Source organism: Semicossyphus pulcher, unplaced genomic scaffold (assembly GCF_022749685.1).
Source record: "Semicossyphus pulcher isolate SPU_LCO1_2020_fin unplaced genomic scaffold, fSemPul1.0.p SCAF_28, whole genome shotgun sequence".
In the NCBI taxonomy this organism is placed as follows: Eukaryota; Metazoa; Chordata; class Actinopteri; order Labriformes; family Labridae; genus Semicossyphus; species Semicossyphus pulcher.
The window spans coordinates 4,055,455-4,199,633 of NW_027211702.1; the positions used below are offsets into that span (position 1 = coordinate 4,055,455).

At 42.5% G+C, this 144,179-nt stretch overlaps 1 protein-coding gene across 1 annotated transcript; it reads left to right on the top strand.

The window, feature by feature from the left end:
- The first annotated feature begins 29,078 nt into the window (after positions 1 to 29,078).
- On the top strand, positions 29,079 to 112,591 carry LOC138605197 (ephrin-A5b-like). The gene is made up of 5 exons (XM_069677315.1): positions 29,079 to 29,820; positions 97,436 to 97,728; positions 105,400 to 105,465; positions 105,592 to 105,672; positions 107,440 to 112,591. The coding sequence occupies exons 1-5, from the start codon at positions 29,696 to 29,698 to the stop codon at positions 107,562 to 107,564; spliced, it is 690 nt and encodes a 229-aa protein (XP_069533416.1). The 5' UTR covers positions 29,079 to 29,695; the 3' UTR covers positions 107,565 to 112,591.
- The last annotated feature ends 31,588 nt before the right edge of the window (positions 112,592 to 144,179 follow it).

Genomic DNA, 144,179 nt, shown 5'->3' on the forward strand with positions numbered 1-144,179 from the left:
GTGATAAATCACCTCCTCTTTCAGGGAGGAGGTCACCATCAGATCGTCCTGACGGAGGAACATCTGTGGATTCAGCTGTGGCCTCCCTGACCTGCAGGCAGGGCGGACGGTGCGGCCTGGAGCCTCCGTGCCAACCGAATACTCCTCCTACTCCTCGTCACTCGTCTCCTCCTCATCCTTCATTTCTTTCCTCCTTCGCCTCCTTCCACTCGAGCACTTTTCTTTTGTCATTTATCTCTTGTTCTCTAATCTCATGTTCCTGGGCCTCCTCTCACTCCTCTTTGTCCTCCTGCTTTTTTTTCTCCTCCACTTTCCATCTCAAATTTCCCTAAACCTTTCTCTTTTTTAAATCTTCTGCTCCTTCTCCTCTTACACCGTTTAATCTCCTCCTCCTCCTCCTCGTTGTGCTCTACTGTACACATCTCCCTCCCACTCCCTCATCCTCTTCTTACTCTCAACCCATGTTGCTCCTCCTCTGCCGTTCCTCATCATCTCTAACCGGTAACCACCGCTCTCTCCAGCTTTGCTCCTCTTTCTCCTGCTTAATTAGATGACATACATTAATTCTCACTCTGTCATCATTAAAGTGCCGCTGCTGACACACACGATGACAACGTGCAACATATTTACTGTAAGCTGGTGCGAATTACCATCAGGGGTGCAAAATTTGTCATCATTGCAACATTTTAATTTAGCAAGTTATTTAATAAGACTGAAGATGTAAATGGACCCAGATGCAGTTCATCTGGTTTGCATCAAAGCGCTCGTCAATAGCTCCTGATACTGGGCTGTGTTATTAAGTATACTAAACATGTCTGCAAAATGAGTTGTTGAACTTGGAACTCTGGTTTTAGGGCCTTTTGGGGGCCGCATGAAGTGTGCATTCATCCCGAAAGATCACTACTTTGTGCATGGTGAGAAAGAAGGTAAGAGAAAGTCCTTTCACAGTCTGAAATAAATAACAGCCTACTTAATTACGGGTGGCTTCAGAGTTTTACATTCAGGAAAAATAAGCAGGAGGTCAGTGGAGCAAAAGTAACCGGTTGTTGCATTGTTGTGATTTTGTCTCGAGTTGTGGTGCTAATTGTGACCACTGGTCTGAAAACTGATGTTTTTATTTGTGACTGTCTCTGTCACTTTACATCTGAAGTGGCTTTGATGGCATTATTTTATACATTAATAAGCTGCCAGAGCTGCAAAAAAGCAGTTTATTTTCAGAGGCACTTTTATCTGCTGCTCACCTCTGTAGTGATAGATCAGCTGCTGGCTGTATCTGTATACATCCGTACATCTGTACTTTGAAAAAGCATACCGCAAGTGTTGACCTACTTTACTCTCCATGCCCGTGACTTTTACTACAGGAAGAGTTGTTAATGTTGCTGTCAGAAATCAATAAGACTCATTACAATTCATTTTCATCGTGTATTTTGACCGAGAACCGCTCATGTCACGCCAGCATTGTCATCTGTTTTCATGCAAATGTAAATGAACACGTCCCGCAGCCGTCACGCACACACCACACTTCCAGTGTTGCCCACAAAAGCGCACATGGACCTGATGCGGTCAGCGACATATTAGGTTTTTGACCTAGTTTAGTAATAAGGAACAAACAAAATGTCATTGTTTATCTGCCAAAAAAGAATCCCCCAGTGTTTCCACTTTAAGGGCCCGATCAGACAGAGCACGTTTTAGCAGCTGGGGGCTTTTTTGTAGCTGTTGAGAGGGACGCTTTTTCCGCTCTGTGCACCTCGCGTTTTTGAGGAAACGCTCTGAGTGCCTCGAGTTGAAAAGACGTCATGGGCGTTTTTTTGTCATTGTCCAATCGGATTAAAAGAGAGGCGTGCCTTCTATCAGTTTACAATATAACAGTGAGGTTAATGACAGCTAATGATTCGGTGGTTACCTTAACATCAGTTTAAAAAAGAAGGCGCCGCGATTTGCTCTTTTTTTAACCTTAGGCTTCAACAAAAAAAGGCAGTGCGTTGCGCCTCGCGTTTTAAAGCCTGCAAAACGCGCTCCGACTGATCGGGCCCTGAGAAGGGTTTTACACACTTTTTCCTCAGCCATACTCTTTAACCTTAGTAAAGCTAGTGAGTATGACTCCTCTTTCAGGTCCCTCTCATGTCCACACTACTTTGGTATTTCAGAGTCCCTAAAAGTCAGACTTCTGGAAACACTGCTGAACGTTTTGATAACTCTAAGTGGAACCAGCCAGTCAGTTACTGGCTGGTTGTAAATGTAAACGAAGGGGGGAGAGCATTTCTTCTAAAGTTGTCTTTTTTTTTTACCTTTGGAAAACAAGCTAAAAGTGCATTATCACCACTAACTGGACTGGAGTGGAAAAAATGGAACAGATTTAGGGTATTGTAAATAGAAGGGCTCTCAATTATGATTCTGTCTGACTAATTCCACCTTAGAGCTGTTTAGAAAAATGGCATCATTGAGAAATGTAACATCCCCACAATGAAAACACAAGCACAGACAACAGCACAGGTTGAGAATGGCTTAATATAAAATCAATAAGGTGCAGGACTTCTTATTTGCACACTAAGTGGAGTTCACAGCAGTGAATTCACAGCTGCCACAGACAGCCAGAGCCTACAACGCTGATTAAGACAGCTGTCTCTGTTGGATGACTGTGACAGATTTGTTATCATCGTTTCTACGCTAGTTTTATTTACATTGTTTGAACAGATATTGCTAGAATAATATTCACTTTATTCTTTTAAGGAGATTCATTGTAATCGTTAAACGAAGAATAAGGGGGGAAAGCAGTTTGTTACCTCATGGTGTGTTCACTTGCAGCCCATCAGACACAAACAGATTGAATGTAGCATCCTGCGATCAATGTCCCTCATCAGCATGGAGCAGCTGATCTCTGCCTCCGTCTCCTTCCACGCTTTCCTCATTACCTCACCTTCCTGCAAACACATTCGGACACAGTGATGGGAAGAATTCACTCGGGACATCCATGTTTGTGTTCATGCTCAAGATTTGCCCGAGTGCTCTGGTATGTGCATGTGATGTTGTGATGCAGAGAGTCGGGCAGAAATCACCCACTGCGGTGTGTTTGTTTGTGTGTGTGTCGCCAGAGCCTGTCATTCGATTACAGGTCACACTAATCTAATCATCCAGCTGTGAGCTCAGTGTGCAGGCGCTTATGAAAGGGACCGTAGAGCAGGAGAACACGGACCTCAGTCTGTCACCGTGTTACCTTTAGCTCAATGACAAACTGTGTCTGGACCGAGTCTGATAGCCCGCGGCTGTTTCCCAGACTGATTACTGTGGGAGTGAGCGGCCTTTAGACACCTCACGGCTCTGGGTAGAAATGTAAGTGTAAACACAGGGTCGCGTCTGGCCTCCGAATCACATGCAGGTCCGTCTGAATCCGGGGGAAGTCCAGGTGTGACGGAGGACAGAAGCTTCTCAGAGATAAAGCTGTTATCAGTGTGACTTACAGGACTGGACAGGACAAGTGACTCAGCTCTCCTCCCTGAAATCATATTGACAGGAAACGCGGCTCCCTCAGATGAACTCTGAGGCATTGTGTCTGCTTTATCATTCTCGGGGCCCTGTTTGTGAGCGTTGGCAGCTGTTACAGATTTTCTCAGGCTCAATCAGCTGAGCGGCTGGAGGGAAAGGAGATCAATACTTTTCATTTTTAACACAGAGGCAGTATCGACCGTCTGAAGCGGCCTCTTCTGCGGGCACAGGGAGGCTTTCTGTGCCACGATAAGAGGCGTATTATTTTAATCATCATCATCTTTCATCTGCTCCCCTCTTATCTGTCGCACTTACACAGGAAGATGGTCGAGGAGGAGGTGGCAATGTGAAAAGCTTCACCGAGTCACAGAGGCACAAACAGATTGGTTTACTTATCTCTAAACCAGTTATTCCTTTTTTTTTTTACACTCTTTGTTGACTTAAAGCCGCAGCTAACAGGACGACATGCTAATGCTAGGTTGTGAAAACATGCTGTCATGAACACAAACATTCACACAAGACAAGAATTTAAACATTTGTACAGAAAATACCAACACGGCTAATAGTGAACCAACTCCAACCACTACTACAGTTACTATTCATAGCAGTGTTTGGCACTTGAGTGATATGTGAGGGATAATGTACAGGGAGCGGGTCATTAGTTTCCAGGTTTATTGCTGCTATAATGATCTGAGGAGTGTACTACGAAGTCTGTTGAGTCTAAACCTGGGGTTTTCAGTGTCATGAAGCTGGCTCTCTTTGAACCTGGCTAAATCACCATGGTAACTTACCCTGCAAAGCGAACCTGGTCAGGACAAGGTTATATTCAAATCAAAAAATTAAAATCGGCAGTAAAGCGCCGTCCCGTTATTAATAATGTCCTGGCAACGTTCTCCCCGGGTCATATAGATCCTCAGTTGAGGTTATATGTAAATGTAAACTTCTGTAACATATTGTTCTGCATGTAAAGACCAATGACTAGATAAAGATGGACGACGTGTCTCCTTCTGCTCCCATTGTACGAAAGTGATGCCAAAATAGCCCCCGTGATCGGCGCTGCCATCTTGCGATGGTGACATCATTTGGAGCCAGAGTCTGCGCAGTAGAGATCGGTGGGTGGCGCCGCCGTAGCCCCTTCCACTAACCAAAACACACACTTAACTTACCGAAAAAACAGCAAGGATCCCACACGCCAGCGTGTTTAACAGCAGAACAGCTTCTTGTGTTGGTCTGAGGTTAACGTTCACAGGTATGTAAACTTCAATGACTGTAGTGATTGTTTTAGTTACGTTTTCTCTCGCGGATCGTCTTCTACTTTGCTAATCCGGAACAGATCGGCTGCAGGAGCCTTATTTGTCAACAGAGCTGTCAATCATTGTTTTGACAGCATCAAATAACTAATTAAAAATAAACTTGTCAGAAAAATGGACAATGAAGCGTAAATCAGAATGATAAGAACTAACTACAATGGCAGAAACCATGTTTGAGAAAAATGTCTTTGTTGTGTATTTTGATTTTATAGATTGACTCATGTCCCATCTGTTAACATGGAGGAGGCAGGCTTTATGACCTATACTGCAGCCAATCAGCAGGGGGTGAGAGAAGATTTGGCTTCACTTTTAGGGAGCTGTCACGTCATCCATCTTTTCATACAGTCCATACTTGAACCACAGTGAAGCCCCTTTCCCACTGGTCATAAAACCCGCTAACACCCGTCTTTTTTGCTTAGTGGGAAAGGTTTACAATCGGCATTCAGACCCGGGTCAAATAACTCTGCTGTAGACCCGGGTAATTATCGCCTCGGCTCCAATCGGCAATAATGGGAACACAAACCTGGGTTGACACGTTAATCTCCGCCCCCTTTCCGGCGCGATACTATGCTCCGTCGGTTACTTCTGCGACTCCTCGTCATCTCAGCTACAAATTCTGCCCGTCTCCGTCCGAGCAGCGCTCGAACATCGTACACTGACTTTGACTGACTGAATGAGTAATGGATAAAATAAAGACCGAACCACCGCAATATCTTCTCTGTTTATTAACTCTGTCTCCAGCGCGTTTGTGACGTCAGACTGTGACGCAGCAGAAAAGAGACTAAAAGGAGTGTACTCCACTGGCAATGGGAACAGACACAATCAGCATCTATAAGCAGGTCTTACCGGGTCAGAAAAACTTGCGTCAATGCGCTAATTTTCGGTGGGAAAGGGGTATGAGTTGGTCTCTTCTGCTGTGACACTTTCATCAGCTGGGCGCAATGTCCTCTGATGCATCACCAACCACAAACTAACCCTAACCCTTCAGCTGACAACAGATGGAGTAGCTATCAGTGATGTTTGTGTGATGAACATATCAGATGAGAAAGTGGAAACAATCTGTCAGTGTAGAGCCTGTAAAGACTAATCACCTGTATCTGCAACTCCCCTCAGCTTACAGAGCTTTATAGAAAGTTTCAAGTCATTGTTTCGTCTGGCCCATAAATTAACAGTTTTGGCTTACAATTACTGTTCAAATAGAGTTGTTTAGAGCACCCAAACCCACTGTACACCACCCGCTCAGCAAGAAAAACAGCTTTTAAATGACTTTTATGGGACTTTAGTGGTGTTTAGCCAGCTCGTGTAAGATCATGAAAACTTTAAATTTCAGAAAAATGCAAAAATACCCGGGCGGGGAATTTCAGCATTTCATCTGTCTGAATAATTTGCTGATTTTCTGGCGACATTAAGGCCGGCGGTAAACAAGAGTTTGTCCTTGAGATTCTATTACTGCAGTGAAACAATAAACCCTGCTGCTAGCACAGCCATTACATTTGTATTGCCTCTGCCTCTTATTGCCACTTTATGAATATGGTTTGTATTTCATCTGCCAATTTGGTCAATGAATAAAATTACAATATATTGTTTCTGTGCCTCGTGACAAACTGTGATGGAGCTGGGCCTTTCTGATCTCCATCAGGCTGGGGGATGGTTCATGGTCACATGTTTTTCCTCGACATTACGGCTTCATCTCAGTGTGTGTGAATGCAGATGCAGATATTCATTGTTTTCTTATGTTAATATTATTGTTACATTGTCTTGTGGCTGTTTACTCGTCTCTCTGTTATTATGGCTGATGCTAGTTTTGTCACCTAAATTATTCTGATGTTGCTGTATTAAAAGATCGCTCTTGCTCAGAACTTTTTAAAGGTCTCTCTCAGAATCAAACACATTTCACTTTGTCTTGTTTTGGTCTCAGACAAAGATAACTTGGTGAAGACTGCACAACTTGGAGGTTATCACTTAATTTTCTGTGCAGTGTCTGTTTTTCTTTTTTAAATCAGCACTGCAATGGATCTAAAACTTCCTGCTTCAAATGAGTTTGTTTTTTTTGTTATTTCACACATAGTTGGTTTATTCATATAAATTACAGAATTTCTTTTTTTTTTTTTTTTTATTTGTTTCAAAGTGTTTTTTTTATTTAACCTGGAACACATTAGGGTTCCATACTTAGTTAGCCAGTTACTGGTGATACTTGGTGGCGATATGGGACAGACTATCCTGTGATATGATGCGAGCTAGCAAGCTAACATCAGATATGTTTAGTTTTGCAAAATGTAGATGTCCAAACTTCCTCCCTGCGTCAGGCTGAAAAACGCTCGCCCTGGTTCTATGTCTGAGTTTTGAGCACCTGCATTAATCATTTGCAAAAGGAAAAATCACACTTCTCATCTTCTTACTGTGACATCGCTCATAGGACATTTTCCACGCTCTATTGGTTGTAGTAGGGACCAAGAATGAAGGACTCAATAGCAAACTCAGACCAGTGGACAGATTTCAGAATGATTTACCTCCAGGCAAAGGTTCGGTACACAAAAGGCAGTCAGAATCAGGCAAAGGTATCCAAAAAGCATGAGGCAAAAAGGTGAGGTAAAAAGGCAAACGGGGTCAGAATCAGAGGTCATACACGCGAGCTAGGAACAAAATGCTGGAACGCGACACTAGGGTACAAACGAACTGGCAACGAGACAGGGGAAGACAGGGGGTAAAATACATGAGGTAATGAGGGTGATGAGACACAGCTGGGGAGAGCACAATCAGGAGCAGGTGAGCACACGACGGGGGAGGGGCAGGACACAGACCTGAAACAGAGACAGGGGTGAGTGATTTCAAAATAAAACAGGAAGTACCAGACAAGACACATGAGGAAAAAATAAAAGAAAACTTAACCTAACGGGCAGGCATGACAGTAGTTCGCTTGGTACCTGTATGTTTGGAAGAGTTTGTGATTTAGATACAGAGGAAAGTAGTAATAAAGTCCTGCTTATAGACTGTAAAAGAAGTAGATGTAGCCTACTGGTTTCCAAAGTAACGCCAATGTGGAAGTGTCTGAACTTGAATTATTTCTAAGGGCCAGCAGTGGGCGACTCCATTTGTTGCAAAAGAGAGTCTGAATGTAGAAACCAGAGAGGAAAATGAGCCTATTTCTTAGTTGATTTATTATTTCAGTTACATTTTTCCTATTGAGTTTAAGGTCACAAACACTAGTTAAAGGATTAAGTAAATACTGTGTCCAGTTCAATAGTACTTTATGATCCTGTTTAAAGCAGAGGATGCTTTGGAGCGTGGGGGTGGCCTGTCCACCAAGATAGAGACGTTGCAACGCATATCAGTGGTTGACGAGGGCAATCGAGCTGCAACTGCCGAACGATTTCCATTACAAGAAACCTGCTGCAAATTCAGAAACGATGCAAACACTGGGTTCTAGCTCTTAGCTGCTACACTGTTTTCTGGGTTGGTATGTTTTGGATTTTGCATTGTTACTGTGTTTGCAACACGTTTGATGTTAATGCATTTGTTTCGGCATTTTGCAGCACGTTTCCGTCGTTGCATGTGTTTTTAAATTTGCACCCTGTTTATTCAAATGGAAACCGTTTCAGCAACTGCAGCGCAATTATCCTCGTCGGTCACCATAATATCTACCCTTACCATACCAGATAAAACAAGATGATGACATCAGCCAAAATGCCAAAATTAAGGCTTCAAAAGGGGATTTACAAACCAATGGATGACGTCAAGGTGGCATAGTGTCGCACTCTCAGATTATCGACAGACAAAGAAGACACCGCAGCTAATGCACAAAGACAATCAATACATGAGGGACAAATGCTGCTGCCCCCGTGTTCTCACACAACCTACCTGCCCTTGTGGATGGGGCCGAGGTCTGGTCTCTGTAACCGGCTCACCTCACTACACTCTGAGAATCTTCTGTTTTTTCATGACATGGTTACAAAAACCAGGCTCCCCGATGTTGTGAAACGCTGATTACCTTGAGCTATCGCTGCCTGCACCCATTCAACATTTCGATGAATCACTTCAGCTGTGTACAATGTGAGACAAAAACCAGGACTGAGAGGAATTTACTCTCTCTGTGTATTCCTCTTGTCAGGTAAATCAGTCAGTGTGTAAGTTTCTGCAGAGAAAGTTAAAAACTGTCATTGAATTGAATTTTCTTTTATCAATAACTTGCTTTTTGGGAGGGGATTCAAAATTTTAGATCTTGACTGTATCCTTCAGCTCACACATGAAAGATAAAACTGTAAAGATTTCAGTCGGAGACCTCTCCCCATCCGCAAAAATGTGACCCCTGCTTCCTCTTCGAGCACCCCGTAACAGATTTAGCCAATAATCCTCCCTGACAATCCACCAGCGACGGCTTTCAGGATTGAAAAGGAGATTAACTAAACAAATACATCACCTTTAGAGGCTAAATCTGTCTTCAAGGAGACTGCTGAGGGATGAGCCTCTGCGCGGGGAAATAAAGACAATGAGTGAGAGCGAGGTGTGCGTCTGTGACAGCGCGGTGATCTGATCGCTGCTGACGGCGTCCTGTGACTTGGAAATCACACATTTCATCTCTATAGCCATCAATGTGTCACTCACTGTTTTAGTGTCCTTGAGCAAAAGCTGAACAAAACACTGATTTGCTGCCAGGAGCATCCACTCCTCTTACGACCTTTTTTGAGTAATACATTCAAATCAGGTGTTTATGTTGATTTGTTAAGTGCTTAAATCCTCTCAAAATAAACACAGGAAATAAATAGAAGGGTCACAAAGCTTGAACTGTATCCGTCACCTGGTGTTTGAGAGGAAGCGCAGGCAGTGCTGGAAAATAGCTCTTACTTTCGACTCCAAAATATGAAGTTGACTCCGGTCCTGCTTTCCTTTTTTTAATTTAGCTCTGGTTCTTTAAGTTTTGACAACATTATGGGACATACAGCTCATTAATTAGGGTCTTATTGGTTTTAAAAGTCTGTTGACGGTCTCTGGTTAGTAAAGGTATAATAAGTAGGATTTTTCTTTGCATTTTGTCAACCACACATTCAGACTGGGCCCCTCCTCCTGGGCTCTTCGTCACCAGAAACTCACTCTCACTCTCTAATATCGCTGCCCGAATGTGTTTGGTTACAGTGGGACGTCTGAAATGAAAGCAGCTCATCATCAAAGCGTGCGGTATCAAACGTTGTGTTTATCCACTATAATTTTGGGATAAAATAAAGGATAACACCTACTTACTGCTACAAACAGTCGCTGAGGTGGAGATAAAGACACAAATCGGAGGTCTACTAAAGTAATTTCTTCTTTTCAGTTTCAAGCAGTGATGAAACAAATATTTGTTTGTGATTTCATAATTCCTTCAGAAGGCAGGGAGAGTGCAGATGAGGCAGAGAAATAATACTGTCCTCTCTGTCAACTAAAATACTATGAGGACATATAATAACATGAATAAATATATTTTAAATCTTGATAGAAAAATGTTTAATTAAATACATTTTTAAAAAATGTCCCCACCAATGTTACTAACTACGCCCTTGCTTCTTTTGGTTCCAGAAAAGAGCTTCAGGGAGTCTGATAAATTGCCTCAAAATCAAGGCCACTAAACCCTCCTTCAATCTCTACTTTCCAGGGTACACAGAGTCTGTGTCTCAGTATAAATATCTCGGCATTGTAATGGATGAAATTCTCTCTCTTTTAAACCACATATTCAGCGGTTAGTGAAAAGATTAAAACTTAAACTGAGTTTCTACTTCAGAATCAAATCCTGCCTTTCTTTCGAGACTAAAAAAACACTGGTCGCTGCCACTTTTATGTCTGTGCTGGACCATGGTGATGTTTTAAACATGCATGCCTCATGACACTGTGTATCATGGAGGTTCATCACTAATTTTAAAGCCCTCACTCATCACTGTTGGAAGGTCTGCTTTGTCCAAACGTAGACTAAAACACTGACCGTATTCGTATTTACAAGTCTATCTTAGGTATGCTTCCCTCATACCTTCTAAGCTACATCAGTCAGAAGAGTCCTAGGACCTGTTCTTACTGTCTGTCCCAAAGGTCAGGACTGAACTGGGGAAAAAGGTGTTTAAGTTTGCTGCTCCCTACCCTTGGAACAAATTACATGGAACTAAAGGAACTGGTCTCCTTGGATGATGCTTTTAAGGTGCTCTTGAATAACTTGGAGGCAGACACATCGCGCTGTAGATGTTCTGCTTGAGATATTTACGATTGTGGTTGTTTTAGACAAAGTTTGACTGGTTTCACTTGTTAGTTCATGTTTTTTATTGTATTATAGTAACATATTCTGTGTTATGTTTGTATGTATGGCTGCTTATTGTTTGTCTGAAACTTTGTGAATGTGCTGCTTCCTGTCTTGGCCAGTACACTCTTGAAAAAGAGATTTTTAATCTCAAGAGCTTTTTCCCTGGTTAAATAAGAAAATAAAAATGACAGTGCTGAAGACAGTGAGATGAGAAGCCCGTTGCCAGTTAGCTTAGCATAAATACAGAAAAAAAACAGAAACCCTGGTTTTGCCCAAACGTTAAAAAAAACGGCCCCTAGCACGTCTGCAGCTCACTAATAAACATGGCTCGTTTGTGCAGCCCGTACACAAGCTCTTGGGGGAAAAAATGACATGTTTTATGGCTTGGTGACTTTTTCTTGGCCAGTTTCTCCCCGAGTCTCCTCTAAATGTCCTGCAACTAAAGCCAAACACGCATGACACAAAGTGTCAGATTGTTGTTTTTATATTTTGGTTTTCATGCAGGTAAAACAAAAGAAGATATTTAGTCTTAATTAGTGAGCTTTAGTTTCACACTTGACAATGCCAGGCTAGTGTAAGGTGAGACTTAGTTTTGTTTCATGTTGTAGATTAGCTTACGTTTCCCAGGTAAATAAGATGAATTAAGGGTAAACATACAGTATATTTACATGGTATTCTGTTCCTTTTATTCTAACAGATAACTATATGACATGCTCTGCTCTGCCTGTGAAGTTACTGTTGATTAAGATTGGCGGAGTAACATCGTTTACAAGGGTAAAGTGATGTATCACAGTTGTCCTACGGTCGAGGGTTTGGGTTACATTAAGGTGTGTACCAAGACAAAGAAGAAGTTGCTGTGCTCTTGCTTTACCGACATACCGAATGTAGACTATATTTAATTAAGTATATCAAGTTTATAGTAAACTCTAAGACAACCAGTGTTATACAGTTTACCACTGTTACATTTTTCCAAAATGTGAAAAACTTTTACTGTAAGTCTTAAAGAAAACTAAAGTTTCCTGCAGCTTGTGTGAGAACTAAAAAGACTCTTCAGTTAGCTGCACTTCCTTTTCTTCTCCTGTTACTTTTTCTATCCTTATATCTTTTCACAAGCACAATACTGACATCACATCTTTTCACAGGGAGCTTTTTTTATGTTGGTTTTTTTCCCAGCGTGCAAGTGACTGTGTTGACACAAAGCATCTTTTCTTTTGGAGTTTAGCTATTTGCTTTGTGTTTCCTCCTCCTTATACGTTCTCTCTGCCGCACTCAAATGAAGGTTTTTTATTTTTGTTGTGGAAACTGAAACAAGAATCTCTGCGTCGGCTGTCACATTGATCCGCCTTGAATAGCCCCTCTTAGCGCAGAATCGTCTACTTTTGTCTTAGCAGCCTTTCGGCTCCTAATCTGGAGGTATAAAAACGTAAACAATACGTTTATTTGTCTTATTTTTTCCGGGCTCTTTCGGAGGCCGTTGGATGGTTGACAGTTGATTTCCATTTTTGCTTCCTGCCTGGCAGCTGCCGCGATGAGGAGATTATTACAGTCATTTCCAGATGAAAAGAGCAAAAGTCTCATAATACTTGGATTTGCTTTCTTCCATTGTTAGAGGTAAGTGAATATGAGGGCTAATAATGGCAGAGCACTCATAGGGGCAATTACTGCTTGCTCATTGTATAATGGATTGTTATATATCGTGAATTACGAAACCCAGAGGGGAACATGATGTGCCTGTTCAAAAGTTTGAAGTTGTTCAAGAACAAGACTGAGATTTCATCATCTGAGGCCTTGATCCATCAGGTGGATCACCGTGGAGACGCCGTGGTAGAGAAGTTGATATTATAAATACATCTCTCGTAGTGAAGGCCACTGGAGTTTGTGCCTCGTGCTCGAAATGCAGTTCCTTCTTCTTTTGCTCTTCTGGTATTATTTTTGTGTTTTTTAGGAGTTTTTAAAAAGCTCTTGTTTTAAGATAACAAAGATTCCTCTCCTCACTATGAGATGGAATCTGTGGCTAACATGCTGATATTTCGCAGCTCTCTCTCTCTCTGCGCTGAGTCCTGGCTGTGCCGCTCTGCTGGGCTGGCACAGACGCCTGTGATCCATCATTACCAGCCACGAGCCAATGCAGAGTCACCTCAGCCCCGCTCTTCTCCACAGGCTGTCTGCTAATTAGGAGAAGCAGAGAGTTGTGAAGTAGCTGCGGTGCAATAACATCTACAAGATGTGCATGCGTGCCCAACATGGAGCAGTGAAATGTTTGATTTAGCTCAGTGCGGGGAGGTTTGAATGTGCCGTTACATCAAAAAGTTTTGTCCTAAAATGGGACAACTACCTCTGGAAAAGAACAGATTACAATTAAATGGAAAACTGAGCATCGTTAGGGATAAGACCAAAACAAATATTTCTTTTTGGGTTCTTTTTATTTTTGCATACAGATTTTCACATTTGTAAAACTGGGTACATCTCAGCCAAATACCTGCCAGACATCCATTTATTTGTTCTCTAAGCAGAGAAATGTCACTAAATGCTGATTGCTGCTTTCAGGTGATCTTTGTGGTGACATTGTCTGTATCGCCCACATGCAGACGTTACCACATGTTCCACCAATCACCAAAATGCCACCAGTGCTTCGCCTGGCAGCTGGCTCCTGTTGGCTGTTTGACAGTTCCAGGATGATTTGGCTGCTGGCAGGAGGCTCTGCAGGAATTCTTGGTCCCGAGCCAAACTTTGGTAGTCACAGATATACAAATGAGGAGGAGTGGGGCTGACAACCACATTTTGGTGCTCTTGGATTTGATTAAATCCTTTTTCAGGCCACAGAGGCGTCTTTGTCGGGTCGAAATGTTATAATAAAATAAAGTCCTGGGAGAACATGAGGAGCTGGGAGCATTTATATGCTTTGTTTATCAGCACTTACCACTAAGAGGTAGTGCAGTGTGTTTTGATGCGTGTATAAAATGTCAGAAAATGTCTCAGTCTCAGTTTTCTTCTACCGACTTATTAATAAATCTACAGCTTTATCTTCTATTTTGCAACATGCGTGTGTACGTGACGCTGTCAGCGGCTGTTCAGGTCACAAGTTGTAATTAAACTGAAAATTGAATCAACTACGTTACCCTGAAATTTTTGGTCAGCGTTTCTTTTCATTGGAAACTAACCCAATTAAGAGTCACCAACGAACCAAACGAGCGTGTTTGGACTGTAAGAGGAAGCCGGAGTGCCCACGTATGCACAGGGAGAACATGCAAACTACACAGAGAAAGGCCAACTGCCTCCGAATAAGGATTTGAACCAGGACCTTCTAGCTGTAAGGCGACAGCGCTAACCTCTGCACCACCGTGCAGCCCGGTCTGCAAACTACTCAAGGCAAAACTATGAAATCAGAAATACATTTTAAAGTATGTTTGACATGTGGTTTACAAGACCGCTGTTTCCTTTTGGCCAACTTGGGATGCCCACTGATGCCACAGAAGGATTTCAGTTACTGATATCACCATGAAATGTGCATCACTTGCATCTACTCAAACAGGATAATGTGCTTATTATATTCCAAAGCAAACACACCCTTAAAGTTTTCTAATTGAGTGAAGAGAATGTGCCCTTGTTGTGCGTCTGATTGTGTAAAACAGCTGTTAACACCTCCACCTTCTGCTGAGAGAGACCCTCTCTCATGCTGACAGAGTTCACTTCCAACCCCAGATAGATGATGAGCTGGGGGGGGGGGGGGCAGCTCTATTTCCAGTTTATTGTGAAGCCCAGACTCAACAGATGTGATACCAGAGTCCCCGTCTGTAACACAGCTTCCTCCCTGCAGCTCGTCCAGATAAAATAACCCCCTCATCCTCAGGCTGCATAGCAGAACCCACACATCTGCACACATCTGGAAAAATGTGTTGGGGTTCAGCCCCGGACTGATTTCACCCCTGATTATATTAATGTCCAAATTTTATTAACAGACTGTATTTATAAAGTGTTTTTCTTTCTAGGTCAGACAAAGGTGGAATTGTTGCAGAGAACAGTCGAGTCTGGATGTGACATCCTTAAACGTGCTTTAGTTACAACAAAGTTTCAGAAGAATATTTGTCCCTCATGGATCACTGCTGTTTTTTAATTGGACTTTTTTGCAATGAGGCTCATTTGCATAGATTTTGAACCAAAGGTATACACACATATAGCACCTGTGCCGCAGTTTGATCTTCGCAGTGATTTTAGATTTAGTCTTAATCTTCAGACTAAAAGCCTTTTTTAGTTTTAGTCACATTTTAGTCATTTTTACTTTTTATAGTTTTAATCTAGTTTTAGTCAACGACAACTCAAAACATTTTAGTCCACTTAAAGTCAATAAAAAGTCATCACATTACTTTTAGTCATAACATTTTGTCTCTTTAAACTAATTCAATGAGCCTAATGCAGGTATCAGAAATTGGTATTTAGAGCCGCTTACACACTGCCAGTTCAAGGCGGGATTATTACACCTCTGTTACGTTCCATCTTCTATGTAAAACGCACTGAGGCAGAATGGTGAGGTCGTTCTGCCTCTGAGCCGGTATCGGCGGTAGTAACAGAGGCCAAACGGCGTCTGTGTCAGCAGCCGATACCGGGTGGAACAGCGCAGTGTGTGTATTTGAAGCATGCGCAGTTTTCACCTTGCACAAGTTTTGCTTCCACAACACCAGAACTCTGTGTAAAAACACTCACTGGATCCCACAGGATCCGTCTCCAGCACGATCCGTCTGCGCCGCGGTTCTGGTTCACCCACAGGAAGCGTGTCTGATCCGCAGCACAGCGAAACGCTGGCCGAAGCAGCTGGATTCACAAGATCACATGATTGCGCGAGAATTGCGAAATCACGCCATAACATCAATGTTAAACAGAGCAACACACAAACAACAGTTCAGTTTGCACCTCCGAGGTTGATTATCTGCTCATCTGGAGATCATTCTGTGATTTTTGTGCTTCTACCATGGCTGAGTACACTACTTAATTAAAAATGTTGTTTTTTCAAGATTTCAGTGTGTTGTTGTGAAAACAGAAAAAAACGGGAGTCTGTCCCGGTCTGTACATGGTGTTTTATTTTGAAATGACCGGATGCTGTATGCTGTTTTCGTATGTGACTTCCTGTTTGGAACGATCTGCGCGCCTCTATAGTGGAGCAGAGCAGAGAGACTTCTGGGATACGGCGAAGACAGACCGCGGCGCGTGCTGTGGAATCACAAGCATTGACTTGAATGGGCTATTGTTACAGGTTGTACCAAGTGTTTGAATCTGTAGAGCACTGTTTCCCTCTGTTTACACTTTAAATTGTGTAATATCTGGATTCCTTACCTTGGATAATCTAGCGGAGACTCTCCTCCCGATTCTTCCACCTAATTTGTATCCACAGGGCGTCTCTCCGTCTCCTGTTACTACAGTGCATTGCCTTAAATAAAGTGTGTCCATCTGTTCTTTCTTTTTTAGACCAAACTCGTTTTGTGTGGATGCCGTCATGTTGTTTTCGAGCTGCTGCTTTGGGACGTCCTCACCTGTATGGCTGGGTCGGGTTCAGGGGGATGTGCACACACACCTCTCAACCAATTCAACCAGTTACAGTAATGCATTGCTTGTATTATGACAGACAGATTAGACGCACAGCGGGGGGAAATATGAATTTTAAATGTCTGACAGCCCACCACTAACATTTTAGTCCCTTCTTGTCTCGTAAACGAAAACAGAACTGAGTTTTTATTACCAACAATGTAATTTTAGCTCGTCATGTCTTGTCTTAGTCATGGAAGAACATTTTGTTAACGAAATTAAACGCTGCTGTGCAAGACGCTATTTTCTCGTAAGCTCGATTAGGTGTTGGTTTTAATGTTTGCAGGTGTTTCGATGAGGATCAGTCTTTTGTTTTTACTTATTATCCTTTCAGAATCCTTTGTGTGCACTGGCATAAATTTCATTAATCAATGAGTCAAAATTTCTAAGCAAAGAGAACAACTCAAAAAATCCATCTTTTCTGACGTGAAAACTCGCCGTTTCCAGAAGTGCTCAGTTAAATGGCAACTGGACTCGCTTTAAATTCTTCAAGGTTTTTAATCTTCAAAAATATTAGCTATATTTCAGTTTTTTAAGTGACCAAATATCTTTGGGGCAGCTTGTCAAACTCGGTAAGCTTTTTGAATATCTGAACTCTTGAGGGGAATCGTTACGGACACTTTATCACAACTTTGTGATGGACCAAAGAAATCATTCATTATTAGCTTAACTGACACTGAAAACGATCATTAGTTGGAGTAATGTCGGGTAGAGTTTGTTTCCCTGCCTGTCTGATTTAGAGTCACATCTTTACATCAACTCTGTATCTCAGCAGTTTATTTGTGTTACTGAGTCTTTGCACGCTTCACCCTGAAATCTCTCTTTATATTATTTGATGTTTCCATTTTGATTCCTCGGACTGACCGCAGCACAAGTCATTTATTCTCCAGACATGTATGAAAGGCCACCAGCTTTATTGGAAAGTGTCTGTTTCATTTTCACACAGATCCTCCCAGAGGGGATCAGATATCTGTCGGAAGCAGAGCCAGACGATGTATTCCCTCCTGCCCTGCCAAAGCCATAACCCCACCCCCTTTCCCTCCCCTCCATGACCCCGTCAGGACGCAATCTCACTCCCCCTCCTCGCTCCCCTCATTTATCCGTTAGAGAGGCATGAGCTGATGAGTCCTTTCAATCGCTGGCGTCAGATCAATTTTCACCGAGCTGGCAGTGATTTCGCCTTACTGGTCTGATTCACAGCTCCCCGATTTCCTGTTATGATCAAGTGGCCCCTTCAGCTCGAAACACTCCACATCAAAGGCTAATGAACAAACGCAGGCTGAGCTAATTTCCAGACCTTTTCATTTGAAGGACTAAAAGGTGTAAGTGCTGTGTGTATAATTAATCTCTTTGATAGAGATTAACTCAAAGAGCTACTTCAAAGCGTCTGATTCAGCTTTTGTTTACAGGTCCCTCATACTGTACACGGCGTCTTTCTGCTTCTCGAGAGGAGGCTCTGACCTGAGCACGCGGAACAACATGTGACTCATTATAAGCACATTTCTCTTGCAATCATACGTCCCATCTTTTGTCTCTCTCCCCGAATCTAATCTGGACTCCTAAGGTTTTAGAAATAAGCTAATTTCAGACGGACCAAATTGTGTTATGAGAATGGGAGTGAGTGGATTGATTGAATGGGTAATAAGGGCCAATCAATGAGCAGATGAGTGCTCCGCAGTGTATGACTCCCCGGGGCAGGTTTGGCTTTGGCTGTTCATTCAGTGTTTGGGGCGGTCACCCACAGCTGTGACTGTCTCTGTCCTGCACTGAGTCTGTGACTGAGATTTAAACGTTTCTAGGCAAAAGGTTGGAAGGAAAAATGGACTCCTTATTGTTGTCACACAGGTTAAGGGTTTTTATTCATCAGGGATTTGTGACATCACAGGGACACCTGGACATGGACGAGGGACAAAGGTCAACTGGGGCTGAATAGAGAGTACTTCAGCTTGTGAGCGTGGCATTTGTTGGTCATCCAAAGGGGAGCTTGGGTTAACTAGAAAGAACAGAAGGACACTAAATCCACATGAGGGTCGCATTGTGCATGCGAGGTGACCAGAGGGGAATTTGAGCTGACCACAAAGGCACCTGTTAGCACCGACCACATCCGGTCTTTGGTAGAACAAACTATCTCAACCCAGGTCGTCACATTCCAACACTTTGCCACAGCCCTCTGGCCTCTCATTCAGACGTACACGGGTGTCATGTATCACCCTTGTTTCATCATCAATCCATCCATCCATTTTCTGTACCGCTTATCCTGTTCAGGGTCGCCGAGGGCTGGAGCCAATCCCAGCTGTCACTGGGTGAGAGACGGGATGTCTAACACATAGTTTCAGCCAACCTTTCACAGTGGGTTGTTTCGTCATGTTTTCATTTCCTGTTTTATTTTTTCATCCATCCTTCCCTCCAGTGTATGATGCTCTACTTTCTGCCTTGTGTGTTTCCTGCTTTTTTGACTGTGTGCCCCGCCCCTATTGTTTTCACCTGTTCCTTGATTGTCTCACCTGTGTCCGATTACTGTCACCTCCCCAGTGTGTTTAGCTGTGTCCCAATTCAGAGGCTGCATCCTTTGAAGGATGTATTTCAAGGCCGATTGCGTCGCAGCAGCGCGTCAAAGGCTGTCCCATTTCGAAAGCTCCTTCAGATGCGGCCAATAAATGCGTCTTCCTTTTCCCGAGTCATGAAGGATCCATCGGGTGCATCCTTTGTGGACCAACGTATGTCGAGATTCATTGCGCGCCAATCCATACGAGATGGCGAACGAGGAATACACTTTATATGTAAGTTTTTGTTCGAATAGTTATCAATACAAATGTTAAAAAAACAAAACAAACATCTTTAAAATAATAGGTTAAGTTATGTGACGTTAGTTTTGTTAGCTATGTAGCCAGCTAGCTACCTGTTTCTAGGCAACAGGAGCTTTGTGATGCGAGGTTAGGGGCAGGAACAGCTGGTGACGCAAACAGGAAATCCTCCAGAGACCAGACCGTCTCCTGAGACAGGTGCTGGTGACGCATCCTTCGTAGCCCGTAGTCTCACCTTCACACCTTGCTGGTTTGGACATGTTCCTCGTGGCGGTCCCAGTGTTTACACCTGCTTTTTCTGGACATGTTGTTTTGCTTTTGGGAATTTCTTGTTGGGTCCCCATGGACTCATGTACAACCATAAATAAACTGCCTTTTGTTTGTCCTTTTTTGTTGCACTTGTACCTTCTTCTTGTCTGCTTCTGAGTCCTCTGTTCAAACCCTAATGTGAAAATGGTTGTCCTGTTGTGATCAAACAGTGCTTTAAATTAGGTTGAGCCAAAAACAACGACATGTTTAAGTTTAGACAGAACATCATGGCGTAGTTAAATCAATTAATCTCCTGGGCGACGGTTCTGTGTAGTTTATCTCATCCTTTTAGCTCGACTGATCCGAGTTGACTCTCCCTGTCTTTACTAACAGCTGTATCTCTGTGGGCCTAATACTGCTGCAGATGGATTAACATTACAGATTAAAGCCCTGTGGCTCTCATGCAGACGCTAAAGGGAACCTTTTGTGTGTCTATGAGACGCTGGAGGCTATAATAAAGCATCAGTGTTTGATTTTTAAAGGGAGAACGGGCTAGGTGAACCAAAGGGGCATTACAGAGGTGGCAGGGGGTGGGTAGTGCAGTTTTGTGATGGACAATACAACCTGTTTGTTGAGTTTTAGGTTGTAAGATGCAAAATGCATGATGGTATAATCTGTGTGCAGATTGGTAAGTAAAACAAAATGTTGTTTTATGTTGTATGTTTTCATTTTCTAATTGTTACAGTTGTATTTACTGTGCGTTCGATGTGTCTGCAGCGTGAAGGGGCTGAAATTTATTTGTACAACTTTCTATTTTAAAATGACCTTTATTTCTATAAAGGATATGTGGGTTGCTGAGAGGGGCACTTTCAAATACTAATGCTTGTCTCGGCACTCATCGTCTCACACAGACACACAAGGTTGCATCTGTTTTCTTCCCTTCTAAAACATGGTTAACGTGAAACGCAGAAAAACTAAATGTAGGAATAACATCATGAGGTGGATAAAAATGATACCTTAATGTTAACCTCTGGTTTCTCACGGGACTCAAACCCAGGTCACCTTAGCAATAGTCCATTGTTTCTATCGCCCCTGCCACCTTAAAAAGACTTTATTAGTCTTTCTAATACGTCACATAGAGCCGTTCTGAGCATCTAATTTTGCCAAAGATGGGTCAAAGTTGGAGTTAGTTCAAAGCCTGGTGCATCTCATGCAAACACTAAAGGTCATGCAGACCTTTGTGCATCTGTATCGCCCCTTTCACACATGCACTGCACAACATTCCCTGATATTTTCCAGGTGAGCTGCATACGTGAACGCAAAAGGGCAAATTTTCACCCCGACTTTATGCAGATGTTTTCCTGCCAGCCTCCTAGTAAAGGGCCACAAGAAGTCGAGGTGAGCCGATGTGTGAACGCAGCAGGTAATAGTCAGGCGACGTTTATATCACGCCACAGGTGCAAGGAAGAAGGATCATTTACAAGACAACAACAGTAAAAATGTCCACAAATTGGAGAGATGAAAAGATTCAGGAGCTTCTGGCTGTTAGGGCCGACGCTGAAAGTGTTCGCCAGTTGTTGGGACAGCAGCTAACTTTTAACGTCATGTGCTGCCTCATGAAATACGATAAGGGACATGTGTAACACGGCAACTCTGGAAAATGTCAGGAGCAGACGGTCTTGAAATGTTCTCACAATTGTCAGGAGTGTTTGAATGATAAAGAGTTGGTATTTAACAACTTAGGAATTGGACGGGGCTAAAAGGACACTTGGGCCCAATATAGGGGCACTTAGGTGGCACTTGGGTGGGATTTAGGTGTGCAAAGATGCACTCAAACAGTTGGCATTCTGGCCTCCAAAGTCTACTCTTGTTTGACAAAGCAAAAGTAAACCTGAACCTGTCTCATTACGACAAAGACAACTGCACGTAGGTTACAATAAAGGGGCACTCCACCCCTCCACCGCCCTCTGTGCACGCCACTGGTATAAATGAACAAATCTGCTGAGCACCTCCCCCCAACAACATAGCTGGCATTCCAGTGTCAGCAGCCCTCAGTCTGAATGAGTTTAAGCAGGGCCGGCTCCACGGGTCACAGACATCACTTACCTACATGCAGGGAGACACGACTGTGAAAACATGAAGTTCTTTCTCCATGAAAACATGTGATGTGTGTGTGTGTCTTTGTGGGAGCTTACACACACTCTCAGGCTTTTGTGTGCAAGTGTGAGTTTGTGTATTTGTGTTTGCAGAGGTCATGTATACAAAAAGAGTTCACCAAGGTGCCACACACAGACCCACAAGTGCGGACTGAGCAGGAATAACCGGGACCTCCCACGTCTCCCTGGCTCTGACTCGGCCTGTCATCGTGCATCTTCCTCACACCCCTGCTCTCCCTCGACTCCTATTTCACCTTCATTTGTGTATTTTTCATCACCGCCAAAATTTTTATTAAAGGCCCATTCTTCCTCTTACCTCAACATCCCTGTCCTGTACGCGGCTGCCTGCAGGGTCAGCTGGAGAGGTTCACACTGGAGTTTTAGACAGAGCGATGAGGAGAGAGAGAGGAGGGATAAAGCGCTCCCTTGGGGGAGAGATAAACATTTACTTTTCCATGAGGAGATGGTGATAGCGTTACATGCAGTCTCAAAACAAGGGGATGAGGAAAGAGGTGAAAGTAAAAAGGAAGCCAAATGGACAGTGAGAGTCGGAGAGATAGAAAGAACGAGAAATACACGACTGTCACGATCAATCTGAAGCGAACACACGTTTTATTCCAAAAACAACAGTTTCCTTTTCACTTAAAACCTTTTCAAAGGTTTTATATTGTGAATTAACCAGAATCACTTCCAGGTATTCATTATAATGAAATTCAATTTACCTCAGTTTCGTTCTCTTTGGCGGCACATGTGGTGATAAACTGTAATTGCGGGAGCACACTTCCCAGATATCCAGACAGTGCTGCATGTGTGACGTCCACGGTTGGCTCCGGTTGTAACTCTTGATTTTCCTGGCTGACGGTCGCTTTCCTTTTCAGATTGTTTGCTTCATCTGAGCGTCGAGTTTGTTTTGACTTTGGATTTCCACTTATTGTTGAAGTTGTATCTGTAGTCATCCATCTTTTCTTTGTTTGTTCAGCCATAGTAGATTACTGTTTACTCGCAACACTTGCAGAGACCGGAAAATCAGCCGCTTAGCTCCGCCTACCCTCTCTGGCAGACCAACCACTGCTGCCTGATGGAAAACGCGTCACTAACTGGGCGCCGCTTGTGATTTTTTCCGCTAAAGTCGCCACAGACAGCCAGTCTGTAATACTGCAAATACAAAGGCTTTCATCAGTGGGCCATAGGCTCAATCACCATTGTGTTACCTCATTCGGTGATAGATAGTGACTTAACAGACATTTATTTACATGAAAATCTTTGAGATTAACACTTTAACAACAGCAGCTTGACCTCCCAGAAATTAAAATTGAAATTTAAAAAATATTAGCATCAGAAACAAACCAAAAGCTCTCAAATCTAGACCACACTTGTAATTTTACTTTTTCCTTCACAATTAAGTGATACTTATCTCCCCCAAAGGAGAACCAGGTAAATGTGATATCAATTATGTCAGTTAATATATTGTTTATATAAACCAACAGATACAAAGCCAGCTCTGTTAGACGTCACTAAGGTTAAATTCATAAATACATTTAAACTTCCTGTTTAAACTGGACGGTGTGTCACTGTGGCTGATAAAAATGCATTAAAAAAGACAGACAGACAGACAGACAGAGGTACCTTATTGATGCCAAACTGGGACATTGTGGCGTTACAGCAGCAGGTTATCACAGCGACTACAGCACAGAAGAAGAATAAACACAGTAAAAATAACAGTAACACTACAAGAAATAATATATATATACAGGAATTCTAACAGCAATAATAGATAATAACCTCAACTATATAAGTCTAAAATATAAACTAACACATATCTAAATATAAACATATATATTATAAATATGGATGATGCACAAAAAAAGAGTTAACTGTTTACATATGAAACATTTAGAGAAGGACTAAGAGAGAAAGAGTTAGCTGCTTCATCAGGATAAACTGTAGGCATCTCTTAGTCTCACTTTTTCACTCAGAAAATTAAAACTATAAATGTGTTGTTTTAAAGAATATAAAAACACATGGTTTTTGTATGTTTTTTCCCGGGAGTTGAAAGATGCATGTTTTTGTGAAAAAGTGTCGTCCTGTTATCTCATGTGGGAACGTCCAGATGTTTAACATGATAAAAATAAACTCACTAATATAGCAACTAAATAGAGATCAATACTGAGTGGCTGCTGTGACTGTAACAGGTTTGTATCAGAGTTAAAGCACATGATAATGAATCGACACAGAGCTTCGCTCAATAGATAAACTTCAAGTTCTGTTAAAACAAGTTGTGATATCAGCCAGTAGAAGTTTAGCTGATTTAAAAAAAGCCGGAGCACGTTGCTCAGACAGCCTTCGTGTTCCCCGAATGGTGGTTGTATAAAGAGACAGGTTTGTGTCCTGCACAGGGTTTATTCTACAAGAACAGCTTGTTTCAGGCTGTGAAAGATGGTGGTGATACTGAAGAGGTAAACACGTCCTTTCTGGTGCTTTAAGGCCAGTGATTTTTATTTCAGTCGTGAGACTAAAATGTAATTTTGTTTAAGTCAATCTTTAGTCAACGAAACCAAAAACACTTATGATCCTGGTTTTTCTTTGTTCGTGTCTAATTCCGGTCATGCATTCTACATTTTCAGCAAAGCAGTTTGAAGCCACAGCTTTTCCATCTTTGTTACCACGTTACCATGGTTACTGCATCTACCTGTGCTCTTCACTGCACAGCGATTGATTATTCAGACGCTGTTTCACAAAGGAGACACCTTGGAGGGTGCTGGAAAATATTTTAGGGATCATTAAGGTCCCTGTTCCCTTAACAAACCGAGAGAGCATGTAAACCGAGTTACAGCTGCTGTTTTTATCTTTGCAGGGACGAAAAACCAAACGGAGCGGAGAAAATATCACAATGTGGAGATATTTTTTAATTTTATATGCCTCTGATTATTCTTTATTCTACTAAAATTAGTGTTATTTTGTTTAAATACTTGACTCTTCTTGCAAAGCCTGCAGGGCAGTAATGCTTTCTACAGATCACATGATTAACAATGAGACTATTAATACAAAGCAGAATTTAAAGATGTTTCTCGACAGAACTCAAATGAATCAAACAGCTGTGGTCGCAGCAGATATTGCACTTAAGAAAAATAACTGTCCATTTACTCCTCAGTGCTAAACAGAAATATTAAACTGTCTTCTCCTCTGCAGAGCCGAGCGTGATTACAGTGTGTTCCGAGCTGCTAATGGAAGAGGACTGAGAGGCTGTAATATCGTGTCACTACATAAACACTCTGTGGCACTTTGATAGCGCTGCTTTATTACAGATCGCTCCATAAAGAACAGAAAAAAATAACAATCTGCAGCTTGTGTGTGATGCATTCTTCACATACACATCTCAGTCCTCCATGTGTGTGTCAGTGGACTCATAAGGCCATGAGACGCATTAGGATGCACCGCTGTGTGTCGTGCTGCAGCCCCACTGACCCTAATTTATAATGACTCCATTGTCTTGGGGAACACAGACGTACATCAGGCCTAAATGAAGTAGGACAGGCACTTTAGCTGCGGAGATGAGGTGATTATAGCTCGTGGATTAGTCTGGCCGAGGTGGCTGATCAGTCTGACGTGCACGCAGACACACATGCACATATGCACAAACGATACACACACACACACACACACACACAGAAAAACACTCAGATCTTCAGTTTTCTGCATTTACAGGACACAAACATGCACACACGCACACACGATGACCTCGCTAAGACACCCAAACAAACCCAGTGTGAGGTGGATTTACTGTAAACAAAGCTCACAGGAAGCTGCTCACCACTCTGCACACTGTGGCTTCAGTCTGCTCACCAGTGATTTTCACATTCATGTGTTACAGCAGGTGTGTGTAAGTGTGTAACACATGTTTTTAAGGTGGGTTCAGGTACAGAGAGGGGCTTCAGAAAGATTAGCAGTAAAACCAGTGATTTTTATTTCACTGTAATTCAATTTTCAGGCAAATGCTCATTAGGTTCATTGGTGACTCTAAAGTAAACACTTTACACTCACTAACACCCGGCTTTTTTTCTTAATGGTAAAGGTTGGCTTTGATGGGAACATAAAACCTGTGTCGTCACTCTAATCTCCGCCCCCTTTCCGGCACAATGTTATGCTCCGTCGGTTACTTCTGCGACTCATTGTTATCTCAGTTACAAATTCTGCCCATCTCCGTCCGAGCAGCGCTCGAACATCGTTCCAAATTTGCCGGCGCTGAGTTTGATAAACAGGCTGAATGAGTAATAGATACAATAAACCCCTAACCACCGTAACATCTCCACTGCTTACTAACCCTGTCTCTGGCGCGTTGGTGACGTCAGACGGTGACGCAGCAGAAAAGATACAGGAGTATACTCCACTGGCAATGGTACAAGAGACAATTGGAATTCATAAGTGGGTTATGGTTAGCCACATCAACACGCTAAATTTTAGGTGTGAAAAAGGTAAAAATTGCCCATAGGTGTTAATGTGAGCATGAAAGGTTGTCTGTCTCTATGTGTCCGCCCTGTGATTGACAGCTGGGACAGGCTTTTTCTTGCATCCACATTTAAAACATATTCAGCAGTTGTCACACACTGAACGCTCAAACCAACGGTCATGACTACAAGTGGGGCACAGCAACATACTGAGCTAACAGAGGAGATGCGTTGGGCTGAGATCATCCTTGATACCGCAAGTTTACAACATGCAGGAAAAATTGACTTGTGATTTGTTAAAGCTCCTGTGAGGAGTTTTTCACTGGTTATGAAACAGACTGAAATTATTTCTGATGACTCTTTATGACCTACGAAAGCAAACCAGACCATCAGCGACAAGACTGATTATTTCTATAGGGTTATTTTGAATGCCTGAACTTGCTGACGGGGGGGGTAGGCGTCAGATGAAGCGATTAACTTTCCAGGGAAAACCTTTAAAGTGAGTGATACATATGACTGTTCAAGAAAGCAGGATGAGATGTTTTGTTAAAAACCACCACTTAAGCATGTACAGGACGAAGAGCAAAGAGATAAGAGGTATGGCTTTGTCCACAGCGGGCGCCAAAATCAACACAAACCAAAGGTGAGGAACCTTTGGTTTGTGTTGATTTTGGCACAGGTGCTTTAATAACCATATTTCTGATAGACGCAAACCTGCTGAAGTAACCGTGTTCTGTGGCTGCAGGGTTGACCACATGGTCACACAGTCACAGGCAATAAAGTGATGAATATATAAAGTATTTCATAAAAGCAAAAAAAAATTATCAAAAAGCGTCATATATTCATGCCAAAAGTCTAGTATCTAGTAATGTATTATATACATTTTGTGAAGCTTTTGATGTAATGTGCATATAAAGTGATGCCTTTGATGTGAAACACTGCATAAAAAACGCATTTAAAATTATATAAATCAGGCGTTTGATATTATGTAAGCATCTGATGTGAAATATTCACAGCATCTGAATTAATACATGTAAAGCATTCGATGTGATATCAACAGAAAGCTCTTTCTATTTCACAGCATCCTGCAGGTGATCACCTCCGAGCTATGATTAAATAAAAAAATCATCATTTGCAGTAATTCTACCCAAACATGTATCTGTTGATTCAACAGAAGCTTTTCCCTTTTTGCAATGAGAAGTCAATAATCTTGAGATAAGTGTACGCAGTGTGTCATCAGGGGGTTAACAGACGGAGGAACTCTGAACCAGGCGAGATGAGTTCAGCTGCCTGATAAGGTGGTATAAATCAGAGTGTTTGTGAACAGAAGCCACAGTTTGACTGCTCGGTGTTTCTGTGAAGTTTACAATCCTGCTGCCGAGCCCAGCGGCCCTCAGAACAGATCCCTCTGCGGCTCTGTTGTTATGAGGAGGATTAGTTCAACCAGCAGGCTGAAGTCTGTCTGCTCTCACTCACTGATGAACAGTCCTCAAACTGCACCTGGAGATGTTTGTGTAGTCTGAATACTTTGAATAATTCCCTCAAACAGAGAAGCAGTTAAATGTTCTTTAATGAGCGCTGTGTTTGTTTCCTGTAAAAGACAGACTCCTCAAAGTGTGTTACCCACGACCACCACTACGTGGCGCACTGAGTCATGAACACAGTAAATCAGAGCACCCTGTCGATCTGCAGCTGAATGTGTGTGGGGCAAATGTGCTCCTGAATATATAATGTTACATATACGTTACAGTTTTCAGAATATATACAAATATGAAAGGGTTCATTACTGGAAATGGAAGCTGTGTTGCTTTTGTGCTGATAATAAAATCAGTGGCTTTTCATTAATTGAAAAAGGGAAACTTTTTTCCCCCAAAACAAGTGAAAAATCCAGCAGTTACCACACTTTTACTGGTTTCAGCGCAGATTTACAGTTAAAGTCTGCAAAGAGCACTTGTTTTACTGACAGAATAATTATTGTCAGTTAATTCATACAATTAGTTAATTTGATTTTAAAGAGTTTCAATAAAAAGCATATTTATTGCTTTTTTACTGGACAAATGTTCAAAAGTAAAACTGTGACAGGATGAGATCATTGCTGCTAAGTGAAAATAAAGTTTCAGCCGTGAAAGGAGCCTGTTGTGCAGCTCCATTCTGAACCGATCTGGGATCTGTCTGCCGGGCCTGGGAAGCTCAGATACCCCCCATGAGGGAGGGACGTTGTTTTTGTAAGCGAAACGCCCGTCATTCAAAATCCGAAGCCAATGAGACTGAGAGCAACCGTGAAACTGTACACTGCAAGAAATGTGCGCAGCGCTGCAGCGTCTGCACTCAAAGTGCCTCATGAATGAACTTGAACTGGTGTAATAAAAGCACTTTTCCGATAAGCCTCACCAGTTTTCAAAGGATTTTCTGCAACCTGTGAAAACGTGACGCATCACAAAGTAGAGAGAAATCAGAGCTGTTGGATAAATTTGGAGAAAACCTAATTTAATTTGAAAACATAATTCCCAGAAGATTCAACAGCCTAAACGCTTCAGTTGCAAAGACGCACATTTTTTGCAGTGTGCTCCGGCTGGCACAGTAGGAGGGAGGAAGGGAGAGAGAGGGAATGGGGGGGGGGTTGGTGGAGGAGGGGGGTTGGTCCGGGAGAGCATGGCCGCAGGAGCCACAGCGCTGCTGACTTGGTTTGGTTCCTGCACGTTGATAACAGCGCACTTCAGGGGACATTTAACCCGGAGATTGTGTGTGTTTACGCGCGGCGGAGAGCTCTGATTTACTGCGTGTGTCGTTGTTCGGAAGGGCAGAGGTGCTCGGGCTGCTGCGGGTTCAGCCGGAGCTGAAACTGCTGGTTTGAGTCTTCTTCTTTCTTGGCTTCTCGGTGAATCTTAGCGAACAGGAGCAGAGATCCAGAGCCGGAGAGGGCGACGGTTCAAGGACTGCGTTCTGCTTTGTTTACACTTTGCATTGTGGAACATTTATTCTCTGTTTATATTTTCAACTGCATACGCAACGTTGCCTCCTCTCTGGGAAATTCAATGCGAGTTGGAGAAACTGTTCGCTGCGCAGAGTTGAGCCGGAGGAAGAGAGTTCGTGGATCAGGCTGAAATATTGTGGATTTTCACCGCCTGTTCCATTCTTGAAGAACAACTGTTAATTCAAGAGAGTCAGGAGTGATCGTTTTGTGCAAAGTCATTGATCAGACTGAGAAAACGCAGACTGAACAAAAACAGCTGTTTTTGAAGAAGGCATTAAAGCTTTAATTTGGTTCGAAAACCAAGGAGGAAGCTTCATCTGTGCGGGAATTAAACGCGTAAAGTGTCAACACTTCACCCACACATCCATCAGAGTGTTTAAACCTGAACCAGAGGAGGGACCCTAATCGATTTGGCTTCAGCGGAGTTCCACAGCAAATATGCCGCAGGTGGAAATGATCCTCTTCCTCATCCTCATCATTGGGATGTGTGTGTTCGGCCAGGACCCGGCTTCCAAGGTGGTGTCCGACCGCTACGCCGTCTACTGGAACCGGACCAACCCCAAGTAAGTACCCGACCCGACCGCTTCTCCGCTCTCTTGCAGGGGCGCACCGGCACACAGGGGCTCCCTTCACCCTTGACGTTGCCCGGTTGTCGCTGCATAACAACCGTTATATAGATGTGTAAATGTCGAGTGGCTGGTTGTAGGCTTCTCTCTGAACACTCTGTGCACCATTTCAAGCAAAACGTACTCACTTGAGTAAGCAAAACGTTACTATAAATATTTAAAAGACCAACATGTCTTTTAATCATTTTGTAACTGAGAGAATTAAAGTGTAACATCTGCTTTAAATCCAGTAAGAACTCTTCTTCGGCGCACACAAGGTTGTTAAATGGTATGTTTTATATTTTCAGGTTCACTTTTGACTTAAACCTTCACTTTAGTGATTGATTATTGTGATGATTACAGGTTAATAATTCTCCATATCAAACCATCTCTGTAATAAACCCTGCACCATAAATCACTGCTGACAGAGGAACAACATGGCATATTTTCCACACATCCTGACCGCTATTACGCACCATTACGCGCCATTACGCATTAATGTTCGCTGTTGCTCCGCGTTCAGGGCGAAAATGAAATACATGAGGAGTGTAAGAAGCGCTGGGAGAAATGTGTTCTGCTGAGCGGCTGCGTTTGAATAATGCTGAGTCGCTTCCAGTCTGCTGCTGTCGATTAGGATTGACAGAATTGATTTTTTGCCAAATGAAGATTCATCCTCGGAGACTTTGCAGATATTCTGGTCAATTTGGAGTTGAAGTGGTTTATTTTTAGTCTCACAGTGTCGCTGCTTTGCCTAGAAAGTACAGATTAAGTGTATTTGTGGGTGTTGGATGATCATAAAATTACTGTTTAAACCTTGAGCGTTGCAACTGTGTGCGGAAGGCTTGTTATATGAGCAAAGATAATTCCAGATTGATTAGTGAAGAGACGTTTCTTCTTCCAACCCTCTCCTGTGTTAGTCAGGGCATCTCTGGTGACTCGCTGCCTCTCTCTTGGCACTCGAGTACATCGTGACATAGTGTTTCACTCTGTTTCAGAGGGACTAGAAAACTCTCTCGGCTAAAGTTTCAGAGCAAAAAAGAAATTCACATCAAAATGTTCTCTGTGACAAGCAAGAAACTGGTTTGTTGGTCTTCAGAGGAGTCGACCTGACAGGATGTTAATCATACAAATGCAAATGTGTTGTTGACATCAAAGGCTGACAGAGTTCCTGCCCGGCTAACGGACAGATATCTGTGTCTGATAACAGCTTTCTGTCCTGCTCACAGGCTGCAGGTCATTTTTTTCTCCCTTGTTGGCCTTAAAACTGTTCCCACTTCCCAAGTCTGGTTTCTTGGTTGCCATGCTCCCCATTCCCCACCCCACTCCGCCCATTCTGCCCCCCTCCCGGCCCACGCTGAGGCAGACAATAAGGGGGTACACAGGGGTATTTCAGCTGCGGCCAAGGCCCAGCGTGGTGCCCGGTCTTGTGAGAGATCCACACATGCTGAGGTCACACACTCGGTAGTCACCAGGCGAGTTGCGGGTTAAGCAGCGCACAGGGGACCGTTGTCAGGGTCAAAACCGGGGCAGCACCGCCGGCCATGGGGCCCGGTGACGGCCCCGGCACAGGCACCCCGCCTGGGCTTTGTCTCTGCAGAATGGAGGCTAAATAAATGAGTAACTCTAAATGACTGTCTCCTTTTCTCATTCATGACTTTAATCTAAACCTGACCCCGGCTGTAGAATGTAAGAGAGGGCCGTGCTTGAAGCCTGGGGGCCTCATGACCCTCAGCAGAACCTAACAGTATTCCATACAAGCTTTCGGGCCCCGGATCCCTGCTGTTTAATGTAACCATACTCAGTATTGGAGCCCTGGGAACCTGCTGCGGTACAGTCCCAACTTCCAGATGAGTTTCGTCCCCCCCTCCTCTGCCTTCTCTGCTGCATATTTGACCAAAGTGGGAGAAATGGCATCCGGAGCAGCAGTCCATACTCAGCCATTCATGAAATCCCCTACAGGAGCTCTGGAATTGAAAAGGGAAGTGAGTCGTGAAAAATGGAAATGCAATGACATTTTCATGTTTGTCTATTGTTTGAAATGGGGCTGAAAGACAGAAACCTTCTTGTTATTTAGATAAACGTGTGTCCGTGTTTGCTGTGCTTTCATCTCACAGAAACATCCTCCTGCGCTCATTCTGATTCTTGCTGCTGATTAGACTCAGACGAGCGGGGCTGTGAGCGCTGAGGAGGGATTTACAGCCCTCAGGAAGGTTCAGTTTCGCCTGGAGTTTGAAAAGCTTCCACAGTGACAGCGAGTAGCTTTACTCACTCGTATAAGCTACTTAATGAAATTAAATGAAACTCCGGTATCAGGGATCCCTGTAAGAAAGAAACTGCTGAGATACATTTGATGTAATGACTTTGGAAGTAGTTTTTTGTGCCAGATCCCCCAAATAGAACCAGAAAGGCTTCAGATAATTGTGCCTGCAGAGGCTGCAGTAAAATCTTTTCCATTGTTCTAGAGTCAGTCCATTAGTCTGAGGATGTTATGTGTGTAAGCTGTGCACGTCTTTCCAAATTGCATGGAGGTTTGGACAGTCAGGAAATGCTCTTCTCTTTATTAAAAAAGTTTTATTTTCACAAAAATCTGTAAAGAGCGTGGGGATAAACACGGTTGAGTCTCCTGTTCGTTTGGACTTTGTGTGCTTTTGGATATCTTCATAGAGGAATACGGGAGAGTAACGTGTGGAGGCCGTGCTACAACTGTACTGCCTGGTGGTTTTAACAAGGTCATGTTAGCGGTATTCTAAGTTTATAACTCGGTTGGTTCCACTTTACTACGAGACATACTTTCTGAAGTCTTTATAGGTAACTAATGGATTTAATGCAAATAAACAATTAATTACTGTTTAAAGATGTGAAAAGACAGTTTTGCAACAAAGTAGTCCCTTTTAATGATAAGCTTCAGCTGCTAAATTCTGAACAGATCTGAGGAGCATGAAGATTAAAACCACATTAATTAAAAACATTTTAATCTGCAGATGTGAGAAACTTTTATTATTGACCCACTGACACACTTATTTTAACCTTGATGACTTTTTACAAAGTGAGAAAGTTGTTTTCAATAATTAAACATATAGAATATGTTGGATATGGAATTGACCAGAAAACTGTATTTGTAATATGAATGTAGTTGTAGACACCGTGTGGTTTCAGATATTGTGATTAAAGACGTATGTTGTTTAACTTTAAGTATTGCACATCGAAAAAGCCTTATTAGCTGAGTAAGGAAGGTAGGAAGTTGTAACTATGCTTGCAGGAGTATACAGGTACTGGTATTGAAATATGCCATGTAAAAGTTATTAAATAATCTTACCGTATCAGAACATCATGATTTGTGAAATTCAATATTTGTGGAAAAAAAGCCTTGATTCCATCCCTTTAGGGGTCACTGTAGCTGATAATAATAATAATTGTGTAGTAAGTTGTACCTTTATACCATGAAACCTGTGATATTTCCTGAGACGGTTATCGTACCGTGAAAATCTCACAGCGTAGCAGCCTTAGCTGAAACAAATGGCTAATAAATAATTCTTAAGCACCCTGTAAACCAAAGGCTGATGCCTGATCTGTAAAGCATTAGTAACTGATTATAGTCAACATTATAAAACATTAGATAAAGCTTTTATAAAGTAGGCCTTGAAAGAAAGTCGTGTAATTTGTTAGATTAAAATTATCCAAACATTTAACTTTATTCTGTGATAAAGTGTTTTTTATTCGCACACGTATGAAGTGCCAGTTCCCGCTCCTGAAGCCTGTATTCAGTTTGTCTGAAGAGAAAGTGGCACTCGGACAGAAACATCAGCCAAAGAGCAGAAAGCAAAACTCAGGATATAAAAACTGAAGCGTTTGGTTGTGGAAAAAGCTCATGTAAGAAAAATGAGCCACAGATGTTCCTTGTCAGCTTCGCCGTCTGTGTCGGTAACCAAATGATGGAATAAAGCGTACGAGTGGGGTACTTACTGCTGCTCTGACAAGGAGCTATTAGTGAATTCCCTGCTCACCAGCTATTTAGCTGCTTCATTAAAACCCACCCGGGTCCATATGGTCCGCAGGCGGGCGCTGCCGTGGCCCAAGGTGTTTATTTGTTGCTGATAGGTGGGATCAACGGAGAATCAGGGACGGGTTCCGACCCTAATCTCCCGAGCTGTTTGTGTCTCGGACGCCATGGAAACTGATACCTCTCGTCATCAAAGAAGCTCATTGGGTGGGACTAACGACCTGACAGCTGGGGAGAGGGATTCCAGCATTCAGGGAGAGCTCTGTCACCCCGGGGGTTTCCTTTAATCCCTGATAATGCCCCGCCAAAGCTTTCCCCAGCAGATGCAACATATTTCTCCATAAGACAATCAAAGAATCTTTTCATTGGCCTGTGTTCATGTTTGACATACGTGTGGTTGTTGACTTTGAAAGAACTCTTTGATGAGCTAAATTTTATTTTCCCTTTCTGTTTCTGAGCATATGTGACTGGTTTTGGTTGAAACTGGAGAAAGCTCCTCGACATGACACTTTCAGTGCCCACATTTCTTCTCATAGCAGAATGACCTCCACTATTTGCTTTTCTTTACACTGCTCTCTTTTTAATCTCCACTTAAAGAAACAATACTCCATTTTTCACTTGGTGGCGAGCTGATGTTGTGATAGTTTCCCAGTGGTATTGTGAGTTGCCCAGTTTGCATTGTTCCCTGTGTTTACCCTCGCTTTCCCCTCTCAGCCTTTCCCGGCTCCCTGCCGCTCGGTTCCGCTTGGATTAAAAACGGACACAAAAAGGCAACCACGTCCAAATATTGACTGGGTCTCAGGACCACAGCCCCTCTCCCAGCGCCGGCACAGAGCGCCTCAAAGGCCGCTATTGTTTAGCTCGTACTCAGCGGCCCATGGCCGGGTTTGAGCTGTGCAGAGAGACAGAATTAGGGGAGGAGGAGACGGGAGAGGGAGACGTGGTTTTGGGGAGTATGCATATGTTATCTGAGGTGGGGCAGGGGGATTATAACAGGCGGGACAGCACAGTTGTGGGGGTGGTTGGAAACTTCCGCAATAGAGGCCAGAGGCTACGGCAGAGGAACAGTGTCCAGGCCGCTGAGTCCCAGGGTGGGGTCAGAGCTGGTGTTTCCACCCTGAGGAAGTGTCAATCTCAAAAGGCATCAAAGAGAGCTGAGTGAATGTGATTTCCTGCAGGGAGGGTTCAGAAACTATCAATAAAGTGAGGATGAGAGGCTTCTTATCTGAGGTTTACCTTTCATTTTATTACAAAGTGCAGGAGCATTAAGCCTCCTTACAGCACTCCGGTCTCTCAGAGCATGAAATGAAAGAGCAGCACTTCACAGATAGGATATCTGCTTTATTCACTTTCTCATATCGTGTTCAGTGTCCTACCACTCGTCTGCGTTAATCACCTGAACCTTACAGAATGGACTTAATCAGACTGAACCTTCAGGTCACTTCAGCTGTGAGTTTCATAAAATAAGATTTCTGTGGAAAGGGAACAGTTGTCCTGCGGAGACGCCCGTCAGTCCTCGTGCTCTCTACGACCCTTCCTGCAGAGAGTAGCGCCCCCCCCGCCCTCCCTTTACGCTGCGACTAATAAGGAGAGGCCCTCAGGCTGCCAGGGCGTGATTGACAGGAAGTGGTGACAAGGGGTTACTAATAAGTGTGGCAGGTTTATTGGTTTACGGCAAGATTCCTCTCAAGAGCTGATGCAGCAAAAGCAAGGTTACAACACCCTGATTTGCAAGTGTTCTTTTCTTTTGCTAATTTTACTTCTTCTCACAAAATGTATCTGTTACAGTATTTTATTGGACATTTTTGAGCCCCCATATTCTTCTTTCCCTTAACTAAGTGCAAAGAGGTCAGTGAAGCATGAAAACCTAAAACAGATTTCATTAAGTCTCCTTGTTTAACGATTTTTCTTGAAGGTAGCGTCAGCAGCTTGAGAATGGTTTATCTCTGCATAAGAATCCTGAAAAATTGGCAACTAGAAGTGAAAAAAAAACTGATCCTTTCACCAAGTTTGAGGATGCAAATCAGCTTATAAGATATTTCTAGAAGTGAGTCTCTCACTAGAATCAAAAAAGGACAACTGTTTCAAGATATTTTTAGAACTGAGCACCATCACCTTGAGAACAATGAAAGACAAAGAAAAAAAAATGTTAATGAAAATGATGATATTAAATGTTCGTCAACAATATTTTTCCATGACGAAGACGAGATGTTGACGAGCTAAAAATACATAGTTTGTAATTAAAACTCTGACGATGCATAAGCTATGTTTTCTTGCGTTAACTGAAATGTTAGTGGTGGGCTGTCGGACGTTTAAAATCCCTGATATTTTCCCCACGGTGCGTCTAATCCCTCAGTCAAATTACAAGCGATGCATTCCTGTAACTGGTTGAATTTGTTAACGGACGTGCAGATCCCCCTGAAACCGAAATAAGAAGCAATGGTGAACATATAAAAAGTGTTAACGGTAAAAACCAACACTGCTGCTGCAGAAAGGCAAGAGAGGAACGTGCAGTATGTGCTACTGTAACTGCACAGCTTCGTTCTGTGGCTTTACATGCGTAACGTTACGTTCCAGAAGTTTCCATAAACGTATCCTCAGCCAAGGCTCTATATTACCCGTTAACGAATGGACGGCGCTTTACGGCAGAGTGAACCTGTATGTGCTGACTTTTAATTGACTAAAACTATGAAGGGTAAAAATGACTACAATGTGACTAAAACGAATAAACGTTTTCGTCTGAAGACTGAATCTAAAATAGCAGACAAAATGAACACTGCAGTGATGGAAGATTACTTCGAGACTCCTGTAAGATGTTAACGGCTCGTTTCTAGAGCCGATTGTCAGTTTCTTTAAGCAGTTTGCTTTATTCGTTCGTGAAACAAGCTGGCCATTAGTGCTGTCAAATTGGCCAAAAATTACGTTCAATTATTCTTTTTAAAAAAAACACAAAAAGGTTTGAACTATTCAAATATCTTTTTTTGCTCAGTATGTCGACATGAGGACATACCAATACAACGAGAGACAAACTTACTTGCAAAGATATATTTATTAGGCTTCATACAGCTCGCAAAATAAACAAAATAATAACGGTTGAGTGGACATTGAGCGCTCCGAGCGAGCTGTGCCGTGACAGGTATATTTATTTAAACATAAACATGCCTTTTAATAAAATCAACATCTACACCTGTTATGCTGCGGGTGAGAATCTCTCTCTCGGGCCGGGCTGGGATTTAAATTCTCTGCCATCATTACCACATGGCACACGGTTGCTGTTTTCGCTCGTATCAGCGAGACTAAAGTTAATTATTAACGTATCATAGTATAAAGCGACGTTATGATGCATTCAGCCTAACAAAGAGAGTGCGCGCGAGGACATACGAGCACGCGTGAGAACGCGCTAGGCAGCCGCGGTAGTGCAGAATTTTTTCACGACGAACATTCATTTTAATAACCGATGATCCGTTTTTTATTACAATTCAGTTATACAGTCGAAGTAAGAATTTCCGTTGACAGCCCTACTGGCAATGCAGCAGCACAATAGCTTCCAATAAAAATCCTCTTGATTAAGAAAATAATATCAGACTTAAAAATCTTGGGGCGTGGTTTAGCTCAGTTGGCAGAGCAGGCGCACAACGTACAGAGGCTACAGTCTGCGTTGCACTGATCGCAGGTTCGACTTTCGGTCTGCCGATGATATGGCGCATTTCGTCCCTCACTGTCTTCTCCCCACATTTCCTGTCTGTCTTCAGCCGTCCTATCAATGGAAGAAAAAGCCCAAAAAAATTATTAAAAAAAAAAAAAAAAAATCTTCTGTTTGATAATTTGACCCAGTTTCCAACATGGAACAACTTTTCAAGACTCCAGCTTTTAACTTGCTAAAATTGAGTGTTCATATCTTGAAGAAGACAGAATCAGGTCAATCTCAGCACGAGAGTACGTTCTGGAACCTTCTGGAACCTTCAAAAATGGTTTGAAGCCGTGTTACTATTTCAACCTGTTTCTAATTCAACAATAAACTTGTTTGAAGAATTTCTCCAGAATTGTTTTTATCTTGAAAGGGGAAGCAGGAGAGTAACAGTTAAAACAGTCTTTACTACGTGCTGATTTTCTTCACTAGTTCCAGAAAATGAAACTTCTCTGCCTCAAACGTTCATTGTGTCCAGATCAGATGCTGTGCTGGTTTGGCATCCTGTGTTTGATATGCGCGACAGTCAATGGATTAGCGGGGGACTCTTCAGGCCTAATCTCACAGTCTCACTCTGCTGCACAGAGGTTCACTTTTCTGCCGTTTTAATCTTAGCAGGCTTTTTGTGTGTGTGTATGCTGGTTAAATGTGAGTGGTGAAATGGCATCCCCTGTGTCTTTGTAGGCACCGGTGAGGGTATTAGCAAAGAGGCTCTAAGGGGCTTAAGAGGTCAGCCCTCCCTTTGTGTGGAGACACAAAACACTTCCTGTGGGACCCTTCACCCCTCTCTGTTCTTCCCTCAGAAAGCCAGGCCCTGCCTGACCATTCACATTAATCAGCCTTAGCTCCTAATGACCGCAGTAAAGCTCCTAAAAACTGCCTCAAAAAGGAGCTAAAGAGCCTCTAAGCTGCTAACAGAGCGGAGAGGCTGCTGCTGTTTGTAGGCCATCACACACTATCAAAGATAGCAAAGTGGCTCCTCTGAAGTCTCCTCCACACCAAAAAGTAATGAAACCTGAGTTCATAGTTTGTCGAGACTTTCAGCTAGAATCCATGAGATGTCTGCGAGTTAGAAAAGTGACTCTGCAGCTGCAGGAAGGCTGTGATTACAGGTCTGAATGTTTGCACTGCAAAAATCTGCACCATAACAAGATATTTTGGTCTATTATTGAAGTCGTACTTCTGTAAAATTTGATCCTGTTTCCAACTCAAATCAACCGTATTCTCAGCACTTTAGTGCAACTTGTGGCATTGCTCTATGCCGCTTTTTACTAGGAAATACAATATCAGAATTGAAACAACTTTTTTAGGGAAATGCATACAAAGAACTCGAAGTTGGTTGTTCGTTGCTTTCTGTTTACGACCACAAAAACAGAAATGAAAGCAACTCAAAAGAAGGAAAACAAGCAGAAATGTCAGGAGAGGAGTAGATTTGTATTGAAACTAGTTGAAATCGTGTTGCATGACTGATTTTTTCCACTGAACTTTGAGGAGTCGTGTGAATCTTGAATCTAGAACAACTTCTCACGAGAAAATTCAGAATCTGCTTAATCGATCTGGTCTGTGTTCACAAATTTGACAGTTTATTCATTGCTCTCAGTTTGCAAACACAAATATACATATCTGCAAGTTAAAACAAGGAATACAAGAAGTTGATTTGTTTAATAAACAGCAGACATAATGATTTGATCAGGAGATTTTTTGCAGTGTAAAGATACGTGAATGTGACTGTGGTTAATCGTTGCACTCATGATATGCAACTAAAAACAAGAACAGAAAGTAGACATTTCTTGACAAAGATAATTTATTTTGAAAATAATGTCATGTCTGGTATTTTTGTTATACCTGTGGATATTTTAGGGGTCATATTAAAGAAAAGGGCCCGATAAAATGGAGATTTTTTACAGTGTAGAGTAAATATAAAGGATGAGTTAATTCAACATGACGAAGAAGAGAATCAGCCGTATCAGCAGTGTTTTCTCTGCCCTGTTTGGTTCGTTTAGAAGTGAAGAAGTTTCTCATTGAGGTCATTAAGCCTCATTTAGGATGATCAGTTAGTTTTGTCTCGCTGGCAGTGATGCACGTTCTTCTGCTACGTGACGTTCCTGATGGGGAAGGCTTCGATGTCTCTTCTGGTTTATAACAAAAGGAGCTTATAAGAACACTGGCACACCGGTAGATTGAAATCATAGAGTATTATAGCTGAAATGTAAATTGGCTTGAAATATATTCTTGATAAAAAGCAAATGTGATCATTTTGACAGCGGGGGCCAAACACAGTAAATGTTTCTGGAAGTATATTTGGGTCAGTGCGGCTTTGGAGGGAGGCCTGAGAGAAGAAGTATGTGCACCTCCTCGTCAGGGCCGCGTTTCCTGATTCCAAACGGCTGCTGACTTCTCGCTTTTTGTGTTTCTTGGAAGAAATTAGGCAAAGCTGACGTGTGAGCGCATTATTTTTCCAGTCAAGGTTTGTGATTCATGTGTGATTCAGAGAGTGATGAGGCTCTGTGAGTGGCACGTACACACGGCCACAAGACAAACCAAAACATCTCTGATGAAGGAAAATCTGCTTTTGTGAGCAGATCTCAACACTCGCTCGCTCTAATTGCTTTTGTCTCTCCGGTTCAAATGTCTCGTGTAATCACTTGGGTTTATCTGATGAGGGTTTGAAGCTGTGTTTGGTTTCACCACAACAGAGAACTTTTACATGTTTTGCTGTTTTCAGGCTCCCACGGCGAAAATATTGGAAGCATAAACGTTATTTATGTTCGCGTGAAGAGCAGTTGTTGTTTCGTGAACTTGGTGTGACTTTTCGGGACCTTTCGTGTGGCTCTCCGGCCCGTCGAGACTCAAAGTGTTTCCTCCTGTTGGATTTCAGCACACTTGGTGCTTTGGGACCCATGAAATATTAAAAAAGCCGTTTGTGATCTCACGATAGAGCCTGGACGAACCTTCACACGCAAGCAGGAGAAATCCAGGTCAGGACCGCCATGACTCTAATAGAGGGGTCGACGTTGTGTCGTCTGTTCTCTTGCTCTTTCATAAATTATCTCCTGGCCAGTGTTTCTGTGCTGATGAATGAGTGCGATTAAATTGTTTTAGCTTTTTTATCATCGCACAAACTTCAGCTGTACGCTCATTAATTGAATTCTCAGACTGCTAGGACATGCACTCTTTCCATAGACGTGGCTGACATCTTCCTCCTCCTCTTCGCCTGTTCTCTGCTCTGTGTGGCGGAGCGAGGAGCTCAGGCAGCCATTTTCCAAATTCGACTCCATTTTGATTCAAGGAATAAAAAGTAGGTTACGAATCCTGGGATGTCACTGGAGCGTTTTCTGATCTTTACAGACCTGACACTCGAAGAGTGCAAAGAAATCTGCTTGTCAGGATATAATTTATGTCTCTAAAGGAAGGCACTTATCTCCACTGTTCAATTCTTCAAGTCGGATTTTCATAAAACGTGGAAAAAAATTGTGACTGAAATAAAAAATAGTGTTTCTTAAAATTGCATTGTTGATTGTTTTTCCTTGATTGCAGTGCAGAGGCCTCATTAACTTCTCTCTAGTTTAAGATACAGGCAGGATTTTTTAGAAAATGTTTTTTTGTTTTCTGTTGGAAATTCTTTCTTCGCTGACACTATTTGGTTGTTTGAGGAAATTTTGCTGCTCATTTGTGGCCGATTTATAGTTAATAACTTGATTCTGCTTTGGATGGAAAGGATCCTCCTAAATCTGCAGCCTTACATTCTCATTTTACCAAATAGAAATATCTGTGCGTGCAGAAATACCGCTCTGCAATTTTGCAAAATTGTTGTGTTTTTACAGAAGTTTGTTCGTTCAAATGGAATTGTGGTGGATAAAATTACTTGAAGAGATTTCCTGAAACTATGATTAAAATCAGGCCATCGCAAAACACTACCGGATCCAAAAACGGATCAGAGAGACTTTATGAGAATGAAAACTACGGAAATCCAAGATAAAAGTTGTTTGTGATTCAGTTCAGCTCCGTTCAGAGGTCAGTAGGACAACATCTGTTTTTGTCTCGTCCAGCTTTTGAATCGTTCTGATCCTTGAAATAACATAACACTTAACACACTTAATAACACTTGATTCACAGATCTTTTAGGTATGAGTGCAACAACAAAATTCACTCTTCACGCTTGTTTCTCGTGAAAAATACATCAAATATCAGCACCAATTACTGTGAAACTACTGTAATAGTTTGACCCAAATTTTGTGTGACACAATCATTTATTTTGGATAAGACAAAGTCAAATCTGATGATGTTAAAATAAGTTTGTCTGACGTCTGGCAGCCTGACTGACACACTAACACAATGATGTTTTGTGATGTGTTTGTTTGTGCACAAAGCCGTCGTGTGTGCCATCACTGCTGCCCGTACGCGCAGCTACCTTGGCGCTCGTATCGCTGCTCGCAGCAGCAGCACGATGGGAACGCGCGGGCAGACGCTGCGAGCGCTTGCGCTGATGATCCCCTTTTATGTCTTGGCTCCATCAGGGCCCGGAGTTATTCTAGTGCATAATTGATGGAGGAGTTAGAATAGCAGAAGTAATGCGATGAGAGGGTGCAGCCAAGCGGAGCGAGGGATCGCGTGCGTGGGGCTGCAAACATTGCAGGGGACGAGAGGAGGGCATCTGGCGTAACAGGTCCCAGCGCTGAGTCGACACAGAATATGTCACCGCGCAGCCAATCGCTGCTCTCCTTTTCCCGCCAATCAGAAGGCGCCACTTTAGCAGAGTACTACGTTCTTATGAATCGAGGGTCTTTGGTTATCAGGACTTTTCAGAGCTTTTCTCGCCTCTTTTTCCTTCTGAGTTGTAGTTTTAAGTTTTCAAGTTGATTCTGGTGTAAAATTCAGATAATTACACTTCAGGAATGTTGTAAATCACGTCTTTGTCTCAGTCGGTCTTTGTCCTTTCCTGCAGAGCATCCCCAGGCCGACTCTGCGGTATCAACAGTGACAGGGTGGATATCACACCTAGACGAGCACCTACAAAGAGAAAACTAATGGTCCAACAAGCTCGCATTGTCTGTTTAACAAAAGAGACAAGGTCACAGAGAACCTGTCCCGTCCTGCTTCAAAGAGACTGATGAACTCTGAAGGAACAAACAAAACACAGGAGAACAGACGGGTTTCCACCCCCGAACCTCGCTAAAAGTTTCACTCCGATTTAATGCCACGAAGTTCTTTTATGAGGCAGAGAATATGCTGCAAAACACAGACACAGAAATATGGCCAAAAAATTACAAAGACAAATTCCCTACAGTTAGCACTTTTTGTAAATAATTTTTTGATTTAATGCAACAAATAAATCTTTTCTAATATTTCAGGGGCAATAATTTGTTAGAATTTAAGACAGATCGCTGCAAAAAACTAGGGGAAAAAAAAAACCAAGAAACTTTTAAAAACTTTTATTTAGTTATTTATTTTCAAACCAAAAGTTTAAAATCCTAAAAAGGTTGAGTTTTTGTGGGATTATCGTACTTATTTTAAGCTCATTTAATTGAGAATTTTCTAGAAAACTCAGTCAGACTTGAAGAAAATGACTTTTCAGTGCAGAAAATACTTAAACATGTTAATTCGTGCAGGTAAATGTGAAAGTTGTACCTCTTTATTTCATATTTTTCACTTGTTTATAAAAAATATAGTTTTGTAAATAACTGCATCAGTAATAGTTCAGTGTTTTTGCCCCGTAATCACCACACCTTCAAACTAAAGTGCCCAGACCAGACGACTCCAGCACACAGTGTTTGTTGTGTATCAATTAGCTTCATATTCTGTGTCTTAATATGCAAAATGTGCATTAGACCCAGCTAATGGAAATTTATTGTAATTTGTGGAAGTGTTCTTTTTAATTACCCAGCAGCCGGCGTAATGAAGACAGTGAGTTGTGCAGTAGTTTTGTGCGTGGCGGAGCAGACAGTAGCCGCAGTCTGAAACACAGACCTGTCCAGCAGAGCACTTAGAGGCCACTGGACCGGGACTGTGCCTATTAAGATCATAAAATCCGGCTCATAAAGATGTTTTATTTGTTTCCTGAGTGTGCCGGCTGCTTAGGTTTCCATCAGAACTCTTTATGGCTCACTGCTCATATTTCTGTCTCTGCGTGGAGGTGACTATTAAGTTTTAGTGGACTTTTGTAAGTAGCAAAAGCTCGGTCACGAAAAGTTCACTAATGACTTTTTTTCTTTACTTTAGTGGACTTTCATTTTCTTAACTGCAACAAGAGTACAGATTGAATGTTTCTGGTGTACAGTGTGATTTAATGGCAGGTGTAATAATATCTACAGATAGGGAGAACATGTTATTACATTTTATTTTAATCAGCAATGTCAAGTAATAATCAGTAAATCAGTCGTTTGTAAATGCAAACAAAGATCATCTGAAAATATTGATAAAAACCAGACATATTCTATTCTTCATAAATCATAGCTTGTACACAATTTTAACGATATTATTTTTATTCATAGTCAGAATAATTTTTTTTTAATACTTTTAATTTTCTTTAAATAATTTTTACTTTAAAAGAATAAATACATTTAAGTATAAATATTTATATTTTAATTCCTTTAATTAAAATACACGACAATCCAAATCATAGTTTTTATTTACAGCTAAATATTCTCTTTTCGAGGAAACAAATATTAATATTATTTTCCAATGCTTTTTAAATATACTGTATATATTTATTTACAAAATAATGTGATATACATTTTCTACAGACCTTAATATCACGTTACACTCGCACTAAGTTCAACTTAAAATGAATTAAATTGCGTATATTCGGTTAAATTGAACCAGTTTTAATAATCACAGATTTAACAGAAAGAAAAAATATTTGAAAATTAAAGATTGCAGTAAACTTATTGCGACAACATCAGTTTTTATTTAATTAAATTATTTTTTAATATATAATAAAAGCTTTGTGTGGTACGAGCCATAGTTTTGAATATTAATCTGGTTTTACGTCCTATGACCGGCGCTGTACCTAAATAACTGGGAAAAAACCTCTTTTCAAAGCTAGCTGGCATTAGCAGGGCTGAACCTCGCTTTGATGCGGCCGCGTGTCGCCGGCGCCGGGTTCCAACTCTGTCACTTCCCCTCAGTTTCACTCATTTGAGCCTGTGTGATTATAGGCTGGAATAAAAGGCAAGAATTGATCGAAGAAGACGAAGAAAAAAACATGGGCCTTAAGTGTGGATGTTTGAGTCCTGTGACCGCTCCTCTGCGTCACATGGTCCCTTCCAGAAGTAGTGCTGGTGAGGTCTAGACACGCGATACACAGGGGGGTTAGAGAAACACGCCGGCTAAGACGTCACACACATTTACCATCCACCGAGCCACTCCTGTATGGAGGCAGGCTGTTCTAAATTTTGCCCAGCAACCCAGCAGTGTAGTGGGAGAAGTGGTGCTACGGTTCTGCACCTCTGTTTGACACGCCTAATGAGTTTTTCCAATCAGAAAATCACATTATTTTCTGATTATTTGGAAGCACAGCAAAAACTCTGCAGGGTATAAAGTTTGTGTTGCAATGATTAATTTTTTTGATAATTTTTCCCTTGTTGAATCAAGAGTTTGAAGTTTGAACTCTGCAGGCTGAATCACCAGCTCAGAGGCCTTTTTTACATTTGCCGATATCACCTTTTACTCATCAGAGCCAAAAATGTTAAAATTAGGTTACAAATCCTCCACACTGCAGTGAAAATGTAAAATATGCTAATTAGTTCAACCCCCCCTTCCCAGAAAAGAACCCCAAAAAACAGGGGTGTGTCCTCGCAGCAAGTCTCCAATCAGGATTAACCTATTACCCCGCGGCAGCCAATGAGGCGTGGAGCAGCTGCGCTTCCATTGGCCCGCTGAGCGCAGATAACCAAAACTGTGCCAGATACACCAGGGTAGGAATAACCCAGAATTGCTGTTGCCTGAAGGGAGCAAAGCTCTTAATGCAGCATGTTGAATCCAAGCTGCTGCAGCCTGCTGCTTTCTGTAGGATGCAAACTGAGATGCCAACAACTATCTGATCAATCACTATCTGTATGGTCGCTGTTCTTCATGGCACACACATACAGTCTGCCACAGTGTTAGAGGTTATAGTACGCTGGGTTGCTTTCATGGCTCTTTGCTTGCTCATTATCTCTTCCAGAGCTTCTAGTGCTTTCCTTTCAAGGAAGCGGACACATTTTGTAACCCCCCATTAAACTGACGTGTACAACAGTGGAGGAAAAAATCAAACTGTTAAAAGTTGAACTACCTGTTTTGTACAGTTCCCTAACGACACAAATCTCTGACCAGTTCCATTTTGTGACACCACCACAATATCTCAAACTACTATTATTGAATTCACGTTTTGTGCATTTCAGACAGTTTTATTTTGATATATTTTTATACATGTAGTAGTCTGTGTGGCTGTACGAGAAATCCCCCCAAAATCTAGCGTGAATTCTTCTTTTTTAAAACTCCCAAAAGCACAAGACTTCCATAACACGGTGTATTAACCCCAAACAGGTTTAAAGGGTCCATAAAATGTTTTTGGCATAAACCTAAAATATGTTGCCGTGCATGTAAATCACTCAAATATGCTGTATGCAATTTTTCAAAGTGTAAAAATGTGTTAGATTTACAAATGCTGCATGTTGGACCTCTAAAGATTTCTTGCCATGACTGAAAAATATTTAACAGTGTTTTTAAATCCCCCAAATGTATTATTTATAACACCAGCAAAAGCACAAAAATCCTGAAATCTGTGCAGTTAAACCGGCACTCATTTTTATAATCGAACATTTTTGTCATGTTTTGTCCCAAAATTTATGACGGAGCGTTAGGATCCCTAACCTGGTCTCGTGCCTCTGAAATTTGTAATTTTTTTATTCTTGATCTAATCAGATTTTTTTTTCAGTGTTCGATTCCACCAAATTTGTTTAATGACCAAATTTGTCGGTACATTTTATTTAAATATCTGTTTAATGGTTGAGTCTGTCTCTTGGGCATTTGTTGTCGATTTCATGTATTTTAAAGGCCCATCTCGGGACGGGCATTGCTAATTAGCCAAGGCTATAAATGCTGTAGTGTGTGGCATCGGTTTACCTGCTTCTTACTTGTCCCTGTACAAATAAACATGAACTAAATGTCTTCCAAATCGGCCTTTTAAAGCCCCCAAATCTGGTGTAATACAAGATGCATATGTGATTATGTTAATGTTGTGATATTAAAAATGTTGTAGGACCCTAAAACTATTATTTATGATATGATTAATAACTTAATTTGCTATTGGAACTTATTGAAGTTTACATAAATGTAATTATTTTTACCCTAAAATTGCAAATTTTTTGTGTAAAGCATATTTTTTGCAGAAGATCCCAAAATGCAGGCGAGCACATTCAAAATGTGTCGTACAGCTCCCAAATCACAAAATGTCTGCTAAGCTAACATGCTGAAGCACATTCAGGATTTATGTCTTTTATATTTTCATCTAGAACAATTTAATGAGCACAACGAGGGCAACCCACAAAAGGTTCCCCCGCACATGCAGGTGAGCCGCATGCTGGTTCGGCTCGGTTAACCTCGCCGTCCAGATGTTTTTCATCCAGCTGCTCGCTCCCGCTGCTCGGTTATCAGATATGAGGAGGCGATTAAAGCGTCTCAGACTCCAACGCTTTGTTCTAAACCCTTAAAAAAATCACGTTAACTACTGACCACTCAGCACTCCTCCGCTCCCTCTATACATCCAACATCAACCACTGGGCACTTTTTGCAGGTTGATTAGCATACAGACACTTGACTGCACTTGATTATGACCTGAATTGTTCAGTCAGACTCCAAACCAAGTCTTTTTCAGAATTCAGACTCTTTTGTGAGTTTCTTAGAAACTTCTCTTGCTGCTGATCCCGCTCAGATGAATGTCAGCACATTGGTGACTTTAATTTGGCGGTGTGCTCTGTGGGCACAGACACACATTTAATCTACTGTGGAAAATGAGTCTGCAGACTTTGGGGAGACAGTGTGATCACACACACAGTCTCACACACACTTATGCAGACCATGCATGCTTGCACACACAGGCGGACACACACAGATGCAGACGCAGACTTGTGAGCGGGGTGTCATATGTTTATCCTGTAAGTCAGCTGTTTGATCATAATTTGTGATTAATCAGCCATGAGAGCTTTTGAATTAAGAGCAGCTTTTCATGTCAGAGTAACTGCAGCCTAATCCGTCTGGCCTTTCCCAAAAGCTTTATAGTTTAGTGGAGCAGATGACACAGAGCGGGCGGCCGGGTGCTGGTTACAGACTGTCTTAGAATTGGAAAGTCGCATTTTTTAGTCCCAGTCGGGCAATAAATTCCTGCCCCACTGATGAAAAGTGAATCTCGGAGGATATTTTATGTTTCCTTATTCAGACAGTTTCTCATCTCGACACAGTCTAGGAGTAGGCGAGGACTCTGCACACTCTTTTGTCTAAAACATGTCTCAGGTGTGCAGACTGCAGCAGGAAATGACAGAAAGAAAACTGTAAAAGAATGATTCCATAAACATTGTTTCACGTAGATCGTAAACGTGACACGACTCTACTCTTTGTATGTATACAAGTAGAGTTTGAAGAGTCATGGAGCAGGTAGAGGTGTCACAACAGCCAATAATTGCCCCAGCTGATTGGTCGGTGTCATCAATTAGGCTCATGATATCACAGAACATATCATACTATGTAGACCCTAGACAATGGGACTGTTTCCCTCCACATACACTTTGATTCTGTTCATGCTGTAACGCTAAAACAAGCCTGAGCTTGAACAATGCCCTCACATGCAAATTTCTGTTGGCCCTAATGATTGAAAGAAACAATTCCCTGCTAATTTCTTAAGCATCATTGCCATTAAAACACCTTTAAAATACTTCAGACTCACCCTGCATGGCATGCCCTGGGCACACAGTTCCCTCCCCACAAATGTTTCTCCTACTGCCCCTTTTGTTCCGCTCCAGAATGGAGTTGACGCGTGTGAAACCGAACGTGATACCAGGGGCCCGAGGGTTCATTATTCGCCGCTGTTCTCACGGGGCGAGTGAAAAATCACTCCTTTGTGCCTCAGAAGAAAGAGCCTTCCTCTGACCTCATGGTTACGCAGTGTAATGTCAAAAGGCCCCGAGGTTTGTGCGGTGTAGCCACACCCACTCTGTTGTGGAGCCGCCGTGGAATCCGACCAGGGTTCCCCGTCCCTGAGAGGAGAGAGCGAGGAAGAAACAGCCTCTTGTAAACAAATGTTTGGATCCCACATCGTATACCGCACTAATTGGACCTTGGCGTCTCAGAGTCTTTTTTTCCCCCTCCAAATCCAAATAGTGCATTTTCTGCATTCTCTGTATACTGTCCACTTCAGACCACACTCACTCTCCAATTAGGCTCCTTCTTCTAACGGACATGTCTCTTGCTCTCTCTGATGCAGCGCTGCACTTTATCAGACAAGAATTTGCATTACAGGTTTTTCTCAAGTTCGGTTAGGGGCTCGTCTCTGCGCGTCACTGCTGTTGAAGAGTTGACCGACATCAAACGCATTTCTGTGCTCATCAAAGCGGCAGCTGAACGTCGCTTTCTAGCTGCAGATCATGCTCTTTGGCAGATCTGAGGAGGCGTTCAAAAAGCTTCAATCTCAACACTTACAGATGACATAATGACCCAGAAGAGCCTGCTGATTTTCACGTGTTAGCGAAGCTGTTATTAATGTGTAGTTTAACATAAATTCAGCCCTTTGCAGAGTTTTGTCTGCTATTACGACCTGCAAATGTCTATTTTGTTACAATAAGTTCAAGAGTGTTCATGTTTTAAGAGTCTAAATCAGTGTTTTCCTTTATTTCCATGCAGCAGTCTGCCTTCATCTGTCTTGCTTTGAGACACAGACACTCTACAAACTTATATTTACTACATATATTTGTTTTCTGAGAGGGATGAGGCATGTTAATGAGCCAAAGATACAGACTGTAAACCTGCCAAAGTTAGCAAGAATGCTGATATAAGCAGAAATCCCAGGGCGGGTTACAAAAACAGAAACACAAAGTTCATGAAACAAGAGACTTTTCGGGCAAAATTTCAGATTATTTTAACGAGCCGTAAAATGCTTCGATTTTACTAGTACTACAGAAGTTGATGACCTCTCTATCTTTATACTAATACTCCATCTTTGCAAGATATTTTTTAGTTAAAACAAGTGAAAAAATCAAGTTTTAATGTAAAGAAAGATTTTTGCAGCTGCAGCTAAAACCCAAGGTACTATTCTCTTCCCCTCACAAATCCAGAACCTGACCGCAGGCTGTAATGGAGTTTTCATAGCAAATCCCAGTAACTGTGTGTTATATGATATTCTGCTTTAATCACTCATTATTATGACACGACTCAACCAAAGCGGCGCTCTCAAGAGGTTGATTTTGGATGCAGCGCTGATGTTCCATCCAGCTCCTCCATCTTTCTGTCGTCTCCTGCCTCCCCCGATAGCGCCGCCTTGTTAGCCAGGAATGTGGAAACGGCACATTTCTGCTAAAGTGAAGCTTCATGGGAAAACGTTGCTTCTTCTGTGTCTGCGGAGGAAGAACTATTAATGGATTAAGTGGCTGCTGTTTCCCACCCGAGGACCAGGCCTCGCTCGTACCCCAGTTTATTCAAGCTCCCCCCTCCATCTGCGTGGGGCTAATAGGCATGGCTAGCGTAGCTCAGCTTTAGACCCCGGTCCTCCGCCATGAACTTGGCTTTCCTGCCCCTCTTCACCCCATTCATGTCAGCAGGTCCTGGCAGTCTTGTTGGGCTTTTTTGAGTGTGTTCACTTTGGACGGCGATGAAAGGAGTCGGGGGAACACGGGATCTTAAATCACTTAATGAGGGGAGACAGGCAACGCTTTTGTCCAGCTTGTTCTGGAGCTGCGTCCAGCCAAAGGCCTCTAACGGGCTCTGACACCTCGCTCTGCTGCAGACCTGAGGGTGTGTGTGAGTGTGTGTGTGTTGGTGCGTTGCCAACATTTCCTCAGCCTGCCTTTGCTTCAGCGTTCCGACCATTTTTTGTGCGACTTCTCAGCATTTATTCACATTTCCTCACAAAGCTCGGCATGTTTGTTGGGTCTCGGCATATTTTGTGTGTTTGGGCGGCAGGAAGCATTTTTGTGTGTGTGGTGAGGTTTAAGTGGGAGGCGGAAAAGAGGCCGCATGAAGTGTCGGGCGGCGGTGTCGAGGACAGGGTCGCTCCCTGCGGGTGTTTGGCCTTGGCCTACAGTTAGCATCTGCTGACTGAGCCGGAGCATGGAGGGAAAACCCAGAGAAGAAATAAATAAACAAGTGGCAGCAGAGCTTCATGTGTTTGTGTTTGGTCATTTTGTCGGCCTTGAAGTTTCAAACACACACTCCTGCTGATCCAATGAACTAAACACACAAATATGTTCATGATGGGATGGATAAGATCATTAAACTATTAAATGAGGCCCAAAAGGCTGGTTCTCAGGTTTGCTTTCCTGCAGCTGGTTTTTACTTCCCCTCGTTGTGAATGCTGCAACATGATGGCAGAATGTGAAAATAGAAAAATGACGCACCATGACCTTGGAACCTGGTGGCTTTTGCACATAATTTCAACATGGTTACAACCACTGTATAAAGTGACAGAAATGTGTAGCCACTTTCTTACCAGTTAAACTTTTAAATTTCAATGTGAGCCCACTGCACATTCTGTCTTGTGCTTTTGGCCTCATTATCTGTGTGCAGCACAACATGTGCTCCTTCAACTGTTCGTATGACCAAAAGTTATCCACAATTTTTGCGTGCAAGCATACGAATGTCCAACACTTTCTCATGCCTGGTTGTTAAATGCTGACATTTTGTGATTTCCTTCTATTGGTGTCTCATAAAGATGCATCTGTTTAGCATCTGTTACAAGATATCCTTTGGCATCTGTTTTAAGAGGTCTTTTCTTCTCTCTAACACATGGTTAACATGAAATGGTCTATTTGGTTTTGTTGAGGCTAAAGCACTACTTGATTAAGTTTAAGAAACATTTATGGTTTGGTTTTGGACTCAAACCTGATTCTACTTGGTGAGAGTTTGGCATCGTCTTGTCCAGTCCACGACCAGCTCAAGTGCAGCTCAAACTGTACGACATTCCCACTTTCCCACTGAAATTAGCGTGGTTTTTCAGACCTTCTTATAGATGCCGATTGTCTCTTTTCCCATTGCCAGTGGAGTATACTCCCGTCGGTCTCTTTTCTGCTCACAAACGCGCCCAAAAGAGGGTTAGTAAACAGTTAAGATGTTGCGTCGGTTAGGTCTTTATAGTATCTATTACTCATTCAGTCTGTCTCTCTGTGCCGACAAATTCGGAAAGATTTTCGAGTGCTGCTCGGATGGAGACGGGTGGAATTTGTCGGAGTCGCAGAAGTATCCGACACAGCATAGCATCGCACCAGAAAGGGGGCGGAGATTAGCACGTCAACGCGGGTTTTGTGTTCCCATCAATGCCGGTCAAGGCGATAATTACCCGGGTCTACTGCGCTCTCCCACTAAGCAAAAACGCGGGTTTTTTTGACCAGTGGGAAAGCGGCGATAGACAGTCTGATTTAGAGTGTATAGTAGAACCATGGTAAAGATCAGGCAGGCCTTGGCAGTCTGGGGTCAGCTTTGTAGTGGAGGTCTCCACCCTGTGACATCACAACCCAGGAAACCCCCCTTTACACATCCTTCATCCTCACATAAGCAGCAGACTCTCTCTCACCTCCTGGACACCCTCTGCTTCACACTCCTGCAGCCACGAGACGAGCTGCTGCTGGTGAAGTCTACTCACACCGCTCCGTCCATTTTCACTGGTGCGCTGCCATTAACACTCCCCCGCAGAGTTCACCAGTTACTCCTTCCTCCCGTTTTTTCTGACATTTTTACCCAAGGTGTGTGTTAGCGCTGGGATGGATGTTTGCCTCTGACAGTGCACTGCTCTTTCTCTCTCTCTCTCACACTTATTGTCTCTCGCCGTCTACCACCACCTCCCTCTTCTTCCTCTTTCACACATGCTGCACACACACATTTCACACATGCTCGCACACACCGTGTAGCTGGCAGGCTGGTGTTCAGTTACAGTCCTCGATGTATAAATGAGTTTGTGAACTCGTCTTCATTAGAAGCCGAGCTTTTGGGAGGACAGAGCGTGCACTCTGGCACTAAACCGACCTCGCCTGAACCATTAACATATCAGCTTCAAACAGCTGCTATGCATGTGTGTATCTGCGTGTTCGTGAGTGTCTGACTGTGAGTTAATGTTCCTCCCTAAAAAGCCAAGATTTATATGCCGTTTTCTATGTAGCTTCACTGCAGCCGCTTCTTGGCTGTTAGACCTCACTGTTCTTTTCAGCTGGCTCAAGTCCGGTTCCTTTCACAGTCCTCGAAAACAAGAAGAATGCCACGAAGTTCCCATGGTAAATCATGATCACATTTACATTTTAGGCCTCATCCAGAATGCCACGGATACTATGGGAGAGGCGGTGTTCAGAACCACAATGGCACTGCATTAAAAAACCATAACGGCCTGTACTGGTGTATAAACAAATCAGGACAAAGAGTTTGAAGATAGATCAGAAACCAGCACATTTTACAGCCGTTTACACTCCTCTCTTCCATTTTACAACTCTGGAAAGTTTCGACACAGTTCTGTTTTCATCCCTCTCAGAACTAGAGAGTCTTACCGGCATTCTTACCAGTAATGGAATTTTACTTGCAAACCCAGTCAGCTAAGAGATAAGACAATAGGGCTGCAACTAACAACGATTTTCATAAACGATTAATTGACTAGTAGGATAATGAATTGCACGATGACTTAATGGCTCTTATTTAGCTATCGGCTTTTAAATTTAAAAACTTGCTAGCTGTTTTGGCTTCTACTGATGCAAAAGATAGATTAAAAAAAGGAAGAAAAAGAGGTGAAAAGGAGAAAAACTGTGTGTTATAGGGGGAAGGTTTCAAGGTGAGGAAAATGTAAATGAGGCTTTATCTTTGATGTTTAAAGGAGAGATGTGTCAGGTTCTTTCTATAGCACTACAGTGTTATATTAATGTTAAACGCCAACACAACTCTGTCTAGAGATAGCTAACGTTAGCTAGCTGAGAAGCTAGTTATCTTATCTGTGCGAGTCTGCATCATCCACAAGTCCAACTCGCCTTCTCTTCAAATGCTTGCACTCGACTGACGTGCTCCCGTGAAAAGCAAAGTCCACTTTACAAATCTTGCAGCTGATCCTTTTCTTTGCAGCGTTGCGGACGAAATGCTCCCAGACTTGAGTTAGGACGCGATGGTGTTGCGTTGGCCGCCGCCATTTTACTTTGTTTTGTTTACCTGTCATTTCCTTGTCGCTTGTTTTGCATGCACAACTCTCAGCAGAGATCGTAAGGATGCAACTGAGCTCCGGAAAGCGATGTCATGTTAACACACAGGATGAAAAACATGCGCAATGATGTCAACAACTAATTATCAACAATAACATTTGTTGCCGACTAAATCTGTCATCGATTTTTGACGACAACATTGACTCATCGTTGCACCTCTATAAGATAACAGCAAATATAACAAAAAAGGTAAATTGGAGAAAAAGGTACTAGTCTATATTAAAATATCATCAATATCATCACATCATCATATCAATGTGCTCTTTTTTGCAGATAACACTGGACAGCATTGCAACAGTAAAAGTTCTTTGCAGACGATAACACTGTGTTTTTGTACTGTCGTTTAAATGAACAAAGCTTTTAAATGCAGTTTGAACACACTCCTCTTTTCCTGATCATAATAACAGTTAGTTATTTTATAGTTCTAATAATCTGTAACATCTCTCTTGTTTAACTGGCTGTAAAACAAACCTGCAAAAGTCCTGAGTGATCTTGAAGAATGCTGCATGTCATCAGAGTCTTAGATTTTATTTATCTTGGGAGTCCTTAACATCATAATACCTGGAAATGACCCTTAAAACAGGACCAGTGAGTGCAGGTGGAGGCTTGAACAACACTGAGCGCAGTCTCTTGAGCAGCTCCACTGTTCCTTCCAGGATGTTTACTCCACTAAATGGCCAGTTTGTGTAAAAAGGAAAGTACATACCAACCAAACCGCAGTCCAACCATGTGGTGGCTGAGGAACAAATCCCATTTCCAGAGACTCTTTGTCATCGCCAAACAGCAGTCTGCCAGTTCTGTCACATCTGTGCCTACTCAAGGTTTTTGTGCTGTATTCTTTCCCCTGAAATATGTAAATATGTTTTCGATCAGAGGAGCTCACAGACAATAAGGTCAGGATTTTACAGATTTCACTCCAATCTATTTAAACTGAGACTTTTTTATACGCTCTTAAATTCTGCTTCCTAAAGTTACTACTGCAGTGAACAAAACCTTTTGCACTTTTGACTTTCCAGACCCCTCAGAGTCTACCTCGGGAAACTTAAATTCGTGAAAGAAAAAACTGTATTTCCTTATTGCCACAGGGATCAGAAAGCGCAGGAGTAAACGTCATTGTTCTCAGATGACTATGGACTCATGCTTGTGCGACCAGACTACAAACAGACATTGTGTACTTTGCTTCGCATGGCGTTTGAATGGGCGGCTCGATAGGCCATGAGACCATGAGAAACCCCCGACATGAAAGCCGTCCTCTGCACACCAAGGAAATTCTGCTGACACCTAATCACAAAAAGAGAGGAGTGAAAAAAGATCAGCCGGAGCGCACAGCGATCTCGGCGGGTTATCTTGAGGGAGCGTAACCTTTGTGACATTGATAGGATTGTACACAAAAGAAGGGCGCTTTCCTTGTGTGCGCACATCAACACACACAACATCACCAACTCTTTCATTAGCCTTCTTTGGGGTGTGCGTAGCCGGGCGCTGAGGCAGCAGAGGTGATGGATGTCAGCCCGCCCTCTGTCGCTGCTCTACTCCACTCGCCTTAATGGACCTTTAAGAGACTTGAGTGAAATTGATGGGGAAACTAACCCTCAAAATAAAAATGAGGCTCTTTTCTTTTCTGCTCTTTTTCTTGGGCCCCCAACCGCAGGGCGCCTTATCAACACCCCATATTTTACACACAGTAAAACCTGCCATAAAGATCTGTTTCTCTTTACCTCATGTAGCTGGTCAGAGCTCGAGCTGCAGGAAGTCGAAGTCAGGCTGGAAGGCAACCAGCGCGACCCGTCACTCCTCCACTCTCTCACTTATTCCTTCATGTCTCTCTTTCTCCTCATCTGACAGAGCTTTTTCATGTCAGGCCAAACATGTGATTCCCTTTAACCGCAGGCCTGCAGCAGCTGATAGCTCAGAGATCTCTTCTTAGAGACCGGGCAGCAGCAAAAGGCAGACGGAGACACAACTGTTTATTTTATTTACTATCTATAGAAAGCGTCTATTTCTGGGGGAGGTGTAAGGCCGGCTTGATGAGGTGTTTAAATCAGGGGGGATGAAGGCCAAGCTAAGGGCTCTGTGGTTGCCTCTCTGTACCCTTGATGGACAGGGTTTAACTTCCCCCCCCTTTAGGGAGAATGAAAGAATAAAGAGAGAGGTCAGAGCAAGTGCAAGCAGTCGCATTTCTACTGTAGAAGAGACTTCTTGTGGGGGTTTTACATGGGTATGTGTGCAGGGCAAAGAGTGCAGACGGGGGCAGAATGAAAGGACGGTTTAGTGGTGTGTTCTTGCATCCAGAATGGTCAAATCAAGGGCAACTAACGCCTACTTTATAATCTATGTTTGGTCATGGTAATACTGTAAAATTAGTTCCTCCAACCAACAGAAACTCAAATAGTAGCTAATTGTCTTTCCCTCGATAAACTTATTGATCACCATAATATAGGAGGTCAGAAAGGCACGATTGAACAGATGTGTTGGATGTTTTCCAGCTGCCCCATATAATGATGAAATAAAACTTTCTTCCTATCTAAATTTCTCAGTAATTTGATGTTAAAATTGCGAGTAAAGAACAATTTTGTGCAACGTGTTGTCAAACCACGTTGAAAGGTAAAATGTTCATGTCTGTTCCTTCCTGCATCGCTCCGAGGTGGGGGAGAGTCGGTCATCGTAGTGAGGCCTGAGACGTGATAATCATTCCAACATGGGGATAATGGCACACACTTTCAGACAGTCTCTCCTGGAAGGCACTCATATTTTTGCACTTGGTTGCACACATGAAATGACGTAGCGCATGAGGGAATGAAGAGGTGAGTGGAGTGGTAAAAGAGCGATGGGGGTTGGGGGAGAGGAAGACAGGTAAAGGAGCACCTGGAGACGGAGCGGAGAGAATCCGCTCTGATCTTCATCTCTGTGAGACACTGAGTCGCTCTCAGCGGAGAGTCCCAGGTCCTGCCATGTGCACCGAATCAAGACCTAATCTCATGTCTGAGGCCACTTCACACATACTGCTCAGCCTGTGTGTGTGTGTGTGTGTGTGTGTGTGTGTGTTTGATCAGATTGAAGTGTGTTTGTTGATGTCAGATGCCAGCAGTCATACCTGAATCATCACCAGTGGCGACTACCTACGACACAACAAAATTGGCCTGATTGGAATAACCTGAATGTCTGTGTGTGTGTGTGTGTGTGTGTAATGACCCTGCGTGTGTTTATCACAGTGATTACCCGCTGGTTCAGAGATAAGAGGACAAACAGCCGGCAGGAATTCACTCAACACCCTCAGCCACAGACTGACTCCTGTGCACACATGAGAAGCTGCAATCGGCTGTGCACAAACACAAAAGATCCATTTTGTTGATCCATTTAGCTAATTTTGAGAAAATCGAGAACAAAACACAAGATATTTATAAAGAAGTTCATAATGAAAAAAGTTTTGTTCCAAATGAAATGTGCAAACCTTCTTTCTAGCTTAGAGTAAAGTGAGGAGATTGATACCACTCTCATGTCTGCAGAGTAAACATAAGGATATAGCGAGCAGCTGTTAGCTTAGCTAAGCTAAAGGACTGGAAACGGGGAAACGACTAGCCTGGTTCTAATAAAGCTCACTACTTTGTTAAAACCATACAAAAACTGAGCATTAAAAAACTAATACATTTTGTTAGCAACGTTAGCATTTAGCCACTGCCTGGCTGAACAAAGACATATATTAATTCTGAAATATCAACGGAAGCATTTGTGCATGCTGTGTATGTTATCAACTGGCAGTGTTACCTGAAATGATGTCTTGAAGTCTCTTCCTCAGACCGCAGAAATGTTCTCATGAAGGAATGTATGTTACGTGACATCATGTTCACTGGAGAACATATTCCTCTTTATTACCTTGTGCCTTTCCTATCGTATCAGATACCCCTTTTCCACCGAAATAAGCACGTTGACGCGGGTTTTTCAGACCCGCTAATAAATGCCGATTTCCGTTGCAATGGAGTATACTCCTTTTGGTCTCTTTTCTGCCGGTCACAGTCTGACGTCACAAACGCGTTGGAAACAGGGCTGGTAAACAATAGTACGCACAAAGAACTAGCATTATACTCTTTGGTAAGCAGCATGGAGGATCTTGCTGCATCTTTCATGAAACAAAAAACAAATTCTCTGTTGTATGTTGTTCTTCTGTATTTATGTGACAGCGGCCGGAACTGCATGTCATAGCATCGCGCCGGAAAGGGGGCAGAGATTAGCATGTCGACCCGGGATTTGTGTTCCCATCATGGAGCCGAGGCGATAGTTACCCGGGTCTACTGCAGAGTCATTTGACCCGGGCCTGAATGCCGATTGTAAACCTTTCCCACTAAGCAAAAAAGCCGGGTGTTAGCAGGTTTTTTTTTCAGTGGGAAAGGAGCTAAATAAAACTACCAAAGGCTAATGTTAGCTAGGAAGTGGTTGAATGCTAACGTTAGCTTTTGTCTAACAGTAGCTGTTACATTGTTTTACCTTGAATAATGGACCTTTGTACCTTGCGTCTTTTTAGTTGCTGATTAATCTGGAAGAGTTAAAATGATGATTAGTCAAATTCATAATGTTATTGTACAACCTGACACATGGAACATCAGTACAAAATCCTAGGCTACTTTTGATACCAGCATTTGAGCTTTCCACCCAGAGCGAGGTCAATATTGTGTATAATTAGCCTCCTTTTTCTGTAAATGGAACAGGTCCCAACATAAATCACACTTTCCTTCCTTCACAATTGAAGCCTGCAGCTTGTTTCCATCACAGCAGAGTGACAACAACCTTTACAGGAACCGTGAGCTTTCTTACATCAAGCGGCACACTAGGAGTGAATCTTACGAGGGAAAGAGCAGCAGTGACAGCAGGACGTACAGGTGATTGACAGCAAAACAATGTTGATGTTAAATCACAAGGCTTTAGGCATTATTGCTTCCCCTCTCCTCATTATTCTGTGCCTTGATGTCAGCAGAGGTCAGTCGGTCTTGACCTGCTGACCTTTTCTGTTCTTCAGCCGTCCACAAAAGCTTCAGACGTCGCTCATATGATCGCCGCCAACAACAGCCCCCCCTCCCTCTTGCCCCCTCGTCGGCCCTCCTCCCACCCGTCCAGCAGCCATTGTCTAAATGTCATCTGGCAAACAAAACGCCTGTTCATACAGAGCCGGAACAAAACACAGCATCCTTCATTCACACAGCGACTGTCAAACTCTCCAAGAACCGCTGCCACCTTTTCAAAAACCTGGCTGTCTCGTTCCTTTTTTTTTATTGGCGGGGGCAGAGAACTTCTCACCCCAGATCAAAGAGAGTATCACAGCAAACATGGCAGAGATCCCGACCCTGATACCCATACTGTGTGTGTGTATGTGTGTGTGTGTGTGTGTGAGGGAGTGTGTGATTTGTGCATGCAGGCTATGAAAAAGCCCATTGTGGTTGTGCGAGTGTGCCTAATTAGTGTGTACACAACTATGTCAGTCGTCCTGTGATCTCCCCTTGTTCGACTGTTTGTGGGGCTCTATTGTGAGCCGAGTGTGAACGCTGAGGGAAATGCGCAGATCTGTGTGTGTGTGTGTTATCAGAGACACACATCAGCGTTCCTGTCTGTCTGGTTGTGGTCTCGTCTTCGTCTCACCCGCGAGCTCAGCGTCTCGGATGCCTCTTGATTTACGGCGGCGAGGCCCCGCGGCTCCAGGATCGGGTGGCGATGCTGCCCAGCGTGCCAGCCGGGGTCTCGGGGAGTCGAGTTCAGAGCTGTTGTTTACTTTCTGCCCTTTAAAACTCAAGTTTATGTCCTTATCGACTAATCCAGGGACAGTATTTTTTATCAGGCTAGGGTTTCCTAAAGTTAGCAGAGTGCCTCTCTTCACTTTTATTGGAGAAACTGTTTGAGTGACTCAGACGGTTGTATGACCCAAAATGTATTACGATGCAGTTTTACAGATTATTTTCTTTTCCTACTAAGTGGGGTTAAATGTAGTTTTGCAAGTCAAGTGTGATGAATAAAAATAAGAATTAGACGTTATTTACACAGCTCTTGGATATTCAGAATGAAAAAAATCATTTTAGCTGTCATTAGGAGGAATTTGAGTCCAAAGGAATCTGTTTTCTTGGTTGTACGTGAGACGTGTTGACAACTTAAGCCAGTACTGACGGGTCTCACAGAAGTTGAGACTCTGGGCTCCACATGAACAGAATCACCTACACGTGTGACGACCGCAAAAGCAAACACAAAGAACCGGGGATGGGCATTTCCAGTAATCTCAATATTCGAGTAATCTAATTACCTCATGAACGAGTAATCGAGTACTCGCAAATTATTTTTATTTTTCACCGTTAAAAAAAAACATGTTGGACCTCCCGGCCCGGAAATAGCAGGCTATATGCCTGTAAGAGAACATTAACACTTTTACATTACACTTTTACAGCGGTAGCAGACTGTATAGACTTTTGTTCTGTGCTGCTCACAACACTTAATGGGAGCATATCTCCAGTCACCGTGTTCTTTATTAGCAGGCTAATCTTCTCCGCTCTGGTATCATCACAATGACGTGTGCTAACAGGGCTAGCAAATGATATGATGCTAGACTGCCTGTTGTCTGTGTCCACCGGCTTCTCCTTGAGCTTTAAGCGCATGTAAGTTAAACACCACATGTCTTGCACAGCACGTAGTACTTCCAGACATCACTTCCTGGTCACGACTGACATGGTGCATGCAACTGAGTTAAACTACTTTAGGTGCGAGTAGTGTAATGTTACTCGAATAATGACGTCAACGAGTACTCAAGTATTCGTCCCCATCCCTATCTATAACGGGCAAAGTTGTTCGACCGCTCCAAAATCTGCCGCCATTTTAATAAATAAGGTTTTCATTTAAGCCCCGAAGTGCAAGGTGCATCCGTTTTTAAGGAAAGAAGCACTTGAAAAGAAGAGAAGAGGATAAAATGTTGATATCAAACTGCACAGAGATGCGTTAAACAACACCAAGGGACACCAGAATACGGCACAGAACATGTGTCTTTTTTTTTCCGTGGGACTTTCAGGAACAATCCTTCGACGGGTCCCTTTGTAACAAAGCTCGGTGAGTTCAAACTGTTGGAAGATTAACTTTGACTTGATCAAATGTTTTCTGTCCCCCCCTGCCCTGTTTGTGCAGATGAAAGAGCTCACTGAATGGGCTTTGTACTGGATGAGGGATAAGACTATTGTCTGGATTGAGCTTTTGTTAGAATGCACAAGGATTTTTCAGTTTACCTCGTCTGTGTTTCAGTTGCTGGGTTTCCACGACGGAGACAAACAGTCTGGCTTAGTTTTCTTTAATCCTTTATTAATTTACACGATGCATTTAGAGAGTTTGTTTGCAAACAAAACGTCCAATATGGGGGAAAGAAATCATTCTTTCCAACATACAAAGGCTCCAAACTGCAACGGCATTACTGAGACACATGAGGCATTGCCTTCAGGTACAACATAGTTTGTTTTATACATTCTCTGCCAAATTCTGTGATTAAATGTCCAAAAAAAGCAAACCTTTAGATGTCACATTTGAGATACATCTGTCAGCAGTTGAGGAAATAAACAGGAGAAGTTAAAAGGACCATTATCTTTATTTCCTGGTATCGATATAATCGCTTGGATTTAACTTAACTCAGTTGATAAAAATCTTTTCATGTGTTTGATCTCCTGTAAACAGTTTGAGATGGACTGGCCCAGTTGAAACCCCACACCGGTCTTCTCTGTTAAAAAACTAAAGCAGCATGGTGTCAGAGCCATAGACAAAGCCACAGGAAGATAATGAAGAGGTGTGTTATCAGTCTTTGATGCTTTGGTATGGCTGTCTGAGTGTGTGTGAGTGTGTGTCCTGCTTTATCAGCACACTGAGATGTAAGAGGGGCCTGACCTTATCACAGTGCCTCTGCCTCCTCCTGCTATCCCATCCTCCCCTTCTGCTCTTGAGATCGCCAATACAAACACACACGCACACACACACACACACACACACACACAAACAAAGCAGATCAGAGGAAATGCTACAAAACAGTTCAATACATCCGTCAGTGACGCTCTTTGAAAGGACAGGGTTCCTGCCAGTGTGTGGTGACCTGTCCAGACAGCTGATATCGATGAAACACTGGACGTCAATATGGTGGAGGGAGTGGGATGGTCCCATCATTGACCCGTGCTCACACAGTGCTGGTTTGTTTCTAAGTTGTCCTGTGTTCCTGCACAGACTGGCGGCATTATTTTCCCATAGTTTGCGTGATAGCAAAGATTTGGACGTAATTGGGACTTTAAAATTGTTAATACGGATTTTATTTGGTGCTAAATTAAGTCATTAAATAAGTAAATAAGTCATTTATTTAAAACACATCAGGTTGCCTGGCTGCAACATCATGAAGGACGAGGTGCTTTCAGGCCATCGTCGACCTGTGGCTAAGCTAACGTTACCATGTTGGAGCCACGTCTCTTTTTCAAGGCCAACCTCTGGTATTTAACTCTCTGAAAAAAGGATAGCTGAACATAGACCGGACGTCTGGGGAGTAGAAAGTGGGGGTTGACATGCACATGTCGAGGCGACGAGGACTGTAGCCTCTGTACATGGGGCCCCTGCTCTACCAACTGAGCCAAACCATCTTCCCCTCAAAGTCACAATGATGTTACTGACCGGCTAGCTAAGAATGCAAGACATCGTTTGCTAGTAATAGATGGAAGCGTCAAGTGTTGAACGTTACTCTACAGTAGTTTACCCAGACACACTGTATCTTTATATCTTGTCCACAACAACAACAACAACAACAACAGAGAACATAATGGAAGATTCATTAGGCCGTGTGTACTGTCAGGCGTAATCTCTCTTAGGGTTGGGTGATGATACAGACGTATCTTTCTCATTGATGTTCCTGCTTGTATTTGGGTGAGTGGGCAATGCTGAAAATCCCGCTGGCAGGAGTGACTTACAGTAATGTTGGATTATAAGGATTTCAATCATACGGCTCACTGATGAGATAATTAGATTTTAGATCTTGGATGTTCGTTGTGATCAGTAACGTACAAGAAGTAAGTTCATATGACAAGTGTCGTGTGTTATAGTGCTGCAGATATTAGATTATTCTAATAGCCAGAGAGGAAACTCTGTAGCTCGTGCACAATTCCATAAAATCTCATGCAATGTTGGTCTTTTGAAGTTGTTTGTCACACTTACATGATGTTTCACTTTGTTGATGATGTAAAGTCTGATTTAATATTCATCATTTCACGTCAGACATCCTTAAAAGCTGCTTTGCATCCTCAACCTGCAAGCAGCTTGTAACAACAATGTTGGAAACACATCTGGATAATAGAAAGCACTGGTTCATCGTTACCCTCAAATTCCACAGGATCCGTCTCCGGCGCGTTCCGTGTGTGCCGCGACCTCCGGAGTCGATCGCATTCAATTCGTGAGTCCACAGCACGCACCGCGGTCTGTCTCCGGTGCGTCCCAGAAGCGCCTCTCCGCCCTCCGCTAAAGATCCTGTGGGCGAGGGCTCGCGCCATCTGATGGACCAGAACTGCGGTGCAGATGGAACAGGCTGGACACGGGCCCTGTGGGATCGAGCCGTTATTCATCGTTGTATTCATTGCAAACCTCAATTTCTTTTTTTCTTCAGTCCCTGAATTGAATCATAATCTTAAAGTATTTAAATGTTCTCCATATAACCAGGTTACCGATTTTACACTTTGCATTCATATGTAACAGATATTCGATCCAATCACGTTGTCATTAGGCTAAATTTGATATTTACTGAGATGTTTTAAATCAAATCACTCTTTGGTTAAATGGTTACAGTCAATTATAATTCCCTTCTCACTGATCAAATAAAGCACTTGTGCTGTGACGCGCGAAGCAAACATCTGAAGAATCCTGTTAATTATATTAAACACATCTGATGTACAGAAGTCAAAGTCAGAGCACATGCTGTCAGCGCTGCCTTTCCCGTCTATAACACTTGTAAATCTACACGGTTCTAAAGAGGCTGATCAGATTGGCTTCCATCATCACTCTGTCAGAACGAGTTTCCAGCTCGTGTCAGTTCTATGAATCTCTGGGCCATTACTTCAGTATTTTGGAGGTCGAGCTTCCAGAGCTGGATAAAGTCTGCTGGAGAGTTTGATTTAAGAGCGTTATATTCGACCAACATTTCTCCTCCAGCAGAGCAGAAGGCCTTAATTTATGTCCTGTTTTTTGCTGTGCGACTGTGTGGTCACATCCCTCATCTGTTTTAGAGCATGGAGGGGAAGTCACTCTGTAACCCTTACGCACGTGTGACTCGTTAGCTAACATGGCTATTAGCCACAGTTAATTCCTTTCTGTCTCTGCCCACTGAGAGACACATAAATATCCTGAGTGGAAAACTAAAAGCGTGGACACGTGACTCCTGTAGCTTCCTGCCCACCAGCTGCCCAGCTAAGCACTTTTTGGTCATGACAAAGTCCTTGACACACCCCACGACCGCTGACACCACGTTGCAGCGGAGAAAAGGGACGTTCCCGAGTGTCATTTGGTCTTGATGAGCCTGAGATTTACGGTGACCTGACCCAGGGAAGGCCACCATTGGGGCGTCTGGAATTATCCCAGGTTGACTCCTCCGGGGAATGACTGCTAGAGGTCAGGGTGAGAGATGCAGATTTATATAGCCAGAACTGCATGCTGCACATGCTCTTTCTCCATTTAGCTAATGGGTCTGCTGTCATAATAACTATGCTTTCAGGGAGGATGAGTTATGGCCACCATTGTCTTCCTGCTGAAGTGGTTTGTGCGCTCCCTTCTTGGAAAGCCGAGGGAGCTGCAGGTTTGGTGCTTATGTAAGCAGTGGCTTGTGGCTTCAATGTCACAGCTTGTTGTTTGATTCCTGTAAGTGTCCTGCACCAAGGCATTAAAGATGCTCGACCTACTTACTTGCTATAATGCAACAATCCGGTCTCACAGGAGTTGGTGAAATAGTAAAAATATGGTCACTGATCTCACTTGTTTTCACAATACTTCTTAAGTTAGAGGCAAACTCGTCCCATCTTTCCTAGCCAGCCTTTTTTCACCCATACTTCAAACATGACCGGGGGCTTCTCTGTTCATTTTAAATTGGGATCTACTACAGTATAATATAAACCACAAATACAAACCTTTTCTTACAGCAGGAAAATAAATACTGTTTTGTTAGTATTCAACAGGTCCCATAAGGCTTCCAAAACATGCCACTAGCTAAAGGGCAACACACACCAGCCGTGTCACGGTGTGTCATGTCATTTGACGCCCGTAGCGCGCACACCTGATGTGCCATTCAAAGTACAAGGTACGGCAGCAGCATGCCCCGAATGTGATTAAATTGTTGCTTTTCCAGATCATCAACTTCTGTCTGCAGTGACATTGTCAGATGCCAATCCGAGATGACAGCCGAGGGTGAGTGGGCTCATATATACGCAGGCCCTGGTGTTCTGACTCATGTTGTGTAATGCCTTTAGGTCGTGGGGTGGACTGCAGATGAACCCATTGGTTTGTGGACTAATGTTGAAAAACCTCAAGTGTGGCATTTTAGAGGTCGCCATCTTTTCGTTGAGCAAGAAGTGAACATGTTTTCACAAGTGGGTGGATGACAAACTCCTGTCACTCAAACTCAACCCTACATTAATTCTGCTTAATTTTCAGCCTCTACATAATTAAACAAGTGTGTAATGGTAATGTTGTGTAATGTTATTGTTGTTAGAAACAGAGAAATGAGAGCAAGATCCAAGATCTGTAAGATCGGCTGTAAAGTCGGGCATTTTAATATGGAGGTCTATGGGGAGTGGCTCACTTTTGGAGGTGGCCTCCAGTGGCCATTCAGGGAACTGCAGTTTTTGGCACTTCCAGGTTGAATTTGGAAAACTGCAGTTGCCAGAAATATATTTGTGTTAAATGACTAAATTAATAATAAAGGTCAATGGTGTTTTTTTTTCTCTCTGCATGATTGCGATAAAAACAGCAGTAGTAACAAAACCTTTCATAAAGATCAGCGCAACAGATATAAATTGACAGTAAAGTTTGAACAGTAAACTACAGTGTAGATCTATCTAGAGTAGATTACTGTTTACTAGCAACACTTGCAGAGACCGGAAAAGCAGCCGCTTAACTCCGCCTACCCTCTCTAGCAGACCAACCACTGCTGGACAACGAGAATTAGTATTTTGCTGTTCATTTTAAAAGAATAACATTACAAAGATGATAAATCGTTTAAAATCCTGCTGATACAAAAAAGTGTTCTACTTGTAGATCTGAAACCGACATAAAAAATTCGAGCTTTACAGTAAATCTGATGCACGACTAACAAGGAAACCAGTGTAGCATCAATACCATGTTAAAAACTCATTACTCTTTCACATAGTGACACAGGTTAGTACAATGACAGTCCATGTCTGAGCCAAGTGCACATGCAGACCAACTGCCAGGTCCACACAGCGAACATCTGTGCCACATTCCTCTCCCATTCACACCAGTGTAAAGACAGCAGCACGGTAGCCTCCAGCTAACCCCGAAACACTACTGATTAGCAACGCCACGCTGGCTAACAGCACAATACGCAGTGTTGAGAGGAGCTAACAGGCCGCGCACTGTTGAATAGGGAGCAGGTGTGCCGCGAAAACATGAAACACACACACATGCGTGCACATGCTCACACATAAATTCATACATTCCTCATGTGTGCCCATAGATTCATCATAGGCTCATCAGAGTGACAAACACACAGGCCAGATGGAAGGTTATAGATCTACATGGGCCATGTGCCAGCAAGCAGCACGGTCATTAGAGGGAAGCGGGTGAGGAGAAAAGATGAGGGAGAAAGAAGGAAGTAAAAGTGCGATAGGAAACCTTAACCTCCTGGGAGCCCTTCGTCTCTCAGGCTCCTTGTATCACATTATGAGGAACATAAAACTTTTTATTGTCTAAGATTAGATTTTAACTTTGTTTTAGACCGGGTCTCGCCCCAGAATTAATGTTGGCCTCTGGACAAGCATTGAGCTGATGCACCACTCATAATCCACTGAGACCGATGCTAATTAAATTCTTTAAGGCAGTGTGACATCTCAGGTGCAGAAACGCTGAGGGATGCTGGAGTGAACGCAGGCTTACTGCCAACAGCTATTTCATCTGCAAGGATAATGGACAGTATTGAGCATCAGTACTTTTTTGCAGATAAATGTGTCTGTGGCAGAGATTATCCAGCAGATTATCCCACTGGTACAAAAAGCTGGCATCAAATATGGAGTTAGATTTGTAATCTTTTTTACGGATTTTTGTAGGATTGGGGTTTATCAGGGTTTCATCATTTATCAACACCAGTATCACTTTTCACTTATTGAAACCAAATCCTCTTAGGAAATCAAATTGGATTCAGCTGTTAACTTTAGCAAGGAACTATAGATAACTTTAATTTGATATTCTGTTAGCAGCTTTTGTGAGGAAGCAGAAACACTGCAGTTTGGAGTGGTGGCCTCGTTTATGTTCACAACCTGTAGCTACAAACTAAACATGAGATGACACAGTAGAAGAAGAAGATGTAAAGATAAATAATGAATGATATGCCTGAAGGAGGTTGATTATGTGATTATGTGATGTAACAGCAATAGTGAAAAGTCAGCTCTCTGTCTGTCCCTAATGCTAGCTAAGGCATTAACCAGATAGCAAAGCTCACCTGTGCATCATAGCATCCCTGAGGGAGCATTCATTTAGCAACAGCTGCTATAAACTGCTGCCAGTGATATTTGTCATTTAGAAAAGCAAAAGTAATGATTGCATTAAAGTGGTAACCTCAGTTTCAGTCTCTTTGGCGGCACCTGTGGCGATAAACAGTAATTGCAGGAGCACGCTTCCCAGATATCCAGACAGTGCTGCATGTGTGACGTCCACGGTTGGCTCCGGTTGTAACTCTTGATTTTCCTGACGGTCACTTTCCTTTTCAGACTGTTTGCTTCATCTGAGCGTCGAGTTTGTTTCTTTTTCTTTGGATTTTCACTTCTTGTTGAAGTTGTATCTGTAGTCATCCATCTTTTCTTTGTTTGTTCAGCCATAGTAGATTACCGTTTACTCGCAACACTTGCAGAGACCAGAAAAGCAGCCGCTTAGCTCCGCCTACCCTCTCTGGCAGACCAACCACAGCTGGGTGATGGAAAACGCGTCACTAACTGGGCGCCGCTTGTGATTTTTTCCGCCAAAGTCCCCAAAGACACCCAGTCTGTTATTCTGCAAATGCAAAGGCTTTCATCATTGGGCCATAGGCTCAATCACCATTGTGTTACCTCAAACCTCAAATCTTATTTAAATAAGAAAATCATGTTAACAATAATAATTTGAATGCAATTGTATCATGGAGGTCATTTAAAGTTTCAAACCTTAAAACAGACGCTAGCTGACGCATTAACCAGAAAGCATTTCCTTTAGCACTTTAGCTATCGCGTAATTGCTGTTAATTGGCGACAGCTGCTTTAATCTGCTGACGGTGCTGTTTGTGTCATCACTAGCAGAAGTTGTGCCAGTGGTAATAGTGCGATTTTGTACGTAACTCATGACTAATAGAAAGAGTGAGGAGAAATAAAAGGTTTGAGAAGACTTTCATTAGCATCAGAGCTTTGTAAATACAGGCATCATGACAGTTACCATGCCAGAACTTTGGCTTTTTAAGTTAATTACAAGGAAAGTCATGTCGAGGAAAACAAGTTTATATGCCTCAAGGTAATCACAAAAAGTATTGTCTCTCTATTGCATTGTTTCCCGGGCATCGTATAAGCAGTCGAATCTGAAAACGTCCAATACCCAGCCCTAGTAAACTATGACAGTGAGAATTTATTGCTTCAATTTATTTTTTATGCTTCTGCGTTTGTGTGTGTGTGTGTGTGTGTGTGTGTGTGCAGTGTTTATTTAGGTAGTAAATCCCCAGCAGCAGGCACTGTGGCTGTGTGTCAGGACTTACTCATCGGTGTTTGGGGAAGGGATTATGAGGGATGAGAGACCTACATCCACACACAACAGGATGAAGGGAAGAACACTAAAAGAAAGAGTTCATTTACAAACTGCAGGCGTGTTCTCCTGTCTCTTCTGCTCTTTTGTTCTCCTGCACCGCTTAGAAGAGTGCTTTTACGCGAAGGGCCTCACCGTATCATGCGTGCATACATTTTAAGCACCGCTAGTTCCACTGGGAAGGCACACCGGTACGACTCTCACCACCGCCACCCTGACTGAGGCGGTGCCATGCTCTGCCAGTTGAGCTAGGCAGGACCACACACTTCTTTCCTCCTCGTTAGTCCTTCTACCCTGCAGTCACTTCTGTAAGGTATTAGGAAAAAGTCCTGCGTTTCTTGACAGTTGCCTCGGTCACGGTTGCACCACATGCCTTTTGTGTTTGTGGACTGTACACAGTGTGTGACGGTGCCGGGCTACTGCTTGGTGGACAACCTTCATCTGCACATTCAGTTTGCCTGAGCTTTGTGCGCTTTCTTGAGTATTTCTTTGGTGAGAAAAGCATTCTGGCATAGCTAAGTATTTAAATGTCATTTTAACAATGAATACTTGTCAAAGGTGTCGTTAGCAGTGATGAACCTACAGAGAATTATCACCTCCCTTCAGCTTTTTGCATCTTTCATGTCATTGTTTTGGTTTTCTGGCCTGCAACTTCACAGTCTTGATTCCCTCTCACTGGTCTCATAGGATTTGTGGCAGCTGTTTTTGCCAAAAAGACCCCCATAAACAAAACAGAACATGAAAGTAGAACAGCTCCACAGACTCCTCCGTTTGCTTGGTTTGCCTTAAACGTGACCCCAAAAGATAGCTTACTTTTCTTGGTGACTTCACCCTGAGGACTTAAAGGAGCAATTCACCCCTGGAAAAAGCCGCTGTCAGTCAAAGCTGGTGTTCTCTGTAATCAATTGAAGCAATAATATTTGAAATTGGCACCATAGCTGTGGAAAAGTTGTACAAACAGCTCGTTGTTTCGCCCATTCTTCATTCCTACAACACCCAGTGTGCATTGCGCCCCTTCCTCTGAAAGGAACGGCCCAGCGAGAGACGCTGAAGTGTCACGGCTCAGAGCGGGACAGAATACAACGACAATATAACGACGGATCGTAAAAATCTTCAGGTCTGCAGTCTACATTTCAAACCTGGCGATTTTGAACGAGACATGACATCGGAGGCGGCGTCCTAGATTGAGGAAGTGTAGTTTAGCGAGCTCGCTGGCCTCCGCCAGATGACGTGTTTTACGTAGCCTGGCGGAGGGTTTCCAGGGCCAATTATGAAGACAGCGTCCTCCAAAGGCACAGAGCAAAATTGCATCTATTTTTTACCATAATGGCATTAGCTCCCCATAATAGCATGATAGGACTGAGGTTGAAAATGGGCAAACTGGCCCTTTAAGTACTCGTTATGGACACCAGAGGACATTAAACTTTTCGAATAATCAATAAATAGAAAAGTAAATTGACCTGGCTCTAATAAGTGACATTTATTTAAACGTTTCTTTAACTCATGTAAGTTAATTCAAAGTAAGTTTAAATAAAGTCTTACATCGACATCATTTTCTGGGCTCTCATTTGGAATTCACATCATGACACCAGATGAGCTAAGTGGCTTCTTAATTATGAAGATCATGAGGTTAAGTTAGAAAGCTCAGACAAAGCACCTTTGCCCCCTTCAAAGTCTGTGGTATCTGATATAACACGTGATGGATGGACAAAAAGACACACGCCAAACAAGGTGTTTGAAATGAAGGGCATATCCTCCTCTCCTCCTCTGTCGTTCCTTTTCTCCCTTCATCTTCTCCTCCATCACTCTGTCGCAGATCCTCCACAGCTCACCCCGAGCTGTCAGGCCCAAATCAGGGGAACAGATGGGAAACAAATGGGTTTTGTCTGGCACACATGAGGGAGGGAGATACGCTTATCAGGGCTTCAGCGGTGGGCTTCACCCAACGCACCTCCGCTGCCCCGAGCCACAGCTGCCCCTTCAACTTTCTCCCTGCCTCCTCTTCCTTTTCTACCTGCCATTTTATCTGAGGAATGTGGGAATGCAGCAAGGCCAAGGATGGAGGGGAAGACAAAGGGGGATAAAGGGGAGAGGAAGGAGTCCCTGGGTGCTGACAGGCCCGCTCTCCACACCGACACCTTCTCCTGAGCTCAGGCGGATTAGAGCCTCAGTGAAGAATCCACCCATCATCCCTCACCAGTCCTCCCTCCTCCTCTGCCTTAAACCAGCCACCTTTTCTTCCTCCAAGGGGGTACAGTCGGACGGATCGCAGCTGTCACACTAAAAAAAAACCTTGTGCTTGGCATTCTGGTGATTTTCAGCTGAATGAAAACGGAAGCTGGCTCCTCATGGCTTAAATTAGAGATGGTTCAGCAACTTTCCTCCCTCTTAGGTTAGCCAAGAAAGACCCTCATCTTTGACTTACACCATACATGCATTTCCATTGCCATTGCCATGTTCATTTAAAAAACGTCTTTGAACATCAAAAATCTAGTAAGAATTGATCTTGTGATATGCCTTTAAGCCTAATCAGTAGTTTAAAGAGCAGCTCCAGTCATGTTTTAAGACATAAAATGCTCTGCTTGAAATGATAAATTGTGTCTGACGTGTTTATTTTCTGCAAAATATGTTTAATTACCTTGTAAAAATTCTCCCAAGGCATCTCCTCCTTCTCCCTCAATCTGCATAGTCCCCGCCCACTATGCAAGTTTCCAACCGCCCCCTCTGTTGCGAAAAACAAGACGCGTCTCTGCCATCATTTCGTGGCAACTTGTTGAAACTTAGCTAGCTCGAAAATTAGTAATTAGTCGTAGCAACGTTAACGTTAGTCAGTAGTGAGTTTGCAAAAATTACGATGACGGTTACAGCTGGCTCGCGCATCGCCTAAGTGGTTGCCGTAGGTTGCACATAATGATACTGGTCACCCCGCCCATTAACTGGATTGGCTCCTTAGGTTTATGACGTCTCAAACCTGCCAATCTGAAAACGTGTTGTTCAGCCTGTCCTTGGTACACTGCAGTTTAAAAGCAGACAGGCCCAGCCATGGAGATGACTGCTGATGTTGCCCCTGATATGTCTTGTAGCACATGAAGAACACAACATGGAGATGACAGTTTAGTTAATAGTGAAGATACTGGTTGACCCGCCTTCTCTTCTCTTTCCAGTAGTGACATCACACTGGGGCAGGTTTAAATCAGCCTGATCAAATGGTGAAATGTTGAGGAAACAGGGAGGAGCAGGTTTGTTTGTTGTATTGTATTACCTCCTCTTTAAGATTTATGTCCGTCTTTGTCTTTAAATAACTGATATCAGTATCCACATGGTGCTGAATCATTGGTTTTTATTGCAGTTCATTCAGCCCTTTCTGGCACATTCACAACCTTTTATCGGCGGTTTCAGAGCGACTTTGGGACAAACACTGACTCTGTGCTGTAGAAATCCACCCGGGGCCGTTTAAAAACTCATCGACTGTAATATCATCCCATTGTGCTGCGTTCACTGTCAACACCATCCACTTAACTAGGCCACAGATGCACATATCGGCCGTTGTTGGCACCAAATGTGTGACTTGTCATTTGTGGGAGGGTCCCACTGACCGCCGGGCCACCCTGATGCTCTCATCCATTTACGGCGAGGCAGCGAGTGCTTCACTCATGACGAGAGGCCCAGAGGCAGAGCTGGCAGAGCCCACGAGTGTTTGTGAGAGTGGGTTAGTGAGTGATTGAACGCAGCCCTCTGTAATGTGTGTCAGAAGCAGAGAATTGTGTCAAATGCTCGCTTGATGTGCATGCTGCCGGAGTCTGCTGAAAGGAGCCTCATTTCGCGAGCGCTCTGTGTGTGTGTGTGTGCGTGCAGATGTCTCAGGATGTGTGTGTGTGCATGCCTTTGTATGCATACATCTGTGAACTTTACTGCAGTGTTAATGAGAAGCAGAACAGCCTGGAGGTGTGTGTGTGTGTGTGTGTGTGTGTGTGCGTGATCTTTCATCTCCGGTGTCAGATCATCGCCGCAAAGAGAGGAAGTGTAGAGGTGCATATTTATTCCAAACAGGGGAAATTCCTCTTTATGAAGACAAATACAGGATGAGACAGTGCCGGAAAGAATTTCAGAATTAAAGACCGACTCGGAGATTCATTAGCAGTTATTAAGACGTACAAGTTTCCCAGATTTAATCATCCGTGCCATGATATTCAATCTTGTTTGATCTGCGTTATATTTGAGAACAATAAAATGTATACAAACTGCCTGACTAGCGGGCATTTAATGATTAAGGAGTCACTTCATCACCAGGAAACATTAAATGGGCAAGAATTTGTCTTAATGACGCTGCCACAGGGACTCTCTGCCTACAGTTTATACTGAAACATATGGTCTAATATAAACAGGACCCTGCATACAATATACAAAGACATGACAAGACATACTGTGCCATGCAGGGTAGACTATACATGCTCTGCTACGTATAAATAGTCAATATTCTGTAACAGTGTGGGTACAGTACTTATTGCTGATAGTATAAACCACCAAGAAGTCACATACTCGTGCTCCTCCCTCTGTTACCTCCGTAATGTTTCTCTTTGCTCTGTTCTGCTCGTGAGTGATGAAGCCAGGCGAGCGCAGCTGCTTTGTGACCCCTTCAGAGGAGGAGGTCTCAGCCTCCTCCTGGATTCAGTTTGTACCTCGGCTCAGCTGGGGATCCCATCTGAGAGCGCGAGCGCTGCTCGGACAGGAAAGCAGACACTCGTGTGCAGGTGCCAGATTTTGGACCTCAAGAGGAAGTTTAATCTCTTAAATATGTGATACGATGATAGCATAGAAAACAAGCCTGATCTCACTCTCAACTCAGGAAATATAGCAGCTTTGTTATTGGCCCAATGCTTCAAAATATGACACTGTAGGTCAACCCCTGGAGCGCTAGCTTTGAGCTAGCTTTCTTTTGAGTCTAAGCTTTTTTATAATTGCTCACTTGACTTCTTTATTTTGAAAGTCTAAGCAGATGTTGCAAATGCTATGTTGGTATTTGAAGAGTTGTAGGTGAGAACGTGTTGTAGGAAACCATAATGTGTGGAAACTAGGTGGCAGTTCAATACTTCACTTTCAACACTTAAACCAAAACAATAACTCTGATCCAGCGTGAATAAAGGAGGAGGCAGAGTCCCGGTCGGAAAGGTCAGAAAGGTCATTTACATTCCCCTCATGTGCGGTCTGTCTGAAACCCGCTTCACATCTGCTGCTGAGGTGAAAAGAGCAATGTTGTTCCTTCCAATTAAGAGCCCCAAACGCTCACATCACCACCATGCTGCTTCCACTGACTGTGGGCGTCCGTCTGTCTGCCTTTAGCTTTGTCCACACAGGTGTCTCCGTTTGTCCGTCTGTACTCGTATTAAACAGCGTAAATACATTGTGCCTTATTTTGCACAGTCATCATAATCAAACTCTAAATTTGCCCTAATACAGACGGTATAGTCATTGCCAAGCCTTGTATATTTAAAATGTAATCAGAGTATGCCTTATATACGCAGGTTGTATCTGAGGACGCACTATCCGACAAAAAATTAAAGCCGCCTGTGTATAATATAAAAATGTCCAGCCCCCCTGTGGTTATATAAAAAAAGATACAAAGATTAAAAAAAATATAATAATAATTTTACATTGCAAAACTTAAATGTACTCAAAAAGGTTATTAGGAAAGAACAAAAGTTCAGTTAAGGCCGCTGTTTTATAATTTAAAACAATTAAAACCCAGACCCCGATCCTGAATGTCTTGTTTTGAGCTTATGTGACACAAGATGTTGGTTTAGCATTTTGGAAACAGACCCTGGAGTCCTCAGGCTGCAGCAGCCACCAGCCTCCATCTGTGTCCTGCAGCTCCGGCTCTTGTCACCTGACACCATCTGCATGCTAACAGGCCTGTGAGAGGCTCTTCAGGCCGGCCGGCACACTCTGCAGGGCCCTGCTGCACTGCCCGGTGACAAGTGTGGAGGGACGAGAGCCAGCGGGCTCACAGGAATGCAGCAGGCGCTCTCTGCATGTTTATGTGTGTGTGTGTGTGTCCAATTCTCTGTGCAGGTTTAAGAATGGGAGCATTGCTCTCAGTGTGCTGTTGAAGGCTATTCTTGTTGTTTTCTTAGCTTGTTTGCCTCTGGCTAACCTGTGTCTCTCTGAGAATCTCAACCAGCCTGCTGAAAAAAAGCCCTTCACTTCCTTTTTATGTCACACCAGCTGCCCTGTGGCTCTCTCCTCCTTAAGTGTCTAAATTATTATTTATCAAACAGGGATTTTATAACTGAGTAGTAGATTAGTGTGTCCCTAGTCCTTGTCAAAAACATTACATATTTAAATAGGGGCTTTAAAAGGAAACACAATAACATCAGAGGCACATTAGGAATAGTTTTTGACTCCTCACAAGATTCTCAGTCACAGAAATGTGATTAAAGTTATGACGATGCACAAAAAGTGGTCAGAAAGCTACTTAAAAAGAAATGTCAATCTCTATTACCTATTATATGTTTATGCTGGAGTTTTGTGCCTGTGTGTGTGCCGTCACTCCTGACCTGAGCTTAATCATTTGAAGGATTATGGGGATTTGAGTCTTTACCTGCCGTGAGAAAAGGCGACCTAATCAGTCTGCCTGCTTTTGACGGCTTCAGTCTCGGTTTCACTGTCGGACCGTCTCATGTCGCATGAAGCCTAACAGGTCTGGACATGTCACACCCTCAGCTCACACACATCCACGCAGTCAGTCACTGTTTATCAAAAGTGTTTCCTGCGACCTCAGCACACCTCTAAACACAAACACACACCTAGTCAAACACACAGAGCGGTCAGTAAAGCCACCTGTGTGTATAGTGGTCAGGCCGGAGCAGTTTGCTTTACCTGACTGATGATCGCTCAGCCTGTCAGAGCAGCAGAAAGGCTTTGTTGAGGTGGATTAGCTGCCTGCAGGGCCTAGCTCGGGTTACTGCCGGGTTAGGCGCAGCTAGCACCTAATGACAGAGGAAAGGTGCACTCTGTGACCTGTAGGTGTTAAACTGAGACCTCTTCTCAACTGAGATGACCTGGCTCTGCCATCGGACAGGTTGAATGTGCGAGATGACATCTTAACTCTCAGCACATAACTGATTTTCCATGTGGGTGACCTCAAACAACAGCAGGTATAAGGAGGTCAGTGTAGTGATAGAAAGATCTAGAACTACTTCTTTGTGATATTTACACAAGAACACGTAGAAACAGAACTTTCCACCTCTCGGTCAATTGCTCAGCTATTTGGTTATCTCAGCTTGACCAAGAAAACTTGACCAAGACCTTGTCTGGATGTGACGCCATGTCACAGGCCGCCCTTTTCTGGTTCAGCAGCACTGCATCTGCTTTTTGGAAGCCAGTGTGGTAGACACAAAACGCCAGTCAGTTGAAAGTTAATCACTTTGGCACACATGATGCTTTTAATGCTAACAGACGCTATGCGAGCTGTCACTGTTATGCCACTGGTACCCTAGCAAAAGGTTTACCAAAGGTATGCTAATGCAACCGCTAATGCTAACTGCTAATGGTGTGGAATCCACTGACCTTTTTGTTTGACTCACAAATAGAAGGGGAATAACGTAGATTTGATAAATAATTTCTGACAGATTGAAGCACATTTAACACTAACAGTTACGTGTGTGAGCTTCAGTCGAGAATGTGTATTTAAGTCTGCACTGAGTTATGTTGTTCGTTTTGATTCTGTTTAATTCTTCGCAGACAGTGTTGTGTAAAATAACGTGAAATATGTCCAAATGTTTGTGTCTCTGTGATTATAATGGCTCTGCTTAGCTGCTCTCAACCCTGTTCATGTAATTGGCTGTTGTTCAGAGGGTAAACACTATCTGAGAAGTGTTGAGCTTGTGAAGTGTTTCGGTGTGTGTGTGTGTGTGTGTGTGTGTGTTAATGCAGTGAGTGGTGAAAGCAGTGTGTGTACTGTGTGTTCAACATTGTGTGTGTGCTGACTGATACTGCTTCAGAGTGATTTTAAACTCTGGCCCTTTTACCTAAACCGCGTGTTTCACGCACAGAGACGTTTTTATTTCAGTGGTCGTATCAGCCAGTCGGGTAAAACTTGTCACACATGTCATATCGCCATCAGTGGCTGTGGCGTTTGGCTGCCTTTTTGTATTAGCCTGGGAAAGTGCTTTTACCTTCTGCTGATTTGGCGTTGGGCTGATGTTTAAATAAAATGTTGCCAAATTTTGAAATGCATTCCAGCCCTCTGCAAACTCCCAAAGTACCACTTCAGCTAAAACTGAAAAAAAAACATGTCCAGATGATTTCCCAACTTTTAGGCTCAGCGTTTTTCTGTGGTAACAAATGGTTCAAATCCGCCCACTTTGCAAAAGCAGTGACAGATTTGGGCTGTTAACCTGTCGCCACTTTGCTCCAATTTATATGCCAAAAGCAGAATCAGAATCTAGTAGTTGGACGGATTAACATCAGACTTTGTAGAGACATTCATGGCCCCAAGAGGTTGAACTCTGCTGATCTTATGTCCCACCTCAAGGTAAACTTTTGTGATTTTAATGGAAGCTGGTACAGACATTCATTCTCCTCTTCGCCTCAAACTTTCGTGCTCCCGTAACATTTCAGGTTAATGTCATCATCAGGTTGAATTTTTCATCGGTCTGAAACTAAAGACATTCCCTCCATCTCAGCTACCCTTTGTTATGCTAATAAGTGATTACTAGCATGCTGATATACTAAAATATGATGGTGAAAATGATAAACTTTATACTTTTACACCTCGGAAAACAAAAACATTTCTAACATTTAATTTTCATGTGCAAACTTTTGAACTGTGATGTGTGTGTAGAGGAATAAAGTGCATAGCCTACGGTATACAAAGTCAGTACGTTAAAAGCATACAGTTGACGGTTCAAAAAATATTAATAGGACATCTCTGAAAGATATTGTCATAAGACTTACTTGCTCTGACATGATGATTCCATGCAAGTAATGGTCTTCTGTTTTGTTTTGTCAGCCTGTCATAAGTCAAACTAAACAGCCAATCAAAGGTCATAGCCAGTACTCAGAGTGTCCAATCAAATGCTGGAGGCATCAGCTACCGTCTACGAGCCCACAGCCCAGTGCTAATGGACTGCATTTGTGTATGGACTGCAGAAATGCTCCCTCGCGGTGACTTTTTTCGCTCAGAAATACTGTCCTGTGCGCTCGCACATCAGTTTTGCACTCTCGTGTATCACTTGCGTGCGTGTGATTTTTGTGTGTGCGAGTTTTGAGACTAATAAAACACCATAAAGAACATTTTGGACTTAGCATGCTGTCATCCGCATTTAGCCAATGCTGCACCTACGGGGGGCTGTAAGTAGATCTGTACGCTCATATATGTGCATATGGCTTTTTATGCCTTTTTCGAGACAGAGGACAGGGGATAGTGTCAGACACAGGGGATGAGAGAGTGGAGAAGAAATGCGCCAAAGGGCAGAGGGTGGGAGTTTAACCTGGGGCCAACGCATCGAGGACTCAGCCTCTAAAATGGGTGCGTGATTTAACCACTGACTTAAACCGGCGCCCAGGGCTGTACGAGCTTGTCTTTTTCTCCAAAAGAGCCAAAAGATGATGACAAATCAAAACATTCATTTTATTATCTCTGTTCTATCATCAGTAAACTTTCACGTTAACGTTAACCTCCACATATGAATAACACAGTGAGAACACAGCATACGCAGCAGTAGTCAGTATTTCTCTTGTAATTACATTAATTCGACAAGAGAATCATTCATCATGACAAGTCGACACCAGGACTACACCATGATGTGATTCTGCTGAAACATGATCACAGTATATTGAGTTACTGCCCCGCCCTGCTCAAATAACTTGGGCCTGGATTTCTCTCCAAATCGGAGCTCTGCTAATTGTTGCCGAGATCGAACCTGCGGTTGTTTTTATAACTGAGTGGTCTCCGCCACCGCTCATCTGCCCTCCCTCTTCACGCTCAAACACTGAAGGACAGGAAGGATGTACATTAAGGGCCAAAGTACTCAAAGTCGTAAAAAGTAATGACAGCGTCTGCTGATGTTGGCGTGCAGCTACAGTCCAACAGTGTGCCTACGCTCCATTATTTGAAGACGCAGTGAGAGTGGTCGTATCTTTTTACAACGTTCCTAATGGTTATGGATGAAAATGATGGCACACATGATGACGCCGCTCTTTCCACAAGGCGATAATGGCGGTCACATGCCATTTATGGGGAGAGAGGGAGGTTAGTAATGGCAGTGGAAGGACAGGGAGAGGGAGGCAGAAGGTTAGGGGTTGTATTAAAGCGATTACAGATGAAGGGTGAGGGTGGCAGCCCTGAGCGGGAGTGGAAGAGGAGCTGGCGGAGAGATGAATAGGCGGGTAGTAGTGTAAAATGAGCAGAGAGGAAGGGTTAAGATGGCAGGTTCAGCCCTGCTCCGCTCTCTCGGCCTCCCCGGGGGGCAGATGAGAGATGAGGATGCCTGTCATTCAGTGAAGGGGAGTATATTTATCCAACCCTGCACCCCACCATGTCTCCACTGACTCCCTCTGAATATTTTCTATAACTGTTTGAGCTCTTTCCTCTTTTAAATGTTTCATTTTCAATGTTCTCCCTTCAGTCTTCTCTCTTTTTCAACCCTCATACCTCCCTTTGTCTCTTTGTCTTTGAACTCCCTGAAGCACTTGATCTGGTGATTTGAAAGTGCCATGAAATAAATATTAATGTGGGTAATTTTCTGATAGCGTGTCACAATTTGGCAAAGTAGAGAAGAACCACATATAAAACAATCTCACTTATAAGCTTGGTGTTTTGCACAAAAGCATTTACGTTGCAGCCAAACAAACCACGGGCGGACAGACTCATTGTGTCACTCCATGACGTCTACGTTAATGTTTTTCTGAAACTGTCTGTCCTCTTTTAAATCTAAATATAAGATACGATTATTTAAGATCTACTTTAAAACTTGCTCTGGACTCTGTCCTGCAGTTACACAGAGAATAAAAAATCATGGCAATTCTATGGAACAATTTCCACTCGTACATAAACACCCTCTGAGAGCAGCGACATATCGACATATTGCACAACCCCTCAGAACCTCCTACATTACCTGTGATTCATACCGGTGTGTTATCCTTCTTTTTGCGAGGCTGGCCTGACTTACCTGCCAGTACTTTATATTTTATATTACCTGATGTATTTATGTAAACAGATTGAGCGACGCAGAACAGTCTAAAAAGGGAAGCGACCGTCAGCCAGGAAAATCAAGAGTTACAACCGAAGCCAACCGTGGACATCACACATGCAACACTGTCTGGATATCTGGGAAGTGTGCTCCCGCAATTATGGTTTATCGCCAGAGGTGCCGCCAAAGAGAACGAAACTGAGATCTTCGAGATTACAACTTTAAAATTGCTTTTTATTTAAGCCAACCAAAAATAACCTGCACAATGGCATCAATCGCATTAGAACCAATTTCTGGCGATTATCGTCCTATTTTTAAATAATAGTCTGCTGGTTATGTAGAAAGATGACATCCCTAAATGACAGTTTAAACATCATATCTCAATTGTTTCTTTAACTGAATAAATTGGAGATTGAGACTCAACCAACTGGAACTCCTCCAGCAGCAATTAAATACATTTTATAGCATCTTGGGTATAACTATAGCTTTAAGGATTATAACCTTCTGTGACTTTGTTGACAGTCCTAAGTAACACGTTGGACCTTCATCAAAGTTAAATATAGTCATTTAAGTGCTGTCAAAGTCACAGTTAACCTAGACATTTAAAATGATTGTTTGCTTTTTAACAGAATGTAGCCCAGTTTTAACCTCCACATATTTTGACAAATTCCGAAATTCACAAATCAATTGTACGGATTGTTTCAAGCTCAGAAAATCCTCTTTAACTCTATTTTTGGCTCCCTTCCACACATTTCATACCCTGTTAGAGCTCCGCTGCCTTTGCCAAATCTTGATTTCTCTTTTTTCTTCCGACCCCACAAACAAGGACAGGCGGTGACAGTGTCGCCAGCAACTGTCAGGGTGAGACAGAGAGGAGGGAAGTGTTGTGGCGTGTTGAAGTCTGAACAGCAGGCTAGTATCTCCACTCCAATAACAATTACATCAAGTGGTGTGTTAAATGAGGTGGCCCACGGTTCAGCGGCTGGGGCTAATCACTGCAGTCTGCTCCCTAAAACACGGCAATAATGACGGGCAGAGGGGAGGACTCGGTTGCAGAGAAATGCTTAATTTAACCCAGGTGAAAAGTGAACATGTGAAAACACACACTGTCTGAAGGTGTGCAGAAAAGAAAGGGAAGTTTCCGACTATGAGATTGTCGGTAAAGAGATACACATCTGTCTCATGTCTCCTTCCCCTCGGCGAGGTGTGGAGGCGAAGAAGTCGCCTGCTTGTGTTCTCAGAGAGATGGAAACCGGCCCGCGCTGAGATGATCTATCAACAGCGGCTCTATCCCTCCTTTATGGCCCTCTCCATCATCACATCCAGGCAGTAAATCCTTCCTCAAACTGACACGCAGCTGCTGACATGTGGTTCCTATCTGGCGATTTCACAACTAGCCCATATTGAGCCGAGGTGACGCTCATCGTGGCGAGGAACGCTGTGATAGCTGATCTGGGGTCAGTTGTGAAGTTCAGAAAGCGGCAGACAGAGACGGGATACATGTCAGGTGTTGATAAAACATATGTATATAATGCGGATGTGACTTTATTCAAACATTTGGAAGGCGTGTTTCTGCATGTGAGAGGGCTCAGTCCGGTTTAATGCTGATCAGCCGTTGGACAGCAGCTGGTGATATTTCTCTTGGCCCCGTCCAGCCTGTCCGAGCGGCCTGCTCTGTCCCACAACAGATTTCTGCTGCTCTCTGTGGCCTTTGGCTCAGAATAATATGGGCTGTGTCTGCAAAGTGCACGTACATGTGGGCGGATGGATTTGTATGTGTGCTTTTTTTCTTAGCTTTTATTTATCCAAGGAGGTTTGTTTTTTGCGACGCCCTCGCTAAGCCACATTGCCACCTTCCTCTGGCTAACTGCCTCACATAGTGTCGGGTTCTGAGAGGTGGATCTAGTTTGGCCCCGGTTCCAAATTTATATAATGCTCATATTTATTAAAGGGTCAGTCAAGCCCTATCTATCCGTGCAGATTTGATTTTGAGATTCTTGTCACTGAAAAGTTCGTCTTTATCTCAGTACAGTGGGGGTGGATGGGATTTCTTTATTGAATATAAAAAAATAATACGATATTTTATTTGAAAATCTTTAAATCCAGGAATATCAAATATCAAAGTTCCTCCGGATTATCCACAGAGCACACTGTGAATAGAAATTGGAACTTATCAAAGGCATGATTTTTCCTCCTGTGTTAATTACAGGTGGGCAAAAGTTTTTCTCCAGAAAAGATCAAAAAATATTTTTTATTTCAACCCGGATAATTTTTTTTCTTTTCAACTTTTCACATCTCATAGACAGAGGAGAGAAAACCAATTGGATCAAACTTTTTGGAACATTTTGTTCATCTCTTGTCTCTCAGTGCTTCCATCGAAACTACTCTTTCAGAGAAATAGTAGGGATGCACGATATTGGATTTTTGGCAGATATGACGATATTTACCAACCCTTTGGCCGATTGCCGGCTTCGATACAGATATATTAGCCACATGTTTTTAGCAGAGAACATCTCCCCTGTAGTGGATTTGATATCATGCCTACTCTTATTGTAGTGGCCCATTGGCAGATTCTTCAGATGGGCGGTTAAATGTGTCATGTTGAATGAATGACATTTGGCCCCTCCTCGTATGACCGATGCTGAGCAACCACTGTAAACAGCAACCTGCTGTCCATCTGGGAAACTTTGAAAAACTGCTGTACCGCCTCTTTGTGTTGGCTTTTAATTCCAGTTGAGTTTTACATTTTATTATGCAACCATATTTTTACTCTTCTTTATTGTGTTTTTATTGTTCATTTTACGTATGTTGGTTCTTTTATGTGATATTGTTTGCATATATATTTTTATATATACTGTATAGCACTTTGGTCAACCATGGTTGTTTTAAATGTGCTTTATAAATAAACTTTGACTCGACTGATCTTGCATCCTTCTTCATGCTCGACAGAAGAGGCGTGGCGCAGGCAGTGCATACGCACACTCATGCCAAGTTCATCCCGTAGCATTACGTTAAGCTTTTTTATGGAATCATGGAGCATTTAGGCAGAAGTAAAGCATTTTATCGGTGGAAAATATCAGCAGAAAAATCAGCCGATGCCGATAGGCCATTTTCAAGCCATGCCCATAACGTGCCGATAAAATGGTGCATCCCTAATCTCTATTAATACAAATGACATACAAAAAACCTTTTTGTGAATTTGGTGAAATTGAATGTCCTCTTTTTTGTCAACAAGGGGCAAATTTTGCAACATAAATGTAAAAGTTTTAGCCTGTTAAATGTCTTAAGTTTTTAGATATTTAGACACTTAAAATATTACAAAAATTAAATCATTTGACATTAGATGAGAGATTCATGAGACTTCAGATTTAATAAGTAGATTCAAAACTGGATTCACCTGCAATAAAAATGTATTAACTTTTCTGGCTGAAGGCCCTGAGAGTGTGTTTGCTCCATGTGAGTCGTCGCTCCTAAACTTTTACCTCCTGCTGCTTCTCTGTTTGTGTGTTTGTTTGTGTGTGTGTGTTGAGATGGGTGTGTCTGCAGGTACTGTATATATTCCCATGTGCTTGTAAATTTGGATGACCTCTCAGGTGTATTTATGTTCTCTATCAGCGGGAAACCGTTTTATATGCATTGAAATTGCCCACGGGAAGTCCAAAGAGACGCGCCAGCGAGCGAACGCCTCGCACTGTACTGAATATGTGAATGAGCAACATGGCCTCCACTGGCGCTGACACTGGAATGCTACAGTGGGTGTGAATATGAAATACAGCCTCTTAAGGTGGAGCGCGTGAATCTGAGCCCTGGACCTCTAAAGGCGATGTGTAGTGAATCTGAGCCGGACCTCTCTTAAGGCGGTATGTGCAGAGTTAGTCTCCGGTTTGCGGGCTGATGGACGAGACTTTGACAGACACTCTGTGTCAAGGGGAGGGGGCAGAGGGGTGTGATGGGGCCCTGCGGGGGCAGATTGAGAGAACCAGGTGGTATGGCTCGACGCTGGCATGCGGGGCACTCGGAGGGCGCTTCTAAGTTTAGCCCTTACATGATGTTACATGTGCTGTTTTTTCTGGGCCTGCCGTGGGATGTAAGGGCGACGGAGCTGTGCCTCCTAAGTGGTTCTCCCCCTGCAGCCCTTTACAGTGGAATCTTTAGACATTAGTTTTTGTTTTACTTAAATGTCACACTGATTATTATCCTACATCATGAAAATAAGTAAGCAAGTTTAGCTAATTTCAGGCTAATTATTCAACCTTTCTTTCCTTTGAGTTTACCTGACTTTTGACCTGGAACGGTCAGCTGAATGCACAGCTCAGAGTCCAGTGAACTCAGCTCAATGAGCAGCTTCCTAACAGACGTCTGAGCATGTTTTCTTTGAGAGTTAAAACTCTTTTTTTGTAGCCTGAAGAAAAGAGACATTATGGAAACAAGCTAAGTCTTTAATACACAATAAGCAAAGTCTTGGTTATTTCCTATGATGGCTGTAAAAATAATGTGAAACACATTGAAGGTTAATATCCACTCTGGTCCCGTCCCCCATAAAAACTGTAATGAAACAAAGTTACAGTGCGGGGTACGGCCTCGTGTAATGTCACCAGCTCTGTCGTAAAGCGGCTCCATCAGCAGCAGCGTCAGCTTCATGTTCGATGTTTTAAATTAAAGAATTAATCGTCAAACTGAGGATGCAGGGCAACAGTAAATGTATCGTTTGTGAATCTGATGGAACAGTTATCTACAGTTTATTAAACTCTTTTCCTCAAGTTCACTGAACTCAACTCAGTTTGCTCGGTTGTTAAAATTAAAGGGACAGATGTGAACTTTTACTCAACTTTAGTTCACTCACGTTTTACTTTTTTAACACTTCTTAGTTGCATCCATTTCTTCCCCAGATTGTCATTGTTTCCAGACGAATAAAAGTCGTGTGTCAGATGCTTTTTAGTATAGATACACTGCTACATTTTCATAATTAGAAAAGGCCCATAAAAATATAAACAATTGTATCCCGTCCACGGTAACACACCTAAAATTAGGCATTTGGAATGACCTCATTTACCTTCTGGAAAAGGTATAGGGGTTTAACAAATCAGAGAAGAACACATGGTCACTGATGGACCCATCATCCCCTAACCCCCTGGATCTCAACTGGTGGGTCGGGACCCAAAAGCAGGTCGTGGAGCTGTTTTCTGTGGGTCGCGGACGTGTGCGAGTTGTGGCCAAAAGTCTTGTTGCACTTTTATTTTGAAGGACATGGTTATCCTTTGACGTGCGTGCAGTAGTAGTGTGGTCTGTGATTGGCTAATCCCAGCTACACTTACATTCTTGAAACTTGATGTTGTGTTTTGTGATGTTGACATACTGTGATGTTCCGTTCCATCTCAGGTCCAACCTGCACAGATTTTAATAATATAAATTTGACAGGTTAAAAAATGTGGGTCAGATCCATCATTAAGGAGGTGGTGGTGCGTCTTCATGCGAGACCAGTTGAGGACCACTGGTCTAACCTGTATCTACCCAACACAACACACAATGAACTTCTTGCAGGTTGTGCTAAAGATGAGCCTTGTGAAAGGGGGGGAGAAAAAGCCATCTGGTTTTCTCTGATTTCTCGTCACTTACAAGACAAGGCCCCAAACTACACTCTACACGACAAGTGTTTTTTAGCAGGAGAAACTTGAGGGACCACCATGACGTGTGACTCACAGTTACCTCTGTAATTAAGGAGAAATTATAGAGGTAAAAAACAGAAACGTGACATGTTGTTTAACCAGCCTTTCTTTCATTTTCCTTTTCCTGTGTGGCGTAGTTAGTGTTTCACTGAATGTTGCAATTTAAGATTAGTCTCCACATATTACCTTTTATGTATGATGAGATGCCTCCAGCTGCCTGCTTTGATTACATGACCCTCGTCTGGCATCCGTTGAGACACTCCTAGTTGTCAACCCCCCCACTGTGCTGGTAGGACAGACCTCTGAGTGAAAGTTACGAGTCGCATTTTTCCAGTTAAATACAAAGAAAAGTGTTCTTCACATCTGGAGCTTTTCTCTCTTTCATGTGTGCAGTTTAAGAGTCTTCTTCAACAGATCGTACTGGGTTGGGAGCCGTTAACGTTACAGGCCTGTTGGGACTGAGTATGTGATATTGGGCCATGCAAATAACCGCTGTCTCAGACGCACAAACAAGCACACACACACATGCATACACAGACCTCCTGGCTCGTACACAGGACCTATGGGAGTTTTAAATCAAGAATATGCTCGTTCCCACTCCCCTTCCTCCACACCCCTCAAATATTCTCACATCATTTTGGCTTCTTCTTCTTCATCTCTCTCACTAGTCAATCCGTCTCTCTGCCACTTCTACTCCCCCCTCCTCTGTTTCAAACCTTGAGCGTAATCCTCTCTCACCCTTTCTCTCCCCCTCTCTTCTCAGAACACAACTAATTTTTTTCCAAGTTTTTAGCGTTTCACCATCTCCCCACTGAACGCCTATTACTCCACCACGTCAGCTCCACCGCACTTTGATGTGTGTGAGACCTCACTGGTGGATAAGTGCTGGTGTTGGTTGTGTGTGTGTGTGCGATAGCTTTGCAGGCTTGTCATGGGTGGGTGATTGAGTCCAGACGTTGTGGGTTCCTCTCCTCACCGCCGCTCCACCTCCCCCATCCTCTGGTTGTGGGTTCAGAGTGGGTCGGGGGGGCGGGCGGGGCTGCGGCTCCCTGGGGTGCAGTAAAGTGATAGGGCTGCGCGGGGGCTCGGATCGACCCTGGGGAGGGAAGTCAGAGGTCGCCGTCTCGGCCCTGCAGAGAGGATGAGGGCTGTGTTGGAGAAGCAGCTTCAGGTGGGGAGAAGTCACTGCTGCTTAGGTTCTGGGTGTGTGTGTGTGTGTTTGGACGTGCTTTAGTCTTGCCACTGTGTGTTAACTCAGTCCTGCTTGTAGTTTTTTTCTTACATTTTTTACTTTTGTTTTGTCTTTTTCTACCTTAAAGAGCCAAGGACAGAGTGACAGACGATCAGTGCATCCAAAATGATGTGTGACAGCCCACATCTGTGCCTGTGTGTAAATTATTAGAGGTTGATCCAGTGTTTGTGTTTGGTAATAAGAAACAATCAAGTCTAAGCAGCAATGTACTGACTGTACAATGTAGGACGAGGAGAAGCCCACTGAGCAGGGAGGCAGAGAGAGAGAAGGACTCCAGTTTACAAGAAGTGAATGAAGCTTCAAACATTTCATGGGGAATTGAGTTTTTTAAAGAGGCGTTTTAAACTTCACCTCCCGTCCCTCAGCAGCTCCTAAGATAGACGGCAGCGGGGTCACTCTGTCACCTGGACTCAGACACCGACCAAACACCGGCTCTGGGGCTGAATAATGGGCTGTCACTAACCCCTGACCTCAGCTCAGAGTCTAAGGTGTCAGATCGATATCAGCCGGGCACGCTGAGCTGCTCGTCTGGTGGGAGGCATCCTGGGATACGTTTAGCTGCTCTCTCTGGCCGTGTGCTCTGCGGGAGTGTCAACGTTACAGCCTCTGGAAACGAAGCTCGAAATAGTGAAATGCATTTATGGTATCAAAGTAAACTCGTTAAGCATCCTTGGAAAATGTTCAGAACTATTAGAAAATGATTTTTACTGTTAAGACGATGTCTCCAGACTGTGTGGACGTGGCCAATCACGTTTTGATTGACATCTTTAAGCTCTGCACACAACAATGGTGCATGTGACAATCAGGTTAGTGCAGCCCTAAACATTGATGCTTTGCTTTCCATATCTTAATTATCAGTTAGCAAAAACCATCAACATTAGCCAAGATGGCCCTATATGGTCCAAAGCTATTAATGTAAAGCTAGTTAGCTAGCTCTGGAGCATTAGCTAGTGCCTTATTATTAGAGACCGAACTTGCTTTGGCAATGCTTAACACTAGGGATGCACGATATTGCCGATATCCAATATACCGATATTTTCCAACCCTTTTTGCCGATTTTGATACCAATATATTAGGCACGTTTTCCAGCTTGTAAAGAACATCAAGCTTGCTGTCTGTTTTGGAAACTTTGGGAAAACTGTCATACCGCAGACATCTTGCACCCTTCTTCACACTTGATGGATGTGGCGTGGTGCAGGCAGTGCACGTGCACACGCACGCACAAGTTCATGTCGTCGCACTACGTCAAGCTTTTTTAGGGAATCATCGAGCATTTAGGCAGAGATAAACTGTTGTTTGACCGTTGGTATAATTAAAACTTATCTGCAAATGCCGATATGTCATTTTGAAGCTATAATCTGCAGATACCGATAATGTGCTGATAATATCGTGCATCCCTACTTAACACCTGTAGGTAAAACACAGTCGACTTTACACCTGCGGCCGTAAATCAGTCACTTGTAGACGACTTTACGCAGCGGGCAAAAAGTGGAATAGCTGCTGTGGAACTTTTAATTTGTTTAGATTTCATAATTATCTGAGCGTAATTTAGCACAATTTAAACCCAATACCAGGAAAGTTTACAGAACCTGAAATTATCATATTCCAAAATTTGGATTTGAACAAAACAAATGTTTGATACTTTTAGATTTTACTATGATTTACACAAGACCTAAATGTCATAGTTAGGAAGCTACAGTGGATTTGGGTTTCCAGTGGCTTTAAGTTTAATTAAAAACTCCTTCATTTCTGTGTAACAACACTTAATCTATAAACATCAATCTGGAGGATCCTGCACTTTGTTCCCTGCAGGTGCAGCTGATGGGACATACTTTAGCACGGTTATTTTAACAGGACCCGCTCTGGGCCTCCTGCAGTTATGTGGCATTAGAGCTGCTAGAGGAGGTACGTGTGCGTGTGTGTGTGTGTGTGTGTGTGTGAGACCCCTGCATGTATATACCCGTGGGCATGAGCGCTGCGTGTTTGTCGAAAGTGCTGATTCTGTGGTCACGGAACATTTTGTTGTTGTAAACTGTCGTCATGGCAACCTGAACAACCATGTTTGACACTTTGGGGGTTTATGACTGAGTCTGTCGGCCCCTTGGGGTTTAACACTGACTGAATGACAGAGCCCTGCTGTGTGTGTGTGTGTGTGTGTGTGTGTGCGTGTGTGTGTGTGTTGACTGACACTAACCCCATGCTGCTGTTGCTGCTTTGACCTCTTTGACACCAGAATAGCATTGTCAGTAATTAACTTGCCTCTTCCATGTAAGACAGACAGGAAGAGAATCCGTCAGAAATATTCCTCTTAAAGGAACAGGCTGCTCAAATCGTCTGATTGGCTGCCATGTTGTTGTGGAAATATAAACACAGGTCAGCTGAACATGAGAATATTGTACATCAGTGTAAATCTTTCCTTCCACTTTGAAACTGTTGTTGGTCTGAACTTTGCAAAACATCAAAAGATACAATAAAAATGAAGTACGTATTAAATGAACACTTTGAGTTAAAGGGGGCCTTTATACATCACTTTACTCATCATGGTAAAACTTTGTATGTTGTCGTCTTCGGTTCTTGAAGAACTTTCCGAAACCTGATGACGTCACAGTGATGTCATCAGGGTATTATTGGACGGGTCTTGCAGGCTTTCTAGAAAAGAAAGCGTTAAGGTTCAAAGACGTGGGCTTTTACCGGGCGAAGATGATCTAATGAAAGACATTGGTTGCATCATGGGAAATGTAGGATCCAGTGTTTCTGGAGCTTGACCTGTGCTGGGGAATAAAAGTCAGGATATCTCCGCCTCTGGTGCTTCGACTTTGAACATTTCTTTTTTTATTCTCTGTCCTGTGAGTCTCCCACTTTATATGCAATACTGAATCACTTAAGGACCTCTTTTTATGCCTTCTTTCCTTCAAATTAAATTAGCTCTTTCCAGGAAACCTATTCAGACTGTGAGGAAATTATAGACCCCCCAAAAAGAGCCGTACCTACCTGATTGTTTATACAACTTTAGCTTTTTCTTTTTAAATAAAAAAGTTGTTTTTATTCTTAAGTAAGAAACTAGAAAAAAGCATTGTTTTGGTCTTAGCATAAATTCTTCACGCTGTGCACTGGCACACGAGGTACAAAGACAACAGGGCCTCATTTGCAAGCAGACAGAGATTAGAATATACATGAAGCTTTACATAACACCTCCTCTGTCTGCGTGGACTCTGTTAGCCTGGCACACAGCGGGGCTGCAGCTGCATTCAAGAACGAGTTAGCGATTGGCACAGTCGGGACCACCACCAGGATCCATAAACAGACCGTCCGCTCTCATTCCTCCTGCCTCTGCTTCCTCTCACTCTTTCTTCCAGCCTCTGTTTTATTTTTTAACTATCCGAGGTGCCTTCCCACAAGCAGCAATGTGTTTTCAATCTGAGGCCAATTATTCACCTCCTCTGGTTTTGTTCCCAGCACGAAAAAAACACAGCAACACAGAACTGTCTTTACTTTACAGGCTCCATTTTTCCCATCTCTGTGCTGTCAACGCCCAGTCGGACTCAGCCCCCTGGCAAACACATTATGGGTTTAAATACAATGTGTGTGTGTGTGTGTGTGTGTGTGTGTGTGTGTGTGTGTGTGTGTGTGTGTGTGTTTGGGAGTCCACGGACAGATGTGTGTATATAATTAGCCAACTTTGTAATAATGGCTTTAACTTCCCAGCGGCGAAAAAGCCATGAATGATTGGACAGGTGGAGGGAGGGGGATCGAGACCTCCCAACCCCGAGGGCAGCAGGATGGACAGACCCCATCTGGTGACATCACGTCACATGACACGGGCCTGATTAGGTTCATTTTAGCCCCATAAAGAGTTCCCCCTAGAGGCTGTAGGCTGGAACTACAGGTTTTGATGGCGTGCTGCTTATAAAGACAGTCAGTACACATCGGTTTGTGGAGGAGTAAATTGAGGGACTTGATATAGAAGCAGCCAGTCTGTGGTTTGTGTGTGTGTGTGTGTGTGTGTGTGTGTGTGGTGTCCGTGTGTGTGTGTGTGTGTGTGTGTGTGTGTGTGTGTGTGTGTGTGTGTGTGCGCGCGCGCTAAGATAAGAGTTTCATGTGTTTCTGCGGCCTGAAAGCATCTCCTCTTTACGTTCTTTGTGGAATAGCCCTGGGAATCTGCCCCTCGTCTGACCCAACCGTGTTCATGAGGAAAACAACGGGAGGGCTTTATCCTCCTCTCTTCCTCCTCCTCCTCCTCCTCTATACGTTCTTACTCCCTCTACATTCTTCTCCTTCCATGTTTTTTTGCTCCTCTTCTCCTCTTTTTTTGGTTCCTGTTTTGTGCCGCCTCTCTCTTACTTTTCATACCCTGCTCTCCTACACTCTCATAACTTTTATTCGCTTCTCTTTGCTCTTTTCTCCCTCCTCTTTACTTCTGCTCTTTCTGTTTTCTCTCTGAATTTCTGAAAGGACCCCAGCAATTTAACTTATCAGCTAACTTTTTAAAGTTGTACTCCGCTGTCTTTAATTCCAGCTTCCATTCAGGGCCGGAGCTACAATTAAATTTTGGGGTTTTGGCAAAACTCGAGGATTTACATTCTACAGTTAAAAACATATCAACATTTCTGTAAATGTTTCCAGTATTATTAAAGAGTCAAAATATTTCAGTTTGACGCTTTAATGGCAATAGAAAATTGGATAAAATCTCTAAAGCTTAATCAGGCAGAAAAATGGACAAACTTCTTTCAGCGGATTGATATGATTACAGCTAGTCCTCCAGATTGTGTGATTAGAGCCGCATCCCTAGCAAAAGTATGTTCTTCATAGCAACAGTCTTTTATAGAGAAATAACAGACCTCGGAATGCCGTAATTAACCAATCAGAATCCAGTATTTAACACAGCTGTGTAATAAATGAATATAACAGGGTTATGTATCTTTCTGTAGGTTTTTTCTTTCCTTCTAACAAAATATTAAAAAAATGAAACCGTGTTTTATTTCTACTCCAGAATTTAATATTCTATGAAATGCAGGATGTCCTTTGAAACAGCTTCTAGGAAATGACACTGTAACACTTTAAAAGATTATACACCACTGTACTTTCCAAGTAATTCCTTTCCCTTCCCGAATTCCTGGAAAAAGCCTGTAATCTGGTGATAAATATAGCGCGATTAAAGGAAAAGAAGAGTTTATCAGCAGTTCAGTGGAATTTTAGTGGAATGTTCTTGTTTACGGGGCACATTGAAGCTTATAGCGTATTTTTGAACTCTACCAGCCGTGCATCCTTTCTTCCTCTGACTGTCCTCTACTTCCAATACATTCTTCTCTTCCTCTCCTCTTCCCTTTCCTTCCGCTCAATCCTCTCTCCTTTCCATCCCATTAGCTCTTTTTTTCCTGCTTCTCTCTGCTTGGGCTCTGGCCTACCTGTGCCAGGCCACAGAGTGACAATAACACAACAGAAGGGGATAAAGAAAGCAAACATGCAGGGGGGCTCAGTGAAAAGAGGGATTATCCAGAGATGTGTGCTTTGTTAAGAGCTCCGGTTACTGATTCATTGATAAGCCCCTCCAACTGGCCGTGAGTAATTCAGCCAATCAGGGATCATCAATCCCCGAGACGAATGGATTTAGGATTGAGGTGCTTTTATTTTGTTAATGGCTCATTATGACACATGTATAACCGACACTGAACTGCTGAACCGTGCGTTGTTTCTTTTGCCAAAGTCTGATCGTTCAGTCTGCCCCCTGCTCTCAAACCCACGACCCCTCGATCAGCCTCGACCGCGTCCTGCTGCTCCGAACAACGCCAGGGAGAAAACACAACTGTTGAAATTGCCTCGATCAGCCCTGCAAAAGACTTAATGACTCATTAAATAGCCTCTAACGACAAAGCCATTTAGAAAAACAGATGAATAAATCTTGTTTGTAATGAATGTGAATAAACGCCGGTGCCAAAGATTTGTGCTGAAGGTTTATAGCTCCATAAATGACTGAAGGTTTCTCACACTTCAGCGGGGGATTCTCAGGGCTGTGGGAGTAGAGATTAAAAGGAGAAAGTCTGTGGTCAGAAAGAAAGAAATCAGAAGACACTGAGAGTTGAAATGTCATCTTTTTTCGACCACATCTTGAGAGAGTTTAAGTGTTAATGGTTCCGTGTCTTATCAATATTTCATTCCTGCCACTCAAAGACCTCCTCACAGCGTCCATCTGGCAAACATCTGGATCGTCTTTTGGCTGCCGTTGCTGCTCTCACTGAGCATTTTATCCTCTTTAGTTTTAACAGTCCATATTTTACATTTAACTTTTTTACATTGTGTCTTCGCCGCATATGTTTTGCAACATTTGATCTTGATGAGAGCTGTCGTCTGGATCCACGTGTGGTGATCGGATCATGAACGGGTAGAAAAACAATATGCCTTCATTGCAGCAGGGAGAAACAGAGCTATAAACTATGTCTGCAGACCGGATGCACATTGTTTCTGCTTCTGATGTGTATTAAAAGAAAACTGTCTAAGATATTGGCTTAATCACAACTGCATTGCAAAACAAATAACAAAAACATGATGTTGATGCATCCGGTGCATTTATTTCTCCCACCCAACAGTACTGCTGAAACCAAACAAATATTAAATTATCTTCTATTATTGTTCTTAATTATTTGAATTATATGAATGCAAAAACAAAGAGCCCATCTTCAGAATCTGATCCAAGTTTTCTCTGGCTCACTGGCTGCTTGTTTTCAACCATATTTCCTTCTTGGTTCTTTATTCTCCTCTTGTCTTGTTGCCTGATCTGATTTTAATATTTGCTTCTTTCTCATTTACATTCTTCTCATTTCTATTGTCACACTTGAGTCAGTGGTATCCAGCCGTGAAAACACTTTTAATTTTATTTGCACAGGTTTTGAGATATCAATCTTTGAGAGATTTCCTTCCGCCCGCCCTGAGGACTGAACAATAAATTCAAATTGTAAAGCAACAAGTTTCAGTTCACAAAATTTGTTTTGATAATCTCCAGAACTCACTGCCATTTGTAATCGGAACTATTTCTTTGGAGGAAAGTACTTTTCTTGGCTAGAACAATCAAATAATGAAACCAAATGTAACAAGTTGAGAGAGCAAACATGCCTGCCATGAGAAAAGATGGCCGCTGTCTTACTGTAAAATGGAAAGAGAAGAGGAAACTAATTTTGTTGATACTAGAAGTAATTCATTATAATGAGGCAGATCTTGAAAACACTGTCCCTGCTCCACACACAGTCAGGATGTCTCTGAATAAAAGGATCCGTGTCTGAACTGGGTCTCTCACACAAAGCCATCAGTTAGAAATTCTTCTAAATCCTGACTAATCTTAGCCGTTCCTCCTGGGTCAGCTTTGATTGACAGCCGCTGACACTGGCAAGGTTGAAGCTAACATTAACAGCTTTGTAAAGACACGGGAGGACAAAGCCGACTGTCCCTCAGTGCTTCTGGGCTGACGACATGATACTGTGGAGCCGGTTGACCCCTGGTAGTCATAATATCAGCGAGCGGCTCTGCAGCCGAGGATGGAGGAGGCCATGCTGTGCCTGCCTGGAGCCGAAGGGGAAAAAAGGAAAAACTGTTAGAGAAAACAACTGCTTTGGTTTCACATTTGACCAGACCATAATTAAAGAGAGAAAAAGAAGTAAGGAAAGAAAGTATGGCTGCTGATGCCACAAGACAACCACACAATCTACTATCTCGGGCTGACTCCTAATAGTTAACCAAACACTGGTCGATGAAAAGAGTCGACCGAGTTTTCTTTTGTCTGAGCGTCTGTTACACATCCGTGTTTCAGGCTGAGCCTTCGCCTTAAGGAAGGTGGCCTTGTGGGTAATGTGTCGCACTTTGGCAGGTCTGTTTGTGGGAAGTCAATCTCTGCTGTTTGTCTGAAAGAAAATGTGTCAGCAGAAAGTTCCCAGTTAAACTCCGATTCAAGTATAGCAGTTATGAAAAGGGCAGTGTGTCGTGTTCAAAATGACAAAAGAGCCTGTTTAATATAATGTTACCACAACGTCTGACAACCACTCTCTGCTAGTTAGCTAGTTAGCAGCTACGAACAAGGCTAAAGCTAACTGAGTAAGCATAAAGAAACCAGAAGTGTCCCAACAACGATTTAGAGGGCCAAGTTGAGGAGGGAGGCTGTTGCATGTTTAAATAGTTTTCTCCTTCCTGGTTGTTCTGACACATTCAGAATCAGACGGCTCGCCTTGTGCAGTCCTGCCATTCAAACTGTTTTCTGATGCCCCCAAAAATCACTGCTAGTCAGCTAGGAAAATCTTTAGTCGAGCAGCCACAACGCTATCACACACACACATCGGCTCATTTGTGGTGCTGCAAACCCAGTAGGACTGCTTCTAATCCTGCAGCACATTTACAATCTGTGTAACGACAACCTGATACCCCCAGCAGGCCGCGGCGAGCACACACCTCTCTTTATGCTAAACATGCCTCTCGAAGCCCCGACACGAAACGGCAACAGCTGCTACACAACCCCTCCCTTCCTGTCTCACCTGGCCTCAGATCAGCTGACTGCTGCTCCCATTCCCTCAGAAAAAGCAGGAGCAGGCGTAAAATCTGATCCGGAGAAAGAAACGTCAGGGTAGAATCCCCCTGCGGTGCTCTGGTGACTTCACCCATATCGTATCGGCTCCTGCTGCATGCTCCGACACAGTCCCTGTCCTGTCTCCCCTGACAGCCCTCACTGTGTCAATGAACAGAGGTGGAGTATTGAAGACATCCGCAGTATGTCAGTGATACTGAACCGCAGGCCATTAGCAGCTACAGAGACACAAGCAGCCGGCTGTCCAGGCCTAATCTGTCTCTGCTAAAAGCCTCAGAATTGCAACCTTATAGGGCGCCTATGGGAATATGTGTTTCCAATCACCCTCCTCAGGAATGAATACCTGACATATCTCGCTGCTGCACTTTTTTACCCCCCTCTTTCTTCTGTCCGCTCAGTTTACTGTAAACACAAGGCGAAAAATCTGGGGGCTGTTTCAAGGTGAGGCTTGAGAACAGGCCTCATTTTCCCAGAGTCCGAGATTCCACAAGGGGCTCCTACATCAAGCTGTCATATTAAACTAATGAAAATCTCACTCTACACAGGGATCCTCTTGAAGCTGCTAAAGGCACATGCTAACCAGGGGATTAGCCCTGTAACGCTGAGGGACTTTAATTTCAGCACCAGCATAAGTCATCGCTGCTGAGCACTAACATTGATATATGGCTTAGGACTGACTAGCGTGTGTCGTAAGAGGTTTCTGCCGGGGCCGGAGCGTTTCAGGAGGATTCTGTTGAGTCTCACAAGAGGCTCGGAATGATTGAAACTGACGTGATGAGATCCTGTAAACAAAACCAGAGGAGGCGCAGTGATGAGTATTGTTTCTTTCACAGTCCAGTCTTAGTTTTCTTCTGGCCTCTCTGAGACTCCCAAACTATCTTCTGTTGTCATCAGGTGTTGAAGTACTTATAACTCTTTGTAGAATGCACCATCACGAACGCTTGATTAGTTGAGTCCCCAAACAAATCAATGACTGACTATCTTCCCTTTTAAACAGCTGCTACCAATGTACCCTTGAGCAAAGCAATGCTTCAGGGGATCTGGATGTTAAATGTGTAGAAAACACAAAGCAGGGTCCTGCAGAGAGATCATGCATGTTGGTTCGCATTTTGAGATGGATACCCTTCGACTGGTGTGAGATTGAAAGGTGCTAACGACTCTCCGTGATACTAGGCCACAGCTCAGGTTAACAGCTCGCCCTTGATGACACATCTGTTATCATACTAATGACCTACAGAGGTTTATATTTCTAGCTCCGACCACCTGTCAGTTTAGAACTGAAGAAGCCTTTCGGATGACAGGTGAAACGTCTTCGAGAACTTCACCGAAGTCCAGTTGCCTTTTGGATTAAGCTTAGAACAAACAAAACAACTATAAGAACGTACAGAAGTCTCATTTTTACCTGTAGTTTTTTTATAAGCTCTAGTTGTTTGCCCGACCTAAATAACTTTTCTGACTGACTTCTTTCTTATGTTTAATTTTCGGCAAATAATCTAAATGAGCTAATGTTTGTGAGCTAAGCCCCTGAAGCCCTGCCAGAGAGCTATAGAGACACCGTTCTTAAACGTGTAGTTGCTTTATTCAGTGTTTTTACTGGTTTAAAGTCACAGGTCCCCATTTTTCGTCAACACTGAAGAAATCCTAACATACAAACAAGCTGACCACCACAGCAAAGCTAGCAGCAGCTCAGCTCACAGCCCCTCCTGACGTTGTGTGGTCGCATATACACGAACCACTCTGCACATATTCACATTCCTCTCTCTTGTCTTCTTCTCTCTCTAGATTTTATCGTGGTGATTACCACATCGACGTCTGCATCAATGACTATCTTGACGTCTACTGCCCGCACTACGCTGGCCCGGTGTCCGATGATCGAGCCGAGCGCTACGTCCTCTACATGGTGAACTACGACGGCTACAGTTCCTGCGACCACACCGCCAAGGGCTTCAAACGCTGGGAGTGCAACAGGCCTCTGGCGCCGAACGGACCGCTCAAGTTCTCCGAGAAGTTCCAGCTCTTCACTCCCTTCTCCTTGGGATTCGAGTTCCGCCCAGGCAGAGAGTATTACTATATCTGTGAGTATGAGCTTACCTGTATTACAAGAAATGATTATACTTTTGATACTGTTCAAAATGTTGTTGAGAATATTTGGTCAGATTTGAATTTTAAAGTAGTAGAAGTAGAAGTGAGTTACCCAGGAACTGTTGTTTTGGTATCTGTCCTGAAACTCGTGTTATCAGCAGCAGTACAGAAAGAATGTTTTAACTGCGAGTTAAATCAGAAGATTTCATCTTTCAGTCTATCAAACAGACAGCAGTAAAGTTCAGGTTTTGTCTTTCAAGTCCTTGGAATGAGGGCCAAGCCTAAATACGAGCCAGAGGGAGCAAAACATCTCTGCTGAGGTCTCGTCTGCTGTGTCTTTTGTTGCTGCCTGGCTGAGCTCAGCTTTCTCCTGCTCGTGAGAAGTCGCTGGAAAACAAACAGCTGGGAAGTCGTGTTTTCATAAGCAAAGTCGGAGCCCTGCAGGGGCAGAAGAGAAGGACTAAACGAGATACACTTGCTTCATGGTAGATATTTGGTATTAAGCTAGTGGTCAAAGGAACTTCATAGTAAACAGGAACCTGTAGTAGAAAAGAATCTGGAAAAGGAGAGCACAATCAAAGTACATAAAAAAAGATACCACATCTGAGCAGAATGGAGAGGTTTTTTTCTCCTAACTTTTATACAGTGTTGCTGCGCAGGTGTTTCCTAAAGCATACCAAACAGAAAGGCTCATCCAACCAATCTTAATAAAAAAGTGAAAAGTGAAGCCAATGCTGAAGTGCCTTAAACCCACATTCTGTCTACTGGCCAGCAGGGGGCGACTCCACTGGTTGCTACAAGAAGTCAGAATATGGAAGCAAATGGAAAAGCATCCCCATTCCTCGATTGATATTTAATCTCAGTTAACATTTTTCCTAATTAGTTAATGGTCTCAATTGCAAGTTTCAAGTCTTCTTCAATACAGCATGATGTTCTATTGGTGAATTATGGTCCCATTTAGAGTAAAACAGACAATAAATCAGGGAATAGCTGCCTGTGATTGACAAGTCATCGCAAAGGCGACTTGTCAACCAGGATAGAGGCGTAGAAACTCCAACCCTCGTGTCCAAATATGGTCGCTTCCAGCTCCAAAATCCAAGATGGCGCCAGCAGATACCATCTTGCCATGCCAATGGCAATGTCACTGTGACAACATCTATTTCTAATATACAGGCTGACCCAAATATCACACCCATTTAATTATGATGTCCCCATTAAAATTCTGTCTTTACATATGCTGTATCTACGTACAGTTTGGGACCTCCACCAGCAGTTATATTGCCGTGCAGTAAAGTATTTCGGTTGATGATAAAATATCCGTCACTGGAGGATTTGTTCTCCTCGAGTCTTTGCCTAAATGATCTTGGACGCTGCTACAAGAGAGCATCTGCGATCCCAATATCATCAAGATAGTCCTCATGTGAGTTCAACACATATTTGTTGCAGGGTTTTATTGTGATGTATTACCCTTCATAGATGTTTCTCTTGAATTTCCATGACAATTGGCTAGTCTACTTGACTCCATTGCTTCAATGGGATTGTGTTTTTTACAGGCACACTGTGGTCCATTGTCAGACATGCCAGAGAATTGTTGACGTTGTGGCAATTCCTTGGACGGTGATAAGAAAAATCGTAGGTTGCCTAATTCTGCTTCATTGCTCCAGTTGGCTCTGGTTGATGTGAGACTGAGTGAAGACGATGTTCTTGTGGACTTCTGATGATGATTGATCGTCAAGACAGAGAGAAAGGCAGAGAGACAGTCCATATGGCTCTGAACGGTTTCAGGCCATATGGACCATCTCTCGCTGACTCAGGTTCATGACTCATCCATCAGATCCTTGTTCACTAAAAACCTTTTTTCCCCTCTTAGAACATGAGATCTGAGCACGAGCTGAAATAACAGGAGACAAAAACACCTCCAGGAAAATACCAAGGCCTTAGAGTCAGAACATTTCACATGATACAGATTTTTTATTGAAGTAAAGTAACAAGATTCTTCCAGAACCAGGCTTACTAATAAATTCCTATATGAACGGTGACCTCTGTAGTCTGTAACACAGGAGACTTCATTATTGAAGAATCTTGTTTTTATAAGTTATTTGTGTGAGTTAAGTACAATTAAACGCTCTGAACACTACAATACCTGTGAGCCTAAGCAGCTGTGAAATGCTTCTACACAACAGTCACTTTAGCTAGTCGCTAACTCCTACTGGTGCTTCGCAAGTAGTTCACAGGGGGTTTATCAAAGCTTTTTTTTACTGAGAACAGCTGCCTCCTGCCATGTGAAAGCCATTTAAAACAAAATTAAAAACAAGTAAACAAAAAACAAGCAGTTAGCTAAAAGAAGCTAAAATGCTCCATAGAACTGAGGGGTTTCTTTATCAATCCACTGTTTTCAAGGTTTCTATCCAGTGTAATGCTTAGCTTTAGCTCACTGTTAGCAGGGCACAATAATTTATGTCTTGGTGATTGGACAGAAAAATATTTTCAGTAAAAAAAAGTGTTCAGTGTTGACGAAAAAAGTACCGTACCTTTTGTGATTATCTAAAGCAGGTACTTATCTTTTGTACCTGATTTTCATGTCCATGCATGCCTTGAGGTGTCTCAACTGTCAGTCAGAAAACATCACAGCATAACTAAAGATAGAACTTTTTGAGCCTCCATTTTTGCAGGAAAGCATTGTTTTCTTTATTTGGATTGAATGCTTCATCATTTATACACTCAAACACTTCTCAGTGGTGTGTCCTCTGACCCTTGAACGTAGTATTGACATCAGTAAGATGTGTCACTGCATACATGAACAAACAGTTTTCCAGATGAATCCTTGCGTTTCTTCCCGGCAGCATCGTCATCCACATCTAGAAATGTTGCGTTACAGTAAACTACGTTTTTTGGTAGCTGTTGGTACCAGTGTCAAATTGCAAGTTCACTGTGTCTTATTATAACGAAACCTAAAGAAAGTAGTGTTGAACAGACAATATGGTTTGGGGATCTGTTAAATTTCCATGTTATTGACACGTTGAAGGGGGGCTCATGTCTGCTTGTCTCAGTGAGCACAGACACTTCTTTGTCCTCCTCCGTGGTGATTGTCATCCGCCCCAGGCAGGGCGGAAGAGGGGGCGGGGTCACGTCAAATAGATGACACCTGCAGTTGGCGAAAGGCCTGGCCGTCTGGCAGACAGGGAAACACCCGGAGGTAAGCCGCCCTGGTGTGGGATCAGTTTTGCGACTGGTCTTAGAAGGTCAAAGGTCACCGAGATGACGACGAGGTCTGCGCCGCGAGTTTCTCGTGGCCTCAGAGGGCGGCATGTTTTTCTAATAGAGCCCCAGTGGAGCGGGGAGAGTCTGATCCTAATCTCAGAGGATAGAAATCCAATTTTCTGAGGAGACAGTGGAGAGTCTGGCTCTCCCCGTGTGAGAGAGATGACTGTCTCCCTGTAAAGCCCTCGCGCTTCAAACGCTGGGCCCCGCTCCGTACAGCCAGCGCAGATCTACATCGATAATGACATGAACCCCGCCAGCACAGTACCCCGACAGTTCCCCTTTAGCTTCTCGCGGCTGAAGCAAAGACAAAGAGCTTTGTTCTGCAAGATAAACAGATCATCACTAGAAAAACATCTGATCCTGCAGTATTTATATCAGGATCTGTCTAATTCACCTCACAGTCACATCAAAGTCCGGTCCCAGCCTGTCTGGAGATCTGTGATATGTGTTGCTGGCGCTGAATGTCCCACAGTACATGACTGAACGTGTAACATTTGCTCGAGCGTGTGACCGGGAGGTTTTTACCGCCGTCACATTGTCAGCGGGCGGATGACCTGGCTCACGCTGAGTGTAGAGTTGCAGGCAGAGCTGGAGTTACAGTCACAGTGAAGCGCGGCTGTGTTGCTCGAGGATAGAAAACCCAGACTCTGACCTCAGTGGCAGACATGAGGGAGAGGAAGAGACAGTTAGGTAATTATGTGTGTGAGTTGGAGTCTGTGGAGGGATGGGGTGAGGACGAGGGTGAGAGAGTGAGACGAGGAAAGACAGTGTGACACAATATCAGGGGAAGATAAAGAACCAGTGCAAAACAGGAAGAAAGCAGCAAAGATTTTGTTCACAGCTACAACTGAGACACTTTACTGATAGATAGGTAATATTTTTGAGAAACAAAGATATTCCTTAGACCTAAAAAAAATCATAAAAAAAGTTGCTTAACATATATAGCATCAATAGTTTAATGACAAATAGACCAAAAACACGCGTCTAAAGCCTTCAAAATACCAGATCAAAGCACTACAAAGTTCTCCATAACACAAAAGAGATGATGCATGCCGAGATGTCCTGACATACGACACCTCAGGGTGCATTATTCTGCTTATACCATGCTCACTGAAAGGAAACAATAGTGTCTGTGTTTTATTTCCCCTGAGGGCGAGCTTATTTTAACAGCGATTTTATACTTTTAATTTGGCCTTTTTACGATCTCAAAAACAACTGCAGCTCCTGTTCTCTTACTGCTGATGCATTATGTTTCTTTTGCAGTAAACTCTTTCTGTCTACTGCTCCCACTTATAGCTACGATAATATATCTATATATAATCCACATAATAAGCGGAGTTAAAAACTGATTAAGTCTGCTTCTTTGGTTTGGGCGCTGGATGGGTCAAACCCTGGACTTTCACTCAGGAGAGCAGAGTCTTTTGTCCTGTGTTAAAAAAAATAACTTAAGATATCATTGGAGCTGTGGTATGAGTATCAGGGCACTGCTGATTGGCCAACAGATTTGCCTGCTTCACCTACAGAAAGCCTGGATTCAAAACTCGATTAGTGTCGATTATTACTGAGGCTAATTGTTCATTAGGGTCGCAGTACTGATCGTTTTGTTTTTTTCACTACGGCGCTGCACGTCACTCAGACAGTAAAACATCACCGACATGAGTGAACACAGCATGAGCGGTGGAAACACGATTTTATTAACCACTGCTAAGTTCGTATCGTATTGTTAAAATGAAATCTGTGGTGACAAGCTACATGTTGTCGTTGCGGCTAAACTAGCATTTCACAATACCGCACACTGCTCGACTGCGTCCCTTTAGATTTTAATGCGTCAGAGCCGCAAGACGCGTACCTCGTAACACCACTTAGTCTGTGATGTTAAACAAGATAGCGGTGATGTCGGTCACTGGATCCACCCCGCGGTTGGTGTCACATAACCGCGGTATTGCAGTCATGCTGTTACCGTGACAGCAAGATTTTACACACAACACTGACCTTTACCAAAACTCTTTCCTATCTCTACACAGTTTTGTTTTCCTCCGCTTGTTTGTGGCTGTTTAGAGCAATGAGTTAATCATAAACATAATGATAACAGTTTCTTTTGTCATGGTGGCGGATAGTATGTGTGTTAAAAAAACATATTGTTTAACTGTTGAGTCGTTAATCAAAATGTCTGAAATGTTTGACTTTGCTGCTTTTTCTATTATGATTTTAAATTGCAAAAAAATATGCAATTTGAAGACGTCACTGGTGACTTTTTGAGCTACTTTTAAACACTTACACTAAACAATAATTAGTTTAATCCAGATTAACTCAAGAGATTATTTGACAAACACCACAAGTGTTAGTTTCAGCTCTAATCTGAGTAATTTGACTCCTCAGTGGGATCTTTGGACGGTGGTTTCTTTCTTTAGTCCTTAAGTGTCTTGATGTAAGTGTCCCTTAAAATGTTGAGGAGTGGAGGAGTAAAGTTTTAATAGGAATCAAACAAAGCAGAGATAATTAACAGCCAGCCCGAGACAGAGAGACAGTGGGGATCATAAAGAAAGAGAGCGACAGGGTTCTGGGCCAGTCGAGTTCAGAGACAGAAACTGAGACGGAGAGTTATCCCGTCTGTTTCGAGCCACCGTCGGGGTGTGAGGTAAGTTACTCGATACCCGCTGACACAGACAGAAGCGGCGTGATTGACACCGATTCTCTCTCGTTTATGTCCTCCCTCTGAGCTTCTCTTCCAATATTCCTCTCATGGTGGAGTTTTAAAGACGATTTTATCTGCTCTCACAGCCGCGTGGTATCTGATAAAGAGCCTTTTGAAATAAGAGCCAGAGTCATCTGCGACAGTGGAAACACTGACATGGTTTACTTTTATCAGGAATAACCGCTGTGCCAGAATCCATCACACGAAGTGTCTGGGTGGAAGGATTGAAGAGTGTCTGTGGACAAATTATGGACACTTCTGTGCAGAGATACCATACTCGAGGAAACCACAGCAACATACACGCCGATACATACCCAACAAGCACGCTATTACTCCTAAAAAACAGCAGCTTCAACAGTGGCCCATAAAACTGCAGGCTTTTATCTCGGTTATCGTTTAGATGTGGTAAAGTCAGGTGTTGTAGTATAAAAAGGGTGAATGTCCACTTGGGGGCGGTTGGTGGTGGATTAGTCAAAGAAACAGAACTTTTAACCACAAGACTGGGCTTCATTTCACGTGTGAAACGAGGAGTTGATGTGCTTTACAGAAGCAAATAATGGTGCTTTAGTGATGTACATAAGTTATGTAAGTAGCCTCTGTAGCCTATGTAAGGCCAGACAAAACAGAAATATTCTCAACAGAGGTGCAGACACAATCTGGAGTCATGCATCACAGCTGGAGACGCCCTCAGTGCTCTATTAGCGACTCGCTTCCCAGCACAACTCAAAAACTAATTAGTTTTTTTAGCTCTGCAAAACAATCACAGCAACCCCACAAAAAAATAAAACTTTTTAATGATTGTTTTTTACAATCAGGAAACAGAGAAAATTAGATTTTTCGTAGGTGAGTTTAACAGCTCGCCACACAGCTGCAGAAACGACTGCCCCTGGCCAAATTAGACTTGGAAATATGAGGGTGACATTGAGCTGTTTCATAACATGAAATATGAAGAATTACACATAAGGACAAGAGGGTACGGGGTTAAACTCTTCAGACTGTATTCAAAGGAGATGAGTGGAACAAATCGACCTTGACTCACTGTTGGTTTTTGTTGCTGAGCTGGTGTTTCTGAATGAAGGACGAGAGAGTGAAGAGGTCTCAGGTGAAGCTGCAGAGTGACTGTGAATGTCTAAATACAGATGTACCAAACTTTACTCAAATTTAAAAGTTAAACAAATATATTAAGCTGGGGTTTTGGTTCTCTATTTGTGTGCTATTTGAGACATTTCACGCCCAACCAAAGTTTAGCCCAATTTACACTGCGGTTCTGCCTCAGCGCCGTACAAATGTCTTTCAAATATTCCTCATTGTGTGTGATGTTTGGGTGAATCAATCACTCAGGTTTGTTATTAAAGTTAACGCTGCTCAAACGCTGGTTTTGTATAATGTAGGATTGGTCTGTTTGTGGTTATAACCGCTGCAACAATGTTTTTTTGCCGCCATTACAACCAGAAGACTTTTACCTGATAAAATAATGAAAAATTAATTCACATGGATAAAAGGATCAACACATTTTCTGCAAGTAAAATGTTCTTATTTAATTAGTTCTGAGTAAAGCTGAGGTAAATACATGGATAAATCATAATGACCTCATTGGGTAAAATATCACGTGTGCCATTTTAGAGTATAATCATGCAGCCTGAGATGAGATCAAGAAAGTACTTTGAAATAGAAAAAGTTCTTAACCCTTTGTTTGTCTCCACAGCCTCCATCACTGACGACAAGGGACGGAGGAGCTGCCTTCGACTCAAAGTCTTCGTCAGGCCTCAAAGTGAGTCTCCGACTGTTGTGTCTATGCTGCCCAGTTTTCATTCTGTTGTGCACCAGCTTGTGTTCAGGCTGCAGACGAGTGACGTTCAAGGTCTCTAATCTTCACATGTCCTCTTTGTTTCCCCAGACAATTGTGTGAAAAGCTCCGGGAGCGCGCAGGAAGGGGTCGATTTTGACGACAACAGTCACAACTCTCTAGAACCCAGAGGTTGGTGGGAATAAACGCTACATAATGTGTGTCCGTGTGTGTGTGTGTGTGTGTGTGTGTGTTTGTGTGTATAAGAGGCATTTTGTACCTCCCAAAACTGCCACGTCTGATAATAATATTCTTCCCTTTATGTCCTTAAATTTTATTTCATTTTGTACATCATGATTTAATAAAGAAAGAAAATCAGTTTCCCATGACTTTACTTGTTGCGTTAGCCAAAATGTCTATGAGCCGTCTCAGTTTCATACTGTGAATTAAATCTAACCAGGTTTTATTTAGTGTGCTCAGAGGAGAAAAATGCAGGGAAAAAACAAAGAAAAGAACATGCAGTCAGAATCACACAAAGTCATTTCATAGCTATATACTCAGTGCAACTAGTGAGCTCTTATCTCGGCTAACAAGGTTAATGTTAGCCTAGCCACCGTAGACAGTCGAAGTAATTTCTTTTACAGCCAGGACAACAATCACACCAACAAGAAGAGGTTAAAATAAGAAACACACCAATGGTTAAAAAACGGCAATGACAACAAATAAATAAACACCACTTTGAGCTATTTAAAAGGCTGATAGCAGTTGGGACAAAAGAGTGTTTCAGTCTGTTTGTCCTACAAGTCGGTGCAATGTAACGGCGGCAAGAAGGAAGCAGCAAGAGCTTCTTAAAAAGAGGATGGTCCAGATCGTTCAGGACTGACTGGGCCTTTTTAAGAGTCCTGAGTTTGATCACCTCAGGCAGGTCATTCAACGTGGTGCCTGCAATTTTGCAGCAGGTCTTGACCGTGCCCAGCATCGTGTTTTTATGTTTTAAATGAAGAGATCTGTAAAAGCAGCTGAAGGGGAATGTAAGAAACATTTTCATAAAAATCCTGTCAACATCAATAGCAGAAAGAATGCAAGAAGTGAACTTCTGGCTCACGCAAATGGGACAAATTAAATATTAAAACCACCATCATTTTTTATCAGAATAATAAACAATGAAATAACTAATTGTTATTTAAGTTCATTTTTTTCATTTTTGGATTATCAATTTGAATATTAAAAGAGCGAGAGATACACAGATTTATTTTTCTTTGTTCCGATGACGAACACTTATAATTACATTTAGTGTCGAGCACATTCTCTGAACTACTTCAGTAGTATATCATCATGTAGTCATGAACTTTGACATAACAACTGCTGTTCTATAAAGTTCAAACACAATGATTTTTAAAGTTTGAGAAATATGCTTGTTAGCTTTTTTGAGATTGATACCCTTCTCATTTCTTTTATTTGTGTATGCTAACTCTGACACAGCAGCAAGCAGATAGTTTGATTGTCTTAGCAGAAAGCTAAATAAAACAGGGAGAAACAGCCAGCCTTCTCTTTCCAAAGGTAAAAAATCATCAAACAACACTTCTAAAAGCTAATTACAGCAACATTACATAAATATTTAACCATATTTATCATCTTCACACTCATTTTGATTCTTCACTGCCCTTCGATAGGGAGCGTGCCATTCCAACCTGCACTGAACACCTTTACTTCCACTGTTCAGCTTTGATTTAACAACAGAATGTCCCTGCTTTCTGGCAGAAGCCCTAAAGGAGAACAACTCATTTACCTTACTCATGCGTATGCCAATACAAATTTGCAGTATTTTATGTTCCAGAGTGTACCAAGTCTTTCTCTCTTCTTTGTCATTTTTAAATCCCAGAAAATCACTTTATTTTTATTGTTTTTTGCTATTATTATTTAGCTTGAGAATAATAACCTTCACGTCTTTCCTTTCAGACGGCATCGGTCACGAGTCACCAGAGCCGTCCCGACGGGACGTGAACGCAGCTGGTCAGCGCCAGACTTCACTCCTCCTGCTCAGCTCCGCCCTCATTCTCCTGGCCGCCATCTTGTCTTTATAGCGCCCGAGTCTGAGGAGTCCCCCAGGAAAGGACTGTCCTGATTGGACTACAGGCCGCCCTACCCTGCAACCCCTCCCCTCAAGGAGCACTTTTTAGAAACAAACACTGACAATCTCTCTCGTTGAAAAAAGAGAGAGGAAGGGACTTCGACGCTGAAGCCTTCGATGTTTTTTGACTTGCCAACTCGTGTGACTCTTGACTCTCTGTTGGGTGCTGATTGCTGCGGCGCCCTGAGGTGAAAGGGGCGGAGTCTCTTACCTGTTTGCCTCACTACCGTTCACAGTATGCAGATATTAGAGCATTTTTTGTGTTCAAGACAAGCGCGCACATACATGCTTTTAAACACACTCACACAAACGACACAATCAGTACACTTTTTTAGCTTGAATTGTAAAGAAGCACAGCAGGATCCCTCAAAAGTTTACAGACTTTTTACATTGTTTTTGTTCAGGAAAACATCATGTAATCCCACAAATGTAACATCTTCAAATCTCACATCAGAGTGGAAGAGGATTAGAAGAAGTTGAAGCGACACGTCCAACATGGTCCAACAAAAAAAAAAGAAAAGAAGAAGGATGTTGATGGTAGGAGACTTTCGACGACATATGGCGACTTAACCTTCCTCTCAGGTTAAAAGAAGAGTCGGATGCATCGTCTCGGACTGTGGAGGAGAGTAAAAAAAGTAAATTAAAAGAAGCACTCATCTTTTAGTGTTTGGATAGGGGAGGTTTAATGATTGATTAATGTGTTTGTTTTTTATTAAATCACGTAATTCAATTGTAGCAGCCAACACGGGTGTACAGTAAAATATGACAGCGGAGCGTAGAAGTGGATTTTTGCCAGGCAAAATGTATTTTTCCTATTTATTGTGAAGTCCTTGTGCTTTTTTTCTGTTCTGGTTTAGTCTGCAAGTACAGTAGAAAGGCAATAAAAACAACTTACCTGTTAATTTAGCTCATATTACACACTTTATTTGATACAATCATACAAAAACACAGTTGATGTATCTGCTTGCATTGATCGCTGATGATGTTTTTTTTAATCGTTTTTAACAAAGTCCAGAAAGAAAAAAAAGTCTGATGTGCTATCAGGGTGTAGAAATGGTAGAATAATTGTGTTTCGAATCTGTCATTAAAAATGTCACCAATGTAGTTTTACTATTACACTATTGCTTTTGTGAATCACTGTTATAACACGACTATTGTATATAGAAAGAGGCAAATATCCTACAGAGTTCAGGGATGTGTCCGAACGTGAAAAGATGATTTTTAAAGCAGCACAAGGTTTCTGTGGCAGAAGGTGTTTCAGTGAGACGGTGTCGGACTTACAGAGCAGGTGGTAGCAGCGTGTTTAGAGGGGGGGCCTTGTGTGGTTCAGAAGCCCTCTTTGATGTTGTGTAAAGTGGCATCGGTACAGAGAATACACCAGGGCACCCTCGCGCTGGTTATTTCTGGAATGAAAAATCGACCACCATGGTCGCTGGAATAAACAGAGCGAGGTGTCCTGTTCTAACGAGGCAAACTGAAACTACCAAAGTGGACCTGAGAGGAGGAAGAGGAGCAGACGTGGAGCTGTGTAGTGCTCCTGCTGAGATCAATAGTCTTGGTTTGTTGCAGTAAACATATCTTTTCCGCTTGGCTTGTGCCGACTTACGCAAATCAAAATCCACTGTCGACAATTGAAGAGAACAATGTAGTCGTGATTTTGCCTGCTGATATTGAGGAACAAAATTATGATTAAAAAGTAGAATCTAAAAATCTTCTCCCTACTATGTAGAGATGTTTCCGGTGGAGTCTGGCATGTCTGCGTGCAGTCACTGTTACCCGTTTTCGATCCCTTTTCCATCCGTCCATTTTCAACAACTGCGCTGTGCAATCTGATAAAACTTTGCATCTCTATGCTTTGTACTCCTGCTCACCAAAGCTTCGCTCTGAGCACAGATAATAATACAATTGTCCACAGCATCCGTCCATAGCGTTGCATGACTTGCTGGCAGACAGCTTTTTTCCCTGCCCAGATATCTATACTTGTCAGGTCTCGCAACTCTGAAGTGAAATTCACTCGTGAATGTAAACAAATCTGTTTTTCAGCAATGTCATTTTATTACTTTCTTGGTCTAAAGTGAGACACATGGGCAGGGGAGACCCCCACATGTCTGGTGATGACATTATGAGGATATAAAAACATAGATAATTGGGTTACCCTATTCTCCACCCATCACACTCAACAGCACCAATACCCAGAATTGAACCACAGCCCTAATAGTTGTACTCCTGAAACACCTGTTGCACCTGTAGCTCCCTGGCATGGTAATATGGAGTGGGCCACTCTTAAGCCCCTTTTACACTGCCAGTTCAAGGCTGGATTACTCGACCTCATTCCACCTCTGAGCCGACATCGGAAGTAGTAACAGAGGCGAAACAGCGTCTGTGCAAACAGCCGAGCCAGCAGGGTGCAACAGCGCCGTGTGTGTGTATTTTAAACAAGCAATGTTTGCTTACACCTCGCGCACGTTTTGCTTCCATAACGCTGGAACGCCGGAACGCTGTGTTAAAACACAGACTTGACGCCGGCATTACTTGGTCCAATGTAAAATGGCAAAGGCTGCATGACAGCAGAACTTTGTTACAGCGCTGAGGTGGAACCACAGTGTTAAAAGGGCTTTAGACTGATATAATAGGGGAATTTTGATATACTGTATAAGTAATGAAAAGCAGTAATGAGATTGGTCATAACTTTGAGAATAGTTTTTACAACTTTATACGTTTCTTTCCGGAGCAACAAAAAAAGTGTTATTAAAAGGACGAGTCATACAGTAGTTCGTAATGTAATTTTTCTCTCTTTTAAGTAAGCATAATCTCAGATTTAAAATTTGTAAAATATTCACTGATCTCAATTTGAATTGGAAATCTGAAAACATACATGTAATAACAGATGTTATTACATCTGAGCTGAGTGTGGTGGGGAGGAAAGAACCAAAGGGAACAGCCTAAACTATCAGTTTGAGTTTATCATTTCAGGGGAGGAATTATTCATTTATTTTAAAAAGGATGTTTTTAAAATTCTTAATTTGATGTCAAACACGTCCACTCTTATGGAACATCTTTTCCCCCTCATAACTATCAGCCTCCATGCATTTTATTTGGCCATCATGAAGAGTCCACTGTCACTGTAATCATCGCCTCTAGCAACGCCACGATGAGAAAAACCAATCAGTTAGTTTCGTGGATACTGTGTATCCAACAGTTAGCCTGTTGTAACTTACAGTATTAGATACTCTCTTTTTTCACACCTCTTTCGAAGGGCAATTTAACTGACACATTAATGTTATTAGCAAGAAAAAAAAGCTCACTGTTTGATATAAAAAATGCTTTGTTTCATTTTATATGTCTTTTATATGAAACAAGAAAAAATACAGGATCGACATTACGCCCCTGTCTGTGAATGTTCGTGTGTGCAAACATGCAGCGTGGTCGGGTTACAATCATGAATCAAAGAGCCTGAAGAAAGAACAGATGGATCTCCGTTAGCAAGAATATCTTCTTTTTTTCCCAAGCCACTCTTGTTTATTATATTGTTGCATCCACTGTCATTTGAGAGGCAGGATGTTGTGGTCCTTTTGCTAATATTCAACTCCAGCTGTGTCAAAGCTAGGTGACGGTTAACGCCACCATATTCACATGGCGTTGTTTCCTCCAACATCACGCTTAGTATAGGTAGCTAACCTGCTTCATAATATCATCCTGCTGGCTTCCAGGTTTGCATACAGAATCAAACTTTTTTTCTTTTTCTCAATTTCACTACTTCTGAAGAGATTAAGCAACTGAAAAGAAAATGGCTAGTCAAAATCTGGAGGGTCTACGGGCCATAATTCTAGGTACCATAACAGGTAAAACAACTCCTTAGACTACTAGAAGACAACTTACATTAGCATTCAACTACTTCCTAGCTAATCTATGCGCTAGCTAGCTTACATAACTTCTAGCTAGCTATCACTATTGACTAGCATGAATTACTGTAACCTAGGAATATATGCCTTTCCTATCGTATTATGTAACAGAATGAAACGGTAATGTCTGCTAAGAAGTGGTTGAATCCTAACATTACGGCGCAGACACACTGAACGGGACTCACATGGCCGATTTGCGGCTCAAAGCATGCGACGCGCACCAGGCAAGCGGCGCCACGTTTTAACAGCTTTTCTCCCTCATATTTATCCATTTTAAGAAAACAGTGTTATACTGTTTAGCATACAACCTTGTGAGGAGCTGTTTGGATTGAAAAGACTCCTCAATTCATGCGTGACCACGAGGCTGGGCAGACGCGAGTCTAGGCGAATTGGTCGCGTGTGGTGTCGTGCTGTCTAACTGTAGCTAACGTGCAATCAGATGTGTTGTTTTTCTATAAAACATGGCCCGAAGGCCTTCTGGATTTTCTTTAGCTCAGATCTTTAGTTGCTGAACGATTGGGAATCACTGAAAAAAAACAGGATTTGTCAGATTCCCTACGATACATTTTGCGACCTGGAAAACATCACGATGACTTTATTGTTCAGCCGTAGCCTGGGTGTGACGTCAAAATGGTTGCTGTGAATTTTTAGCAAGCTATTCTACAAAGAGGGCAGGTATTAGGATCTATTGACTCTACTCTCTTCTTCTTCACCTGATTTTGGTACCATGTAGCCTGAAGCTAACACCACTGTGTCCCTGGTTTGCAGCGTCTGTTCATCCTCCCCTGTATGTTAAAAAAGGATGTGTGCTTTTGTCTGTGCATCAAGCATTGGGAAGGTTTTGCTACTTTTGTCACAGCTGTGTTTTCTTTCCCCAAACTTGACACAGACGTGCGACAAAGCTGCACATTTCTTTTACTTTGTAGTATCTGTACCTTGTGCCTATGAGCCCAATCCTCTCATGTACTCATCTTATCTATTCTAATGTCTGTTTCCTGCTCAATCCCTCACTAGAATTTTCTACAAAAAGGCCATTTCTTTGTAAATACACGTGTTGGAGCAGCTATGACTAACTAAAACAAACAACAAAAAAAGATTTAATAAATATTTCTGTCGTTGTAAATGATCGTGTCTGACTTGTTTTATTAATCGTTATGCAAATGAGAGACAGTTTGTGAAATGGAAAGAACATCAGAAAGGCGTGAAGGCTTCGCCCGAGCAGCTCCAGTGAGCGCTGGATGTTTGTCTTGGTTGTCGCTCGGTGCATAATCACACAGGCTGAGTCCGGGGGAAGTGGGTGAACAGCTGTTTCTCTATAAACTGGAGGTAATTCACAGACTGAAGAAACAAAAACAGAAACAGCTTCAATTAATCTTACGGGAATGTTCTGCTCTGCCAAGAAAAGTCAGTCTCACACTCTCTTGCTTCCTCGCTTCGCTCTGCCTCTCCTGCTGTCTGCTTCCATTTCTCACTTTCTGCCTCTCTCTTGCTCCCTCTCTTTCTCTCCGGCAACTTTACCACCTTTTACCAACCAGCCGCAACAACTTTAAGACCTCCTGTCATAGCATTTAGACTGCGCTGTCATAAACACAATGGGAAATTTCCAGCAAAAGGTCAAGAACACACTGTGATGTGGTCCACTGGAACAACCTGTTTTATCAACAGTAATGAAGGTGCAGCTGAGCTCTCTGAGTCAGTTTTTACTGCTGGTGGAAATCTCAGGTTTCTGTCCTGAAATCCTTCCTCCTCTTACTCCAGTGATTTAGCATCTGCACCTTCACAAAGTTCACAAAGTCAGGGAGACAGAATGATAAAAGGATGGTCAAAATCGATACAATGATGCTGACATATCCTATTATTTTTTTGTCCTAAAAGGGGTCAAGCTCCAAAGACAAAGGATCCTACATTTCCAATAATGCAACTTGCAATGCAACTACAAATAATGAGTTTTATGGGCTGTTTTCTGAACCCTGTCTCCTCGAATGACATTTTATAGGGTAAAACTTTTACAAGGAATGTAATACTGCGCAGATTATATTTTAACTTCACAAATTAACGTCAGATCTTGTCGTGAAGTCACTTAAGACTTTTTCTATTCTTAACCAGGGAAGTCATGGTGGTAACAAGGTTCTTGGTTCCAATTGCGCTTTGGACGTAGGGGGCCTTTCTGTCTGGAGTTCGCACAGTCCAAAGACATGCTCTTGACATGCTTGGGTTATGGGGACTCTAAATTACCCGTAGGTATGAATGTGAGTGTGAATGGTTGTCTGTCATAGCTGTGTCCCAGTTTAGGGGCTGCATTCTTCAAAGAACGTATTTCAATGCCGATTGCGTCACAGCAGTGCGCCTTTAGATAAGATCAAATGTGTCCTCCATTTCCCGGTCTATGAAGGATTCATCAGGTGCATCCTTCGTAGCCCAACGTATCCCGAGATTCATTGCACGCCGATTCAAACAAGATGGCAGACTCTCAAGAGGCAGAGGAATACACTTTAAAGTTTTTGGTTTCACGTCAGTTGAACAGCTAGCAAAACAAAAGGGTCCTTGAAACTTCAAATTATCTGAAAAATAATATGTAAAGTTACGTCCAGCTAAGCTCCCTGTTGCTAGGCTACAGGAGCAGCGCTTTGTGGCACAAGGGTAAGGGTGACGTAAACATGAAATCCTCCGTAGACCAGTCGAGTCACACAGCTTATGTGTCAGCACTGATTGACTGGCAACCTGTCCAGGGTGTACCCCGCCTCTAGCAGAGGGAATGGATAACCAGGACCACATCTTTCCTTCACGTCAGCCAAGTCATACCCACATAATGATGATGTTATCAGTGAGCAAGTTACTGTTATAATAATAATAATACTGTTATGTTTGGCATGAACATTTTGAGAACTTTTTTGAAAACCTTTTCTCTTACCCTCAAATTCCACAGGATCCGTCTCCGGCTGGTTCCGAGTGCGCCGCAACCTCCAGAGTCGATCACGCCCATTCAAGTCAATGATCTTGATTGCACAGCACGCGCCGCGGTCCGTCTCCAGATCGTCCCAGAAGCGTCTCTCCGCTCTGCTCTGCTAAAGATATGTGCCAGGTCTATTTTTGACCGCTTTTGAGGCCGCTTCAAGCACGCGTCAAGCTGAACAGAGCAGATCGTTCCAAACAGGAAGTCAGACACGAAAACAGCATACAGCATCCGGTAATTTGAAAATACAGTTCAGACGTTTTTTCCGTTTTCATAACAACACTGAAATCTTGAAAAAAGAACACTTTTAGTTAAGTAGTGTACTCAGCCATGGTAGAAGCACCAAAATCACAGAATGATCTCCAAATGAGCAGATAATCAACCTCGGAGGTGCAAACTGAACTGTTGTTTGTGTGTTGCTCTGTTAGCATTGATGTTATTGCGTGATTTCGCAATTCTCGCGCGATCTTGTGATCTCCAGCTGCTTGGGCCAGCGCTCCGCTGCGCTGCGGATCAGACACGCTTCCTGTGGGCAAGGGCTCGCGCCATCTGACGGACCATAATCGCGGCGCAGACAGAACGCGCCGGACACGGATCCTGTGGGATCCAGGTGTTATTCAGGTCAGCATTACATTTCCTTCAAAACATATTTGTTCTGTTGCACATTAGTTGTATATTTACTGTTATTTCTCAAGGACAAAGTTGCCTGCAAGTATGGAAGTCTGAGAAATCATTTAGACCATCACGTGGGGAGAAACACTTTCAATGAGTTGCTTTAAGAACATCTTATAGAGCCTGCAGAAGAAAATGAGCTGACCTGCTAACATGCACATTCACTGAAATGTTAGTTATTGAGTGTTTCAATTATGTATAAAGAAAATGAAATGTAGAAAAAAATAACATGGATGACTAAAATATCTTTCCATGGAAAGATACAGATGTCTTGAATGCTGGGTTTGTGCTGAATAGAAGAATTAGACTCATTGATCCCTGAAATCCTGACTAATCATGACGTCTAGGACTCGAGGATGAATGACTTCTGTCAAAGGAAATCTTCACCGGCATAAAGCGAGCATTAAAAGCTGTAAAGTAAAGAAATGAATTGAGTTTAATCTGATTCTTTTTTTTTGTTTCAGTCTGTGCAGCCATAGAAACAGCTCAAAAACACGACACTGTCTGACATTTAAAGCTTTTTACAGTGTTTTTAGCTGATGCACCTGCAGTTTATAGACACAGATGTTCTGACCTTTTTGAGCTCTTTTCTGCTGTTGTTATGGAAACTCACATATTCAAATCTATGGTTCCAGTCCGACACTCTGCAGAATGATGCTGATTGTTTTTTAACTCACCTTTAACAGAACTTTGAGGTTTGGTACCTGCCATAGTTACCTCGGAGTTAAAGTCCTTTCACCCTGAGCTGTTCTGATTATTTTGACTTTGCTCTGTTTCATGTTGACAGAAGTCGGATTGTGGGAATGTCTCAAACTGGACTTCCCACTGATAACCAGCCCTTCTGTTATCTGTGTTTTGTGTCTGAGGGAAACGTATCTGTCAGAGACTTCCACTTCCTGTTCTCTCTGCTCTACTCACTCATTCTGAGGCCTCATCTGTCGTTATGCAATTTGAGTAAAACTTTAAGAATGGTGTAAAGAAGTAAACGTGTGATCAATGTTTTCTACCTCTTTCTGGAGGATGTAACCCGTCTTTAAGACTGTGGGATTATTCGCATGTTTAAACTCTTACTGTAGGATTATGAAGGATAATTCCAGGAACCTGTTAACAGCGCCAGGATTAACTACGGACAGACTCACTGTATCCATTCTGCTGTTAGATATATCTACTTAAAACACCAAAAGCTGCAGATTATGACGAGGAATTGATGATGTAATCCTGACTCATACCTTACTACATCACTCTTCCCTGTTTTAGAGCATTAATAAGAGTTTTTAGGGAAATTATAAACAAATAGCTAAACAAAGTAACATTTGGAGAAACTTGAGCTTACAGCTGATTATTCATCTTTGTGTTATAAGACCTGAGAGAGTGTTTTCTGTCACTTTCTCATTCTGCAGAGCACCTCACGCAGCACATGCATTAGCGGTAGGCGGATAAGTGTAACTTTCATGAACACGGCTGTGAAGAAACCCGCCACCTTAAGAAACTGTCAGCTGCAGGAAGTGAAGTCTGGTGGTGGTGATGTTTGGTCTGAGAGAGCAGAGAGAAGATGAAATGTCAGCTAACAGCCGCTGCAATGGGTTTGTTTTGAAAGACTCACTTAATTCTCTGAAGATTTGAGGACACTCTCCATTGCACAAAACTTTGTGTTGTAACAGTTTGTTCCGGACTTTTTAATTTTCACTGCACCACCACCGTGAGCCAGCAAAGTAAGAGGAAGGATTTATTTTTTAACCCTGTATATACTTCCCTCGTCCTCATGCCAGGAGCCGTATACCAAATTAATCACATCTGTGTGTGCAACATCACCCTTGAGTGGTTTCAGGTGTAATAAGTATGCACACATTGGTGGTACAGGAAGTTGGGGTTCAGTGTCAAGGACTGTTAGACGTGGAGTGAAGTGGACGTGAGTAACGAGAGGGGTCAAACCTCTAACACAGTCACACGTGGACGACTATCAGGGGCAATTTCTTCATCATTCATCATTGTATGTCTTTCAAGTAAGGAAAAACCGCAACCTATGATTGGTCCAGGCCAACAGGTAATCTTTAAAGGGCCAGTTCGCCAATTTTCAACCTCAGTCCTATCATGCTATCATGGGGAGCTAATGCCATTATGGTCGGAAAAAAAAGGCAATTTCTCTCTGTGCCTTTGGAGGACGCTATCCGCTTCTCCAATGGGCCCTGGAAAACCTCCGCCAGACTACGTAAAACGCCTCATCTGGTGGAGGCCAGGGAGCTCGCTAAACTACACTTCCTCAATCTAGGACGCCACCTCCGATTTCATGTCTCGTTCAAGATCATCAGGTTTGAAATGTAGACTGCAGACCGAAGATGTTTTAGACGATCCACCGGAACATTATCGTCGTATTTCGGATTCTGTACCGCTCTGAACCATCGCCTGCAGTGATCAATGTCCTTATCTGGAAAACGGTACTATTTCAGTCCAGCGTCTCTCGCTGGGCCGTTCCTTTCAGAGAGAGGGGCGCAATGCACGCTGGGTGTTGTAGGAACATGGAATGGGCAAAACCACAATCTGTTTGTACAACTTTCTCCACAGCTATGGCGCCAATTTCAAATATTATTGCTTCTATTGATACAGAGATTACAGAGAACGCCAGCTGTGACTGGCAGTGGCTTTTTCCAGGGGCGAATTGCTCCTTTAATGTCTCTCAGCCAAGTCCTTGCAAGAATTTACAGCTCCGTAATCTGACACAGTGATCATCGTAGAGGCAAAAATATGATGTAGTCTGAATGCAGTATTAGAGGAAGATCAGAGGAGGAAAAATGTAATGGATAGCTGCTAGATGTGGATTTTCAGGATGTACTTATGCCCTCTAAAATATTTAAATAATCTGCAGCCTCTGAGGTCAAAATGAGCTGCAAGACTGAGCTGAGATCTCTGAACATCCAGCATACTTAACAGACTATTACCATTTTGACACCTTCTAATTCATAATCCTTCATTTCGCTGATTAATTTTCCTGTCGTCCTGCTCTTAAGAACGTCTCATGTGGCTCGTGTTAATTTGATCTCTCGGGGAGAGCCCCCTGTAATATCTCCACTTTAATTCTCAACGCCTTCAACTCAAACTTTTATTCCTGTCGTCTTCAATTTAGCTGAAGGCTCGAGCAGATGGAATTGGCGGACTGGGCTGCAGTAAATGAAGCGTTTTGGGGGCGCGAGACGTTATATCTGCAGCCAAACAATCGAGCCACCTCTTCAGAAGCGTTGAACTTCGACCCTGTGGCGGCGCAGCCGCAAACCCTGAGGACAAACCTATTTCAGAAATCATCATGGAAAATCATGTCTGCCGTGTACGGGGACAGCGAGGGACAGGCTGTATTACTGAACTCCCCCGTATTCCCATAATAGAGACCACACAATGGCACGCCAGCCAATTCTCTGCCCCGCTGTTAAAATGAAGCCCTATTCAGTTTTATGTAGGCCATCTGTAAGTCTACTCAAACCTAAAAATAAAGTCTGAGTGGAACCCAACATATTCATGGCTCTGTGCTCTCGCTGTAGATGGCTCTAAGCTGAATGGGATCTCTGAAAGGAGAGAGCTGAGCCAGAGAAAACACAGAGCACGGCACCGTGATTGACTCAAGGCCGGTGGAATTGGCTAAATCTATTATTCAGACACATACAGGACTGCAGGGTAAAGCCCATACCTTAGAAAAAAATCAATATTTACTCTTCTACTGGAGCGGTACTGTATAAAGCAGTGTGACTGACTAGTTATTCCTCTCAACAAAACATTGTTATTGTGTCCGTCGTTGACAGCGCTGGTAAAAGCACACACATTCTTCACTCAGTACAGATACATGTGAAAAAAAATACTCAGGATAAAAGTTAAGTGTCCCTCTGAAGGACATTTCTACCCAGTGCTGTACCCACATGTTTGAAAAAAGGCCACAAAAGTGCCCTCATGAATGCCCCTGTAGTAGATAAAAAAGTGCCCTCTTGGTGCCCTTCCAATGGATAAATGATACATGTCGGAAAATTAGTTGGCCTCCGCACACTCCTACGTGTGAGACAGTGTGCTCTCATGGGATGGCTCTACAGTCGAGTTGCCTTTGTTGCTGTTTTGCATCACAACTTTCTGCACGCCGGTGCCCCCTTGGCATACAGCTGGTGCCCCCTTGGCATACAGCTGGTGCCTTTTTCTTCTTTTGCCCTTGCCCCTCAAACAGCCTGAATACGCCACTGTTTCTAACTGCTGTTTGCAAGCTAAACCTCAAAGTGCAAATCAGTTTGATGGGCAATATCTTCACTTTCATTGCTGTGCAACTTCCCCCTGACTGTTACAGACATGTCAGGAGTTATATAGTTTAGTTTTGTATTTCATTTATTCTGTGGTCTTGTCATAATTTATTTTTGTTTAGTTATGTTTTTCATTTGTGTTTCATTGTTCAGATCATTTCCTGTTGTACTTTGTCACCTTGGCTGTGTTCGAAATGCCGTACTATATACTACATACTATATTTTTACTATACTTTTGTTTTTGCCTTGTCTTATATTTTGTTGTTATATTAAATATCATTGTCTGCTTCTGGGTCCTCTCCTTTTTTGTTTGAACTCCAAACCGTGACAGGACATCAAATGCATCAAAAGTCCTTCTCCACATGCAAGTTTTCCTCTCGTGTGTTTCATCTCGATTTGTCTTTATACGTCGTTTTCATCATGTTACGTCTGTCATGCATGATATGCCACGGCTGTGACTCCAATGAATTGCCTTTTCTATTTTTCATTGTCCCTATGATGCAAAATTTTAAAACAAGTAATGAGCCTGTTTTTCAAAAACTGAGTAGAGCAAAATGTATCAGTAAAAAGCTGATACCTAAAAAACGACTTGGATACAGTAATGAAGTTCTTTTTCTTTATTTTCAACCTCTTGTCATCGATGTCATTATTATGAATTACTCTTATAAGAATATAACTGTTATGTTAACAGATTGAGCCAGTTCTGTGCATAAAAGAAGCTGGCAGGACGTCGAGCTGCAGTGGCAGCTGTGTTTTGTAATAGAAGTGGATATTGGCTGTAGAATCAAAAGCTAAGGCAGTTTTGGGGCCTACAAGCACCAAACTGTAAGTGGAAAACAGTCTCAAGTTTTATGGCATACAACGCTGTTCTAAAGAAGGAAAACAGAGGAGAAGAATGGTTTTGAGGCTGATCCACCAAACTGTACAACAGACAAATAAGAATTCAAAATTCATCCATCTTTAGCATGCATGAATCCTTTGGATCATCACAGACCTTACAGGATTTCTTACCATTTCACAATGAGAGCTGAGACTGACGCACACTGGGACTGTCTGTCATGTAATGCTTAGTGATCAAGTTCAGCCGAAGTTTCACATTTATTACCCGCTCTGTCTGCCTTGATTTGACAATGAGCTCTGGAGTACAGAATTACACTCTGCAATATCACAGATTTCCAGTCCAGCTAATAGCCTTCACACCTGACGCAATGTGTTTTAAAGGTAGCTCCACTGCTACAATGGTGCGGTTATTTTTATACAGTCGAGAGACTGAGAAGGGAGGTGTTACTTCTCTGCTAAGCTAGGCTAATTACTGTTAATCATGACTTGTTAAGAGGTTTACTCAGGATTCTCCTGCCTTATTTATATTGGATAAACTGAATTGCCAAGATGTCTGCTCTTTAAAATACACAAATCCGGCAATAAAAGGGAAGTAAATTTAGCTTGAGCTAGGGTTAGCTGTCAAGAGCTAGCTTAAATTAACATAGCTGTCAGCTTTAGCTTCTTAGTTGTCTTTCAGTGAGATGTGTGTACTGAAACTGAATATTTTCAGAGACCACAAATAGTAAAAGAACATTGTCACTGACTTTAAAGCCTGTTAAAATAGACCATCAAAAACATCTATGAGGTGTTAAGGCACAAAACTATATCATTAAGGGCTTTGCTACAAAGAAGAGAAGTTTCACTTTGGCACCGTCTTGTAAATTTCTTTCCCCACTAGCTTGTCTCAGTGTGTGGTCGAGTTTTAACAGTGGTAGCGGGGTGGATGTAAGGTACAGTCACAGTGTCGACTAGTTCTGGTACATGCATGCAGCCTTCAGCAGTGAGTTACAATAACTGTTACACAACAACAACATGAAGCTGAAACACATGGGACAATACGGAGCTGCAGGCAGTGCAGAGGCAGGTGTTCCCTCAGCCCGGGGCCTCAGGTGGCCACCTGGCACACAGGTACACACACACCCACATACACCCACACACCACACGCATAGTTACTGTATGCAGACACACTTTCCAACTATGTAACTATATGAGATCCCAGGAGCCAGCTCACAGACAGGGCAGCTCTACAACACACTTGGACATACACACAAACACACATACACACAACCAGTCACTAAGGAGACGACCTCTGCCTGAATCTGAATTAGCACAAAGTGGTACAAAATAACTGGAACAGAGTTCTGGGAATCAAATCTGGGGCAGCTGGTTGTACATTCCTCATACACTGATAAGTTTGTCCAACATGAAATATTTCCTATTGTCAAAAAGTCCAATCAAACTCATGTGGTTGCATTTTATATAAGCAAAGAAGGGTTTGGTTGGCTTGTAAGTGGTTTTAAGATAAGCAAGCTTTTTCAAACGTTAGCATGAGGCACAAATTATGGACTTGGAGCTTATAAAAGCATTTTATGTACAAATTACAAATGGACAAAAAGGAAATCAGCTTATCTGTGAACTATACGGTAGCTGTACAGTGTCCAGATTTTATTTGCGACTGGGACAAAGTAAGTGTCCATAGTTTATTCAGCAGGAGTATTTGTGCAATGAACACATGATACTTAAGTCTCTTGAACTTTTTCTCTTTTGTGGAGAAGTCATTGGCTATGAAGCCTGCAGCTCTGTCTGACAGTACAGCTGTGTCCCAATCCACGGGCTGCAGCCTTCGAAGGAGGCGATCCACGCAGGATGCTCCATTCATAGCCTGTGTAGACCGTTAAAGCCAAACTGAAATGAGACGGTTTGGTCTACCCTTGTGTCACTAAACGCCGCTCCTGTCGCCTAGCAACAGGTAGCTAGCAGGCTAAGTAGCTAGCATAACTAATGTCGTGTGACTTAACCTCTTATTTAAAAGATAATTTGTTTCAAGGGCCCTTTCATTTTCTTAAACATGTGTAACACTTGCTATTCGAGTTGAAACCAAAAACATTTTAAAGTGTATTCCTCGGCCGTTCGTTTGAATTTCTGGGATACAGTGGGCTGCGAAGATTGCACCCGATGGATCCTTCGCGACCCGTGGAAACAGAGGGCGCATTTGTCAGCTGCATCTTAAGGAGCCTTCAAATTTGGACAGCCTTCAACGCGCTTCTGTGACGCAATCGACCTTCAAATACGGCCTTCGTAGGCTGTGGCCGCTGGATTTGGACACAGCTTACGTCTCAGTATGCTAACTGTTAGCTGAAGGGAAAGTTAGCCTTTTCTAAAGATCACCAGGAAGTTTTCGCCTACCTTTGTTAAGTTCCTGGCAACAAAAATGCTGTGTTCATGGAGTTGAAAGGGTCACTCAGTCGTTGTTTTAAGCATTAAAATAAATAAAAACACTCTATGAGCTAACAAGCTTGCTAACGGTCTGTTAGTAACCATGTGGTTTACTTGCTGTCAGTTAGCAAACTTGTTAGCTTTGTTGCTAATGTGACAATAGGTTACAGTGAGTTCAATAGGCTCATTAGTTCCTCTACCTAGTATGTAAACTATTTCTCTTTGTGGAGCAGTTCATACTCTGACAGGAGTATATTGGCCATGTGACACACAGATAATCTACAGCTTTCTCCAATGTACAGTTTATTGTTCCAGCACAGTCAACACAGCTTGCCATGATCTTGGTAGTACATTTCTGGGGTTAAAGTTGAACTCAATTCAAATAATTTCATAGGATTTACTCAACGCTTTAGCAATTCCACTTGAACTGTCACTTGAAATGTCACCAGGTTTTTACTGAAGGCCATGTGAAAGTTGTTTTTTCCCTTGCTGTTGGGACACGGTGTTAGAGCAGCGTTTAGCTCCGGTCAACCGTAGAAAATGCCTCGCTAATGGCCTGCTAGCTTGTAATGCTATCCCAGCTAACATTACGGTCTCAATCGGATGCAGACAATGCAAATCACTAGCGCACACTAGTGCAGCTGTGGCCAAAACTTGCTTCTGTTTTGTTTTTGCGTAATTTTTCTTCCTGTGAATCTCCACCAGGAGCATGATGGGAAATGATATGCACAGGGATCTAGTTATAGTCTTGTGAATATTGACCCTGCAAGATCCTTGCAACATCTTATAATCTGACTAAAATGTCCTCAGATGTGAGAGGGTCCCACGCCTTACTTTTTATACGGTGTTTCAAGGTTTTCTCAAAAACTTCTAGAGTGTTGAAGGCAATAGGGGAATGTATTATCTAAACTATGAGTGATTTCCCATACTTAGCGGTCTGTCTGGTTTGTGAGCAGAAAACAAAGTTTATATTAAGTACGGAATCCAAGTCGTCTAAATGCACAGAAACATTGTTGGCTAAACTAAACGAGTAGTTGTATAGGTTAAAGGGATAACACTTCTTATACTTTTTAATATTAAACAGCAGAGGATAAACCTTCAACCCCAAGAGCTGTATGTATTTAAATGCTCTGCTGGCTCACCGTGATGCTGCTTTGAAACTGGAATTACATCACTGAAAGCCGAGCTCTGTTTTCGACAGTTGTGTTTGCTCTGTCTCAAACTGTTTAAGCCTCATTAGGACTAATGTTTGTTTGGATTTTTAGCTCATTTATTTTCACTAAAATAAAAAGAATAAACACAAAGAAGACAGGATCTTAAACAACTTAGCAGAAGTCCAGGAGGGCTGGAGGACACACTGGAAACTTCTGAAGTCAACAGAAAAAGAGGGGGTGGTGTTCAGTGAAAAAATGCTTTGCTACTGTTTGCCATATTTTTTCTGGTTAAACATGTTTCCTCCTCGCAATAAATCACTTATTTAAAGGGTACTTTCAATGAACCACAGTTTAAAACATTGGAAGAAAATTACTCCCTGCATTTGGCTCAACAGTAACTGTACTTTTTAGAGCATATAAATCTAATACCAGGCACATGTGTGTTTATTGGAGGGCTCAAAGAAGTCCTAAAAAACCGGCAACACATGCTTACAGAGCAGGAAACACACAGGTCATTAAAAGGGCCACACCTGCAGGCAAACAAGTGCAATCCTGACAACAGATCACAGGTGTGTTTGGAGAGTTTAACTGTCTACAGTTCAACCTGGGGTCCGTTTCACAAAGAAGGTTCAACAAACTCTGAGTCTAACCCTGAACTCTGAGTCGATCTACTCTGAGATAGGAAACTCTGAGTTTTCGGTTCCAGAACAGCTGATCAGAGTTAGTTCAATCAACTCTGAGTAGGTTCACCCGGAGTTAAGTGCGTGCACGCTGACTGTGAAAAGCCAGCATTAATGGAGCCCCGACACCACGATTCACCATGGCAATGGTACACAAAAAGAGGTCCTCCTACGTCACACCAGTGGAGCTCGAAATCCTCATGCGGACGTTCAGAAAAATAAAGTAACATGGCTGCAGCTGCAAAAGAGAGAGAAGCGGCGTGGGAAGAAACTGCTGCTCGAGTTAATGCGCAAGTTTGAACTGGTCTATTTATTTAATACTTAATCACGACCGGAAGCTAAAATTTATATTAATTTAGGAGCAATGCAGCGGTAGAAAAAAACATACATGGAAGCACTTCAATCATATTCTAAATATTAAACTAATGAAATATCATTCAGTGGCTGTTTTAATGTGCATTAGCTTTATCCCTAACATGATGCTGACTTCACATACATTATAATTCATGTTGATTAAACTGAATGTGTTAGTTTAAAAAAAAGAAATCCAATAACTTAAGGTGTCTTATTTGAGTGCTCTCGGCAGTGGCGGTGGAAAATTCAAAAATGGTGACTTTGACACAGATTTGTCTTTTGATTTTTTTTATCATAAATATAAAAGACTTTTGCAACGCGGTCAGAGCAGCACAGAGACGCAACGTTTCTTCTTTTAATTCAGTAACCGCTTAAACACACGCGTGAGACGGGCTGAATGAATGAGGAAGTCGAATTGATAGAATATAAGAGAATATAAGAGAATATAAAACCGAATTGGTTTTATATTCTAGAGGGAGGAGACAGAGCGAAACTCTGAGTTTCCTGAAGAAAACCTGCTCGCGACCAGGTTAGGTTCGTAGAGTCTGTTACTACGGTAACTGACCGAGAGCTTAAATTACCTCCCTTTGTGAAACGGAAAACTCAGAGTTTCCCTCATTTCAGGGTTAACAGACTCAGAGTTTTCAATAAACCTGCTTTGTGAAACAGACCCCTGAACAAATAAAGAGTGTTTCCCTAAACAATGAGTCACAGTGTCGGGTTTGATTATCAGACTGGTGAATTTTTGCATCTAGACAAAGAAAAGTTGTTGCAACATACACATCCAGTAAAAGTCCTTATGATTAATGTACAGTTAATTAAATTTAAACAGCACTTATTTTGTTTATATGATTTTAAACAATGGTAGGCAATTAATTCTACAACCAGGCGTTAAAGTATGCTGGCTCCAATTTAGCTCCTTTTTAGAATACACACACACACTTGTGGTCAGTTAAATCAGGGGATACTTCATTAGGACAAACTCAAAGAGATTTTTAGTTTATGGTCATGATTCCAAATAAAGTTGATAAATGAGAAGTTTTTGAGACTAAGACAAAGATAAGACTCTTTTTTCATCTGTGTGGGCGTGGCCTTTATAACATCCTGTTTGTGTCATTGCTCTGTGACACCCTGACAGACGTTTAGCTTTATATGTTGGTTTTTTGAGCCTGCTTTCATAAAAACGTACATGTGCAACAAACACATGTTGTGAAATCCAGAAGTTCTTCCTGTTTTTACCTCTTTTACAGTCTGTTATACTGCTGCACATTGTTGCAGCTGGGTCCGCTCTGTTTCAGGTTTTGTTGCCTGCAGCATTTACAAAAGAAACATATGACCACCAGACTGTCGTGCATCATCATAAAGATCTACAAGGGAAACGTCCTGGGTAAAATAAAGGTGAAGATGCTTCTTAAAAAAACAAAGTCCTTGTAAATGGATGTTGTGGATTTACATACTATGTGTCACATTGCACCATTTTTTGTGTCCATGAAATCTGTAACATTTTTCTTTGTACGTCCAAAGATCAGAAGCTTCGAGGGGGTTTGGGAGCTACTTTCATTTAATTAATTTACTGCCATTCTTTTCCACTAAAAAATAAAATTGCGCTTTTTAGTAAAGCAAATGAAAGGAAAACAAATATTTTTTCAGACCAAAAGGTGCGATTGCCCTTAATGACCAAAGGATGAAATAAAGAATAACAAAGTTCTATAGATTGGTTAAAAAGATTTCATGGAGCCGGAGGCTTGTTTCACAAAGAAGGACTTTGACGTAAGATAGACGTCTCAAGTTGCACAAAGTGTGAGGATCCTGCTCCTTTCTGCCCTCTTTCCCCTTGTTTGCCCTTTTCTCTGTGTGTGTGTGTCTGTGTTCATCTAGAGCTGGGCGTGGATCAACACACCTTGCTGCCAGTCAAGCCTGCACACCTGCCGCTCATCTGCAATCAAGCCTCCTACACACTCTGCAAGATGAAATCCTGGCTCAGTCTTCCAATCGTTCGTTCATTCGTTAACCCTGCGTGGTTCTCAGCTCAGGCTCTTTTGTGAAAGTATTTTTGAAATCAAGTTGCATATTATCTACTCTGTCTCTCCATGTTCATGTCATGTCTCCTTGTTCAGCACCCAGCTCCGGGGCCTCAACCTCTGCAACCTGGCCAGCCCCTGACTCTGGAAACTCAGGATACTCTGACCCCGCAATCCCACTCTCACAGCCTCTTCATTCAGACAAGCCACAATCACCTTTCAAGATAAAATCGCTATAACACAAAGCAGTTTAGAGCTTCATTAGCTTGAGCAGCATACGGTACAAAGAATTACGAAATATTGAAATATGTCCAAAAATAATATGACTCAACTGATATGAAAATACAGCGCAGGAAAATGTTTAACACGACCAGAGTGAAACAATTCATTTGTTTTCCCCAGATGATTCCTCATTAGAGTGATCCAAGTCTTCAAACACAATGAGCGGGTTAAAGAAACCATGTATCAAGAAGTTCTCTCCAAACAATCCTGATGGGTTCTCACGAAACATGGTTCCAACAATCATACTGATGCTCCTTTTTCATTTTTGTTATTCTTCTTTTTTAAAGATTTGTATGGAGTTTTCTGTGGTAATTATCTTGGGACCATGTTCAAAAGTTCATCTTTTATGTACCTGTAAAGCTATATGACTCTTTCCAACTCCAACAGTTAGAGACGAGTCTATCAGATGAAAAAATGGATGGGTATGAATTTTTTGCTGTTAAATGCTGATAAAACAGAGCTTTTAGTTGTTGGACCTGCCAAACATGGGCATCTGTATGATAATTTGACCGTCAACATTGATGGGTGGATTATTTCTAATAGCTCAACAATCAAAGTGATGGGAGTGATTTTTGATTCCAGCCTTACATTCCAGTCTCATACCAAGACAGCATTTTATCATCTCAGAATTTTTTCTAAAATTCAACCTAACCTGTCATTAGGCGATGCTGAAACTGTAATCCATGCATTTGTATGTTCCAGATTTGATTATTGTAATGTCCTTTTCTCCGCCGTGCTACTAGAAGTCTTCAGCTTGTTCAGAATGCTGCAGCTAGCATATTGACAAAAACTAGAAAATGTGACCATATCACACCCGTTCTGGCCTTTCTTCATTGGCTACCAGTAACAAGCTAGAGCCGATTTTAAGGTTCTTCTGTTAACCTATGAGACCCTGCATGGACTTGCACCACCTTACCTATCCGAGCTGGTTAAACCATATATTCCACCACGCCCTCTCACAGTGTTGGTCTCCTAGTCATTCCCAGAGTTTGCCTACCGTGCCCCTTATCTTTGGAATGGCCTTCCATTAAACGTTAAAGAAGCATGCTCCGTTGAAATCTTTAAATCTAAAAACCTACCTCTACTCACTCAATTTCAGCCAGCCATAGATTTTATTCAGAACCACCATCTGTTTAACATCCCTACTACATTAAGGTTTTTAATATGGTTGTTTACCTAATTTGCCTGCTGTATGTTGTCGTATATTGCCCTTTAACATCAATGCTTTTAATATGGTTGACCTTTCTATTTATTATTTTTGCTGTATGTTTTGTCTTATGTATATACTTTTAAACTGTAAAGTGTACTGAGACCATGTTGCATGGTGATTTTGCACTTTAAATAAATTGATTGAATTGACTGATCTTTTAACTTCAATATGTTATCCTCTGGATTTAATATGTTTGCAGATGATTTAAAATAAAACAAATAATGTTGAGGAAGAAAATGAACAATCTGTCAGACACGGCAGAGCCTTAAATCAGACCACAGAAACTCCTCAGAAGAGCTTGATATGCTCCTGTCCAGGCGGCGACCTCTGCTTCACACACAAACACCTGAACACAAACACACATGCACAAATAATAAGCCACAGAATAAGCCTGCAGACAGACCGGAGCATGCTCAGCACAGCCTCAGCTGGTGTTTGGTCTCCTACATTCCTTCCTTTTGTGAGCCGCAGTGTGAGTTTCCCCCTCCTCCTCCTGTTTGACATTCCTTCCTTTTATATGCCTTTTCTTTGTTAATTAGCCTGAGTGTTTTTATTGCTTGGCTAATTAGCATAGCTTTACAGTGAGGTGACACATGGTTCTGTTTCCCATGCTACAGTACAGAGCCTTTAACCAGCGCTGTATGTAGTCGTATGGTGGCGAACAGACGTCTGCTCTCACGGTTTGATGGATGAGTGACTGAGGTCCATTAGTCATGCAGCGCCACTAAAAGGCACCACTCCCAGGGCTCGACAGGTCAGGTAGAAACGGCCAATTATCACAGTGAAAAATGAAACTGCACTTCAAGCTTTTGTTCACTTCGGTTTGGACGTTTGTTGGGGCCTTGTTCTCTTTTTCCTTCACTCATTCATCTCATCTTTAATGAAATATCATCGTAGCTGTGTTGTCATGACGATATTTTATTGATATATTATTCTTTTTTATAGGCAAATTTGTGTGTCTAAAATTCCTGCACACTGTTTTAGCCTTCTTGTTGTAAAAGTAGAAAAATAAATGAAGTGAAATACATGACAAAAACTGCTATAATAAAAACGTGTAGGAAGTGCTTTGTTTATGTGTTAATAAATGTGTTGTAGTTTATTACATGACACAATCATTTCCGACATAACCTAGCTATTGTTACCAGTATAGTTGCAAATGTTACTGTAACAGCAGTAGTGTAAAGGTCGGTGTATAAGACGCACTTTCAATACATTTTTACATCTAAAAAGTTGGCTGCGTTCTATATACTGGTGTGACCAATATACCAGTGTAAAACGCAGAGTGATGTATGTTATTGTGTGACAGAATTTTACCCAGACGATGGCGCTATCCGGTTGTTAAGTGGTGACGCCACATCTCCGCATTAAACTCTTTCCGGGTCCAAGCCACTACAACGTCTCCTATTTACAATATGCCGCAGTGCTGTTCTATGTTTTCCTCGCTGTTTAAAGGGAGGAAAACTAACTTGATTGTTGCTAATGCTTCAGCACGTACTTTTCTCAAACATGGTCATTATAGTTCTTATCATGCTGATTCACGTCCAAGTGTTCATTATCGGACAATTTTATTTTTAGTTAGTTATTTGATGCTGTCAAAATGATGATTGACAGCTCTGTTGACAAATACGGCTCCTGCAGCCGATCAGTTCCGGATTAGCAGAGTGGAGGACGATGCGCGAGAGGAAACGTAACAAAAACAATCACAACAGTTATTGAAGTTTTCATACCTGTGAACGTTAAGCTCAGACCAACACAAGAAGCTGTTCTGCTGTTAAACACGTCGATCTCGACTGAGCAGGCTCCAAATGACGTCACCATCACAAGATGGCAGCGCTATTATGGCATCACTTATTGTACAATGGGAGCAGATGGAGACACGTAGTCCATCTATATATACAGTCATTAGTCCACACACACAAACACACTTAATTCTTTAAAGTACTAAACTGGCCCAGGCCAACCCTCTAGATCCGCCCCTGCAGCTACCGCTAGCTACAAACTGAACATGGGGAAAACAGATGGTAGGCTGTAATTTGTGTGTGTTTTGTTTTTTAAATGAAGATACATTTAAATAGTGTTGAAATAACTTGTGTACAAGTTTTTAATAATAAACAGCTATAGAAAACCTTTTTTTCCTCTGGGATATCGCCTAAAAAAGACTGCGAATTATATTCCTGATTTTATGCTATAGTGCATTTTCCGGGGTCTGTAGTGCTGGATTAATACGTATCTGGGTTTGCTACTGGTGAGAATTTATGGCAGCAAAATACTAAGATTGAGTAAAAATAAATTGCAGTGTTTAAGTTCACACCTACCCTGCCATGTCCACACCTAGTAATAAAATAAACACATTTGAATAGTATTTTAAAAGCAGCTAAATAAATACTTAGATTAAACTAGAAATGTTGGAGGTCTGGTAGTCAGGAGTTGAACTGAGAGTGAAGAGGGATGTACAGATGTTTCTACGCCACGATTCTCACAGAGCTGGAATGTTCTGGAAATGTTTATATTCATTGATTGCTCTGAATCAAACTGTCTGAAGACATGCACACATCCATGTCTGTCAAGTGTTCAACATCCAAAACAATGAGGGTATTTTTCAGATGAGTGGCAAATGTCCCAGTCTGTTCTGTCAAACCTCTGGTCTGCGATCCAAACTCTCTCAGCAGAGTCAAAGTGAATATTTGTCTTGGCTTCTGATGTGTCAGGAAGAAAATTAGCCGTGTGTTAGAATAACAGCGTGTCAGAGTCCCGCAGTATCGCACAGACGTGCTCCTCTGGAGGAGAGAGTCGAGGTGTGTTTGAAGGGAAACTGGAAACACGTCGTGTGCTGTCAAAGGTCAACTGTTTCCTCAAACCAATACTTCCTCCTGCGCAGAGACCCTCTCTCTCCAACTACAACAACCTCAGGATAACATGGGACAAAGCTCTCAGGAAGAACTCTGATCGTTTCACTTTCAAGTGAAAGTATCAATACCTTTTTATTTTTGCAGTAAAATATATTCAAAGTTTACTGTAAGTTTTATTCAAGGAAGGAAAATGGAGAAACTAAGAGAGAAGGAAGGACAGAGGACAAAAGATAATAAGGAGAGACAGAAGAAAACAAGAAAGGGGGACAAAAGGTGAAAAAGAGGAAGGAAAGAAAAGTTGGTAACAAACAAAATGAAAGGAAAGGAAGTCACAACACTGCAATCACCATATTCCTGCACTTTACAGTAAATCTATAATAAATCCATAACTCAACATTTAACTTTTTTTTCTACTGTTGTTAAGGCAACCACCGAATCATTAGCTGTCAGGTAGCTGTTAGTGCCTAACTGTTACATATTGTAAACTGACAGAAGGCCCGCCTCTACATTCATCCGATTGGACAATGAGAAAAAACAGCAATGACGTCGGGCGCTTTTCTGCTTTGAGTTGAAGTTTTTTCAACTCGAGGCGCTCAGAGCATTTCCTCAAAAACACGAGGCGCTCTGCAACACAAAAGCAGCTCGCAAAAAGCGTCCCGCTCATCAAAAACAATGACAAAAAAGAAAACGCGCTCTGTCTGATCGGGCCCTAACTCAGGCATTTTAGGCCTCAACAATCACAGAAAAAACCTTCAAAAACCTGGAGGGACTGATTTATAGGCCGACACCATATTGAATATTGTGTATGAACAGATTCTACTTTGTACTTCAGAATATAACACAGAATATAATAAACATTCTCAGAGGGGAGCTACTGCATAAAAACCTTTGTTCACTTTGGCACTTTAGTACATTTTAAAGCAAATACTTTTGTAATTTTTACTCTTGTTAATCTTTATAATATGGTTCTGCCAATTTTACCTACTTGTGAAACCCTGAGTGCTTCTTTAACCACTGCATACTAAACACACATAACCATGTTTACCTAAAGAGCCTGAATAAACAATAAAAACATGTATTATAACTTTCCTGAGTTCCCATAATCAGAACAAGGATTCAGTTGGGGTTGTACTTAAGAATTCTTGCTGAAATGTATCCTCTCTCTCAGTCTCTGAGTGTGTGCGTTTGTGTGCACCAGGGTTAATTGAACTGAACAAAATAGGTCAGATGTGGAAGCACCCTTAAAGCACAAGAGTAACATATCAGTTAAAGTCAATGGCACAAAACTTCCTCCTGAAACAGATGAAGGCTAGTGTCCAAGTTTCCTTCTCCTGCTTGCTCAACCAGCTGTTGATGTTTAACAGTCACACATGAATGCAGTTCTTCAGAGACTCTGCTGGTTTTCTCCCCTCTGTTTGCTGCTCTGGCTCACAGGCCTCTTTTCAGGCAGATCATTGATATTTTCAGCGAGGTAGGCAGTGGACTCCCGGCCACCAACATCAGACTCACTGCCAGGTTTGGTGTCAGTCTCAGGTTGCTTTTATCGTCCACTCAGAACAGAGTCAGTGTGTATGAAAGCTGCTCTCGCCGGCTGTATCAGAGATGCCGCTGGCTCTTTGTCAAGTCAAAGGCGTAATGAGATCTTTGCTGTTCTGAGTCGGCCCCAGAGAGTTCCTCCCGCCAAACGTCCGGGGCCAGCCGCAGGTCAAACCTCGCCTCGTGATTTATGTTCTTCTTTATCAGACGTAATGAGTGTTCTCACAATTAGCCGGAGACACGCCATCAGAGCGGAGCTGTGTGTCAGCACTGACCCTTGCAGACACAGCTGCCTCTTAAAGACGGCCGAGGCGAACCCGAGGTTTCTGGTTTAATGGGCGGAAATCGCAGCTTCGCCCGCTGCGGCGGCGGCGGCGGCGGCTCATTACGCCGCCTCTTGAGAACAGCTCTCACCTCGTCACCGCAGAGCGTCGGCTCGGATCTTTCCACTCACATCCTGCTGAGACCTTTGAGGTTTATAGTGCGCCAGTAAATCTGCTTTCTCTGTACCTGCTCACTGCTCATAGGTGTCAATGATGTTCATTTAGATTTAAGTGAGAGACAAATAACAGGTGTCCTGTTTCAGTTAAAGAGCGCTAGACGAGCTAACATGCTAAAAAAAGTATCTTTTTTTTACTCTTTGAAGCATTTAATAGGAACATGCTCACTGATACAAATATACAGATACAATAACTAAGAAGCCAAGTACAATTACTCAGAAGTGTAATAAAGTGACATTTTGAGGTACTTGATCTTTATTTCCATTTTCTTACTCCTTTATAATTTTGTAACCCTTACTTGATGTGTGGGTAGCGTAAACCAGTCCCTTCCGGCCTGCGTAAATCAGCGGGCTACAACTTCTCTGGGTTTATGATCTTTCAATAATACCAACCCGGCATGACAGGACATAAATGCGCATATTGTGTGACTTAACTACGGATACAGTTTTATTTCATTACAATTTAGGTAATACAAATAACACCTTTAATTCAATAAAAACTGATTTTTGCGAAAGTAGTGCATGAAATAAAATTGAAAAAACAGTTGTTCGCAAAATTACCCGACATTCACGGACAGTTTGGCTTTGTACACAACCTTTTTATTACATCAAACCTTTCAAAACAGTGTAACAAAGTGCTTTACAATGAAATTTATAACAGAGCACATTTAAACACAGAAAATAAAATGAACCATTAAAACCTTTTAATAAATAATGAAGAGTCAAATGACCATAAATGTCAGAAAACTTCAATAAAATCACTGAGAAGCAATAAAATGTTTTTTATTGCTCGAGCAAAGTAATAAGTTTGGTGTTTTTAGAGAGCCAAAACTTTGAAGCTCAAAAATCGCAGTTCACAAACCAATGGGTGATGTCATTGTGCCTATTTCCACTTCTATATATATAATCTATTTGCTTATAGTTTGATTATGTAATGAAAAACATGATCAAATAAAAACATAAGTATACAGCAGGTGAGATGTATTTACATTACAAGATAAAAAGCTAAAAGTCATCTTTTAAGAGGTTTTATTTTTACATACACATTTCTAAACCAATAAAGTTTTCAACAGTTAAACAAAAGTACATTAATCTCTTAAGTGAAGGACTGAATGAGTTTTATATCAGCCCTCAGATCAACCGAATGTGATATTTCAACACAAATGTGATATATATTTCATTGTAAGAACATTTTTGGTCGTTTTACTGTAGATTGACAATGTGTTATGTTCTTTACTTATTATCAGAATCAGTTTTATTGGCCATGTATGTGGGCACATACGAGGAATTTGACTGTTTTTTCTTAACTCTCAAAGTACAGACCAGACACGCAAATTGATATACGGCACTTAAAACAAGTTTGACAAAGACAAACACTTCAAACACTGTCATGGAGACCTCCGTCTCCTTTGCCAGTCTGTTACTACACTACCTGAAATTAATGTTGATATTAAAGCCACAGGGAAGATGCGCATTCCTCTCGCTCATTGATCAATGTTTAATTTGTGTTTGTGGATAGACGTGTTAATGTTAATATGGATATTCTTCATGAACTAAACTCTTTTTTTTTCATGTTTATAAAAGGGAAAAGTGAATATTTACTTTATTTTCTTATTTCATAATATGTATGTTTTGGTGAAACCTGTTATGAAGGTAAATTTAGATTTTTGTTTAACCATTGAGGGGTAATTGATTCCACCTGAAGCAACTTGGTCCTGATTACAGAGCTTGAACCTGATTGGTTCAAGGCAGCAGGTACCAGGGTATAAAACGCGAGGGGGGACAGCAGACTGGTTGGTCTTTATTTGTCACTGAGGCTGTGAGAGGAGCCAGTTTTTCCTGTGGTGAACCTTTTTTTTGTTGTATGGTCGACCTGAATAAATAATTTTTTTGGAACTAAGAAAACTGATTCCTGGTTTTCCATCCTTCCCACTCACACTGCCTGCCTTCCACAAGTACAGCAAACACTAAAAACTAAAGCTACTATATACGGTCCTATGATTACAATATATATTAAAAGGTATTAATATACAGTATTTAAAAAACACAACAACACTTATAGACGAGAGACAATAGTGCAATGAAGAGAATGTTTATTGACCTTCGATGTATTGATAATATATGAGCTCCAGAAGAGCAGACACAAGGACATTTATCTTCCTCTCCTGAAGAGAGGAATATATTCTAATTACTTTCACAAATAATTAATTGATAACCATGTTTCTTTAGTTACAAATAATTGGTTTGAAACACTCTCGTTTCTTATCTCTGTCTGCAACATTATTTATTAACAATCGATCTCATTCTGAATAATTCAGCATAATAATGTCCTCGTTTCAAACTAAATCCCTGACAGCAGAAATTAAATATTAATGCTACAAAATCAAGATGAGAAAACTCAATCTAAATACATCACAGATGAAAACATGATGATGTGTTTGAATTCACTGCACAAAGAATTTCAATTATTGTTTACGGCCTGATGGGAAACCTGATGCGGCGCTGCACCGCCCACTCCTGCTAATGTTGGAAAATCATTCTGAAAGCTGTGAGGAAGGCTTGAACGTCTGTGCAGTTCTGCTTCTTTAATACTTTGAAAAAAGCTGCTTTATTTGTTCAGGGATCTCTTTACACAGCCGCATTTCCTGCCTCGTCTTCCCTCGTAAATGTAATATGAGCTTTTCATACTGTACCACAATAAAAACGCCGGTTCGTGAGCAGGTTATTCCTCACAGTGGATAAATAAAAACTTTTTAAATTTGTATACGAGCTCTTTCTTTGAGTGAGAATGACCCTGTTAAAAAGTCTTTGTGCTCCGCTCTCTGTTAGCCCTTCATCCATTGTTTCCTCTGAGCTAATTAATATCTCCATGCCTCAGGCTCCCAGCATGCATCACTGCATGTTGCCCACAGAACCAGACTTCCTGGCAAATTGGCACAACAGAGGGACACACATATTCACACATGTACACAAACAAAAGCACACACGTGTACACACAGTTGCTGCAGACAGAAGTTTGCCTGTAAGTCGTGCGGACATCAAACACCGAAAAACATTTTCATATTTCACATTTAATTCAGGTGGAATATATTTCATCACACGTACACACCAACTGTCATGGAAAGGAGCATTATTAAATTAAGATGAATCCAAAAAGTAAGGTTGCATGAAGTTCCCACAATATTTATTTTTATTTTTTCATTCCATTTTATCTCAGTCGTGCTCCCCAGAGGATGAGCAGCAGAAAAATCATCTTAGTCACAGAGGCAAACACTCAACAAATATCAAAATCTAACAGGCTCGCGCAAAGCAACTTGTTGAGTGCATTGCTGTTCTCATAGAGTGAACCCTTCTTTAAGAACTTCCCTGAACTTTCCTTTTCTAAAGAGCAACTCTTTCAACTTTTAAATGAAATGGTTAGTGTCAGAGTACAATAGATTTTCATTAAATAAGCTGCAGACATTGGTTGCTCCTAAAGGATGATTCCCTTATTGTTTTCAGCGGCACTTCAAGCTTTCCTCCACCCCAAAATTAAGTTTCTTGGAAATTCTCTGAACACATTAGCCCCTTTTACACTGCCAGTTCAAGGCAGGATTATTACAACTCTGTTACATCTAGTCTTTTATGTAAACTGCACGTAGGCGGAATGGTAGGGCGAAGCCGTTCAGCCTCTGAGCTGGCATCAGAGGTATAAACAGACACAAAATGGCATCAGTGTAAACAATGGAGCAGGCAGAGCGGAACAGCACTGTGTGTGTGTATTTGAAGCCTAGACTGTATAAAAAGGTGGACGACATGACAGCTCCCCAAAAGTGAAGACAAAACATTTCGGGCGCCCCCTGCTGACTGGCTGCAGTATAGGTCATAAAGCCCGCCTCTTCCATGTTAACAGATGGGACATGATTCAAACTATAAAATCAAAATACACGCCAATTTTTTCTCAAACATGGTTTCTGTCATTATAGTTAGTTCTTATCATGCTGATTTACGTCCAAGTGTTCATTTTTCTGACAAGTTTATTTTTAATTAGTTATTTGATGCTGTCAAAATCATGATTGATAGCTCTGTTGACAAATACGGCTCCTGCAGCCGATCAGTTCCGGATTAGCAGAGTGGAGGATGAATGGTGAAAGGAAACCTAACTAATGCTAACACTACAGTCACTGAAGTTTCCATACCTGTGAATGTTAAACTCAGACCAACACGAGAAGCTGTTAAACACGCCAGCGAACGAGATCCTTGCTGTTTTTTCGATCTCTACTGCGCAGACTGTACAAAATATTGTACAAATATAAAAATGTATTTCCTTTCTTTAAATTGTTCTTTAAAACGAATTTATTCCTGGAACGTCCAAACACAACATGCCAAATAATTGCGTTCATGAGTAGCCTGAGAAAAGTCATTCTTCAGATGTTCTTGTCTCGGCTGATGTGGTAACAACTTTGGCTGAACTCAACTTTGACAGGATCACAACAGCAGAGCAACTTGTGTATGTGTTTACAACACAACCAAACAAACTCACATTGTTTGAATAAAGAAGTCCTCACATTTTTCCATCATGCAATGAGCAACCTCGATCTAATTTTATTATGTACACAGTTCAAGTAGTTTTCCACCACGAGCAGGTCACAGTGAAGTTGGTTACTTTGCTGAGGAGGAGGAATATATCTTGGAGATGAGATGACAAGAAATGAGGAGAAAGTGGACGCTGCCCTTTGATGAACGATCCCAGTTACCACCTGTAGCCATCACATGTAACAAATGCAACAAAATTGCTGCGTCACAATAAAAGCCACAATTTGTTTCACCAGTTGAATCCTTTAAAGAACTTTCCTAGAAAAATAACATTTTTACAAATATAATATAAATCATCAATTCTGGGCCTCTATACATGTGTGTTGGTGAGTGTGTGTGCAGACCCTTGTGAGACCCTTCCCTCTGCAGCTATTCTGTTGCTTTGCTTTGCACGGGACGTTTTCAGGAGGGACGCTGTTGTGGTTCCCTGAGCCAATCACAGCGTATAGATGAGTGTGGGAGTGGTTCAAATCAATGACTGTATATGTAGATGGACAACGCGTCTCCATCTGCTCCCATTGTACGAAATTGATGCCAAAATAGCCCCTGTGATAGGCGCTGCCATCTTGCGATGGTAACGTCATATGGAGCCTTAGACTGCACAGTAGAGATTGGCGAGTGAAGCGGCCGTAGCCACTTTTGCTAACCCAAACATACACTTAACTTACCGAAAAAACAGCAAGGATCCCGCACACCGGCGTGTTTAACAGCAGAATAGCTTCTCTGTGTTGGTCTGAGGTTAACGATCAGAGGTATTGAAACTTCAATGACTGTAGTGATTGTTTTGGTTACGTTTCCACTCGTGGATCGTCCTCCACTCTGCTCACCAGGTACTGATCGGCTGCAGGAGCAACAGATCAAATAACTAATTAAAAATAAACTTGTCAGAAAAATGAACACTTGGACGTAAATCAGCATGATAAGAACTAACTATAATGACAGAAACCATGTTTGAGAAAAATGTATTTGGCGTGTATTTTGATTTTATAGTTTGACTCATGTCCCATCTGTTAACATGGAGGAGGCGGGCTTTATGACCTATACTGCAGCCAGTCAGCAGGGGGCGCCCAAAATGTTTTGGCTTCACTTTTAGGGAGCTGTCATGTCGTCCATCTTTTTATACAGTCTATGGTTCAAATTAGCAACTTGGCCCGTTCAGACCGGCGAACATGGCGAAAGAGTGCAGTTGGCCTTCTTTATGTTGGACAGGTAGGTGCCTCAAACCAGGTAGGACAAGCTAACCGGCGGTTAGCACACTAGTGCAACCGTAAACGGCAGTTAGCATGCTAGCGCAAAGGTAACCGGCGGTTAGCATGCTAGCGCGAAGGTAACAGGTGGTTAGCATACTAGCGCAACAAGTAACCGGCAGTTAGCATGCTAGCGCAAAGGTAACCCTGATGCTGTCGGTGTTAGCTTGACGGGGTGGGCGTGTTCTCGCACAAGAGAGTGAGAGTGAGCTTCTGGTGACGAAGAGCCCAGGAGGAGGGGCCCAGTTTGAATGTGTTGTTGACCTACTTATTGCACCTTTTAAATGTGAAGATTATTTGAGACCAGCGTGAGAATAAACTCCACAAAAAACAAATGAAGACCAGAGAAGTAGTTACAGATACATTGAATAGTTGTAAATGAAAGAAATGCCAACTATAGATAGTATCTGATATTCAGTTTCATAACATGCTAACTGTTGGTTGCTGTCATAAGCCTGTAGGAAAGGAGGGGGTCAGAGGGTTTGTATAGTTTTAATAAATGTTGAATGCTGCACAGTTATAAAAATGGAACCATAAAAGGGGCCTGGGGAGAGCTTTCTTTCTTATTAATCTCCTGAAAAGTAATACTCGGTATGTTCAGGGTCGACATGAGCAACATTACATTACATGGATCGATGTAATGTCTGTTCTGGCTTTCATGTGGGGGACTTTCTGCGTCCTCCTGTGACTCACTGCCTCCTCTATCTCATATTTCCTCCCTTTCCAGGCCTGCATTACCCACAGTGCTGAAACTGCTCTTTATGGATCAGCCCAAGCTTAACCAGAGCCATCAATTACAGGTCAGTCAGACCCGGCCAGTGTTTGGTCATAACTCAGTGAAGCGGCCACGCAGGCAGATGACTCCTCCTGCAGCATTTAGCCGGCTAATAATGATTTAATGGACGGGCTCTGACAAAGATAAACAGTAGCCTCATTCTTGACAAGAGAAGCTACTAATTACATCACAGAGCACAGGCAGAGAGGCAGCCTGTCTGTGCATGAGCAAATAACCGGGTGCATATGTCTTCCATATGGAGGGCCGAGCCCCCGGGCTGCAGCTCTGCCCCTGGAAACACAGAGACGGAAAACCACAAGAACTTCCCATGGAGACGCGTTTGAGCCGACTTTGATCGTTATGCGCAGGAGACAGAAAAAAGGGGCCGACTGATGATCAACGAAGTCATCATAATGAGCTCTGATTTCATTTACGATCATCAAAGCAGCTCATCACAGCACGCCCATTGTGCACTTGACAATAAACTCGATGTCGCTGCAAAGAGGCACACACAAAACATGCCATGTTTTATTATTTTCACTCTCAGTTTTGTCTGTTTTTGTGATGAAGAATTTGAAGTTCAAAGCAGGGGCAAACACTGGGGCTGTAAATGTAGATACTTGGAATAATTTCACCCTTGAAATGTAACGATTATGCTTCTGGAATGATGACTGTATTATGCGGTTGACATCTGTGGAAAAGTTATCTTTTCCATCTCCTGATGCCCTGGGAGAAACAACTTTAATTTGCACAGATGATGATGATGATGATGATGCAGTTTGTAAAGAGCAGTTTGAATGTTGACAGCTCATCATTCTGCACTTCTCTTGCTGTGTTTGTCCTCTCCTGGCATTGATTAAACCTCCCGGAACTCATCTGTGTTCATTAAAATTTACTTAGTTATTAGATTTTTTCAATAAACAAATTCTGTACATTTCTTAAACTGGCTTCAACATGACCACAATTTGTTGAAAAGTGTGGGATTATTCTCGTTGAATCTGTATGGATTTCTTCATCAGAGCTACAGTTGACAACATTATTTCATAAGAATTTGGTTAAAATTTCTAATATAATATATGCAAAAATTATCTGTGACTGTGACCCTCAAATTCCACAGGATCCGTCTCCGGCGTGTTCCGTGTGCGCTGCGACCTCCGGAGTCAATCGCACCCATTCAAGTCAATGATCGTGATTGCACAGCACGCGCCCTGGAAGCGTCTCTCCGCTCTGCTCCGCCAAAGATATGCGCTGGGTCTATTTTTGACGGAGGCCGCTTCAAACACGCATCAAGCTCAACAGAGCAGATTGTTCCAAACGAACAATCCACGAAAACAGCATACAGCATCCGGTCATTTCAAAATAAAACACCATGTGGGGACACCGGGACAGACTCCTGTTTTTTTTCCGTTTTCACAACAACAACACACTGAAATCTTAAAAAAAGAACACTTTTAATTAAGTAGTGTACTCAGCCATGGTAGAAGCACCAAAATCACAGAATGATCTCCAAATGAGCAGATAATCAACCTCGGAGGTGCAAACTGAACTGTTGTTTGTGTGTTGCTCTGTTAACATTGATGTTAGCGCGTGATTCCACAATTCTCGTGCGATAACGTAGTTCTCCCGCGAACCTCTGATCTTGCAAATCCAGCTGCTTGGGCCAGCGCTACGCTGCGCTGCGGATCAGACACACTTCCTGTGGGAGAGGGCTCCCGCCGTCTGCCGGACCAGAACCGCGGCACAGACGGAACGCGCCGGACTCGGATCCTGTGGGATCGAGGTGTAAGCACCCGACCCTTTGTATTAAGTTTGTTTAAAAGATCGTCTGGGCTTAATCAAACAACCAATCAGAATTAGCTTATCACTAGCCAATCACAGCAACTCTGTACAAACTAGTGTCATCCGGCTTCTACGGGACTTATATCAGCAGAGTGCACGCAGAGGTCGTGTCACTCAGGAGCTATGGCAACTTGTGATTAATTTCCTGTAACTCCTTTGCCGGCATACTGCTAAAGAAGCAAAGAGAAGAGAAAAAAGCCACAAAGAGAGCCCTAAATAAAAAGAGGGATCAGACGAGTGGGAGTGTAAGGGGCTGAAGAGCGATGCAGAGGTTGCCCTGTTCCTTCTTGAAAGCTAACTGTAGCTCTTACGGTAACAGCTAACGGTAGCACTGAGCTCCAACACCTAGAGGTAAAAAGGTTGTCCACACCACACTGGCTTCAGCAGTACCTGTAGCTGTATTGTCTGAATTGCTAGCAGCACTGGATGCCGGGTGCCGTAAATCCAACTTCAGCTGCCATGAAAAAAACAGTGTTGGCAACTTTCGTGAGCGGCCGTTCACTGTCTCCAGAGTGTAGTATTTAAGAAGAGCACCCGACTCTAACAGCTAAACAACATCCAGCAGTGATGGATCAGGAGGAGGCAGTACTTTCAAATAAAAGGTCAAAAACCATAAAGTTTGGAACCAGCTCTCTAATTATGCAGCATTTACATTCATATATATTTATTTTAGATTTAAAGCTAGTGTTTTAGTTTGATCAGAATCTTTGTGGCCATAATATGCTGCGTTTTGTGAAAGTGAAACTGTACAAATGTCAGGGAAGCTTCATGTAATTGGTCTGGTCAGAGATCAGCGCTGTGCAGGCCAGAAGCTCGGGGTGAGGACATGAACCTCAGTGCTGTGGTTTGAAGCTCCGCTCGGTCATTTTCTCTTCATATTCGTCAGCTCGGTAACGTTTCTGACATTTACGCCACCCAGACTGAAGTGTTCTCTGAGAAGGAACATGCTGCAGCTTTTAATACATTAGACACTGTAGCATCTGATTATTTAATGGTGTTTAATCTTTATTGCACTTTGTTAAAGTAATACTCTCGAAGATTTTCATGGAAATAAATGTCTGTTTAGTCACTATCTATCACCGAATGAGGTAACACAATGGTGATTGAGCCTTTGGCCCACTGATGAAAGCCTTTGTTTTGCAGTATTACAGACTGGGTGTCTGTGGCGACTTTAGCGGAAAAAATCACAAGTGGGGCCCAGTTAGTGACGCGTTTTCCATCAGCCAGCAGTGGTTGGTCTGCCAGAGAGGGTAGGCGGAGCTAAGCGGCTGCTTTTCCAGTCTCGGCAAGTGTTGCGAGTAAACAGTAATCTTCTATGGCTGAACAAATGAAGAAAAGATGGATGACTACAGATACAACTTCAAAAATAAGTGAAAATCCAAAGAAAAAGAAACAAACTCGACGCTCAGATGAAGACAAACTAAAAAGGAAAGAGACCGTCAGCGAGGAAAATCAAGAGTTACAACTGGAGCACACCGTGGACGTCACACATGCAACGGGATATCTGGGAGGTGTGCTGCTGCAATTACCGTTTATCGCTATAGGTGACGCCAAAGAGAAAGAAACTGAGGTTTAAAAAAAGTTAGAAATATGTTGTTGTAAATGTTTTATAATGCAAAGCTGTCCAGTGAATGCTCCCCCCGGTTTGTTTTGTGAAATGTTTATCTCTCTGGTCTTTTGACTTGTTTTGTTAAACCTTTTGTTTTGAAATGTTTGCAACTTAACTTCACAGCACTGATTAAATTAACATTGGTGAGTGGCACACAACCTTTTACCCAAAATGCATCACTCTGTCCAAATAGCCCTGCAGCGGCTCCTTCATAACAAGTGACGCATGTATTTACTGATGTGTGGTCAAAGATTTCACTGGTCTTAGTCATTATTACGAGTCAAAATACGGTGAGCTGAGTCTGGTTTCTTCTGGCTGCGGCAGCTTCGCTCACATTCCTGCTTAATCCCGTCATGATGCCCTGTTTTCCTAACTAACATGATTTAGCCCGTGTGCACAGGGCCGGAGCCCTCACGCCGCGCTGCAGGAGCCTGAGTGCCATATTAAGTTATAAACAGACCAATTCAACATTTTCCATTTTTTGCCCTTGTGCTTCGCTGGAAGTCGTCCCAGACAGTTATGTCTTTCAGCAGGATTACCGAGGACTGAAAACACCCTCAGAAACAGGAGAGGGAGCCGGCGCAGGCGAATCAGACTTACTCTATTAGAAAGCAGCAAAGGGTATTTATTACAGCTTTAAGCAGGCAGCAGTGGAGAAAAGAGGAGACAGGGATGTAGGGGATAACACTTTTTGAAATATTACTCTAAGTGGAATTAATTCCTGCCTGCTGAGCGCCTGGACATCCCAGGTGTTACTGTGAAAATACCATCTGGCTCATTAATTGGAAGTTATTCCAGACGATTACTGATACCCCGAGGACCGCAGTCCACTCTCTCTGCACGCATATTGAATTTCATAAATAAGACACCGCCACGCCTCACCCC

Bases quoted from the DNA above. Each gene is read 5' to 3' on its own strand.
- LOC138605197 (XM_069677315.1), top strand. From the start codon at position 29,696: ATGCCGCAGGTGGAAATGATCCTCTTCCTCATCCTCATCATTGGGATG. The intron at 29,821-97,435 runs GTAAGTACCCGA...TTCTCTCTCTAG, and splicing joins TGGAACCGGACCAACCCCAA to ATTTTATCGTGGTGATTACC. The intron at 105,673-107,439 runs GTTGGTGGGAAT...CTTTCCTTTCAG, and splicing joins CAACTCTCTAGAACCCAGAG to ACGGCATCGGTCACGAGTCA.